Source organism: Coenobita brevimanus, chromosome 99 (genome assembly GCF_032717465.1).
Source record: "Coenobita brevimanus isolate Jiangsu-jjx chromosome 99, ASM3271746v2, whole genome shotgun sequence".
Taxonomy (NCBI): Eukaryota; Metazoa; Arthropoda; class Malacostraca; order Decapoda; family Coenobitidae; genus Coenobita; species Coenobita brevimanus.
The window spans coordinates 20,114,633-20,258,811 of NC_137052.1; the positions used below are offsets into that span (position 1 = coordinate 20,114,633).

Genomic DNA, 144,179 nt, shown 5'->3' on the forward strand with positions numbered 1-144,179 from the left:
TGATTTAGATTCAGTAGTGAACTAGGATGTGACATAAAGCACACACACACACACACACACACACACACACACACACACACACACACACACACACACACACACACACACACACACACACACCGGCCTACCTATCTACGTACCTACATATCTGCCTGCCTACCACCTACCATTCTACCCACCTGCCTACCTACCTACCTACCAACCTACCTTCCTACCTATCTACCCCCCTACCTGCCTCAAAATACAGCAATGTTCAGGTCTTATGTGGTATCCAGAGATGAAAGATGAAGGATGTCAGATAAGAAATTGCATTATCTATGTGACTGCATCGAAGCTTAGTGTGTTTCCTTTGGACGTGGCCTCAGTTCCATGTTTCATCTTAATCTTACCCCCACAGCACTGAAGTCATGCATAGGGATTGTGTGTGTGTGTGTGTGTGTGTGTGTGTGTGTGTGTCTGTGTCTGTGTCTGTGTGTGTGTGTGTGTGTGTGTTTGTGTGTCTGTGTCTGTGTGTGTGTGAGTGTGTGAGTGTGTGTGTGAGAGAGGGAGAGAAACGAAAATGACTAAGAAGAGAAAGGACAAGGAAGAGAGAAGAGGAGGACAGGAGAGGAGAGGAAAGGCTAAGAGAAGAAAAGACGAGAGAGAGAGAGAGAGAGAGAGAGAAAGTTGAAAAGTGTAACCCTAGTTGATGATCTCAGACTTTCTCGGACACGGGCGGACAAAAATGAAAATATGCAAATAAACTGGAAGCAGCGGAGTGCATGCAAATCCTGAGAAGCCTTTGAACTGGCACGTTAGGGAAGAACTGCAGGAAGTTAGAGGGAGGGGGGTGAAGAGGGAGGGAGGGAAGGAAGGTAGGATTGAAGACGGAGAGGAGGAGAGAAGGTAGGATTGATGACGGGGAGAGGGAGGGAAGGTAGGATTGAAGACGGTGGGGCGGAGAGACGGTAGGATTGACGACGAAGAGGGGGAGGGAAGGTTGGATTGAAATGGAGGGGGTAAATAAGTGGAGAATTGAAGGTGGAAGGGGCGAAGGGAGAGGAGGATTGAATACGGAATGAGGAAACGGAAAGGAGGATTGAAGATGGAAGGGGCGAAGGAGGAGGAGGATTGAGGACGGAAAGAGGGAAGGGTAATGAGATCAGAGGAAGGGGGACGCGTTCTGGTCGGTAAGGGAAATTCAGAGGACAGGCGGCCGCGTTCCCGTGACCCAGGAGACTCGTATGACTTTTTAAAATTTAATTCTTACCGGTACTGCCACCACACGATTGGACTTTTCTGAAAATAGTCCCTCGAATGAATGAGTTAAAATCATTATATAGTATTATTTTTGGCTGAATGACGCCCATTTTCTTTGTTTTTCTTTCCTTTTTGTTACTAGTCGATTTCAGTCGAATAGCACCTTTTTTACTTTTTTCTTTTTTATATTCAAAAGGACGACCTTTTTCATTCTTTGTCCTTTTTCCTTTTTATGCCACTCGAAAATGACGACTTTTTTCATTTTCTTTCATGTTTCTTTTCTGTTTTATACCACTCGAAAATGACGACCTTTTTCTTTCTTTCTCTTTTCTTTTTCTTTATGCCACACGAAAATGGCGTCCTTTTTCCAACGCCCCCCCTCTCTCTCTCTCTCTCTCTCTCTCTTTTAGTATTCAGTTTCAGTTGAATGGCACCCTTTTTCCTTTTTTTTTTTTTTTTTTATACCACTCGGATTCTTTCGTTTAGGAACGTCCTCCTCTGAACCATTTTTTTTTTTTTTCAGTATAAGGCTACAAATTAATGTCATAAGTTTCTACAGCAAAAAGAAAAAAAATGAACCCAAGGATGACAACCTACGGACTGTATCCCTTACAGAAAAGGTTGAACAAAACAAAACAAAAAAACAAAAACAAAATCAAGATCCGTTCAAGACACATGGACACACTGACTAAGAAAGTTTGAAGTCACAGTCATTGGGAAAGATACGTTGAAGGGAACAGTTCCAGAGTTGACCAGTCTTGGATTCGAAAGTTAAACAGAAGAGCGGTGAGTGTGTAGCCAGACGGGAGCTGCGTGCCTGCCGTAATGAGGGGAAATGCAAGCAGGCAGTTCAAAAGAGCAGTGATCGAGGTAGCAGCACTGGAAGAGAGAGAGAGAGAGAGAGAGAGAGAGAGAGAGAGAGAGAGAGAGAGAGAGAGAGGGAGGGAGGGAGAGAGAGTGATGGTGAAAGAAAAGGGGAGGGAAATTATAGAGGAAGGCAAATGAGGAGAGAGATAAACAGACTGAGGGAGAACTAGAGAGAGAGAGAGAGAGAGAGAGAGAGATTAGAGAGAGAAGTAGGAAGGCAAATGAGGAAAGAGATAAACAGACTGAGGGAGAACTAGAGAAAGAGAGAGAGAGATTAGAGAGAGAAGTAGATGTGTAGTTGCTCACGCTTCGCCGTCGTAGTAAGCACAACTTTGTAAATAACGAGCGGAAAGTTTGCGATAGGTGTTGGTGACTGTGGTGGTGGTGGTGGTGGTGGTGATTGTGGCTACTGAGACGATGGTGATTGCAAGACGAGGTAAATACAGATAAAGTCCTTTTGTCAGATTCTCTCTCTCTCTCTCTCTTTCTCTTTCTCTTTCTCTCTCTCTGGCTCCTGCAATGTACTCAGCTGAATAAAATCGTCTAGATTTTACTGCGATAAAATATAGAGTAGAATCAATCATCAAAGGACTAAACCCCCAACTGAATTAAATGGACTTGGCCTGATTTAAATGGACCTGACCTGAATTAAATGGACCTGACGTGATTTAAATGAACCTGTCGAGTTAAATGGACCTGACCTGAATTAAGTGGACCCAAATGGACCTATATGACGTGATCTGACCTAATTATACTGAAGTGGTCTGTATGGAGGCAAATTAACGTAAGTGGGTCAAGGAATGGAGGGGAAGGAAGGAGGAGGGGGGAGAAAGAGGGGGGAAAAGGGAGGGGGAAGGGAGGAGAGGAAGGGAGGGGAGAGGAAGAGAGTAAGGGGGATGAGCTGGGGAGAGCAAGAGGGTAGGAGTGAGAAGAGGAAGAGATAAGGGGAGGGGAAGAGGGAGAGGGGATGAGGGGAAGAGGGAGAGGGGATGAGGGGAAGAGGGAGAGGAGATGAGGGGAAGATGAGGCGGTGGTAGGGTAGTTAGCATTTGTGTGAGGCATCCGAAATGATCTGAGCCAGACAGAGAGACAGACAGACAGACAGACAGACAGAAACAGAGAGAAAAGTTCGGTTGCTTTACCCCAACAAATAAATAATAAATAAAATCTTCATTATTATATATTATACTGTATATTAAAAACAGATTTAAACTTTAAATTGAATTCCGTGTCTCTTCGCTGGTAACGTCTTTCCACTTGGATTCATTTCGATTTATTACGGGGCGGTGAACAGTGATGGATGAAAAATTGAAGTGTGGTGAGAGGAGTGGGATTAGTTTGAGAGAGAGAGAGAGAGAGAGAGAGAGAGAAATGTGAATCGGTGATATGGTGATATGAAAATAGATCAGAAATATATTGTGGTGAGAGGAGCCTGATTACTTAGGGAGAGAGAGAGAGAAGGGGGGAGGGGCTGCATGCCGGGGACTCAGCATAATAGACACCATTGTGACGCGGCCGCCCGAGGTGATTATCTTGAATTTGAGAGAGAGAGAGAGGGAGGGAGGTATCACACACACACACACACACACACACACACACACACACACACACACATACTATATTTTGCAGACACTTTCATTCTGTTTTCTAAGCATTTGATATTCACAAGACGGAAATGGTCACACGACAGATATAGTCATCATCATCATCATCATCATCATTACCTTCTTTGACCTATTTTCTCACCTATGAATGGGGTGAGGACAGATGTATGTAATGTTGTCTGTTTTATATCCCGCGACAAGGAGGGCAGGGGTTGCCAAAAAAAAAAAAAAAAAGAGAGAGAAACTAAAAGCAAACAGTGTGTTGAAGCCATGCCAACATTTTTGTCCACACCTCCGCTTTTGTATTTGGTAAAGGTTAAGCCTGTAGACAAAGAGGAGAGGGATTTTCAAAAATATAAATAAAGAAATCAATAAATAAGCACAAAACTGTGTACAGCTTTGGTGTCTAAATCCCCGGAATGGGTTTGGATGCTGAGTAAATCCTGATTCATGAATGGAGAGGCTTTCCTTGATTTAGGGACTACATGTAGCACCAGTCGAGCAGGGCGGTACTCCCAAGGTGGATGGAAAGCTGATGACAGGGAGAGCTTGAGCTCCCGTTTCATCAGCTTTTAACCATCCCCCTTTGCTGAACTTTTTCAGTGTTTCAGTAACACAGAGAGTAGGCTAGCAAGCCCTCCATTACGTTTCTCAAACTTTCAGCAGTGAACTACATGCACATTTCACACTACATTTCCTAAAAAAAAAAAATTAAAATGGCATCTCAATACGAGGACTCGGAGTCCCCGGGTTGGGGGGGGGAGGCATACAAGCCCCCACCAATACCATCCGTCCTTCTCCCAGTGACGACCAAGCGAGATGCCTGGAACCTCAGTCTGACTCACTTATCTTCATTTCTGCAACATCCGCCGCCTTTCCTCAGACTTTCTGTTGAATATCACCTCTCCTCCTCTTAGCCTCAACGCACCGGGACTCAACTGTCTGAGCCGACTGATAGCAAACCCTTCTCTGTATCCTTCTACTTGATACTCACTTCAAAGCCAAAGGTGGCTGTTGTGTGTGTACGCAGCAACATAATCTTGCTCTCGTGTTCCTGAACTTGAATCTTCTGAGCTGTCTACTCTCTGGCTTCGGCCATCCGGTATCCTGTCATTGTCAGACTTAATATATATGTGCTGTTTACTCATCCCCTAATTCTACAGACTATGAAATATGTATTTTTACCTTCATGAAAATGTAAAAAGGAGTTAAATAGTACTGTACACAATAAAAAGCTAGGACAGAGGTACAGTACCAGGAAGCCTCTAAGTTCACGAGGATACGGCCGTTACTATGACAACCTCGGTGCTGTTAATGAAAGCCATACGTTCCTTCCTAAGTCAGCGCGCATTACCACTACCAGCACAATGACAGCAGCACACCACAGCCGCACCATGAGTATGCAGAGTTAGTGACGCTTTATGCTAACATGGCCATCCCGCAACTACACACAGAGTTAGGTTAGCGACTCCAGCTGAAATGAGCACATGGAGAAGTGATAATGAGGTCTAGGGAGCGACCAGTCTCATCTCAACAGATTTTTGCCCCTTTTATTCGTGTTTATGTTTGTGGAAACGAACAGTAATTCCAGTGAGCGGTAAGTTGCATCTGAACAGTTTTGTCTCTTTTCTGTTCGAGTTTATGCTTATGAGTATGGAAGAAAAAGTGTTAGTTTCAAGTAGTGCTAAGTCTTATTTTTATCAGACTTGCCCTTTTTTGTTCATGTTTATTACTACGAAAGAAAGACAGTGGATTCCGGTGGGCAGTAAGTGTAATTTCTAACAGGTATTTCCCTTTTTTCTATGTTCATGGAAGAAATGTATTAGTTTCTGTGACCGATATGTTAATGTCCACCTGTTTTGTTCATGTTTATGATTTTGAAAGAAAATCAGTGAATTCCAGTGACCAATAAGTTTCATCTCTTAGCAGCAGTTTCGGTTTCGTAGAAAACTGCGTAGCACCTCTTCCATAGCGATTTGATTTGCATGTTAGGCTACACATTGATGTTTTGTTGTCTGGTATTTATATTTTATTTAATCTTGACACATTTTCCATTAATAACAAGATACTGTTGTGCAGTGTGCAAAATAAATCAATGAAAAAGTGAATGTTATGAAATCTAAGCCCAAAAGAACATGCCTCTTGCTTGTGTTTATGATTATGGAAGGGGAAAAACAGTGGTATCCAGCCAAGTGTAAGTCGCATGGTTATAAGGTTTTGGCCTCTTTAGGTTGTGCTTTACTGCCTCATTACGGCCACAGTCAGGGCAACACCACAACAGTGATCATGAAGGTAAATTTGTGAAGCAAGGCGATTACATAATCCAGCTCTAGTAGAGTCAAGGAATCAACATCACAGTTTGTCCTAAGATAAAACTAATGACTCATAAAAGTCTTAATTGAACTGGTAAGTGTCTCAGTGCGAATATTTCGCGATGAATTCACCGGACCTCTCATCAGGAGGGGATTACTTCTCCCCCCACCATCGAGGGGGAGGATTCCTCTTCACCCTACAGGAGGGGAGTATTTTTCTTGTCTACTCTAGAGGGAAAAAGAAGCATTTTCTTTCCCTCCCTTAGGAGGAGGATAAATCTCTCCCATCCCCCTAGAGGGGGCTGTCCACCCACGGAAGGGGGTTATTCTCCCCCTTCGTGTACGGGGCACCTCTCTGCTCCTCCCACGAGTGGAGGATAATTATCTTTTCTTCGGTAGGGGAATAATCTTTCTCCTTCAGTGGGGGAATATTTCTCTTCCATTCCTTAGGGAGAGGGATATTTCTGTCCCCCCCTTGGGACAGTTATTTCTCTCCCCTTCTTGAGAGGGGAATATTAATTTCTCCTCCCCTTTCCTCAGAAAAAGACAAAGTGTAGGTTACAATCCTTTAATCTACCTCAGGGATGTCCTTATATCCACAGGGAACGGGACGAAATGAAAGTGACACCCTGCACTTCATATTTGTTCTTACCCGATATCTACAAGCAGAAGGACGGTGTATGACAAAGTGTGCCTGCTATCTCGTCTTGTCCAGTAGTTACAGAAACATGAACAGAACAGAGGTGACAGACAGCATCTCCTGTCTGCTCTTGTCCGACATTCACAGGAAAGATGACACAGTGTAGGTGACAGGCTGTACCTGGTGTGAGTCCTTGCCTGACATCCGCAGGTGCTTTCATATTTGAAGCCGCGGTGGAGTCCACCTGGCACAGCCTAAAGTATTAACGCCCCTCAGTGCCATGGAGGCTGCTGGACAGGTCGCCTTCACGTGATGCCATGGTATAACCTGCCGGCTCCCAAGCCCGGTTATATATACGTCCCTCGGCTCCCTCGTTATCCCCTGAAAGAGTGGTGGTGGACTGCAGAAGGACAGCTTCAGCCTGCAGTCTACCGAGTTTACAGTCAGATGAATACGGGGCTGCAACAACAACTACATTATGGCATCTTAATTTTTTCTCTATTTTTTTCTTTCTTTTTCTTTTCTTATTCTTTTTCTTTCGCCTGTTTGCCGCTTCCAGACGATTATATTCAGCTTAGGGGTGACTTAGAACTACTGTCTATCAATCTATAGCCAAAGGCCTTAATTCAGGAAGAGGTGGCCACAAACGAATCACCTTCGTGTCACTCTGTCCCGCCACCAGGCTGCCCTCTCTCCAACACATACCTCCCTCACACATATAGCTCTCCACCCTATCCTTTCACCTCATCCTCGGTCTCCCTCTCCATCTCCCTCCTCTTTCGTAACGTGAATAAAGTCGTTCGTCGGTAAGAGGAATAAAATAGAAACAAAAAGCACTCAGACAATGCAGCATCCGCGTCCTATAGTTGGGCTAAGGGACCAGCCGTTGACATTGCCCTTTGATCTGCACCTTCGACCGATTGCTCTCAGATTCGGATTTACTTCATTTTTGTCTGACCCTGAACCCTGCCACCAAGTTTGGTCTAAGTCGAATCAGAACTGTTTGGGTTGACTTGCCCTGTTACCTTGACCTCAGACCCACTGTTCTTGAAATCGAATCTCTTCATTCTCGGCTGACTCTCAGTCCCTCCACCAAGCTTGGGTCAGATCAAGTAAAAACTGTTTGAGTTACAGGGTCGAACATTTGACCTTGCTCCATGACTTGCACTTCTGCCTGACTGTTCTCGAAATCGAGTTCTTTCAATTCTCGTCTTGTTCTGTTTCAGTTAACCATGCCATATGGCCCTGACACTCGACATTTTGTATAAAAAGAGGAGGGGGGGGGGAGGCAATCCCTTGGCTGACCCTCCACCCCTCCACCAAGTTTTCTTAAAATCAGATCAAACCTGTTTCAGGTACTTTGTTCAATAACAGACACACACGGGGCACACTGTGTCTTGCCTTGTGACGTTGAGCTTTGACTGACAGTTCTCAAAATCGACTCGCTTTGTTCCTAAGCATTACCTTCAACCCATCCACCAAGTCTGGGGTATAAACCGGATCAGAACTGCATAGGAAGACTTACGATGTGACATTCACCAGTGACCTATTATTTTAATGAACAAAGCGCTTTCCTCTTGCCGGACTCTTGACATTTCCATCAAGTTGGACTACTGTTGGATAAAAAAATGTATGAGTTATACTGTTTACACACAGACACACGTCGAACAAAACTCCCCGGTATCCAAACGTCTTCAGTCACCTCCATATCCCCCGAAAGGGGAATGGTGGACTATGTAAGAAGGGGAACTTAGCCCTACAGTCCACTGGGTTCATGCCTAGAGGAGCCTGAGGTTGCAGTTGCAACTACTATCCTCCTGTACGTTTCTGAGGCATATTATATAGGTAGTAGGAGTAGTTGCAGCCCCAGTCTCATTTAAATATGAACGCAGTGGACTGCAGGCTGAGTTTATCCTGCTGCAATCCACTGTCCTCCATTTTCGGGAAACTGGGAGGAAGTTGATGAACGTTTGCATAATAGGGCAGCAGAGACGCCTGGTGATATCAGTGCCACTGAGAGAAGGCGTCCCTCTCCAGCACAGAAGACGATTTTAATATTTATTGTAGCTGATAAATAACACAGAAGATATAATAAAGTTGCAATTGGAATAAAAATACAAGTCAACAAAAAAAATGTGTTACGATGCCATCCGTGTCACAGGCGTGTACTTCAGACGGCATTAGGCTTGGCAGCATCTCTTCTTCATTGTGTTATCTGGCTTACTGCGCCTTTACATTTTTTTGGGTGCTGTTTACGGGTATATGGTTTTAATACCGACATACTTTGCATCTGTAACATACAAGAGGGTACTGAGGTGTAATGGGTAAAATAAATCGCTTAGGATAAGGTGTTACGAAATTTCCAAAGCCACGTACAGTACAATGCGACCATCAGTGAGTGGTTTGGAGTGAGGGTTAAGCCGATAGATACGAGTACGCCGGCAGTCTGCAGGATACTTGAATCAACATGAAAGTTTCACATTATTATACCACGCTTATATCCTCTAGAGCTGATGATGTTTCCACACAGTATAACAATATATTATGCTCATGAATCCACACATATTCATGGTGGCAAAGCTTACAATTGTCAGCCAAAAAATTACATAGAACTTTTTAAAAATCCAAGCTCCATCAGTTAGTGTGAACGTCACCGTCGTTCGCTTCTGTTAGTTCTACTGGTATTGGGTACAGCACCCATACACTTCCCAAGAACGTCAGTGTCCTAACCATTCCGCCGTCGGAACCATCACCGTCCTTCCCCAGAGGCATTGCGGCACAGTCATGATGATCCACCGCTGCACCCCAGTCCTAGGTTCCTTCTCTAGTGGTCTAGCTCGTCAGGGGGTAGAATTTGATGCAGCCTTACAGAGCTGAGTGTACCCTGGTACTGGTGGTTCATCTGGGATAGCACCGAGGAACCTGTCAAAAGCAGCTTTGAAATTTTCAGCTGAAGTAAACTTCCTCAGCACCTTCTGCAGGCAGTCGAAGAGTCTTGCTCCATTTACACACAAGCTTTTGGCCAGAAGGGTCTTGATTCTAAATAGGGTCTGACCGGGTAGTGCTCTCCTTGCCCACAGTCGCACAGCACGGTCGTTGACGAACATGGGACACTCTTCCTACTGTCTCATATAGATTCAGCACCAGCCCCTCATGGATCTTCCATTCACAGATTACCATATATCTCCTTCGTTGTTGAGAATGCTTTCCCAGTGTTTTGAGCCACTTCCAGTAGTCAGCACCTTTCATCGCTCTTATCTGGCGCGCTAAGGAACGCTTCCAGGGCCTGGATGTCCACAGCTTTATGAGGTAACCAAAACTGCCGACTACAGTACTCGGTAGTCTATGATGGGTTGAACCAGGTGTCACGAATCAAATTCGCGACATTTCCCTTTTGTGAGAAGCCACGAACTATTAGTGGAAAACTCACTGTGTATCGCTCAGTTAACCGTTTCTCTCTCCACTTCGGTGGTATACCTTTCAAAACATTCGTCACTGTTTCAAAAGTGACCGATCTAATGCACGTCACTAAGTGCTCTACTGAGCGATACTATTGTTTCTTTATTGTTCGCCCCCGCTTGCCTCAACCGTTAGCCACGCCTTCTTCCGGTGGCCTATGCGTTCTCTACCACACGCATCATTTGAACTCAGTCAAGTGTTTGCTGTGACGGAGAGAGGACCTGTGCTGCAGTGTGAGAGGTCAGCTAGTACCCAAACTCCACTTACAGTTCTCCAAGCTCCCACCTTAGTTCTCTAGATTTGGGTGATACACCACATTCATCGACCAGTATTTCATTTTTGTATTTTCCTAGGTTTAAGAGTTTAGTTAAGTGAGCTGTTTCCTTACATGCTGGCCGGCTGCGCCGCATGTTGTGTTCTTTTCGAGGCATAAGAATTTAGCTCTTGTGTGAGTGAGTGAGTACGATCTATTTATTTGAATTCATTTTGAAATGTAGCGTTAAATTTATTTTTGTAATCAATAAATTTAACAGTTCTTTTTCTTGAGCTTAATGTAATGTAAACTCTTGTTTCATTTCTCCATAATTAAGCTTATTTCCCATATAGCTCCTAGCTTGCATAAACGTTTTGCCATTAATAACTGGTACTTAGGCCAGTCTTGTGTATTAAGTTTAAAATCCGTTGTGCCTCCTAGGAGTTAAGCATCAGCAAGAGCCTGATTTTATTATTATTATTAGTTATTTATTGTCAGGGGTGAAGTAACTTTCTCCAGAGGCTAACAGTACTAAGAAACAACAATTGAGTAATTAGTCTCTGCTGTGTACTGTTGAGGAAGTTTATAAATTCTCATTCTTAGAGAATCGTGCGAAGAAGTCAGTGTAAAGTAATCGTTGCTTGATTTAGTAAGACGATCATTGTCCCTGCTCTTCGGTATTATTGAATATTATTATCAATTAAATAATATTTAGCATTTATTTTAAAAACCCCGTGATATTTAAAAAAAAAACCGTGACAATTGGCGACCTTGCCAGGATATTAACTCCTAGCTCTAAAGCTATTCATGAGATAGTGCTCACTCGTTCATATTTAGGTATTTATCATTAAAGTTTATAGGCACAAGTTTACTGGTGTTTACCGTTAATTTAGCAAGTGAATTTTTGCTTTATTAATCCACAGAGTACTTAACACTATTTAGTACTTTATTCTTGATAACGCCAGATGATTTTATTCGCTTCTGGGAAGTCGCTGTACCCATTGTGTTAATTATTGAGTCTTCCCAGTTATTTGCATTTTTGCTCTATTCTTATCCAGTTAACTAGATAAGACTGGTCACCACTAGCTTGTGTCTGTACTCTTTACTTGTATTTATTAGCATTCGTTTGTGAAGCAGCAATCAGTACTGAGTCGCTAGTTATTTAGATTGAGTTAGCGACATGGCTACCACCATATTTTTACAGGAAGCCAAAGATATGGGTCTTACAGACCCAACTGAAATTAAAGAGTACATACTCTCACGGCATTATATGGACCAGCAGCGCGAGAATGATGCCCGTGAAGAGCGTAAGATTCAGTGCGAATACGAGCGAGAACAGCGCGAATACGAGCGAGAACAGCGCGAACACGAGCGAAAATAGCACGAACTCGACTTAGAACACGAGCGAGAACAGCGTGAGGAACGAGAGAGAGAACGAGAACACGAACGTGCCGAGCGAGAAGCACGCGAAAAACACGAATATGAAATGCTGAAGCTCAAGCGAGATTCCTTGGCTTCAGATACATCTGGTGCAGTTGGTCAAAGCTCCACGAGCGTTCTTCCTACTCATGTTATGGCGACCCCACACATCAAGCTTCCCCCATACAAAGATGGCGAGCGAATCGAGCCATACATAGCTCGATTTGAAGACATGGCTCAACTTTACCAGCTCGATGATGCAGCTAAGCGGCTTCAGTTTCTTAGCCTGTTTAAGGGCCCTGCCCTCGATATTCTCCACAGAATTCGTGGAGACAATCTCCCGTATGAAGTGATGAAAGCTGCACTCATTAAGGCGTATGGTCTCACAGTAGACGACGCCAAAGTTCAGTTCATGCGAGCTCGTCTCCAAGACAAGGAGACAGCTGTTCAGTTCCTCGACCATCTCACTGCTTACCTAGGTGAGTGGTTGGAGAAAGATGAAACTCCTTCCATGCGTGAGGGGATAATTGACCTTATGCTGCATACACAGCTAGAGAGGTCGTGGCCTGCTGAGCTCATAGCACAGCTTAAGATCTGCCAGGTGAAAGATGCCAGCCAAATGGTAGAAAAGGCTGACGCATTCTTTACTGCATACGGGTATCAAACTCGTAAGCAAAACACCTGGAACAGAAAAGATACTGCCAAGTCTGGGAAGCCGTCTCAGACTGAATCCCAGCAACAAGGCCATTCTCAGAATAATTGCCAAGGTCCAAAACCGCAGTGGAAGGATCAGGGGCAAAACACTCAGAAACCTGAGTGGAAGAAGTACAACAAGTACCCCAACCAGCAGCAGTATCAGCCACGCACCCGACCGTCGGGACAAACTTTTTCACCACCAGCTCAAAAGAGGCAGGAAGCGAATGCAGCCTTCATTCCTCAGCAGCAGCACGGTGGTCACGTCCCTACCAGTGTGGGTACTTCCCCACAGTTCACTAGTCCCCCAGTGACAGTGAACCCCCCTCCACAGATGGCCAATGTTCCATCTTCCCAAGTATATAATCCTCAAGGCACAATGTTTGCCGCATCAATTCAGCAGCCTCATGAGTGGCTAGCTGCTTCCTCCACAGGCCCTCCCACAGGTGACAGTACCTTCCTTGTTCAGCCAGGGTTTGTGGGAGACATTCCTGTGAAGGTCCTGAGAGACAATGGTTCCTCAGGTTGCTCTGTTAAGCAGAGTTTAGTTCGGCCTGAGCAGTACACAGGTCGACAGATCCATGCAAACCTTATTGATGGATCAGTGAGATTGTTCCCTGAGGCATGTATCCAGGTGGCATCTCCATTTTATACTGGTACGACACTTGCAGTTGTCATGCCAGAACCCTTATTTGACCTCATCGTAGGCATATTTATGGTGTCAAGGATAGTTGCACCGAACATGACGCTACTCAGACTTCGGCTGCTGCGGTAACACGAGCCATGACTGAGGCTCCAGACTGTCACCCCAGTGATCATTGAATCGCCGCAAGATCTGATGTGTAGTCAACTTGTTGTACAAGAACAACATTCTGACTCGACACTTGCTGCCGTGCGGAACAAACAAAAGGGTCGAGTGATTAAGTATTCACGGGGAAGTCGAGCCAAGTTCCTTCGCAAACAAGGACGGCTCTACCGTGAGTCACAAACACCCGAGGGTGAGGTTCAACTGCAGTTTGTCGTTCCCGCCAAGTACCACCTAGCAGTGTTACAATGGGGTCATTGTTCAGCCTCAGGAGGTCACATGGGCAAAAGGAAGACCCAGGGCCGTATCCAAGCTGACTTTTTCTGGCCAGGGATGGGACGAGACATAGATAGTTTTGTCCGTTCCTGCAGTGTGTGTCAAAGTAACACCACAAATCAGGGACATGTCCTTCCTGTGCCGTTCGTAACCACACCTGTAATTTCTGAGTCAGTTGAGAGACAGGGTAGTGGTGAAGTGGGTGCAGACCTGATGTCTCGCCCATTGGCCCCACAGGACACATCATGTCCAGGGCCTGTACATACATATTACGTACCGTAAGTTAAGGGGGAAGTTCGAGAGAGAACTCCGCAGAGGCGACTCGAGGCTATGGAAGACCCGAGTTTGCACAAGGATTCTCAGCTCCCCGATATTAATATAAGTACTGTAGGTTAAGGGGGAAGTGAGAACTCCTCAGAGGCGACTCGAGGCTATGGAAAACCCGAGTTTGCACAAGGATTCTCAGCTCCCCGATACTAATATAAGTACTGTAGGTTAAGGGGGAAGTTCGAGAGAGAACTCCGCAGAGGCGACTCGATGCTATGGAAGATCCGAGTTTGCACAAGGATTCTCAGCTCCCCGATATTAATATAAGTACTGTAGGTTAAGGGGGAAGTGAGAACTCCGCAGAGGCGACTCGAGGCTATGGAAGACCTGAGTTTGCACAAGGATTCTCAGCTCCCCGATATTAATATAAGTACTGTAGGTTAAGGGGGAGGCGACTCGAGGCTATGGAAGACCCAAGTGCTCTCTGATATTAATATAAGTACTGTAGGTTAAGGGGGAAGTGAGAACTCCGCAGGCGACTCGAGGCTATGGAAGACCCGAGTTTGCACAAGGATTCTCAGCTCCCCGATATTAATATAAGTACTGTAGGTTAAGGCACAGGTTGAGGACCCGTGTGCAGTTCGAGGCTATGGAAGACCCGAGTTTGCACAAGGATTCTCAACTTGCCGACACTAATCGTGTGCTATAATTAATGGCGACCTCGAATGTACGAAGCTTAGGCTGTCACTTGTATTTTTCAGCTAGAGCGTACTTTTCGTAGCATGTACTGATTGCTAGGCAGAGAGAGTAATTGTAATAAGAATTTTTGTCCCATTGACATTTTTGATGCTCCACCTCAATTGGTTTTGCAGGTACAACAATAGGTGTAGCAGTTTTGCTGTGCGGGCCAGCTGATCGTCTGCCGCACGCTGCCGCCTCTTCTCTTCTGCCTTCGTTGTCGCCATGTTGTTATTTACAATGTCATTTTACACGTAGGTATAGTTACACTACAACTGTCACACCTACACCGTGTATTACATACACCACGCTACACAACAATTAGTTGTCAGTGTAAATGTAGCGACTTTTCGCTCAGTTTGACCTGAGTACAGGATTTTCACCGTCGTCACGGAGTTTTTTCCCTCAAGCTTGCTTCTATTAACGTAAATACGAGGTTTTTTCGCTCACTGGCGACTGCGACTTTCTCCTGTAACAGGATAGCACACACACCACAGTGTGAATCTTGTGTGACTGAGTTAGGATGTGTACACATATATATATATATCCACAAATTTTTTCCCATAAGGAAAAAATTTAATTTTGTAGGGGCGTAATGTCACGAATCAAATTCGCGACATTTCCCTTTTGTGAGAAGCCACGAACTATTAGTGGAAAACTCACTGTGTATCGCTCAGTTAACCGTTTCTCTCTCCACTTCGGTGGTATACCTTTCAAAACATTCGTCATTGTTTCAAAAGTGACCGATCTAATGCACGTCACTAAGTGCTCTACTGAGCGATACTATTGTTTCTTTATTGTTCGCCCCCGCTTGCCTCAACCGTTAGCCACGCCTTCTCCCGGTGGCCTATGCGTTCTACCACACGCATCATTTGAACTCAGTCAAGTGTTTGCTGTGACGGAGAGAGGACCTGTGCTGCAGTGTGAGAGGTCAGCTAGTACCCAAACTCCACTTACAGTTCTCCAAGCTCCCACCTTAGTTCTCTAGATTTGGGTGATACACCGCATTCATCGACCAGTATTTCATTTTTGTATTTTCCTAGGTTTAAGAGTTTAGTTAAGTGAGCTGTTTCCTTACATGCTGGCCGGCTGCACCGCATGTTGTGTTCTTTTCTAGGCGTAAGAATTTAGCTCTTGTGTGAGTGAATGAGTACGATCTATTTATTTGAATTCATTTTGAAATGTAACGTTAAATTTATTTTTGTAATCAATAAATTTAACAGTTCTTTTTCTTGAGCTTAATGTAATGTAAACTCTTGTTTCATTTCTCCATAATTTAGCTTATTTCCCATATAGCTCCTAGCTTGCATAAACGTTTTGCCATTAATAACTGGTACTTAGGCCAGTCTTGTGTATTAAGCTTAAAGTCCGTTGTGCCTCCTAGGAGTTAAGCATCAGCAAGAGCCTGATATTATTATTATTATTGGTTATTTATTGTCAGGGGTGAAGTAACTTTCTCCAGAGGCTAACAGTACTAAGAAACAGCAATTGAGTAATTAGTCTCTGCTGTGTACTGTTGAGGAAGTTTATAAATTCTCATTCTTAGAGAATCGTGCGAAGAAGTCAGCGTAAAGTAATCGTTGCTTGATTTAGTAAGACGATCATTGTCCCTGCTCTTCAATATTATTGAATATTATTATCAATTAAATAATATTTAGCATTTATTTTAAAAACCCCGTGATATTTTAAAAAAAACCCCGTGACACTAGGGCTCTTCACTGGGTCAAAAAGCATCCCTCTTCCCTGGTGTAGAAGGTGCGAAATATCCAACCAGCTACTTTGTTTTCTTGTTGTCTCTTCCATATGGTGCTGAAAGTGTCCCTCCACACTCAAATAAATGTACATCTGTATTGTCTGCTACTGTGCCGAGATGTATTCATTCTTTTATGTGCCCCATTGGGCCACACCTGAGCAACTCGAACTTACCCTCACTAAAGGCCATACAGTTTTTTGCGCTCAGTTATACTCAGCATGTAAATCTTCTTGTAGTTTTTCAGCATCACCCAAGGAGCTGACATTTTTATAACTGTTTGCGTCCTTTGCAAATGACGAAAGGGCGGAGTACTTGACGCCCTTATCAATATCCGTCATTAGGACTAGGAAGAGGAGGGATCCCAAGAACGCTTCCTGTGGCACTCCACTTATTACTGGTCTCTCCTTGCATGATGCACCATTGGCTTCTACGGTTCGGCTTCTAAGTGTTATGAAGCTGTGGATCCATGTTCCTAGGCTGCCGGTGATTCCAGGGTTTCTCAGTTTGTGAATTAGTATTCCATGATCCACTTTATCAAAAGTCTTGGCAAAATCAAGGAATACTGTACTGTATATATGTTGTTACCAGCCACAAGTTGGTTCAAGAGGTTATCCTGATATTCAAGAAGTTGTGACATTTCATGGCCCTCCAAAAAGTTGGCAGTGTATTTGCAGGCCCGTAGCCAGGGGGGGTTGAGAGTCAGACCCCCCCCCACCCCACCTGCCTAAAAGGTTCACTTTCTCACGGTCTGTTTTTACTTAGCAAAAGGGGTCACTCTCCGTTGTTCAGAAGTGTAGTGCTGCTTCTCAACGTCGCTTATGCATACACCTAGACCCCCATAGCAAGCATGCAGTAGACCTTTGACTGGCCGGTTGCTATAAAAGTCCAGATTCAGCAGAAAACGACCCCCCTCCCCTTCGAAAAGTGTGATTGCTGGCCTGATTTGCGTATTATCTGTTTAAAAATCTATATTATTGTTGATGTCAGCGCCACTGGTGGGTAAATTTAAAACCCTGGCACACCCACAGTAGTAGTAGTTGTTGTTGTTCCCTAGGCAGTCTGGCCGAACAGCTCCAAGTCCCTTAGGAAGGCCATGGCCGAGACCGGGCTTTCCCACAGAGCTCTCAAAGAGTGTATGTTGTGTTGTTGGTGTTGGTGATTGCGTGCAGTGCAGTTTTCCATAATGTGCTTAATAGTATGGGGTGCCGTGTTGCATCCTGGACAGGCATCAGCGACGGAGTCATCCAGCCTCTTCTGGTAGCTTAAGACGGCTGGATGGTGCCGACGTCTCAGCCTGGCCAGGTGGATCCTGTCCTCGCGAGAGAGATAGGATTCAGAAGGATGGATGTCAGGAGGCTGTGTGTTGTCTTTATGTGACTGAATGGAGCGGCGAGTGATCTGAGCGTGGATATGTTTCTGGAAGCTGGTCTGAGGTGGGCGAGGGGGGAGAGATGACAGTATTTGTGTATGGTATCGTGTGTTAGGGGTTGTTTTGATGTTCCTTGGTATGGGTGGATGTGCTGCCATATAATATAGTGGATGTTGTGGGTTTGTGGAGGCTGCAGCAAGAAACTGGGTGCCTCTCATGTCTAGGTGATCCTTGACTTTGAGGACTTTGGTTTCTTGATGTAGGTGGTCTGTGGGTATAGTAGCTGTGCAGCCTGTGATTATTTTTAGGGCCTTGTTCTGTATGGTCTGAAGAGTGTTGTAGTGTGTTTTGGTGAGGTTAGAAGCCCAGGCAGGGCTTGCATAATTTATCACTTGAACGTATGTATTGTTTGTATACTGTGGTGGTGGTTTCTTTGTTGTGTCCGAATGTTGTATGGGCAAGTGACCTCAAAGCATTGAGTCTTGGTGTTATTTTATCTTTAATGTTTGTGATGTGTTGTTTAAATGACATTGATGTATTGTATGTTACACCAAGGATTGTGTGTGTGTGTGTGTGTGTGTGTGTGTGTGTGTGTGTGTTAGGGGAGTGTTGTTTATGGTGAGGTGTGGGATGTGACTGTGTTCTGCTGTCCAGTTTGTGAGAAGGGTCACTGTAGATTTGGCTGGGGCTATTTTGAGCCTGTTTGTGGTGAACCATTCGTGTAGTGTGTTGAGGTAAGGTTGAATGATGTGTGCAGCTGTGTTTGCGTTTTGGCGCGTATATGTAAGTGTTATATCATCTGCATAGGAAGCTATGTGTATCTCTGGTGTGTGGGGTGTGGGTATGTCGTGCATGTATAGGTTAAAGAGTGTAGGGGACCAAACAGATCCTTGGGGGTTGTGAAGTTTCTGATGTTAGAAGACTGACCGGCAAATGTTACGTGTGCATATCTGCCTGCTAAGTAGTTTACCAGCCATCTTTTTGTGTTATTGTGCATGTTTGTGTTGAGTATTTTGTTTGTGAGGTTGTGGCGGGGGATGGCATCAAAAGCTTTGCTAATGTCTAGCGTGATTAGGAGTGTTCTGTGTGGTGGCCTAGCTGAATTCATGCCATCGACAACTCTCTGCGTAAGGTCTGTAAGAAGGGTGTTTGTGGAGTGTAGTGGACTAAAGCCATGTTGTGACTGGGCTAGGGGAATGTGAGGTGTGATTAGTTGTAGTATCAGTCGTTCAGTGACTTTAGAGGGGGTGCAGAGGAGTGTGATGGAGCGGTGTGAGGAGGGTAACGTGGGGTCTTTGTTGGGTTTAGTGATAGTGATGATAATGCCATGCGTCCAGATGTTGGGTATTATGTTGTGTGAGTAGTTGTAGTTTGATATGTTGGTGAGTGCTTGTATGCCTTGTGGTCCAAGGTGTTTAAGGTGAATGTTGCTTATGTTGTCTGGTCCACAGGCAGATGAGTGCTTGAGGTTGTTAATGATGTGCTTCGTCTGGTTGTAAGTGAAAGGTGCGTAGTCTGGATGTGTGGGAAACTGTCTCTTACGTCGGATGATACGTCGGTCTTCGGGATGGGGGTTTAGATGGCTGACTTGTGAAAAGTGATTGATGAGAGTGTTTGCTTGTTGTTTGTTTGAGGATATGGTGTCTGTTGTTGTGATGGCAGCGTGTGATTGTGTGGTGTTGTTGTTGGAAAGTGTGATGCTATTTAGTGTTTTGTAGAGTTTGCTGATGTTTGTTTTGTGGTCAAGTGTTTGGAGGTAATTTTTCCAGTTTAGTGTTTGCTGTTCTGATATTTTATTGTTTATTTGAGTGTTGAGTTCTTGTATTTGTTGTATGGTGTCTTGTGTATGGGGTGTTGGGGAGTGTCCCAGTGTGTCCTGACCGTTATATCATATGCGTCTGCAGCTGTTTGTGTATGGGTACACACACACACACACACACACACACACACACACACACACACACACACACACAGCAGACTATGACTAATAATGACTTAAGTACACAAAACGGCAAACGGTAAGCTAAGGGGTCTAAAGAACATGGAAGTATCATACATTGCAGGGCTTGTCGGTGGCCGGCCGTCGAGTGACTTCCACGATGAGAGAGTGATACTCCATGCGAATGCAGGCGACAGCCACATCACAGTGGCAGGTAAGAGTAAGTTGCATGTCACAGGTGTGTCATCCCACGGTAGTTATAGTGCTGAATGGAGACGCTGGTGGTTGGTGAGTTGTACAGCATAGGTCCTCCGTGGCCCCATCTCGGAGGTTTTTCCGAGTCACCTTGGGCACATGGAGGCAGCACTGCACAAGTATCGTGAATTATAGGTGAAGACTAATGATTGGGTTCTTTCTATATATTTAAGAAAAAAAAGCGATAACAGCACGGCTTTTACTTCGGACGTTAACCTGCAAAATGTAAACGTATTCTTTATTCGAGTCCTGAAAAATCGGAACAGATGAGACAATAGGCGATGCAGTGAAATATTCATGATTATACACAAAATAATAAATACACCTGTACGTTAACATCGTTTTTTTTTTTTTATCATTTCCAACCTCTGCTATTGACAAAAGGCACAGTGGTGTATAAATAAGAGTAACTGGATTTATTTTGAGTGAAAGGAGAAGAATATTCTTTTTTAGGGATCCGAGTTAAATGCATTGTTTACTTGTTGAAGTAATTTGGAACCAACCCTTCAGTTAAGTAGATGGCGCTCCCGGCACAGTAGGTAAACAGAAGTAAGAGAATCTTATTTTTGCTAAAATTTTATGTTTTTACGAGTTTGTTGAAGTAAATTCATGTGCTCAGTTCACAGTGCAGTGGTGACTGAGATGCTCATCACGTATTGGTGTGTGTGCGAATAGTTTATCGCTTGAATTAAACGTTTCACTGTATGCTTCATGTTCTCATTGGTTTTCAGTAAGTACAGTATTTACTTGTTAGACACTGACTCCACTGGAGAAATTTAATAGTTCACATTCTTATGCTCAAGTAAGGCTGGGTAACAATGTCAGGTAGTGGAACAGTAATATTAGTACCATGTAACTGGTTCATTCGAGGTGTGAGGCGCCTTGCTTTCTTGCCTACCAATATACATCAAGATTGGTCAGCCTGTAGTTCCGTCAGTACGGTTGTTCCTTTTTGTACTGTTTTCTTGCAGTTTGTAGGTGTTTCTTAAGGTGAGGAAAGATTTAGAAATGGAGGGATTGTATACAAATAGCCATCATTAATTTCTTCACTACCTGGAGGGTTCATCTGTACATTAGACTATCTATCTATCTATCTATTGCCAGATGCCATGATCCCGTAAGGGGTCACCATCTAACAAAATTGGTTGAAGGGACAGTAGACTGATGGGACTTTTTGCTGTTTAGTTGAGTCCTTTTTTCATTGATGATCCTTGGTTTTTAATGTTTTTGATCAGTTTTAGGTAAGAATGCATTTTACTATAAGCAATAGACACCTTTCCTCCTCTGCCTGGAAGTACAGTTAACCATCACTCTGATCAGTGTGGAACGTGCAATATTGTAACTAGATAAGATGCTATAGGCTGTGATCGTTGTGAAACCTGGTTTCACCCCACATCTATGTGTCTGGGCCTCCCAGACCAGCTAGTGGAAAGTATTAGAGAGCACGATAGTCAGGGCATTGCCTTATTTGCACAGAGTGCCGTTCTGCTACTGGTAAGAGCGGCACCGTGTCTGACTCTGCATTTAGGCAATTGTTTCAGACGGTCAAAAAATTATGTGAGGCTGTCCAAACTCTCTCTACTAGGCCCGACCTGAGCAACATGGGCCAGGCAGGTCGGGCCAACCAACAGCCTGAGCCTGGGCCTGGCCCATCCATGACAGACAGGGATAGCCTGAGAACTCTTATCAGAGAGGAAGCTAAAGAAATGGAGGAGAGGAATAAAAGGAAGACATCAATAATAATTAGAGGCCTCGAGGTACAATCCTCTAACGCTGTAAATACTGCTTCTGATCCCATAACCAGACTCATTCTGGGATCCCAGGTGACTCTGTCAGACGTAACATGCATTAACAGGGACAAAAAGTTGTACCGTGCTAAGATACTGGATGACGACATGAGGAAAGACCTGCTAGATAATGCGAGGAAGCCACATAACACCCAGTTTAGCCACATCCATATCAATAGAGACCTGACATACAACCAAAGAATGGAACTGCGTGGCAGGCGTGCACAGCGTAGCACTGCCAGTGGAGGAGTGGCCAAGGGACCCACCGATACCGGCCCAGCTAGCCCCCATGCTGCTGGTGATGCCATGGTTATACCCAGGACTTCCCGAACCCAGCTCACCCCTTTGGACACTCAAGTTGCTGTAACCCACTCACAAGATAATACACCCACGAGAAATTTAAACCATTAACCTCGCAGTCCTCCCAGGCAACAGTGAGTTTTCACAATTTGAAATTCGGATTCTGCAATGTAAATTGTATAATTAATAAATTACATATCATCACTGATTTTCTATCAGACAATGGTATTTTTGGAGTTGCTGAAACCTGGCTGCCGCCTGAAATCCCCGATTCATTTGTTCAGATTAATAACTTTAACCTCTCACGTACCGACACCAAAGGCAATACCCGTAAGCACGGAGTATGTATATATATATGGAGTAGAACAAGTTATGTAGGTATCAACACCAACTGTGATAATGTCTGTGCCATCCATTTAATTACATTTAACCTGTACGTAATAGTAATATATCGCCCTCTTTCTAACAGTGATGCTGATAACCAAGCATTACTAAATTTCTTACTAGACTTCTGTCCATCCAAAGAGGTACCGGTACTAATTGTTGGGGACTTTAACTTACCCCTTATCAACTGGAAATCAAGCACAGCACTGGCTATGAAATATCCTCCCCTCCATCAGTCATTCCTGGACTGTTTTGCATGTCTGGGTCTGCACCAGTGGGTAACTATGCCCACATATTTAAGCTCGGGCACCACTCTGGATCTTGTCTTCACATCCGAGAATGATAGAGTAGGAGAAATTGAGGTAGCGAGTTCCCTGCCCAGCTGTGGACACTGCCCTGTGCTAATACAATATTATTTTCAGGCTGCTGTTGTGACAGATAGCTATTTGCACACCAAGCGCACCTGGCATAAAACCAAATACAACAAAATAAATAATCATCTGTGTGAAATAGACTGGCATTTTGAATTCCAAAGCCTGTCAATTGATGCCATGTATGACAGATTGCAGTCCATCCTTAGCCCACTAATTGACCAGTATGTGCCGAATATGCCTAGCACACCTTCCTCACCTCCCAGATCACCTCCCAAGGCCTTAAAAACCATCGCAGGAAAGCCTGGGAAACATACAAACACTCCAGGAATGTTTATGGAAGACTATCTCCTGAGGCTTCCTGAGCTCTATCACACTACGACTCTCTCAACGACAGCTTTCGTAACTACTTTACACACATGCAAATCAATCACGAAATGTCACTGATTAGAAAACTACAGGTCTTCTCAAAACCATTTCACCAGTACATCAGAAATAAGAAAGTTGGTGCACCCTCAGTAGGCCCCATAAGATTGGACAATGGTGTGTTAACATCAGACTGTACTCAGATGGCAGAAACTTTTGTTATACATTTTTGTACAGTTTACTCAACTCATGCTCCTTACGCTCCCTTCCCTCATCAAACTTTTGAGGGTATCCTCGACACAGTGACTATATCCTTGCAAGAAGTGAGAAATAGGCTCGCAGCACTGGACCCGAACACCAGTATGGGACCTGATAGCCTCCACCCCAGTCTTCTGAAATATTGCCTAGCCTTAGCCTTACCCTTGTTTTTGATATTTCAAAAGTCTGTCACCATTGGTAAATTGCCACATGATTGGAAAAAATCTATTATCATTCCTATATTCAAGAAAGGCTCTCGACACAAACCTCTTAACTATAGGCCTATTAGCCTAACCTCTGTCTGCTGCAAAACCCTGGAAAGATTTATTACAGAGGCATTATACAACTACCTTGACACTAATGGAGTGCTGTCAAATGAGCAGTATGGATTCAGACAGGGTAGAACTGTAGATGACCAACTGTTACTCGTGTATAATGATGTTACAGCGTGGGTGGATGCTGGGTATGTTGTGAATGTTGTTGTTTGACTTTAGCAAAGCCTTTGACATCGTCAACCATTCGATACTCACTGACAAGCTGAGGTTACTTGGGGTCAGTGGTTCCTTGCTAACTTGGATCTCTGACTTCCTGTCAGGCCGCACCATGCAAGTGTCTGTGTCTGGCTGCGCCGGTTCCTCAAGGAATGTTCTCAGTGGTGTTCCCCAGGGATCTGTTCTAGGCTCCTTGCTCTTTCTGGTATATATAAACTTTCTACCCTCGTACATATGCTCCAAATGTAAATTTTTTGCTGACGACATGAAGATTTACCTCAAGTTGCGCCAAAACACTTGTTCCACATTAGCTGCAGATATTAGTACATGCCAGAAGGACATTGATATGGTCTACAATGTCGCTGAGTCCTGGGGTGTACATTTCAGTCTTGACAAGTGTACTGTTCTGCGATGTCAGAGAGGCCCAGTAGACTGGAATTCTGTTGGCGCACTTCAGTACTATCACATGAACAACACCAGCCTCTCCATAGAAACTACACACAAAGACTTGGGTATCTTGGTTGACAGTTCACTGAAATTTCATTCGCACATAAGAAATACTGTAAAAAAGGCAGCAGGCCTGTCAAATAATTTATTAAAGTCCACCCTCTGTCGAGACCGAGATTTTATGTTGACTTTATTCAAATCCCACATCAGACCCATCATGGAGTTTGGCTCCACTGTATGGAACACAGGTTACCACGGAGATCAGAGGCTCCTGGAGTCTGTACAGCGCAGATGGACTAAGCAAATCAATGGCCTGTCCGAACTCGGTTATGCTGACCGTCTGAAAAACCTGGGCCTGTATTCTGTAAAAGGGAGACTGATCAGAGCTGACCTCATTAAATGCTGGAAAATCTTCCATCGCCAGTCCCCAATTGCACTGCCTGAGCTTTTTTCTCTTCCTTCATTAACTCACACCAGGGGCCATAGATTCAAGGTGGCCAAGCCCTGCACTTCAGCCGAGTGTAGACGCAGGTTTTTCAGCATCAGATGTATAGACCTCTGGAACTCTCTTTCAGATGATGCTGTTAGCTCTGACTCAGTTGCATCATTTAAAAAGTCCCTCCACTCACAACTAGGTCACATCCTGTTCGACTATATTGAATAACAACGATTCTTATTTCGAAGTCCTTCAAGTAGTGCAACTACCGTGCATATGGCACAAAACTCAGCCTCTAATCAATAGTCTATTATGATGATGATGTATATAGGAAACGGGGCTGGCGTGCCAGCAGGTATGGGCTGCCCTACTTCTTGAAAAGCAGATTCCTACCGAGCTATACTGTTAATTGTAATAGGGTAGCCAACCAGGTGAGTAGAAGCACCTTACCAAATTAGGGTAAATGTATGCTTTACTTTAAGTGAAGAAGGACCATACCAATTCACTTGCTGTTACTCCAGTTTGTTTTCTGCGTTTTTCCTAACAGTTTTCATGGTGATAAACAACTGCCTTCCATTAATTTTTTTCTCATTATGTTTTCAGGTACAGTACTTTAGTCCTCACCGATTTTTGTAATGGTGGAGTTGGTAAAACTTACTTGAATGTTGGTTAAATTAGGTTGAGTTAAATTGCTAGGTTAGGTTAGGTTAAATTGCAAGACTAGGTTAGGTTAAAGTGTAACATTAGGAAGAGGTACTAGAAGGGTAAAATTTTATAAGTGTATAATACATCCCTATTGTTGGGCAGCAGTTTTTTCTGATGTATTTTGATATGCTGTTAATGATTTTGACATTCATTTTTGCTGGAGGAAATGCTTTCTTGTGCCCAATTCCCCCCTCACCCCTCCATGAACCTAGCAAATCCAACAGAATTGAAGATGAAATCATCCAAAACACACCAGATAAAATTGTTGCCCAAGAAGCTTCACTAACGTAACCTGACATTACACTAACAAAACTGCACAAAGAAGAAGAAGCAACAGACCCATCCTCAGTGGTGGCTATTTTCAAACTGATTTTGAATCCTCTCGCATTAGCCTCCGTAGGAGTGCATTTTAATCTCAGTGGCCAATGTAATTAAGTCCCCTCTAATTGGCTGAAACCCAAAAAAGGTGAGAAGGAGTGCATGCCCAGAAAGTTGGGTGTAAACAGATATATGAACACTCACATATGATGCTTAGGTGAATGGAGGTAGGTTTTTGGGTATTAATATCTCGGTTATTATGCATTTGCGAATCGTATGGCATTTAAAGAAAAAGTTCTCTTTTTTGTTGGTCTTCCTGTCTGTGACCCTTATTTTACTGGCTTTCATATTGTGTCTTTGTAAAATAAAACCCTAAAAGGCAGCTGGGATGTACATTGGAAGTGTCCACCATTAGGCTTGAGAAACAGTTAATAGAGCAAAAGGAATGTGGCTAAAAACAGTTGGGAAATTTAATGTGAAATACAGTATTTGTTTACCATGCCAAAAATAACCGGGAAAATATAAAAGACTGTCGGGAAGAAAAAGAACTGATTGGGTAAGGTGCTTCTGCTGCTTAAAGTAAAACGTACGTTAACCCAACTCGGTTCTTCTTCCTGATACTTTTATATTTTTCTGGTTATTTGGGGGGTGCTAATTGAATGTTTCATGCTATATTTCTTTCCTTATTATCCTCAGCTGTGTTCCTTCCACTGAATGAGTTCCTGTTTGTTTTGTAAGTGCAATGGTGGAGACATAGTCCAACATACACAAATCTACCAAAATATATTGTAGTTGGCATCCTGGTTGCTTGTTAGTTTCTCTTCCCAGCCTTACCATACCTAACCAGACCTAACAACCAAGATTTGAGTAAGTCAGTCAACCATTATGTTGGTAATGGTGATAAAGCAGAATGGACATGAAAGCAAGATCAACAGAGAAGCAGTCAACAGTAAACATCATATACACCAATAAAATTAGTTAAAAAAAAAAAAAAAATGCAGCAGCAGATAATGCAAACAGTAAATGAATTTGGGAACTACCGAATGGATATAAAGTGCAGGGTATTATGTTGATCCTGTGAACATAATGCACAGTACATTTTAAAATCCATGTAGGCAGGATACCAAAGGAAGTTTGTGAAAATGAGATCAAGGGTAATGTTAGTAGAGGCAGCCCTTATGGAAGAAGAGAATATATTTGTATGCCAGTACTGGTTACAGAGAAGGAAGGAGTGTTTGAAAGAGTGAAAGAGAGGTATACAGTATGATTTTTTTTTTTTTTTTAGTAGAAAGAACGAACCAGTGGCCAGGAGCCCATAAATTGTTCCCACCAAGAAAAAACATCCCCTGTCCAGGATATCATAGGAGGGAACAAGATGTCAGTGTGGACTATTGTTGTGTTGACTGTGTACTGAAACTGAACATTATTTTCTATCCAAATGTAGCAGGAAATGGTGATTGCAGAGACATTGTATGATGTTAAATGTACGGTAGGATTGTTATTACATATATGCAGTACAGTACTGTACACTGTCTCCTTCACACAATACTTCCTGGAGTGTATCAAGGGGGATGCAGTATATTGACCTTTTGTATCGCAACTGGAGTACTGTACTGTACTTGACTGTATCCCCAAGCCATGTTTGTTGATGTATTCATCAACTGCAGTCCTTCATTTCATTTGAAGCTGTATGTTTATCCCTTCATTTTGTTAGGTTGCAATGGCTGTCATGTACTCAAGTAGAGGCAGACAGTGAGGTGGGGCATTATCAGGATGGGTCCTGGAGGGGTATCACTTGGGCAGCACGGCGGGCAGGATCCCGTTGCCCAGATGAACACCTTCCGGTCTTATGTGTCCATGCTGGCAGACCCTGGCTCCAAGGATGAAAACAAACTTAAGGCTGCACAAGCATTGAGTGAGGATCTTGAGGTAAGCTGCAAGGTATGTTAAACTGTTTAAACTTTTTTTTTTTTTCTTCTTTTTTTTTTCCCCCAAGGAAGAAGGAACCAAAGCCCAGAAGGATGTAAGACTGTTCACAATATGTTGTCATTCCTTCAGAGAAAGATGTACAGAATGCAGTAGCTACAGTATAATACTTAAGGCAGCCTGGCTCAGCACAGTTTGTATGTGTGTGTGTAGCCAGTGGGTGCTGGCCTGTCTTCCTTTGTTGAGTTTTGGCATTAAGTACTTGAGGAAATTTGTAGCTGTTGTTGGAGTGACTGTGTTTTTTATTAAATACACCTCATTGAAAGAACATCAACAGTGTGCAAATGTGCAGGAAGCATGATGGTTTTTTTTTTTTTTTTTTTTCATGGTTTAATTTTACAGGCCACCTTTAATATATATACAATTATATACCCTGATCAGCAGTCATAAATATTGACAGATGATCTTGTTCCCTGCAGGCAATTGTTGCATCACCTCAGTATCCAGCATTTCTAGAACATGCCATGAAGATATTCATAAAGATTCTGAGTGAAGGAGATCCTCTCTTCATATCAGAATACAACATCCAGGTATGCATGAAGAAGTTTTGGTTGTTTCATTATTTTCTGTTCATGTGTAGCTATGAGCTGTTCAGGAGTGGCTTGAGTTTGAATTGCTATCTTACTTCTGTGATATAGCATCCTGGCAGCACCTGTTAGCTACATGTGGACAAATGTACCTATCAGGTGGAGCCTGGATTTTGAGGGCTTGAACAGTGAACGATGGAGTGTGTTGTTCATTTTGGTGGACATGCTCTTGATCAGTTCTCCCACTATTGTATTCTTTCCTTTTCCTGGCTATCCATACTGTACCTCACCCCACCTGTAGCTGGGGAAGAGAGATGATGATGTGGAGGATATTTTATTTCCACACATACAGGTAATCTTATTTTTATGACAGTTAGTTTCATTTTTAAATTACAAGTAGTCTTATTTTTACATATGGATGTTAAATATGGGAACTTTACATTATCTTAAAAAAAAAAAAAAATATGAAAATAACTTTTTATATTTATCAAGACTTTTCCTTGTTTTGCTAGAATTTTATTTTATTTTAAATAAATGAGTTGTATTTTTAAACTGAGTATGCAAGGGTGGTGGGATGTTGTAATAGCTCAGGTGTGTGTTTGTCATTTTTCATGGTTTTTGCTCTGGTCCATCGAACATGAGAGAAAGAAATATTTTACACAGCATCTTGATGAATCCAATTCCTAAATAAAAATAAATCTACCAGTACATTGTAGTGTATATCTGCATCTGCTGTGTCTACTGAACTTGTGCATCTCAAGTATTCATTTATTAATATATTTTGTCAACAGCAACTACGCAAGCTGATCCTAGAGATAATTCACCGGCTGCCAAGCAATGAGCAGCTCAAGGTGTACTTACGCCCCATCCTCTCCCTCATGTTCCGTCTTCTGGAGAATGACAATGAGGACAATGTTATGGTCTGTCTCCGCATCATCATAGAGCTCCACAAAACCTTCAGACCACAGTTCAGCCCAGAGGTACTAACAGATATAATGAGTTTCTTAAGATGACAGAAGTTATGTACAGTACACTAAACTCTCAATTATCCAGCGTGATTCAGCCAAGCCCTATGCCGGATTTTGCAGAGTACCCCCCTATTGGCCGAATATTTGGTTCTGAGCTGGACATTGTGTTATTATCCATCTCAGCCCTCTGTCTTAAAAACTTTCCAATGAGTAAGGATGAAAATTAAACATAAAGTACAATAAAGTATTGATAAAATACAGTGCCAATTGGCTACTGTTTACAAGCCAGTTGATACACCTCGACGTCGGATGTTGCATAATATAACTGGATATTGCTTTAATTGAGCCAAGCCAGTAGTGCTGGATGTTGCAGTGATGGATAATTGAGAGTTTACTGTATCTTTACCTGGAGAAAGGAGAAAGAGAATAGGCTACTGCACAATACTACCCTATTAGGGTATGTTGTATTTATGCCACTCTTATACCATATGTTTGATGCATGTGATGGTTGTTCTCAAGTTTACCAATGTACCATAATTCTTATTAATGTCAAAACTTAATGTTTCCAGATTCAGCAGTTCCTCCAGTTTGTGAAGAGCATGTACCGAGACTTGCCCAACCACATGAGTAAGATTTTTGAGCCACGGTCACCAATAAGAGTGAATGAATTGTCAGAGGTGAATGTTGAGGCACTACTGCAAGAGACATTTAGCATCACACCCATTCATACTGAGAAGAAGTTACAGGATGGAACCTCAATCACGGTCAGTAACGTATGAATAAGTAAGTTTTGCCTTAGGAGTTTTGCTTGTGGAGGGCAATGGCAGTGTCAGCATATATACTGAATGTGCGTGCCAAGCATCCATGTAACTCCTACTTTTCATTGTTTTGTTTTGTTTCATTTATAAAGGTCCAATATGCTTGCATACGTCAGCCTTGGTCACCTAGTGGTGACTCTTCATGTTGCTTGATCTTTGGCAGCCTCCCTATTCAGTCCCTTATCTCAGAGGTCACACTCCTGAGAGAGTACTAACCCCTCCACAATCTATGAAATAACAGTGCAGCACTTACATAGCACTCTTCACGATTGCCGCTGTACATACCATTTATAAAACAATCTCTTCTAATTAGATTCATGTCCAGTGGCAGTTTTATAGTTTTTCTTTCACTTTCACCACATTCACTGTAAAATCACACCTTTAGGCAAGCTGCCTAATTTCCCTTTCATTTTTCATGGTGCTTGATGGAGTTTGTTTGACAGTACCACGCTTTTATGAGTTTTCCCGTAGGAACACCAGCTTCTAATTTATCCAGAATTTTCAAGATCAGCGTTACATAATGTTGTATGCTTCCTCGTAACACCTTTAGTTTTTCCAGAGACTCCATTTGCATTAAGAGCCATGGTAAGGAGAAGTAACTTTTGAAATACTGTACAGGAAAAAAAAAACAGTTGAACTAGTCGATGGTGCGAATGCTCGTGCGTGTTTAAACAAAGGGGACCTTGTTGCAACCTAGCGTGATCTCAGACCAAAGAGATGACAGTCGCTTTCTGCCCCGCTATTGAAAATGGTTTTCGAATTACTGGTAACTCGCACGGAACACGTGGGTTTCGTTCCTACCATGCCATGTTAGGTGCGAAATCGCGTATATTTAAACTACAGTATTCCCGCATATTTCGCGGTAGTTATGTTCTTGTAACCCCCGCGAAAAGTCAATTTCGCGAATACTCTGTTAACAATTGAATCTTACACTTGTGTCCACCATGCTGCCCATCACACAGTCCATGTCCATACTGATTGCGAGACAATTCGCCGTCAGACAATTCCCCGTCAAAACATGACGATTCCCCTTCAGAACAATTCGCACCCTGGACGATTCCCCGCCATTCTATAAATATACTAATCAATACTTTTATCAATATACTTATTATTAATTGATCAATACTTTAATAACTATATTGCAGGGGGATCCAGCAAAGTCTATGTTCAGTAGCGTAGGTTCTGGATATTATTTATTAGTTGCACCTTTAGTCAATAATTAACTTGTTTCTTCCTCGCTGTAGTCGCCTTTGAATTATATTCTAGCGTCATCCATAGCTATCTTCATTAATGAAGGCGAATTGTTTTGTGTTTGTTGTGACTGCGAATTGTCCCGAAACCTCCATACTCATCCCGAAATACCTTCTTACAAGATTGAAAGCACTTACTCCATTATGAAGGAAAAACGTAAACACCGTACTGTAATACACAATTATCTACACATTTATTCACAAAACAGTACAAAATAAAAAGATGCATTAACTGGTGATAGCAAACACTCGCACTGTCGTTTCTTAGCTTGTCCAGTAACACAATTTTCTCTGCTAAGGTCATAACTTTTCTTGATCATTTTGTCACTTTGGAGTTCCTACTAATTGTATTATTAGCCTTTGGTGAGGCTGGCTTACGTCCTGGGGCCATGTGGAAAGCAAGTGGGAGGCAAGAGGCTTATATCATAGTGCGGTTACAAGCACACCAGACATGTAAGGCAGTCAGGCGTGGACTGAGCAATGCGGGGTAGAGAGCAGTATTGCCATATCCAAACAACGAAATTATGCTAGGGCAATGAAAAAATTATGCTAGATTGAGCAAATTTGTTCCAAGTAAAAAATGAATTATGCTAACTTGAAGCTAATGATAAAATTCTATACATATTCGTGCAACATATTAATTATGTATTGTTTACTATGAAAATATTAAAATGAACCTACATACAGTAAGAGGATAAATATCGGTTTTCTGCCCATACTGCTTTTTCCCACGAAACTTACGTTTTTCTGATGGATTTTGATGTGATTCATTCGATTTTGAGCATCATTTCCGTCAGAAATAACCAGATTTTGAGATATGACCCCCCCCCATCCCCCTGCAATAATGGGGGATCTTTGGGGAATCGGGGGTTATAGGGAGGGGGGGAAACACAGAAAATGGTCATTTCCGACTGAAATGAAGCTGAAAATCGAATGATTCATACCAAAATCCATCGGAAAAACCTAGGTTTCATGGGTAAAGTACAAAGCTCAAACTTATCCTAACCTAGCCTAACCGAACCAAACCGAACCTAACCTAAAACCTAACCTAACCTAATCCAACCTAACCTAACCTAATCCAACCCAACCAAGCCCAAACTGAAAGTAACCAACTATTCAAACATCTTCTTACCTTATTCGTCTCTCTCTGATTTGTAGCTTTTATAAAATTATTCCAAAAATATTCCATTCCATTCTAAATTAAGCTAGAATGATTCTAAAACTTCTAATATGCTAAAAAATATTCCAGACTCGAAAATTTGATCAAAATTATGCTAAAAGAATAAAATTATGCTAGATATGGTAACACTGGCAGAGGGGCCGGGGGGGAAAGGGACAGGGTGGCGTGAGTTTACCGCGCTACAATTGGAAGCTGCGGGAATGTCAAATTTTTTGTTTTCTGTATATTCGAGGATATTTTAGTCGAACTTATTAATGCTATGAAAATCCGCGAGAGGGCAAAACCGTAGACAAAAAATCCGCAAACAATGCGGGATTACTGTACTCCGTATTTTGCTCCCTAGACCCCCCAAATGTGTTGTTTTGCTGTTATCTGTCACTGGTAATCACTAGAAAGCACTTTAAGTGGTTAGAAGGTTTATTTAATGTTATAACTCACAAATACAGTACTCCAGAGCAAAACTTCAACACAAATACTGTACGTAAACACAAGGAAACATTCCGACGCCGATCATAGGTAATCTTATAAATCAGGTTAACTGGTACCAGTGCTTTAACTTACAAGTACATACCAGAACAGTACATATTTAACTTAGAAGTGCAGTACTGTGATATCGAATGATTTCAGTACATAATCTGTTAGGAATGGCTGAAAAAAAAAAAAAAAATGTTATGAATACATTTTCACCTTTTTGATATATATTTATGGTAGTTTCAAGTTATTTTTTATGTTATCGTTGTGCCCATGCTTGGAAAAGGGAGCGAAAGAGTTGAATTTTCAGTCCTAAATGAGAAAACTGCACGTCCTCCAAGGCTAGACTCTGCCACGGGAGAATAAAGTGGAGGGTCAGTCCGATTAGCACTGAGGAAGTTGTGTCACAACTTCCAGCTCCCACACCACGAGAATGGCTAAAAATAGAATCGTAATGCAGTTTCAGAACTAACAATAAGTCTAATTATTACGAATACAGATACAAAGCAGAAATAAATACGTTTACAGACGGGGAAAACGTACTTCTTCCGTCATAACATGTTCATCTTTCTCTATCATTTTACTTTCATCTTTATCATTTTACCTTGTTATTTTCGCAATATATATTGCTGTCTCGTAAACAGGGTGGTTGTTTGTGTTTTGCAAGGGAGGAAAAAGATTGTATTTTCTGTCTGGGTCGAGATAATGGGTGTACCTATGTGTGGTTAGGCATGGCCACGAGCGAAAAAATCGTACATCCACTCATCACGATAGCAGGTGGAGAACTGACAGATGATACATGAGAGGGTGAAGTCAAGGTCAGTCTCATGTCCCAGATTTTCGTTCACTTCCCGAAAGTTTATTCACAGTTTTCTACAAGTTGCATTGCATCAAATGATCCAAACCATTACAGCAAACCTGAACAAATAGGTAAAGATACCAAGACAAAAATGTATTTTTCTTTTATTATAAGTCTTTAACGAACAAACAAAAAAGGCAATATTCCGACGCCGATCATGGGTAATCATATAAATCAGGTTAACTGGTTACAAGGCTTTATTTAATGCTTTAATTGCTTACAAGTACATACCAGAACAGTAAATATTTAACTTACAAATACAGTACTGTAGAAAAGCAGTACAGTAAGAGTTTAACGAACAAACAAAAAAGGCAATATTCCGACGCCGATCATGGGTAATCATATAATTCGGGTTAACTGGTTACAAGGCTTTATTTAATGATTTAACTTTATTTCAGTGCTTACAAGTACAGTACATACGAGAACAGTAAATATTTAACTTACAAATACTGTACAGTACTGTGGAAAAAACGAACAAATAAAAAAGGCAATATTCTGATGCCTGTCAGATAAACTGGTTATAAGACTTTATTTCTTGCTTTAACGTTATTTAATAGTACTTTAAGTTGCACATAAACTTACCAGGACAGTACAGTACTGTAAATATTTAACTTACAAATACTGTGCTACTGTACTCGGGAATGTCTCACTCACTGAATAATTTCCCGCCTAGATCGTCACGTAATCAAAACAAACCGCGCTCTGCGGTGACGTTCGAGGATTTGATCTTTCAAAGGCCTCTCCTGTGTTAATTTGTAGTTTTCATAATGGTTTTTTAATCTTACGTTGTCTTATATGTATCCCAGCCCTTACCGTGTATAATTGCGAGCGCGTTCCGTGAGATCGTGTTCCGTGCGAGTTACCTGTATTTTAAATGTATTTCTGGAATTTGTATTTTTAAAATTTTGTCCGAATTAGCCAAATCTGGACAAACAGAGTCCAGACCAAAGAGGTTCTACAATATTTTGATGCATATTTGTCCAACTGCATAAGTGGGATAAAACTTGGTAGAGCAACCCCTAGTGTCTTTGGGCACCTTGTAGATGTACTTGTAAGCCAGTTCTCAGTGCCAGACACCATTGTAGAGACACAAAGAAACATTGCTGTAAACCAACCCCAGTGGAACGGGATGTTCTTTCACATTTTATTCCATCCAACATGATTGGACAATGTGCTTCACAGTATGTCCAGTTGCCACCTCAGTTTAAACAGACCCTTAACCAGCAAACAACCAGGCATCTATGATTATGTACTGTTTGTTTCTTTGTAATATTGAAGATTACTGTACAGGTATTTCCTCTTCCACAGTACAACCTAATTCCACGTGCTGTGCTGTCACTGAAGGTGTTGACAGAGCTGCCCATCATTGTGGTGCTTATGTTCCAGCTGTATAAGCAACAGGTATATCAGGATGTGGGAGACTTCATCCCTCTAATCATGAACACCATTGTGCTCCAGCCTTACCCTCAGCACAGGTCAGGATCCATATCTCTTGATCTAATTCCATTTTATTCTTAGATAGTGGAAAGTAACTACTATTTAATTGGGCTGTTTTTAGTCTGTGCCACTACTGAAGATACATGATTTTTTAAAAAATTAATTGATTATTTTTTTTTTTTACCATCCACTCACTCTGCAGGAGTATTCCTAAAAAGTATGATATGTGGATGTAAGATAATTTGGAAACTGTTGCCTCTTCTGACCATTATGGGGCTATTCATGCCAGGGGTACTATTTATGAAATGTGTGGAGTGTTTTGTTGTATGACAGCGAAAATTCACCAGTAAGAGAAGAGGATAAAGGCAGACAAGAATGCATAAAAATATAAATACCAACATGGATGATGGTGATTGGTGAACTCTACTTCTATTGCAGGGATCATGAGTCTTTCAACAAGGAGGTATTTGTAGATCTGATTGCAGCCCAGATCAAGACTCTATCATTTCTGGCATACATTCTAAAGATTTACCAGGATGTGGTTGCCCAACACTCCTCCAAGCTGGTGTCTGGGATGCTCACACTCCTCACTCTCTGTCCCAATGAGGTGGCACATCTCCGGAAGGAATTGCTCATTGCCACCAAACACATCTTGGCATTGGAGCTGCGCAATAGTGAGTTTTTAATGGTTGATTATATATTTTTTAAAGATACAGTGTATGTAGGGCAACTACAGAGTCTGACTTTGAGCCACAAGAAGAAATGTTTTCCTTAATCTACAAACAGTGCATTTGATCAGTGATGTCATATGATTCCCTGGCATGTGGTCTCATCCTGTTGAGTACCCACTACAGTACCTTGCAGATTGTACAGAACAATGCCCTATGCATCATTGCTGGCTGCACCAAAACCACTCCCACTGCATATTTACACTCTGCAACTAAAGTCCTCTCTGTCAGAGACTACCGTATTATGAAGGGCACACAATTTTATGCAGCAGCCTGTGCCAGTACACAACACTCGTGTCATTACAGGATTGAGATACACAGCTCACCTAGGCACATTAAACAGTTCCCACACAAACAGTAGCAAACTGTCTACAACAATGTCCCACCTCCAGACATTCCAACACTAGCAGTAAAGAATCACCTACACAGCCTGCTCATTTCACATGCAGGACAATATAACACATTTATCAGAACACAATATTACAAGCTCCCCTCCTGACATCCACTCAATGAAGTCCTTAAATAGATATGATTGAGTTTAGCTAGCCTGGCTTAGAGCAGTATATCACACAGCCCTCCTCAACTGCCAACTTTTGATTTGGGTAGGGTGGAATCACAGATGACGCATGCCCAGCCCATAGGATAGACCCACACACCTTAACACACAAATGGAAATGGAGCATTGCACAGCACATGCCACACCAAGTCACAAACACAGCTTAGCATTGTAGGGAACTTATGGGACATCCCCATAGAAATGGTTCCACACCTGTGGTCAGTAGGTCTACTCGCTCAGACAGACCGGGGTTGAGCAACAAGAAGACAACAGTATTACTTGCAACATTAAAAATAGTCTCAAACACAGACAGTAGATGGCTATTACTGATAACCACCAACCCAATATGAGTGCAAACTTGCTAATTAGCCACACAAGCAGTCACCTTTAGACAAGGAACTTGTCCATAGATATACAGACACAAAGACTGGTCTAAGGTAATGCATCCATATTCATGAATGAATAAATCCCTTTATAATAATTTCAGCTGAGGAGAATAATAGTCCCATTCATATGAAGATAACACTTGCACTCTTGCAACATTAAGGCATTAATTGTATGCTGGCAGATGGAGTAAGCCCTGGAATTAAGCAACTGGAACAGCAGACATGAGATAACAGGAGTGCACCTTATGTTGAACTGCTTCACAAAGGTGGTTTTGTGAGACAAAGGAACAAGTGCCAGCCTTTCTGACACACAGAACAGGAAGTCATGTAGTCAGCTTGTGATAAGAAGGGAGGCAAATTTCCTTCTTTATTTGCTGCTGCTGCTGTTGTATTGTTCATTCCATTTTCCTATATTTTATTCCCATACAGCCTTCCAGTTCTGTACTGTTATCATTTGTGTAATGTATTCTTTTTGTTTTTGGCCTCCTGTGCTTTCACCCAGTCATGATATACTGCACAGTGTAGGAAGGTTTCAAGTTACACAGTACAGTACAGCTATGGTTTGGGTTTGAGTGTTTTAATGAGTGCTGGATGCTTCCATGGTCCAGAACTATATACCAGATATTTCTGGACAGTAATGCCCCCCAAAATGTTATTTCTTGAATGGCTTGCTCCAAATTAATCTAAAAGTTATGGGCTTCAGTAGTTTTTATAGGTTGCAACACTGGAAGATAGTCCAAAAAATTAAATTTATCTGTATTAGGGACCACCTTAAATGATGTGATATGAAAGAAAACATTATGAAATATCAGTATTGTAATGCTTTTCAAATTATCGTAGCTCTTTGTTATACCTCGGTATAGCTCTGCTGTGTAGTGAATGGAAAAAAAAAAAAAATCAGGATGTTATTCATTGCTGTTATGATAAGGGTTGCAGTTCTCCATTGTGTATTATTTGATGCAGGTTGCAGGTTAGGGGTTTAATGTACTGCATTGTCTCACAAGTAAAAGACAACACAACAGCTTTTTAAAAATGTACTGAAGCATAATGTCTTGATGGATTTGTTATATTTCTTGTAAGTGTATTTACTGTATTAGGAAATTGCAGAAGGCAAAAATTTACTTGTATGCCAGTCTTGCAACAGAAACTTATAAGTTCTTTTTTACTTTACAGGGTTTGTTCCTCACATTGACAAATTGTTTGATGAAAGTCTGTTGTTTGGACGAGGTTGGACGGCTCATGAAACGCTGCGTCCACTGGCATACTCAACGCTGGCTGACCTTGTGCATCATGTGCGACAACAGCTGGATATGGGAGCATTGACCCGTGCTGTACATCTGTTTTCAAAGAACATCCATGATGAAACTCTCCCGACAAGTATCCAGACTATGTCTTGCAAGCTGTTGTTGAACTTGGTTGATTGCATCCGTAGCCGCAGTGATGATAACCCCAGTGAGCCTGGTGCTGGGAGAGATCTCCTCATTCGCATGTTGCATGTCTTTGTCAACAAGTTCAAAACCATTGCACAGCTACAACTGCCATTTCTTAAAAACAAACAGCAACTGAATAGTCCAAATCATCCAACCTCCTCTCAAAGTAATAGTGGATCCAGCACTTCCTCCTCTACAGTGCAGGAGGACCGCAAGGAAGATGTGCGAATGAGCATCAGTGAGAGTGAGAATAAGGACAAAGAGAGTCAGAGGATCGGTTTCCCACCAAATGTCACGATTAACTACAGTGTGGGAGATTGTCGTGCATTGGTGAAGACTCTTGTGTGTGGTGTCAAAACAATTACCTGGGGATGTGCTTCATGTAAGTCTTCTGTGGACCCAGCACTCACTCACAATAAGTCATTCCATCCTAAGGAAACACTTGTGTTCATCAGACTGGTGAAATGGGCCATGCAAGCACTGGACATTTACACTCTAAATGCACCAGGCAACCAGCAGCCCACTGGTCAGAAAGGTCAAGTGCCACAGACAGTTCGTTCAAAGGAAGAGAAAGAAGTGTTAGAACATTTTGCTGGCGTGTTTATAATGATGAATCCTTCGACATTCAGAGAAATATTCTCCACAACCATAGACTATGTTGTAGAGCGTATATACCATAATACAGCTCTGCAGATTGTGGCAAATTCGTTCCTTGCTAATTCAACAACATCTCCGATATTTGCAACAATACTGGTGGAATATTTACTGGGACATATGGAGGAGATGGGGACATCAATGGATAGATCAAACCTTTACCTCAAACTCTTCAAGCTTGTGTTTGGCTCAGTTTCTTTATTTGCAGCAGAAAATGAACAAATGTTGAAGCCTCACCTGCACCAGATTGTGAACCGATCCATGGAACTAGCCATGAGTGCCAAAGATCCTTACAACTATTTTCTGCTGCTTCGGGCACTCTTTCGCTCCATCGGGGGCGGCAGCCATGACTTACTGTACCAGGAGTTTTTACCTTTGCTACCTACATTACTGCAGGGCCTTAACAGTCTACAAAGTGGCCTCCATAAACAACATATGAAAGACCTTTTTGTTGAGTTGTGTCTGACTGTACCAGTCAGGCTCTCCTCACTCTTACCCTACCTACCCATGCTGATGGATCCTCTGGTCTCTGCCCTTAATGGTTCGCATACTCTCATATCTCAAGGTCTGAGAACTTTAGAACTGTGTGTGGATAATCTACAACCAGACTTTTTGTATGAGCATATACAGCCAGTAAGGGCAGAACTGATGCAGGCTTTATGGAAAACACTCAGAAATCCAAATGATACAATTGCCCAAGTAGCATTTAGGGTTCTTGGTAAGTTTGGAGGTGGAAACAGAAAAATGATGATTGAACCTCAGAAATTAGAGTATAATGAGCAAGAAACTCCAAGTACTTGTGTAACCATTCAGTTTTCTGAACACAAAAACCCCATAACCTTACCAGTGGAAAAGATCATAGAGACTGCATTCACAGCCCTCAAGACTTCAAACACAGAGCCCTGGTATCGCCGACAGTGCTGGGAGGTGATCCGCTGCTTCCTTATTGGTTCTATGCAGTTTGATGAGGAGAAACAGATGGTTAACAAGCTGTTCACCCACCCCAGTTTCAGAGAGGGAGAAATCTCAACAGTGCACGGGCAGTACTACAAGTGTCCAGACGATCAGGCCCGACAGGTACACCAGATGGCAGTGACAGCAATGTTTGTAGCAGCTGCCATCAAGGACCTAAGGCAGAGTGTGTTGCCCACCATGGTGTCCTTGGTGAGGCACTACACAATGGTTGCCATTGCACAACAAGCCGGACCCTTCAACATGATGGGGCGGTGGAACAAAGTGCAGGGCATGGATCCCCTTGTATTGATAGATGCCTTGGCTGTCATTATGGGCCATGAGGAAAAAGAGTTGTGTAAGCCTGGTCATCTTGCACTTGTACTGATCATGGAGGCTGCCACCAATATCCTAGGTAGCAAGGAACGTGCATGCCAGTTGCCTCTCATGGAGTACCTGGTTGAAAAGATGTGTGGCCTCTGCTATGAACGAGCATGGTATGCAAAACTCGGAGGCTGTATTGCCATTAAGTTCTTGTTTGAAAGAATGGCACTGAAGTGGGTTCTGGAGCATCAGTTTCCATTTTTGAGAGCTCTCTTGTTTGTAATGATGGATCTGACTGGAGAAGTGTCCAGTGGTGCTGTAGACATGGCAAAAAACAACCTTGAGAGAATGTTGCGTGTATGTGGAACTCCACTTGAAGGGGAAAATAACACAGAGGAGATGAGACAAATTCAGAGCAAGTCTCTTCATGATGTGACTCATGAATTGGTTCGTCAGGTCACCTCGCCGAACACAACAGTCAGAGAACAAGCCATGCAGAGTCTTCATGTTTTAGCCAAACTGAGTGGAAAAGGTGTGACGGAAGTGATGCAGCCACATAAAGATGTATTGGCGGATATGATTCCTCCCAAGAAGCATCCACTGAGACAACAGCCAGCAAATGTCCAGATTGGCCTGATGGATGGCAACACTTTTTGCACCACCCTTGAACCTCGACTCTTTACACTAGACCTGAGTATGCCAGAGCACAAGTTCTTCTACAATGAACTGCTTATGTTAGTCGAGACAGAAGATTCTTTCTTGTCAAAACTGTCATGTTACAAAAATATTCCTAATTTAGATCCACTGAGGAAGTCTGCTTTAAAGGCTCTAGCTGCCTTGCATTATATTCCACAGATAAGAGAAAAGATATTCCCTACCTTGTACAAGGCTCTGAATAATTCATCTCACCCAGAACTGCAGGAAACAGCATTTGAGTGTCTAAAGAAGTTTCAGAGTGGTTGCCAAATTGATATGGAAGTGGTACACAACGCTATGAGGCCACTACTAGGGCAGCTATGTCATTACCGCAGTGTTACTCTCCCTGTCATCCACCATCTATCATACCTCACTCAGCTGTTTCCATACACATTCAATGAAAAGCTTTGTGATCAGCTTACACAGCATGTGAAGAACCACATAGAAATGGCCATTGTAACTCGAAAGCAGAATACATCAGTAAGTAAACAGGACAACAGTGATCTGAAACTTTGTGCTAACATCATTGGTATCTTCCATCAGATCCCAGCAGCTTCTTCCAGATTTGTTGAAGTACTATGCAAATTGGTGCTTCAGACTGAGCGAGCATTATTAATTGAAGCAGGCAGTCCATTTAGAGAACCATTGATGAAATTCCTGATGAGGTATCCAGCGGAGACTGCAGACCTCTTCCTTTCTGACCCCCATGCCCGAGACCAGCAATGGGCTCGCTACCTTGAATTTTTGGTGCGCCACAAAGACAATGCTGCATTCAGAAAGCACTTGCAGACCTGTGGAGATAAGCTACTAACTGTATTACTGGCTACTCCTACAACAGTGCAATCACAGCAACAGCAGCAGCAGCAACAGCAGGCTGCCATCACAGCAGCAGACAAGGCCCAGCTTCAGTATTTGGCAGTTCGCATTACTCTTCTGCTGTCAAGATATGATGACCAGTGGTTGGCATCACAGACAAAGTTGGTTACAGCAATTAGAAATATATGGATATCAGATGAATTCCAGGAGAGACACCACTCTGCTGAAAACACTGATTTTATGCATTGGAAAGAGCCTAGGATGGTTGTTTCAGTCTTGTTGACTTACTTCAAGCACCACACTGATGACATAAAATTGCTGTTTGAATTGTTGAGAGCATTCATTGGTCGCTTTATTCCAGACTTCCAGTTTTTGAGAGACTTCTTAGAACAGACAGTTGCACAGACATACTCAGTGGAATGGAAGAGATCAGCTTTCTTTCAGTTTGTTGAGGTGTTTGAGGATGTGAGTGCTCCACAAGAACTAAAGGCACGCATCTTACAGTACATTATCATTCCAAGTTTGAGTGTCAGTTTGGAGTGTGGTGATAAGGAGCGTCTCTTTGGTTACCCCCCAGCCCCAGATCAGGACCACCCGGACAATGTTGTCTCAGTCTTCATCAACCGAATAATCAACCCTGATGAGCCATTTGTGTACAGTGATGCTGTGAGGATCTTGCTTTTACAACTGTCTTGCCTTCTTGTGGAGCAGGCATGGTCCCATATCCATGACTCTGTCAACAAGAGACAAGGACAGAAGTTGCGCAGACTCATGACCTTTGCCTGGCCATGTCTTCTTTCCAAGAACTGTGTGGACCCAGCAACCAAGTACCATGGGCACCTACTCCTGTCTCACATCATTGCCAAGTTTGCCATACATAAACGTATTGTCCTGCAGGTATTTCACAGCCTCTTGAAGGCCCACGCCATGGAAGCACGATCTGTTGTTCGACAGGCCCTGGAAATCCTCACTCCTGCCATGCCAGTTCGCATGGAAGATGGTGAGTTTCATTCTGTTTTTCTGAAAATACGATTATAATTGTATTGTTCAGTTATGACTGCAGATTATCTATGTTGTATTTGGTAATGCACCAGCTACATGCATTTTAAAATTATAATTTATCATTCATAATATCAGATGGACTTAATAATCAGTAATGTAGCAGGAATCACTTTATGATAGTGTCCATCAGGTGGTGAGTATGTTGGTTCTTTCTTATTTAATTTGTTTGTTTTACAATAAGTGTGGGTATGGTTTGGGATATGTTTCAGGAAATACCATGCTAACCCACTGGACACGCAAGATCCTTGTTGAAGAGGGCCACTCAGTGGGTCAGCTGGTGCACATCTTGCAACTTGTGGTGCGTCATGCAGATGTTTACTACCCTGTGCGTCACCACCTGACTCACCACATCACCCAGGCCATGCATCGTCTAGGATTTACACCTACTGCAAACTTGGACCAAAGGCGGCTTGCTGTTGACCTGGCAGAGGTCAGTGTTTGTGTTTATTCTCGTAGACTACGGTGTAGCTTCACTATAATTCACCATTCGGTTTTTACATTCTTTTTTGTGAAAACATTGAGAAACATTGCAGAAAAGTTGCATATTAGAGTGCCATTGCTGCTTGTAAAGCTAATATGATGGTGTCATCCAATGTATGTTATGAATTGTATGGAAAAATTAGGATAATTTAGTACTCATCCGTGACTTTGTCCAAGGAGTGCCTGTATGTGATGATGGTACAGTAGTAAGTTACTGTGGTTCTTTTAGATATGAATGCAGTAAGGTATAGCAGTTCAAATATATCCACTGGGTGTTTGTATTTGTACCTAATAGGCGCTGAAATCATTTAAATTATCCGATGTTTTGAAGTGCAGAGTGGTCCGAGTGAATTTGTCATTGTTTATCTATCTATCTATTGCCAGATGCCTTAACTTCTTATACGGGGTGGCCACAAACAAATCGCCTCCACGTCACCCTATCCCCTGCCATTTCCCTGCCCTGCTCCCAATTCACACCTCTCTCTCTCATATACTCTCCACTCCATCCCTCCATCTCATCCTTGGCCTTCCCCTCCCTCTCTCCCCCTCCACCTCACTCTCACACACTCTCCTCGTCAGTCTCTCACTCTCCATCGTCTCCATGTGGCCAGACCTCCTCAGTGTGTTTTTCCTAATGCTTCCTATCACATCCACATCCACACCACAATGCTCCCTCACATCCTCATTTGTCAGTCTGTCCATGTGACTCCACAGGCTCCACTCAAATAACTCATTTTTACTGCTCTCACTCTTGACTTGTGTCCCTCCAACAATGTCCAAGCTTCACTTCCTCTATGTTAGTGTTGATATCACAATACTGTCATGTAATAACTTTTTCACTTCCATGCTCACTTCCGTTTCTTATCACTGACTTCAAGGAACTAGCAACCTTTCTTCCATGTGGTACCATTTCAAGCACATCCTCCTCCAAACCTCCATCCTTACTCATCACACTACCCAAGTACTTAAACATACTCACATTTTCCCTTTCCTCATCATCCAACCTCATTGTACATTCACTGACTTCACATCTCTCGAAGACTAACGTTACTCTTCCCTACATTCACTAGATTCCATTTCTTACACAGTCTTCCAAACTAATCCACCAAGCCTTGCAGCTCCCCTTCGTCTTCACTTAACAACACAGTATCATCTGCAAACTAGAGTACAGGAGCTTCCAGACACTGCCCTCTCTCATTAGGGCCACTCCAACATCCACTGCCCTACCTTGTATCTCTTGTTATAACCTCATCCATGTACAAATTGAACAACCATGGAGACCTGACACATCCCTGCTTCAACCCAACCTTTGTCATTGTGATGATAGTATATTCATTGGAGAAATTGGACTGATAAGAACCTTAACCAGTTTGAATAATGAAAAATTCTGACAAACAGAGAGTTCCAACAGACTTTACCCTAAGACAGAAATGGTTTGACCCTATTCCTGTGTACATAGACAAACCTAAACACATTCCATGTCTAAAAAAAAAAAAAAAATACTTGTACTCATGTAAGTTAAAACTGATAGGCAGTGGAACAAAATTGATTAAAATAATTCCAAATGTCTGAACATACATACAAGACAGTATATAATGTCCCTGTGATACAGGCCACTTTGCAGTACTTCAGGATGATTTCATCTGATTATTAAGTGGTCCAAGTCACTGATCAGAGTCCAGCTATGGGGAGTTGGACTATGACAAGCTTTTACCGTAAATGTAGATAACATTAATGTGAAGTTCATTGAAGAAGAAGGTAACTCTGTGTGGTGTGCTGGTGAATGGAGTGAGACTTGAATAGGTGAATGCATTTAAGTGCTTCGGTGCAGTAGTAGAAAAGAGAGGTACCAGCAATTGTACTAAGGAAGTGGAAAGTAGAGTGACACAGGGTAGGAGGGTGACTGGTACTATGAAGGCTTTTGTATGATACATAGGTCTGAGTCCAGACACTGGAAGAGGATTACATGGTGTGTTAATGCCCACATTAACATGCAGGTGTGATAATGATATGGCAGGATGATGAAGTATCATCTGTAAGAGCAGTGTAAATTGGATTTTAAAGGAATTTTTAAAGGTGAAAAGGTAAAGGTGGGAGCATATACCATGAGGCGCTTAGCTGCAGTGCTCATCTCTGTAGCATAGGCCTTTGAGCCTGTGGAGTGTTGTTCACCCAGTATCCTCGGATAAAACGCCACCACGTCATCAAGATTACCACAGTTATCTTCCTTAGGTGTTAACCTAGGTAATCATATTACCTACCAACACACAAAGGGTAGATGGACTCGTGAGTTGATTGATGCCATCTGCCCTCATCAGGATTCTAACCTTGACACTAACATGCCTGCAGCATCACAGTCAGCAATGCTAACCACTCAGCCACTGCTGTGTTTTGGAATACGTGAGGAGTGTTTAAACTCAGAAGGATAATAAGTAAGGCAATTTGTTAAAAATGTTTGTGTATAGGAATTAGTTGACAATAGGGTAAAAGAGAGAAGATGGATTGGTCTGTTTGAGAGAAGGGATGTAGATAAAGTGGTGAAAAGAGCATGTAAATTGAGTTTGAAGGTGGGAGAATGCATGGTAGGTCAAGAGAAGGTGGATGGATATGGCAAAAGTTTTTAAGACAGTGTTGGAAGCTGTTGATGCTAGGGAACTGATGAGATTGAATTGGTTAGATAAATTATGCAGAGGAGCACATGGTAGTGTCCCCCTCCCCCCCCTTAATACCGTAATTGACAGTGTCTCTGGCAAGGAATGTGAAGTGTATTTGTGGGGGAGAAAAAAAAATATTCGGCTTCTAAGGTAGAGTCTTGACTGCAGGGCAGGAGTGATAAGTAAATGAGTTTCTCACCAATTCTTTTCTTGCATTTTGGCCCCATCCCTACCTCACACCATCTGCAGGTGGGAGAAGGATGACAGGATGGTGGTGATGAAAAGTAAGAGCAAAGTGGTGGTAGTAAAATTATTTATTCTCAAAAATTGTCTTGTGAGAGACTGCACAGAAATCACAGACTTGGTGACTAATAATGGCTTGTATAGTGCACCTTCACACAGTGCGAGTTTTTGGGTGGCAGAAACCCTCGCATTCTACAATTTCACATTGTGTGAACCAAAGAACTTGTGGGAAAAATGGTATGGTGTGAACAGCTCACCCAGGGCTTGGTCTTCGGGTCCCCTTCCAGCCTACTTTACCCTTTAATACTTTGTCTAATAGTACTTCTAGTTGGACCAACAAATAGAACACCATGTACCTTTATTTAAGTGATTTCTGGTCTTGTTACTTCAACTCCAGTGTGATCCTCTTGCTCTTAGAATTCTTTGGTGGGGCCATGATGAACAGGTGGGTAGTGCTACGTTGCTAAAACGGACCACAGGATGCTAGGTACAACATGTGTTCTTGTGGCGATATAGAGGAGAAGTGTCTGTTTACCCAGGAAAGTCGGTAGATGGCATGCAGATAGATGGCCAGCCGCCCACCATTTTGAATCTGGCTCATTGCGAACCACATGGCCTTTTTGTGATTGACTTGCATTGTCCAGCCTGACATTCTTAGTAGTGGTGGGAAAGTCCATTTTTGGCTTGGAATACAGCTAATTTGCATGTTGGGAAGTTCAGTTCACAGATTTCACATTTGATGAAAATAAGCATTTTCTGGGTTGACCTCGCATTGTAGGTGACTCGCATTGTGTGAGTATGCATTGTGTGGGGGTGCACTGTGTTGACTTCTTGTCTGTTATGTCTGTACTGATATGTTTTTTGTTCATTATATAATTAATATACTGGGTAGCAGAAACTTTTGTGTTTGTTTGAAGATACTGGGGGCTTTGTCAGCATTTATGTGATATATTTGTTTTAAAACTGTGGTTATAATGGTACCAGTTATGCAGGTTTCTAATATGTAGTATTATGTGGCGGTGACCTATTATGTGTGGAAAGTGAGAGAACATTGTAGTTTAAATTATAGTTATGATTGTGATGATCTTGCCATAGGTAACGTGTAAAATATGTATAGTATAATCAGTTGGTGCACCACTGAACTGTTGAACCCCCCCAAACTGTTTCTGCAGCCTGTGTCTGTATTCGGACTCACTGAAATCAGAAAATTTTAAATATTTATGATGGTGATGATGATAGAAGGAATGTTCATTACCTTCTGGAAAATTTATAGATAGATGTAAAGGTAGTTTGTTTGTAGCCACCCCCTCTGGGATTAAGGCTTGTGGCCACAGATAGATAGGAGACGTGGCTCAGTCGGTAGAGAGGTGGCCTGCAGTACTACTGGAACCAGGTTCAAATCCCTGCCAGGCAGGGAACAGTTTAAGGATTTGAATTTCATCAAAGCAGACTTTACTTATCTACCAGAGGACCCGCTGACATGTCTGAAAAATACCCCTGCTAATACCAGTACGCCAGTCCTGTATGAGACAGCCCTAGCATGTATTCAATATGGACGGTGGGTGTTAGCACTGAAGTGGTGACATGTAGAGGTGTATGGTATGTAGGAGGACTACTGGTCCTTGGGAGCAAGCTGTGAAGCCTATGCTCAGAGTCAGGAACATTAAAAAAAAGAGAGAGAGAGAGAAATAGCTACTATTACGCAGTATATTGCAACTGGTGTGATAGAATAAAATGTAGCTAATGTAGTAAATCTTATTTGTTGCAGGTGTGCATCAAATGGGAAGAACAGAGAGTGAAGGAGGAGTGTGAAGGTGACAGCAGCAGTGACCCAACAGTGCCCCAACAACCAGGCGGAATAAAACGCTCGGCCTCTACTGATGGCCCGGAGGCTAAGCGAGCCAGGGTGTCTGTAGGTGGGAGCTCAAGAGGCAGTGTTGATGTGAACAAGCCAATGGAAAAAAGTCATACAGATGCTGTTGTATATTTCTTGTTGCGACTTGCCTGCCAGGTTAATGAGAGCACCACCACCCCTGGCACCCTGGCGCCTGGTGAGGCTTTGTCCCGCCGCTGTGTTGCGCTGCTCAAGAGGGCCCTTAAGCCAGACATGTGGCCCCATGCTGATCCAAAGCTAGCCTGGTTGGATAAGCTGTTCCTCAATTTAGAATCAGCTCAGCCGAACCTGGCAAATGTTTGTGTTGGATTGGAAGTGCTGACGTACCTGATAAGCACGCTCAGACGAGAGCAGATCTTGGCAGCCATGCGAGGGCTTACACGGGGTCTTGTTGCCTGCATGACATACAATAACTCACGTGTTGTGCGTCTGACTCATGCACTGCTGGCCAGACTTATGTCTTCATTCCCCACAGAACCCACAAGTGCCAATGTGGCATCGAGATTTGAAGAACTGGAGGATTTGTACTCAAGAATAGCAAAGATTATACTTGAAGGTCTTACATCATATGAAAAGAATCCAAATGCTTCCCCTACCTCATTATTTGGGACACTTATGATCCTAAAAGCTGCATGCCAGAATAACACATGCTACATTGACAGACTGATCATGCCCTTCATGAAAGTTCTTCAGCGGATGGCCCGAGATCATCTCAGTCACCCTGGTCCTGACAATACCACAGGTACAGTCCCTTTAGAAGTCATGCAGAAGTCTTGTTTTAATAAAACCTCAATACATTAGAGTTCATCATCGTCATCATCATCCAGACCTCCATTCCCACCCTAGGGCAGCATGAGGACGCTGAGAATATCTGGTTTTAATCAGGTGTATTCTGCAGTGTGAGTTAGAGGCTACGAAATAAATTACTGGCATGCGCCCATATGGTGCTGAACACAGTTGCCCATTGCATATGACACTGAACTGGTTATTCTTCTAGTTAAATATACTGTATACAAAGTATTATCAGTGATAAGAAGAAATCTTTTAAGGAGTGTATGACCAGGATTTGACAACCTGTTGTTAACTTTATAGTCATTGAATTGTCTGATAGCCAGTTATGAATTGCATAATTATGGGTGGAAAGGTGTGTTTGTGAGAGTAAGGATTCTTAGGACAAGAATAATGAGTGGATGTATGACCCATATCATTGGTCATGTTGTTAATTTGCCCTCCCACCATCATGTTTTGTTTGTTTTTCTCCTTTTCACTTCACCTGTGAGTGCAGAAAAAGAGATGGTGTCATGATTTTGATGATTAATTGATATAATGGAAGTGGCTGAGGTAATAGTATCTGGTATGAAAATAATGGAAAGGGGCAAGATGCAAGGCATTACATGGTTTAATAGTGATGAACAGTATGTGTAGTCTTGATGGAGAAGTAGCCGGATTTAAAAAGATGCTAAGATACAAAGGTAACAAATAACAAAACTCTTCCACACACTCAAGAGATTCACCAGCAAGTTCAATCCTTTCACACCTGACAATCTCCACATGCTCTCCCCGACATGCCATACACATAAAATCAGCATTATTTCACAGTCTACCTCTGATACCATGACATCTCTTGTGCACCCATTTATCACAAACACTGCACAAGATGGAATTACTTCCCACGCCCTTGTGGCAAACTGCACATGGCCACTCTCCCTTGTCTTTGACAGTACCGCCACCAACCCTGGATATCATCACTTTTGTTTTATCTGCATTTACCCTAAAGCCCTTGTGCCCCATACAATCTCTCCACTTCCTAAACCTTTCCTCCCCCTCCCTTTCATTCTCTGCAATCAACACCAAATCATCAACATTTAACATCTCCCACGGGAGTCCGTTTCTAGAGTCACGTGAGAGGGCTTCAGGTACGATGATAAACAACATGGGACTCAAAACTAACCCCTGATGCACACCAACATTCACGGAAAACTCATCACTCAAATCTCCATTCGCTCCTACCTGGGTGCGAGCACCCACATACATAGCCATAACCACCCTAACCAGCCACTCCTCCAAGCCAAGCTTTCTCATTGCCCACTTCACCACCTCTCTAGGGATTCTGTTAAAGGCCTTTTTTAAATCAACAAAAACAAAATACAGATCCTTTCTCTTACCAATATATTTTTCCTGAAGCTGTCGAACAATGAATATGGCATCAGTGGTCCCCCTACTTGACATAAACCCAAACTGCATCTCATCAGTATTCACTCTTTCTCTAATCATACCTTCTAAAACTCTCCATTACCTTCATTGTGATCTAAAAGCTAGGTTGGGACTGGAGGTTAGGTAATGTCTAAGTTTGGGCTGAAGGATTTCTGTTAGATCTGCAGTAGATAGTACTGAATACAGGATACATATAGTGCCCAGGTTAGATCTCATTTGGTTATGCCCAAGTTAGAATAAAAAGATTACCAGGTTAGGTACTGGTATAGATTAGGTCAGGTTGTTTGGTTAGGTGAGGTTGATTCATCTGATAAAATACAGAGATAGGATTTCAGTCATGGAACTGATTTAGATTTATCTGCAAGCATTATTACCTGGTGAGATAGTTGGAACCTAGACCCCACAAACTGTGATTGGTTGGATCTTAACCTGTGTTGAAATGTTAATATTCATTTGCTATGGAAATTTGCTGAAAAGTTTTAGAAAAGGGTGAGATATAAAGAGAAACCCCATTCTTTTAATGTGTACCATAAGTCCTGTGATATTTATCATGATATTTCTGTACAGTGGGGAGTGAGCTGCTGATTCTATCCCTGGACTTGGTGAAAAACCGTGTTGGTGTGATGGGAGTCGACATGAGAAAGGCTTTCATTGGGACGATTCTGGTTGGCCTGATTGAAAAGACAAATGATGTCAAAGTGATGAAGGCCATAACAAAGGTATGATATGTTAATTTTCTTACAGTTCTGGCATAAAGTATGATGTATATGATACTTGTATGTTTCAGTGCACTCTATAATATTGATGTTAGATTGATGGATGACAAGAAAATATTACTAATGCCTCTACAAAATTTTGCTGGCTTTGTTTTCATATGATTAACATTGAATTGAAAGTACTGTACAGTAGTTTTGACCTCGTAAACAGTTGAGTAAAAAACTTCAAACTTAAGTATCTACAGGGTGAACAGTATATATAACTGTTATATCTAAGGTAGTGGACTGCAGCTGAACATATAGGGTCCTTCTAAAGGTTTGATTTGATAAAATGTTACCAACCTTTCTGTGTGGATGTATGCCTGGGTAAATAAATATACTCATGCATTGTAAAGGATTAAATAAAGTAGTTTGTGTTGAGATGAGCTAGGGTCCACAATAGCACCATCGAGAGTGCCAGACTTCTATTATTAGTAATGGTAGTAGTACCAAGAGTTGATTACATAGCAATATACTGTTTACCTTATCATTGTCATTTATCACATATAACAGTATGCTGAAAGTTAGTGCCAGGTGGTTGTTTGACAATGCCTTATGCTAGATTGGTAATGTGCCATGCATCATGAATCATGCAAATGGAAAAAGTACCGTAGAAAGTTATTCAAGAATATGTGCAAATTCTAGTTTGTACACTTTGTTTCAATATCCAGTCTTCTTTGGGACTGGCTTGCCTAAATGTGGTGTTTGATTACCTTGTTACTTAATTGTTGATTCTGTTCATTGTAGCAGACTGTCAGTTGTTTTGTTTGGGAATTATATTAAACTAGTATTGCTTCACGTTTTAGTTAAGCAATTTTGAAACTTTTACTCTATTCTGACAAGTTTGTTAGGTTCAGATGATTGCAGCACTAGGTTAGAAACTTTTTGCTTAGTGCCTGGTTAATTTATGATTATTTATTTCTGCAACTGTATCAGCTAGAGATTTGTTATTTTTGCTGCAGATGGTAGAGGAGTGGGTGAAAAACAAGAGCCAGATTGCCATCAACCAGGGCCCCAGTCTGCGTGAGAAATCCATCCTTTTGGTGAAGTTAATGCAGTATGTTGAGAAGCGATTTTCTGATGATGCTGAGCTGATGGGACAGTTCCTAGAGCTGGTGAACCATGTGTACAGGGATGAGACCCTCAGGAACACAGAGCTGACTGCCAAGCTTGAACCAGCCTTTCTGGCAGGCCTCAGGTGCACCCAGCCTCCCATCAGAGCAAAGTTCTTCCAAGTGAGTAGGCTAAACTTGTTAATTCCTTCCATATATATTTTTCTTAAATAATAATAATAACAATAATAATAATAATAATAATATAAACAACCTCCTGTCAGAACTGAGTTTTCTGGGAGGGTAGATTTTTAATGGTGTTTTGTATCAACCAGTCTCCCATCAAAGTAAAGTTCTTCCAGATGAGTAAGCTTTTTAACCTTTTCATTGTGGTGATGCCATTTTAAAATGTTATCTTGGTACAATTTTCATATTTTATTCAGCTTAGGACAGACCTCAAGTAGGGATGGGTGTAATAGTGTATGTAACCTCTCTAGTTTGAAAATCCTTTCCTAAAAAAAAAAAAAAAATAAAAAAAAAAAAAAAAAAATGAAATTAGTTATGTCATTGGAGTGATGAGGTGGGATTAACCTTTTCAATACTGTACTTTACTGTCATATGTATAATATTTTCTGCAACTGCCAGATGCTTTCCTGAAATGTTGGAGAGACATTTTAAACTGGAGAGGTTAAATAAAGCACTCATTAATTCTTTCACATGGAGATCTTCCTAAATATAAGATGTATCTGTACTACATAATTATTCCCATTTTGTTTTTAATTTTGTGTGACTTAGGTGAACTAGTCTGACATGAAGCAGGACTGGGTGTTGGTTCACTTTGCTGGGGCCACTTTGTGTGTGTGTGTGTGTGTGTGTGTGTGTGTGTGTGTTTAGACAGGAAGGAAAGCCAGGATGATGGTCTTCGATGTTTGTGTACTGTATAGAACCTTTGTTCTAACTTGACAAAGTGCTGCACCTCCTTTTCAGCTTAGTTGATGGTGCAGTGTAGTCAAATAGGAGGGTAAATTTGTCAGATAACCCAAGAGACTCAATACTGGTAAGCACAGCACTGTATTTGAGTTGTGGGAGTGTCCCAGGTCAGTCAGATGAAAACACTGGCTTTAAGCATTTCCATTCATGCAGGTGTTCCATGAAAGCATGAGGGCACGCCTGCATGACCGTATCCTGTACATCATCTGCTCACAGAACTGGGATCACATGGGGCCGCATTACTGGATCAAGCAGTGTATCCAGCTCCTCCTAGTCACAGCTCAAACAGGTATATCTTTTATATTTATGTAGTTCTATTTACCTAGTTATTTTTAGTTACTTTTATCTGCTTAGTTTAACATAGGATTTCAGAAAGCCAGTGTTGCCCCATCTCCATATCTACTAGTACGGGTATCAAGTTACAGTATTTTTGAACATTTGAATTTTCTTTGCTCGTACAACAACCTCTTCAGAAGTGATAGGGGTATCTATATTTGTGTTTGGAAAACTAAGCTTTATTACATTGATTAGACTTTTACTCTACTTTTCCTCAGTTAATATTCATGTGTTCATGTCCATCCACCATCTTTCACAAAAAGTCAGTCTTCCATTTTTTTTCGTTTATTTTTAATCCTCTTGCATTATAATTCAGCCCCATATAATGCAGTCGATACCACAACACCCTCATACAACCTTCTCTTTACATCCATTCTAGGTGAACGACATCTAAACACTTTTTTCATTCCTCCCAGCACCTTTCTTGAAACATGGAATATGGGTGTAGCTGAGGAAAAGTTTGAATGTAATGGAGATGAGGTGTCTGAGGAGTATGTGTGGAGTGACGCGTATGGATCGAGTACGAAATGATGAAGTGCGAAGGAGAACTGGAGTTGTTCGGGAGATGGCTGGTAGAGTTGAGCAGAGGGTGTTGCGATGGTTTGGGTATATGGAGAGAATGGATAATGAGCAATTGGTGAAAAAGATACCTAGGTCTGATGTGAGAGGTGTAAGGCTGAGAGGAAGACCACGAATAGGATGGATGGACAGTGTGAAGAGGGCGCTGGATGCGAGAGGGATGTCTGTTGAGCAAGGAAGAGTGGCTGTGCGTGACAAATAAATGGAGAGAAATTGTGAATGAATAAGTGATGACGCAGCCCTGAGGGGATATTCTCCCGCATTTGATCTGATCAGCTAGTCAGGTCAGGTGTGGGTAAGGGGATGAGTCTGTTATTATGTGGCAGGGGTAAACCAGCTCTGCTGTCGGGCCCTGCTGCGGATGTCACTGATTGTATTGCGCAGTTGACCCTTGTGCGGTGTGGTGCGGTGAGGATCTGTCCATTCTCCCCTTTGGGGCTAAGATGCAAATGAATGTGTTTGAATGGATGAGTAAATGAGGAGTATGTCGTCCTGTCTCGGCTACCTCCCTTTCCTTGGGGGAAGCAGCCTAGGTATATAGATAGATAGATAGCATTATAATTTCTCTCTCTCTCTCTCTCTCTAAAGAACTGTAGAGAATTGTCTGGTGGTTTCTTATCTCATGAATACCCATGTCAATTTGGATAAAAACTTGCACATATATTTTGTGTGTGTGGGATGGAAGGAAGTGATTTGATTTTGGTGTAGAAAAATCAGTCATGGGTCGAGCTCCAAGTTCAAGGGTGACGTCTCTGTAATATTTTGAGCATTTTTTTATGTACTCGTCTATTTGTAACATTGCAGGTACTCAAATACAGAATAGCTCTCAGCAAATATTACTGCCTGGGGTGACTGCTGTAATAAACTGGGCAGAGGCAGCAGAAAGAGCCAACTTCTCAGTGTTTGCTAGCATCAAGGAGGAAGCCACCGACCTTGACACCGCTTTCGAATCAACAGTGGACAAGGAGGTAAAACCCCCACCTGCCAACTTACCTTTCGAGGTTTGTCTCTGCTTTGATCATTTTGGCCTGTGCCTGGAGTGACGTTTGGATTCTGCATCTGGTAACAGTAGTGTTTACGGTTTTTATATTTTTGTTCCAAACTGTGGGTACTAACCTGCTGTTACCTTCAGAACTTTTTCCCAAGCTTAACATGCCATACTCACTTCATAAGACAGTTTTCCCCCTTTTTGTTTTGTTTCATTTCATTTTAAAGACTCCAGCATGCTTTCATGTGTCGGCCTTGGCCACCTAATGGTGGCTGTCCATGTTGCCCGATCTCTGGCAGCTTCCCTGTTCAGTCCTTTATCCCGAGATACCATCATTTTTGTTTTATCTGCAATTACCCTCAAGCCCTTGTGCCCCATACCATCTCTCCACTTCCTAAATCTTTCTTTCAACTCCCTTTCCTTCTCTGCAATCAACATCAAATCATCGGCATACAGCATCTCCCACGGGAGTCCATTTCTGAAGTCACGTGAGAAGGCTTCAAGTACCATGATAAATGAGGGGCTCAAGACTGACCGCTGCTGCACACCAACATTCACAGAAAACTCATTTAATCTCCATTCATCCTTACCTGGGTGCGAGCACCCACATACATAGCCATAACCACCCTAACCAACCTCTCCTTGATCCCAAGCTCTCTCATTTCTCACTTACCACCTCCCTAGAGACTTTGTCAGAGACCAGGGAGTTGTCAAAGGCCATCTTGAGGGCAACAAAAACAAAGTACATATCCCTTTTCTATCCTACATTTTTTTCCTGAAGCCATCGAACACTGAATATGGCATCAGTGGTCCCTTTGCCTGGCATAAACCCAAACGTCATCCCATCAGTATTCACTGTTTAAATTTGTTTAATTTCCTTTATGAAGGCTCCAACATGCTTGCATGCATTGGTCTTGGTCACCTAATGGTGGCTTTCCACGCAGCTGAATCTCTGGCAGCCTCCCTGTTCAGTCCTGTATTCCTGAGGTCACACACTATGCCCTCGTCTGAGGTCTTTTTTGGTCTGCCTCACGACCCTGCCCCCGACGTTCACATTTCTCACCTTTTACTCCCCTTTATCCCAGTCCATCTCAGTCTACCCCTCCCCACCACAACACGAATACATTCCATTACCTAAATTATTTTTCCTTCGAAATTTGGAAGTACTAAGCATGGTGGTGTCTGAAGTAGGGTGAAGATTTTGTAGAGTAGAGAATAAGGGACAGCAGATTTGTGTACTTTAGAAAGTCATACCAAGACCTTCAGTAGTGTTGATGAGCTCCATACATCATAACTGAAATGCATGGATTTTTTATTTTTTGTATAAAATGACATAGATAAGAAATGAATGCAGTTAAGAGTATGAGGACAGAAAGGTGTTGGTGCATGTGGAAAATGAACTGAGTGAGTTATTTTATTTGGCTCCTGAACTGAACAGGGATGCATCTTGTGGCCATGGTTGTTCAGTATGTATATGAATTTTGGAATGTCTTTACTGGGAGAGGGTGGGGTTTGGAAATTGCCTGTATCATTTCTTTCTGATGGTGCTCTTCTTTTACGGGAAGGTGAATGGGAGTTGGAAGTCTTGGTGAATGAGTTTGATAGTGAATGTATAAGAAAGGAAATTTGAAAGTAAATGTAGTGCCTTTGTTACTATCTTTGAGAGAAATGAAGCCACAGTTTGCATAGTGAGGCTGAATGGTCAAGAATAGGTAAACAGATGCCTCCAAATGTCTAGATAGTGTGATGAACAAGGATTGAAGTTTTAGGGGATGAAGTTTGAGAGGAGTACGGAAGGACAGGAAGATTACTTGGACGCTGAGGGCTGGGGTAAGTAATAAGGAGGCGAGCATGAAAGTAAAGAAGTCATGACACGACAGTATAGTATTATGATGCCCATGCTTATATATACAGTAGAAGTGAAGCGTGGACTCTTTTGGATGAACACAAGTAAAGAAAGCTGGGAATGGAAATAAGTTGCTGGAGAGGAGAATGTGGAGTTAATGGAGGCAAACAGACATTGAGAAAGTTGATGAATATTGTGATGTTGTTTTTGATGTTGATGTGTTGGAAAGTGTTAGGAGAATTGCTCTGAGATGATTAGTCATGTGGAGAGTATAGAGATTGATAGATTAAACAGGAAAGTGTACATGAGTGAAGTGTAGGGGGAGAGGAAGAAACAAGGATGAGATGGGAGAATGTGGTAGAAAGGTGTATGAGTGAGGGTGGTGCGAGTTTAAGGGAGAGCAGCATGATGATGGAAGACAGGGCTACTTGAAGGTAGTTTATGTGGAACATTTTTATTTTTGCATTTTTAAAAATCTTAGTGAAGCATGTGTAGAAGTAGATGGATATCAGAATGAGTGTTTGAAAATCAGTGTTGGAATGAGACCAGAGTATATATGCCCCAGTCTTGGAGCAAATGTTAGTTGTAGCCAGTTCACCGGCAATGTACTCTATATATATCACTTAGAATGTTTCTTTCAGTCCTTTAGTATAACTGAGAAGAAAAGGCATCCTTTTATGTGATAATGTTCCAAGAAAAATTTCATTACTGGTGCTAATTATAATAGCTAGAATCAGTTGTTTCTAAATTGCATCTTTTATTTTAATGAATTACTTGCAGATCATCGTAGTACTGCTTGAAGATAACATTAATACATTTTTTTTATTTTTTTTTTACATGTTTTTGCTCATCAGTTTTATAGTATATAAGGAGCTTAGCAACTGCAGTTTTGTTTGTTTTAGAATCCCAGCACTTTAATTCTTGGAAATAGAATTGTACTTGTATACATCCATATTTTAAAGGTGTGGCCACACATGCTTGAAATGTGTGAGTGACAAGATTAAATGAGGCTCAAGGTTACTGATTCATAATTAACAGAGTCTAAGTCTTGATTAGACCTTTGTGCCATGGTGCTGGAGAGGGATGGAGTCACTGGCTTGTTATACACACATCTCTCAGGTCCCCCTTGATCCCCTGAAAGGATAGTGGACTGCAGAAGGTGCAAACTTCAGCCTGTAGTACACTAGAATCATGTTCTAATGAACTTGGGCCCACAGCAGCCTTGTGCTTTGATACCCCTTGTCAATTGCATGTTTTGGCCAAGTGTGACTACACCCTAGTATTTCTTTTGGTTTTGGACTTTTGCTTTGTAAGGTTTTTTATATGTGCACTGATTGTAGCTGTTGTACAGCTGTGTTATGATCATTGATTGTTGAAGCAGGATAATGTTACAGGAGGTTGAAGTCATGTTAGATTAATTCAGAATCAGACTAGTTGGAATGATAAATTTTCATGGGTTATATATTAAAGTAGTACAGTATTTGCTGTACTGATTAGTGTTGCCTTTGCAGGATGAGATTGATATAGAGCTGTCAGGAGTGCCAGCAGATGGATCACAGTCTATTGATGGAAGTGTCAAGCTCCAAGCCAACCCTAGAGCCAACCTGCACCAGCTTTTATCCAGACAGGTATGGTTTTCTCCTTTATATTGTTACATTACTACTTCCTGTCAGTACAGCCTCACATCTTGCTTCTTTCTCACTTCCTACCTCCAGTTGATCATACAGTATTAACAGTGCTGCACTATTTCTATATACTCTACTGTAATTTGTCCAGACCCATTTCACTGCACCTTCTTTACACTGACTTCATGTTTGTTCTTTTCCTCCATGGTGCACCATGTCAGGGAGAGAGAAACCTAGTAAGCCTCTCTCGGTTAAGGAATATAAGTGGAAAGTGAGATGCAAGAGGTGAAAAAATAATGCAAACCATTACCAAGTGTTTTTTTAAGTACAGTTGAGCACAACTTCCGCCATGCTTGATACAGAAAGGCCATTATGTTAGTGATGTATTCCAGAATATCACTTTTTCCATACAACTGGTAATATAAATTCAAGGAAACAGGCAAATGGGCTTCAATAATGGCACAAAGGCTATTTTTTTGTAAGTTACTGTGAACTTGTTAGCAAAAAAGTATATTAAAAAGGAAACGTATAATGAATATTACTTTGTGAATTAATTGCAGGGCAAATTCATGGAGGGAGTGAAGGAAGTTTGCACACCCCAGTTCCTTGCTGCAGTGTCTGAGTTGTGCCACATGGACACCAACCTGGCAGAGTGGGTGTGGCTGCAGCTCTTCCCCAGGATATGGAAAATTCTCACTGAGAAGCAACAACAGGTCGGTGATGAGGAGTGACTTAATGCATTGTAATACAGTCTTTCAGCTTAGTCCCCCCCTCTCCCTTTTCTTCTGTTTTTCTTACCTTCATGCTTTCCTCATCCTTCTGCCTCCGGGTGACTTTACACTTCCTCTTTTGTCTTTCTTTTTTCCTTTATTCTTTCCTCTTCCTTCTTCTTGTTGGTGACTCTACACTGAATGACAAGCCAAATGGTTTCCTATACACAACGAAACCATTCACTACACTGGGTGGTAACTGTATGACCAAATTTTGACGCCTGGTGGTTTAGTGAATAATTACGGCGCCTCAATCGAATTGAGCCGGTGAAGGTCCAAGACGTGGTTGGGGTTTATTGGTCACGTAATGCCACTCAGAGAGGAGTGAGGCTGGTCACTCTCATCTTAAGTGTCAAGACCAACTTGCCTAGCCCCGGTCTTCTATGCTCCTCATGGGGTAACATAGGATTGGATGATGGATGGATGGATATACAGTATGTATATACAGTATATAGATAGATAGATAATACAGATATATATATATATATATATATATATATTACTGACAGTTCCAGAATCAGAGAGTGTTCTGAGATGGTATGGTCATGACAATTCCAGAATCAGAGAGTGTTCTGAGATGGTATGGTCATGTAGAGAGAATGGATAACAACAGAGTGGTGAAAAAGGAATATCTGAGCGAATTTGAAGGAGGGAAGAGGCGAGGTAGGCCAAGGCGAAGGTGGAGTGATATGGTGGATGAGTGTGTAAGGAAGAGAGGTATGGAAGTCAGTGAGGCTAGGGGACTGACAGGATGAATGTTGTGAGAAGTGCATGATCAGGATTTGGCACCCCCTTTTAACATGACAGAGTCCGGATTGACTCAGTCAGATACGTTTGTGAAGCTACAGAATGTGGTGAATGTTTTTGGCGTATCAAGGAGAGACAGGATTCCAGGGGCTTGAATGATGATTGAATGGAAGCGTGGCCCACTGGACTGGGCAAACTTGGGCTGTCATGATGTTGCTACTCCTCACCCTGCCGTAGGGTGGGAAAGGAGGTCCGGATGATGATGATGATGATGACTGACAATTCTTACCCTTTGTTCTTACATTTGCACATGTACTTGTAGTGAAAGTGAAAAAGTTACTACATGACGGTATTGTGATACCAACTCTAACGTATGGAAGTGAAGCTTGGACGTTGTTGGAAGGACACAAGTCAAGAGTGAGAGCAGTGGAAATGAGTTATTTAAGAGGAGCCTGTGGAGTCACATGGAGAGACAGGCTGATGAATGAGAATATAAAGGAGCGTTGTGGTGTTGATGTGGATGTGATAGGAAGCATTATGAGGAACACACTGAGGTGGTTTGGCCATGTGGAGAGGATGGAGGGTGAAAGACTGACGAAGAGAGTGTATGTGAGTGAGGTGGAGGGGGGAAGAGGGAGGGGGAGGCCGAGGATGAGATGGAGGGATGGGGTGGAGAGGTATATGAGAGAGGGGGGTGTGAGTTGGGAGCAAGGCAGTGAAATGGCGGGGGACAGGGCGACTTGGAGGCGATTTGTTTGTGGCCACCCCAAACGGGATTGAGACGTCTGGCAATAGATAGATAGACTTGTAGCTACTTTGACTTGGCCTGCATGGATTCCCAATAACCTAGTTGGCTGGTTAACCCTTGGATTGCGCAATTACCCTTGTTTATCCCACCCCATGGTGTGCAAAAAACGAAGGGAAAATTTTTTTTTTTTTCTTAGTTTTTGTTTATTATAAACTTTAAGATAAACATCCAGGACATCATCTGGTGAAAAGAAAAAAAAAGATCTCTCTCTTTCTGTCATTGCATAAGGCCATGTGTAAGTTTATGTACGGGAGTAGTGAAAAAATGAATTTTCTTTGTTTGTTTGCTTTTTGTTTACTATAAACTTGAAGATGAACATCCAGGGCATCATCTGGTGAAAAGAAAAAAAATCTGTCTGTCTGTCTTTTTGTAGCGCCATGCATAAGTTTGGGTAGGGGTGGAGTAGTTAGCAGTGATGCACGGCCAGCTCTGCCTGAGCTGTGGCTCGCAGTGTGACGCTACCCAGCCTGAGCTGTGGCTCGCAGTGTGACGCTACCCAGCCTGAGCTGTGGCTCGCAGTGTGACGCTACCCAGCCTGAGCTGTGGCTCGCAGTGTGACGCTACCCAGCCTGAGCTGTGGCTCGCAGTGTGACGCTACCCAGCCTGAGCTGTGGCTCGCAGTGTGACGCTACCCAGCCTGAGCTGTGGCTCGCAATCCATGGGTTAAGGGATGATTATGAGTTCCATGAGGCCAGGAAAGATGAGTCAACAAAGAATATGATTACAGTATTGTTAAAGTACATCAGATTTCTCTGTTCCAGCTGCCAGATGTTCAGCAACTTCCATCTTGTTTCTGTACCTTTTTAACAGCTTGATGGACAGACTTGCATATGTGGTTTTAAAAAGTTTGGAAATAACTTGTAATTGATAGACACGGTGCTTATGTGCATTCTTGCAAAAGCTCCATCACTGTTGGGTCAGTCTGTTAAGAGTTCTTACTGTGCATTTGAGTCTCCCAACCCTACTTTGACCAACTCTACTCAGAGCAGCGAAAACAATCATTTATGACAGTTGGGAGCTTGTTAAGGCAGGTGTCCCTCAAGGTATTAAAGTACATTAACGGAATTCAGTCACTGCATTTTTTAAAAAAGCCAATACATACTAAAAAATATAAGGTGGCTGGCATTAGTCATCTTTGATCAAATCTTCACCAAAAGTAGTAGGCTTCTGCACATCAACATAGATTTGTTGAAAATTCGTCCACAACGTTTCAAGATATTTTGGCAACACACACACACACACACACACACATACAGAGGGAGAGAGAGAGAGAGAGAATTGCCTTGCCTTGCTAAAGCCAGGTGATAAAGATACTGATCCTTTCATTCAAATTTATGTGATTACAGTTGAGTAAATCCAAAAACAAGAAATTTAAGTTTCGGTATTGTTCTTCAGCCATTATGTATGGACATGAGCCCAGGGAACTGCAGAATCCAGCCCCTGTAGCTTAGTTCTCCCAGAAATCAAGATTAGAAGTTGGGTTATATTTCCTTTTAACATTTGTTTTGTTTTTTGTGGTGTTTCTGCTAATGAGGGGTATGGGTCCAATCTCGGAATGTTACATTGAACACATGTTTATCTGGGAAGGTGAGCTCATAAAGAAGATATTCTGTAGGATGGATCTAGTAGGACCGTGTTTGATTGAAGATTTAGATGGTTATCATGTGCTGGGGCTTCCTGTACCAGTATGTCTTATGAATTTTAAACAATGCTTACTGACCACAAGAGTTGAACACTACTGTTGTACTTAACTTCTACTTATATAGTAATGAAATAATATCATTTTTCAGGGCATTGCAAGTGAGATGATCCCATTCCTATGCTCAGGATCACATGTAATCCAGAAAGATTGCCACCCTTCAGCACTGCACACCTTTACTGAGGCATTAGCTCAGTGCAGACCCCCATTGACCATCAGGCCAGCCATCATGAAGTACCTGGGCAAGAGTCACAACCTGTGGCACAGAATGACCCTCACTCTTGAGTTAACTGCACTTGAACAAGGTGTCACAACAATTCCCAGACAACCTAAAAAAGAGTTGCATGATTCCTATGACACAGAACCAGTCACCAACCCACAACAGGTGAGTCTTTAACTGCACTTCTCAAAGGTAGTAGCTGCCAAAACCACCTGTAGAGTGAATCATTGCAATTCTATCTATCTATTTCTATAGCCCGACGCCCTAATCCCGCAAAGGGTGGCCGCAGACAAAACGCCTCCAAGTCACTCTGTCACCCACCATTTGACTCCCCTCCCCCCAACTCACCCCCCCTCCCTCATATACCTCTCAACTCCATCCCTCCACCTCATCCTCGGTCTACCCCTCCCTCTCCCTCCCTCCACCTCACCTACATACACCCTCTTAGTCAGTCTTTCATTCTCCATCCTCTCCACATGTCCAAACCACCTCAGTGTATTTCTCCTAATCTTTTCAACCACATCCACATCTACCCCACAACGTTCCTTCACTTCTTCATTCGTCAACCTGTCCCTCCATGTCACTCCACATGCTCCTCTCAAGTAACTCATTTCCACTGCTCTCACTCTTGACTTGTTCCCCTCTTGCAAGGTCCACGCCTCGCTTCCATACGTCAGGGTAGGGATCACAATACCATCATGCAGTGACTTCTTAACTTCCATACTCACCTCCCTATTTCTCATCACTGCTTTCAGTGTGCCAACAACCTTCCTTCCCTGCTGTACCCTTTCACGTACTTCATCCCCCAAAGTTCCATCCTTACTCATCACACTACCCAAGTACTTGAATGCACGCACATTCTCCATATCCTCACCATCCAACCTCACTGCACACTCTGTGACTTCATTCCTCTCAAACACTATAACTTTACTTTTGTTTACATTAACTTTCAGCTTCCTCCTCCTACACACTGTCCCAAATTCATTCACCAAACCTTGCAACTCCCATTCATCTTCACTCAACAATACTGTATCATCAGCAAACAGCAACACCGGAAGCTTCCAAATCTCACCCTCATTCATTAGGGCCACCTCCACATCCACTGCCCTACCTTGTACCTCCTTTACGACCCCATCCATATATATATTAAACAGCCATGGAGACATTACACACCCCTGTTTCAGTCCCACACTGAGATCAAAGAACTCACTCAGCTCGCCATCCACTCGCACCGTAGCCCTAGCTCCCTCGTACATACTCTTCACAGCACTCGACAATTTCCCCTCCATTCCATATATTCTTAATACCTTCCACATACCTTTCCTATCTATTCTGTCATAAGCTTTCTCCAAGTCCATGAAGGCAGCGTACACTTTCCTTCCCTTCTCTAGATACTTCTCCACTAAACATCTTAGAACAAATATCTGATCTACACACCCTTTTCCCTTCCTAAATCCCCCTTGTTCTTCTCCAACTAGCTCCTCTGTCATATGCCTAACCCTATCAATGAGTATTCTACCATATATTTTACCAGTCACACTAAGAAGGCAAATACTCCTATGGTTACCACATACTTCTCTCTCCCCTTTTCCTTTGTACAGAGGAACAATTATACCTGATTTCCAGTCCTCTGGAACCCTTCCCTCTTCCCAAGCCAATCTACACAACTTCCATATCCACTCCACAACAATCTCACCCCCATACCTAAGCATTTCACCACACACTCCATCAATTCCTGGGGCCTTTCCCAGCTTAATCTTCTTCATCGCTTCCACTACTTCCGACCTACTGACACAAGAAGGCAGTACAGTAAGGTAATTTAACTTTAAGTGAAAACTTTAAATATGGTGAAGTCTGTAGTGGTAGGTGGGGCACTCACCATCTACTCACTCGATGTGGTGCCGCTCTCAGGTTACTGCCCTCTCCACTCTTCCTTCCTCTTTATCTCCCTTTCTCTTCTGTCTTTCATTCCTTCATTCTTTCCACTTCCTTCTGTCTACGGGTGACTCTACACTGAGTGACAAGCTAAATGATTTCCTGTACACCAGGAAACCATTTACTACACTGGGTGGTAACCGTATAACCAAATTAGGGTACCTGGTGGTTTAGTGGGTAATTAAGGCACTCCAGTCTGGTTGATCCAGTGCAGGTTTATATCCAAGGAGTGGCTGGGGTTTATTGCTCACGTAATGCCACTCAGGGATGAGTGAGGCTGGTCACTCATCTTCAGTGTTAGGACCAACTTCCCTAGCCCTGAGCTTCTGCATTCCTCATGGGGCAACACAGGATTAGATGATGAATGAACGAAATTGCAGCACGTAAAATTGTATGTGAATATTGTACTACCGCACGTTGTGTAAGAACAGAACTTTGTTCTTGATAGGTTTCACCTAAATACAGTTTGTAAGACCTATGTTGCCTGCCTCACTTTGCACAACCTCTTAAATGTGCATGTCATTTGAGTTAAAAGTAGTTGTTGTTGAGTAACTGAGGTCCGTGTCTGAACAGACTGATGTTCCCTTGTGGTGGACAGTGCCTCACCACAGCGAGGGATGGGGACCATTAGGCTTGTCACTTGGTGTAGAGCCATCTGAAGTGGAGAGAAGCATAATAAAAAGTGATAGGAAGCATGGTGGAAACAAGAAGAGAGGATAGCAGATGCAGAAAAAGAATGATGCAGGTGAAAGAAGTAGTTGGCAGTACTACCTCTAGTGAGTGGATAATGGTTGCCACCATATACCAGTTGAGTCATAAGTATTGGTTGTTAAAGGAACAAACTGCTTTTACAATTAACACTGTCCATTTTAGATTCATTGAAGCTTGAGGTTCACTTGTAAACAGATTATTGTGTACTGCAAAGGAAATGCTGGGTGTCTCAACCAGCCACAGTAGCACACAAGCCTTCACATAGGACAGCCGTGCATACATAAGATACAGAGGGAGCAGATGGTTGGTGGTCCAGTGTTCTAATAATTTTGTTCCTTTGTTCCAGGAAATTCTGGACTCATTGTCCGAGATGTACTCCTTGTTGAAAGAAGAAGATTTATGGGCAGGCTTGTGGCAGACAATTGCCCATTATCCTGAAACTCGACTGGTAAGTGTGGCAGTTTTGTCATTATTTTTTTTTTTAATTGCATGGAGAATATGCCTAGATGGAATTGTTATACAGAGAAAATAGACATAAAAAAAGGTGGTGAAAAAGGTACATATTACAGAGTTAAAAGATGGAAATTATATGATATGCCAAGAAGTGATTAGGAATGGTATAGAAATGGTAAATAAGTTTGTGAGAAAGTGGGATAAGTAAGTTGAGGAAGTCAAGGAATTTGGATTGAATTGGTGAGAATTGTACAGAACAGCACAAAATGCTTTTGATTACCAATTTTTCATGTTGGTAGTTGATTGAATCATCATCCAACAGGTGCATCAGTCATCGACATTAAAAGGGGGGGGGGGGGATTCCAAACGGTTGAATAATGATATGTGAATGAGTGTAGTTCATTTCATTGTGACTCTTGTTTGATAGTTCTTCCACAGTTATACTATCTCTGTCCTTGTTTATGGATCCAGCCTCACCCTATCTGTATGTGGCAGTAAGAGATAAGATGATTATGATGATGACAAGGTAGTGGCAGTGTAAAAGTAGGTTTGGAATATCAGCAAACGGGGATTATTGATTAACTTCTACATACTGAAGGTGATTGAGAAAATCCGTAGAACTGGTATTGCTCTTTATGGATTAGTTTTATTGTTTTACATCAGAGTAACTTATGTCTTCACCCTGTGTCTTCTATGTCATGATATTTTATCATTGTTGTACATAAAGACTGTCTTGTATTAATCCATCCAGCAGCGGTAGCACCCTAATATTACCTTGGTTAATGTTTTATGGTTTTATTCAGTTCAAGGAAATGGTTGCTTCTCAAGGAGTTATAAGATTTTCTGTGTCTTCAGGCTGTGACATATGAGCAGCATGGGTATCTGGAGCAAGCTCAGGCTACTTATGAACTCTGCATGTCCAAGGCACGAGCAGACATTGCAGTCAGACCTGCACCAGGGAAACTTCAGTCGGAAATGAAACTGTGGGAGGAGAGATGGATCAGGTAAGATTTTTACGTGTATATTCTTTAGTATTTTTGTGTACACTCGATAGAAAAAGTATCGGTGCACATTTGGCCTGAAACAGTTTGACGCCACAGACGATACTCTAAAAATGTTTGAGTTTTTTCCCCCTCGTTGTTAAACATGCTTATATAAATATGTCATAGATAGGTTCCATGTGACAGTATGGTTGGGACTGTTACTGGATGCATGTTCAGATGATGATGATCATCATCATCCGGACATCCTTTCCCACCTTGGGGCAGAATGAGGATAATCAGTTAATTTTCCTTTCAGATTCCATCATACCCCTCTTGCTTGATACTTTTTTTTACCATGTGTACATAGGGAGCATATACAAACAAAAGTAGTTATATAGAAAGTATGTGGGACAACAGTATATTGAACCAACTAAAGGATGACAGTCCATAAACTTCATCTTATAAAAAAAAAAAAAAAAACTTTCAGGATGCTTTTCAGAAATGACGGAGTGGAGTCTTAGACATGGAGGGCAAAACAGACTGAGAAGACTTTCAGAGGTGACCAGTTGTGTAAATTAAAGGCTGAACACCAGTTGACTCTTGCCTAAGGGTGTGTGTGTGTGTAGGTAGGTTGGTGCAGCAGGTGTAAATGAACTGAACAGTATTGTTTTTGTGACAGATGTGCCAAGGAACTGAACCAGTGGGACCTGGTTCAGGAATATGGGAGTAGTGAGGCCTCGGGTAACCCACTGCTGGTGCTGGAGAGTGCTTGGCGTGTCCCTAGCTGGCCTCGTATGAAGGAAGCCTTGGCGCATGTGGAACAGTCTTATCCTAAGGAGTTAGCGTGGAAGGTAAGAATTGCCATGATATAACTATTGTATTAGGGGGAGACTGTACAGGTCATGAATAATTCAGCTTATATTTCATACAAGTATGACGTAATGAGACGGTTTAGATGTTAGTGCCTCCCAGTTAGCATGTAAAACTATAATGATTCTCTTACACTGATTTTACTAATGTGACGGTAAAAAGGAATGTAACCCTTGCATTGTAATGGACTTAACTGTCAGTAAATTTATTCTAACTTGCTAATACGAGTATATGACGAGTGTCCAGTGGGAAATTTACTGACCACGAAGTTGGAAGAATGTAACCCCAACATTGAAGATCATTAGTCTTTCCACTTTAGCCTGACATGAAATTTGCATCTTTCCATCTTGAATGCTGAGCTACAATAGATTATTTCAAGAACATAACGCTGGTCACAGAATAATGCTGTGGATGTATTGTCTTATTCTGCCATTGGTCTACCAGAAATTAGCTGCAAAAGTATGAAAATCTCCACCAGGGTTAGGTGAAGGAACCCTTGTTGTGATTTAACTTTGACTTACCCTGATATTACAGATCAACCTATACCGGGGCTATCTAGCCATATGTCACCCAGAAGAGGAACACCTTAAGCTAGTGGAGAAGCTGGTGGAGGCAGCAACAGTCTTCTGCATCCGGGAATGGAAGCGACTGCCCCACATTGTCTCGCATATCCATCTACCTTATCTTCAGGCAGCTCAGCAGGTCTGTCTATCTGTCTCTCTATTTGTCTCTCAATCTGTATGTCTGTCTCTATATTTCTCTTTATATCTATTTGTATGTGTTTATCTCTCTATCTGTAACATGTCTGTATTTATCCTGTCATTGCACACACTTCAGCATAGCTCATTTCCTTCATATTGCCGTCTGTGATAGAAGTCGTAGAACTTTTTTAACAGACCTCGTAAGTGTGTATTATAGTGGCCAGCTTGCACATACCGTACTTGCATTGGCCGACTGCTCATTGTACATTGACGAAATATTAGTAATGAGTGTGTTAATCTTTTACAGTATTTAATGCATGATATGGCCATTGTGAAATAGCAGCTATGCTATGTTTTGGGTTGCAAATATGTGTTCCTAGTTAGGTAGTTCCCATTTGCACTGATGCCGAGAAAGATGCCATCATATTGGGGCACCAGTAAAGTCAGACAGCTGAGATAGCATGTTATACCAATCCCAAACAGCACCCTTTCTATGACCCCAGAAGAGGATTACAGACTGCAGAAGGGTAGCTTCAACCCAGAACCATATGGTACATGAACCCGGGGCACAGCAGGGACAATAAGAACCATTTGTATTGAATTTTCAGGTTATGGAGTTACAAGAGGCTTGTCAGATTCACCAAGGTCTGGTTCATGGCCGCACCAACTCCCTGCATGACATGAAGGCCATCGTTAAAACCTGGCGCAACCGTCTGCCTGTCATTGCAGATGATCTCTCTCATTGGTCAGACATCTTTACCTGGCGGCAGCACCACTACCAGTTCATTGTCAGCCACTACACAGACTCGGGCGAGAATCAGGTGAGGCAAAGATTGAGAGAGAGTACTGCCATGCTAAAAGCACAGTAAGTCCTCATTGTAAGTCAGGGATGTGTTCATGAATATCACAACTATCCTGTACAACTGTAACACCAAGTACAGTATGGGGAGGTGTCAACACAACTGAGTACGTGGCAGTGGAAGTTTTAACCATTTTTCTGAGAACTTGCTAGCAAAAAACACTAAAGAAGGGTCCTGAAACATGAATTTACAATACTTTGTAGCCAACAGGAAGTGTAATGAGCAGGTGAAGGAAATACTGAATGATGCAGGAAATAGTTGTTGCTGCACCCAAGGAAAAAAGAGATTAAAATATCTTTGTTTTTGGCAGGGATTAAAGATTTTGGGAGGTGAAGAGGTTCTTCTTATTCAGTAAAAGAATGAGGATAATGCTCTTTGAAGCCATGATAGCAATAGCTTATATATTTTTAAAACTTGTATGCAGGATAGAGATATAATAAGATTGAATGCTGAAGAAATGGAATCTTGCAGGGGAGCAGGGAAAAGTGCAAGCTGTTTGGAGTTTACAGAGTTGTATAAGAGATCAGAGGGATCGGAGAAATATTGGTAGGGCATGATGTACATAAAGTGGACAGGGTTGGAGGTTGCATTGAGTTTTTAAGGGGACCAGATTGGAGAGAAAAGTGTATGGAGTTAAGTGGCAAAAAGAAATTGAAAGTAAAGCATGGTATAAAACACTTAAATGATATGCAGGGATAATCAGATCACATGGTTTTCCCACTTAATAGTTTCTCTGAATTGCCCATGTCATCATTAGGTTGGGGGGGGGGGGGAAGGCAGGATGATGAATGGTGAGTGAATAAATATATGGTCAATTGCCTTGGGTACTCTGTGGATGAGTCTTGTACTTTATGCTTTCTTTTTCATATTTGTGTATACCATCCAGCCATATACAGTACTGGGGGATATCTGATCAGGATATTTACTCCTCCAGTTAGATTTTGAATTGTCTTATTTTAATCTACCTCTCTGCAGAAAATTTTATTCAGTTTTGGAAAGATATTTAGTAATTAAAGTGATTGGTAAAGGCTACAGTTAACCTTTTCATTTTGAAAGGTCTCCCATAATCTGAATAAACTAATCTGGAAACAATAAGAAATGAATTACAGCACATTATTGGACTGAAGGTGTCAGTGGTGATGTTGAGGGTAATGTGTGAGACAGAGTACTCACATTACTGTTGTGTTGCAGAGCATGCTTGGCGTCCATGCTTCAGCTCAGGCCATAATACACTTTGGGAAGATTGCTCGCAAACACAACTTAAGCAATGTTTGTCTGGACTCTCTCTCTCGTATCCATACCATTCCCTCTGTGCCTGTGGTAGACTGCTTCCAGAAGATCCGTCAGCAAGTCAAGTGTTACCATCAGATGGCCATGTCAACAGGAATGGGAAAGAATGAACTTCAAGGGGTGAGTTTATTTATTTATTTATTTTGACTGAGCTAGACTTGACATTTCATTCACTTCAGCCGCACAGTCCTTGTGCATGTCACGCCTTCACTTGTCACCAGTTTGGATGCCCATACCCAGTGCCTGTATTAAATACATGCTAGGGCCCTCATTCATGACTGAGGTGATGGTACTAGTAGGATTGCTTTTATGACATGTTGATGGGTCTTGCAGAATATTAGCCATGTTTAGTGACACTGATATCAAACTGACTCCTTTTTCAGACTTCAGCCAACTTCTCTAACCAGTATATATTCCCATCTTCAAATCTTCATCCTGTCACCTCCCTTACCTTTCCTCATCATCCCATACTTTTCTTACCTTCCCAGTTTTTCTCATTTTGTGTTTACTTTAACCCATTTTGTTTTCCAATAGGTATACAATACTTCTATCTTTGTGCTGACTTCCCTTCCTGCATTCTATGTTACCTATTTTCTTTTTCTATTTCTGTTTCTGTATACTGTATTTACACCCTGTATACTGTATTTACACCCTGTTTTCTACTGGACACATCAATTATCTCTATCACCAGCATGTAATTTCTGTTAACATTTTTTCTTGTGTATGTACTTTGTTAGTCCACAATAGTGTAGTTCCAGTGATTATTGTTTATCTGGTTTTGCCTGAGTATAGTATAGGAACTGAATATGATGCACTTGGAAGTGAAGAAGGACATACACTGACATACCTTAAAGTACAGTTTCTTTGTTTAAATATAGTAAAAGAACCTCTGTGTCCCACTTTTATATATGGTTCTAGTACTGGAAAGGGATGACTTCATGAGGTGGCATCACTGTCACTAGGCAACACTGCTGCATGGTTATACAGGCTTACCTCATCTTCCTCCTTATCCCTCCAAAAGAGGATGGTGGACAGCTTCACTCGGTAAACCACCAGGTTCACATACAAATGAGCATGAAGCCACAGCAACAGCAACAGCAACAAGAACAACAACAACATCATTTATGGCATTTGTCAGCCCCCACTTCTTAGCACCTCTTATAGCCTGTTTTTGGAAAAACTAACCATAAAGTGAAGATTGGTAATTCTAAGCTTTGGGACAGAGGCTCCTGTGAGATTTTGCTGTAAATTACCATTTGATTATAAAATTACAAGAGCTTTTGAAACATTAATACTGTATTTCAGTTTCAGTCCTGTATCTCTCAGTACCCTATATTCATTTAGGTACTTTATTCAGGGTATTACTAGATGACTTTATTCAGCTGGGTGCAGTTTCATAAAGTCAGAGGGTTAAGAAACAGTCCTTTAAGATAGCTATAAATGATTGGAAGGTAAATGTATTAAATAAAAAAATCGGTCTAAAAACCATTTGAAATTCTGTGAAGTTTTGCAATTATGTAAACACTAACCGGTTCACAGGTCGATGTCTTGAACCATAAATATTCTGGACTACGGTAGCTTATGCTTGGATCTCATTGCCCCAAAGTGGGTAATATGATGTTGACTCTTACTCACTTTAAGGTAGTAGATGAGTTGCAACCATCAACCCATAGAGGTACTGCCATGAGAGTGAAGTATAATTACAAGCAGGTAACTAGCCACAACACTCATCACTCTCAGGCAGGAAACAGTCAGCCACAAAGACAAAATCTAAGCTGAGACTCTGACATTATGTACTAGTCTTATTACACATCTTGAGTTTCTTTTTCCCAACAGCTTCTAGCAACTGTTGGGACGAATTTTTGTGGTTCTGGCAGTTGGTTCAGCTTTCAGTCCATATAAAACAGCACCTGTACCATGGCCTGCCTCAGTATGGGGATTCTGTAGGAAGCAGCAGCATTGAATTATGTTTGTGTACTTTTTTTCCCCCCTATATCTGTCTATCTATCTATCTATCTATCTATCTGTCTATGTATGTATATCTATCTATTTATCTGTCTATGTATGTATATCTATCTATCTATCTATCTGTCTATCTATCTATAGCCGACATGCATAAAAAAGATGCCATGCTTCCTTTCATGAAATCCCCACATTAAGGGTGGCCGTGCCACATCTGATGTTTTCTAGGAACTGGAACCTAGATCAGGTGCCAGAATCTGCTAATTGCTTGCCAGCATTTGCTGAAAATTGCTGGGGAAAAGAAATCTGATATAAAAAATTTGTGACAGTGTGAGTCTTAGCTTTGACTTTGACCACTTGCTAGTGATTAAGCTTTATGTGACTGTGCCTTTTTGCCAAACTTGTAGCCACAATTCACTCATGTTAGTCTCAAAGTCAGTAGTAGCTGTCAGTCTGTTACCCCTTTTCATAATGATGAGTACAGGAAACATTGTAAATATAAGTTGTTGGATAGAGTTTTTTTTTTTTTTTTTTTTTTTTTTTTTTTTTTTTAAATACAATTCTTCTTTGCCTGTGATATTTTATAGACTTTAAAATCAGGGATAAGAGAACCCACACAACGGGAACTTTCTAACAAGCTTTGCACAGTTTGAGTAAAGCACCACACCAAGATGTAAGATTTGTGGCAGTAGTTTCAGTTAGCTAGTATTTGGATCTCCCACCAAGTCTGGTACATATTTTGTGTTCATTATCCAGTTATCCAGTTCTTTATTGCCCACCGGGAGCATAGGGGTGCAGGGCTAGGCTACTTAGTCCAGACATTACAAGATAATACTTTTAATGTTTGTCTCCATATGATTCATATTATTCAACATATATTGCTTTTGTCATACTACATCTTTTAATTCAGGATGAATACTTTCTCACATTACTTCAGGGATTAGAGGTGATTGAATCAACAAACTTGAAATTCTTCAACAAGGATATGACTGCAGAATTCTACGCCCTCAAGGGCATGTTTTTATCACAGCTAGGTATGTATTGCAATTGCTGAATCGTACAAAACCCTGTTATGTATCTATATTTTGTGTTATTAGTGTCATCCCATTCTAGTGATGTAACATATTAGAACCATTGTGTCAAATTTTTGTTGTTGAAGCTGTGTTTCAGTGTACTGTAATTGCAACTGCTGTGCCGTATGTTATGGACAGGACGGAGTGAAGAAGCCAACAAAGCTTTAAGTGCAGCAGTACAACTACATGACACACTGGTGAAGGCATGGGCATTGTGGGGAGACTACCTAGAGGCATTATTTACCAGGGATCCCAAGCAAACCAACCTAGGGGTGTTTGCTATCACCTGCTATCTACATGCCTCCCGTCATCAGAATGAATCCAAATCACGAAAGTACCTTGCTAAGGTCAGACCATGTTTCAGTAACTCAGGTGTACTGTATTCGATTTAAAATTGCTTCCCAAATGAATGTGATTATACACCTCTGGGGAAGTATGTTAGGTTAAGTAATATTTTTGAATAAGTGAGTTATCAGAAACTCACCTTTGCTATCAATCAGTGCCACTTTGTACGTGTACTTTATATATTTACTTGGTTATACAGTCACCTCTCACATAACGCGTGATCAGAGAGCGCGGAAACAGTCATAGCATCCCCCCCCCCCCTTTTTAGTCCAAGATGTGGTCAAAATGTGATTTTGACAAATATTACGTGGGTGGAAAAATTATCCATTTCTTAACTCTTAGACTTACCAGTGTCGTCATGCGTTTATCAACCTCTGACGTCAGTATGACGACTTTGCCCGTCATCAGATGTAATCTCTAAAGAAATATTTAGGGAGTTGTTATCTTTGTTGGATGATGGGCAAAAGTGGGTGGAGCTAAGCCTGCCACAGCTGGTGCATGCGTGCTCACTTGCTTTGCTTGGTTCAGTGTGGTGTGAGGTTCCTCACCGGTAGGATGTATTCCTCTTGACCTCCTGCCAAACACTTATGCTCCTTTATCTCACGTATATATGTGGCGTTATTATTTATGTAAATACAACAAATAATGCATTATTGGAAAGGAAATTCATTTGGTTACGTATTGAAGCAAAAAAAAAATTTATTTATTTATTTATTTTTTTATTTTTATTTTTTTTTTTTACAAATGTTTTTATAAAGGACAGTGTAAAACTTCAGCATGTCACCTGACTTCTACTCACTTTTTTTGCATTTTATTTTGTATGTATTGTCTTTGTGGACAATGTATGACAGAGCAAAACTCTTCATCTTCAAAATGAGACCAAAGTGGCCTTTCTGTGATGAATTGTAACTTTCCTACAAGCGTTAGAAGTAAAATATCTCTACAGTACGTGACTGTTCTGAAAGCTCTCGAGTAAGAGTTTCGTGCACACCGAGAATTTACTCTCCATCCTTCACGGGATAGGGTTAAAAAAACGTACGACGCTGCTACGATAGTGAAAATGGGCCCTGAGGCCAAAATTTATGGAATACTGTATTTAGTGATTACGTGAGACAGCTGGTCAAAACACTGTAAAAAAACAGACAAAACTCAGGCAGATTTAGTCATAGCGTGTGTTGTATCTGCACGTGACATATCCCCTGATCCTCTCTGCCTCTTGGCGGTTTGCCCAGACCAAGCCACAGGTTATGCTGATTTTGCTACATACAAAAATGCATTTATGAGATTTGGTACTTATGGTAGTGCTAAGTACATCTGGTACGACTTGGAAAAACAATGCCAACCAATTTTCTGTTAATGATCTGTGATGAACATGATAAAATAGAAATAAGCTGTTCAACTTTATTTACGAAGTGGCACCAGCGTCCATACAGGACATGTCTTTGTGAAACTTCAGTACATATTAGACCTACACTGCACACGACGCAGTCAGTCACGAGTCTACTATGAGCCCAGAAGAAAGTGCTTGGATTTTCTTAAAAATGGGCAAGCCACAATATTCGCAGAAATTTAGAAAGTCGTGGCTAAAAGACGAAAAAGTACAAAAACTGGCTTCTCAAGGTCCCTGGAGATAATAGAAATGGATCTTGTAAAATTTGCAAGTGTGCAACCTTGAGAAACACAGAAACACAAACAAATATAAGAAAGCTGCAGAGCCTTTTTAGTAATGACACACAGTTCTCCCATTTAAGAAACTTGAAGCAAAAAAAGTGGAGGGAACTCTGGCCATGTTTAACCTGTTGATTAATATTGACCTATTTCGTCAATATTGTGCAGAAAAAATTGCTATAACTTGATTACAAAAATGTGGAGGAGGGGGGAGTAATATTAGCGACTTTTGATAGAATGGTTAGCGACATTTTAGCGACTTTTAGGCATGAGCATGACATTTGAAAATGTGAGTTGGCAACCCTGATTCCTGTGCCACTCCAGTCAACCCTCTGCCTGCTCTCTGCCTCCACACGTGCTGTGTGTTAACTTTGCTCTTTTTTTTTTTTTGGCCACTTGACCCAGCCTAACCATGCCACGCTAAGTGACTCAGCAACACGGTAGAAGAGTTTGACCAAGGAGCAGAAGCTTGACGTGATCAAGCGGAAGGAGAGAGGAGAATGTAATTGTGCCATCGCCATAAAGTGCCAAGTCAATGAGTCAACTATTCGTCTGACGCAGCGCTTGTTATGATGGAAAGGTACCTGGTCATGTTCTGCAACTGACGGGAGAGGAAAGAAGTTCCAATTGACTCTGTAAACATACACAAACTCTTCAGTTCAGGTTGAGGAATCCTCCAGTGTTTGTGGGTACTGAAGTCATTTTTAGGTAGGTAATGTCCTGGGAAAAATCCTGGAAAATTGCCCCAAAAGGTGAGGTTGGGGCTGGCTTGGGTACTATGAAACCCTTTAACATGTAAACATATGGCTGTATAACGCGGAATTTTCATAAAGCGGGACTTGCCAGGAACAATATTCGCGCATTATGTGAGAGGTAACTATATATATATATATATATATATATATGTGTGTGTGTAATTTTTTCTCTCTCCTGAAGCACTCGTACCCTGTACTGTACTGTGTTTGTGGAGTTGATATATAATTTTTCAGGTGTTGTGGCTACTGAGTTACGATGATGAAAGTGGAAGTCTCAGTGAGGCTGTTGACCGCTATTGTGTCGGTGTACCTGCTATTCAGTGGCTTCCTTGGATACCACAACTTTTGACCTGCCTTGTTCGGCCAGAGGGCAAGGTCTGTAACTTAAGTCTAAACTGCATTCAGTTTTATGTAACCACCTCAATCTGTCATTAGATGGGAAAATACTTAGGCTGATAGTGATATCTTATGTAACCTGATTAACTCTGTGATGACTGTATTTGCCTTTGAGATGTCTGTAAAGAGATGCCTCGTGGATGTACCATCACTGGGTTGAAGCAAAGAAAGATTTTTTAAAGCTGTAATGGTGGAATAAGTAATATGCAGCCCACTCAGTCTTCAGAATAAGCTGTGAAAGTCCAGCAAATCATGAGGAAAGTTTTGGAAAGTCTCATTTTCTACCTTTGATCAATACAGAAATGCATAGAGATGCCTTGTAGCTACACATACTTCCTGTCTATGCCCATGTCAGCATAGGCAGGCACCTCCAGCTGTGTGAGATGAAAGAGACAGGAATAAAGAATGCTATAAAAACATGAATGTATTCAAAGACAGAAGGTTGGAACCTGTATAGGTTACCTTTTCCAAAGAAAGTTGAACATAAGATAACTAAAATCAACAGTTGTGTATTTTGAGATTTCTTGATACTTTGCATTTGAAGGCATGGAGTTCATTAGCATATGAGTGGTCACCCTTGCCTTAAATATTGGAAATTAATGTAGACCTGGACCCATCCACTCCTGAGAGGGCTAAAATGTACTAGGTGATATACACTTAGCATTATGTTCAATTCAGTGTTCATTATTATTATTATTGGACATGTAATGTCACTCAGGGATGAATGAGGATGGTCACTTTCATCTTAAATGTCAGAACCAACTTGCCTAGCCCCAGGTTCCTACACCTCGTGGGGCAACTTAGGATTGGATGTTTGATGGATGGATGGATTCCCCCCCCCCCTTTTTTTTTTACATATTCCATTACTGTTCTGTCTGTTTCAGGTGATTATTAATTTGCTGAACCAAGTAGGGCGGATGTTCCCTCAGGCTGTTTACTTCCCCATCCGAACATTGTATCTCACCCTGAAGATAGAGCAGCGGGGCAGGATCAAGAGTGGTAGGTCATGTTGAACCTTAAACTTTATCTGTTAATTTATTCCATATATTCTAGTGGTCAGTAGGGGTGTTCAGCAGCATACAGTTAACTCCTGCCAGGCTGATTCTTTGTAAGGCAGTTTACCTTCCATGTGTTATTGTTTTCAACCAGTGTAGCCCAACTTGCAGCTTGGCCTGTGCAGACCTTCATTGTGCCTCACGAGGCCTGCAGTTCGGCAAGGGTTACTGTAGCGCCACCTTCAGCTGCCACTGTATTGAGTGACAAGTTAGATGGTTTCTGTAACCAAGGAAACTATGTACTCTTTATTCAGTATTGTTTTAACCACATAACCAAGAAATAGATCCATTTGTTTAATCTGATGGAACTTCATCCAGATTTAGCCAATGGTTTAAATCCAGGGCATGGTTGGGGTTTATTGCTCACTTAATGCTGCTCCAGGAGTGAATGACTAGTCTTTTGCCCTAAATATTTGGACTGATAGCCAAGCCATGGGCCACCAATGCTACTGATGGACCAGTAAAGGATTGGATGTGTGAATTAATATAATTGGTAGGCTGGTAGAAGGAAATAACAGCTGAACTACTGGATGCAGTGATGTAGGACAGTAGCAGGCCAGAATTAAGATAATTGTGATTGGATGATGGATGGATTAACTATCCAGTGTTAGTCCTTTTTGTTTTGCACCTTAATTTTGTTATGATTGCTGTATAATTCCAGATTATCAGAAAAGAACTTTACCTTTACTTATACAAGTACAGTAATTCCCGTATTATCCGAATGCCCACTTTCCGGACACTCCACTTACTGGACATTGTAGGCCTGGACCTTTGGAACCTAAAAATGGCCAAAAAAAAAAAAAAAAAAAAAAAAAAAAAAATCCCCCCAAATCCCAATTTTTTCCCTCCCGTATTTTGAAATTGCCACGCGGCACTGAACAGCTGCTTACACCACGGCCCCTTCACCCTTTCCTTCCTCCCCCCTCCCCCCTCCCCTGTCAGGGTTGCCATTTGGTATTTTTCATTACCGAATGTGGGCCAATTTGGTAATGAAAAATTCGTTTGGTAATGAATCGGAGTAATGCATTACCAAACGGATTTTTCACATGTATGAGGATACACGGGATGGAGATGGTGGATTGTTTGCTCTTTCTTGTTAATCTGCTACCTACATAGCGTGAAAATAATCAACATGCTGTTAATTATAAGAAGAGTGATTACATGTATGTCCACTTGTATATATGATTAGTGAAGAATAAATGCTTGCTTTACGAATTTGGTAATGAAAATTGAGGAGATTGGTAATGTGGCCGTTGCGATCTGGCAACTAAGTTTCCCCGTCACCAACAATTACTGCCTAACTTCGATCTCACGTAGATGCCTATCGTTTTTTGTGAATAAACAGCGAATAAATTGCAATACCTTGCCACTAGACCACACGGGAAAATACAATGTTTTGCAGTGTCAAGATATTAGGATTTAGAATGCAAAGGATTAACTGTGGAGTGCAAATTGGCAGTTGAAACTGGCGTGGTGCAGTTAAGAACAATGTGCAGTGTTAAACAATTATAACTCCCAGTGCAAGGAGTTAAGTGCGGCACAACACTGGATTACTGTACGTGCTTCAAGAGCATTTTCACCACTGCCAAAGCCTTAGAGAAGGCGGCCACAGACGTGCTGTAAGTACCCTGGCTGAGGTACAGTCACTTCTAATTCCTCATTCTTAGGTTCATTTTCATTTATTTCATGCTTTATGTCCATTATTGGTGTGAAAAGGGTCTTAAATAGGTTTAAATAGGTGCTATGCATATCCAGTAGGGAGTTGTATAGGTGTTTTTCTGAGTCAGGCTAGGGTAGGGTCCATAAGTACAAGTCCAGGAGGCTGGGGCCCACTATCCGGACATGCCATTGGCTCTGTTACATCGGATAGTGGAGGGATTACTGAATTGCAGGAACTATGGGTCATTGATCTGAGTATGTAATACCAATACACGCACAGCTTTATCTGCTTCCATACCTTGCTGTCTTTTATATCCATTTATCTTCATCATCATCACCATCACCATCATCCAATCCTGTGTTGCCCCATAAGGTGCATAGGAGCCCGGGGCTAGGAAAGTTGGTCCTGACATTTAGGATGAGAGTGACCAGCCTCACTCATCCTTGAGTGGCATTGCTTGAGCAGTAAACCCCAACCTCCCTGTGGATAGAAACCTGCACTGGCACAATCCAATTAGGGTGCCTTAATTACCCACTAAATCACCAGGTGCCATAATTTGGTTATATGTTTACCACCCTGCGTAGTAAATGGTTTCTTGGTGTACAGGAAACCATTTCGGTTGTCACTCAGTGTAAAGTCACTCATAGGCAGAAGAGGAAGAATGAAGGAAAGAGATAGAAGAAGGAGTGTAGAGTAACCCATATGCAAAAGGAAGAGGAGAGAATGAAGTAAAGAAAGACAGAAGAGGAAGGAAGGAAGAGAGGAAAGGGCAGCTACCCAAGAGCAGCACTACATCCATTTATTGAGGGTTTTAAATCTCCAGTCTTCTGTGCCTTCTCACACTCATAAACTGTACCTCACCACCTTGTTCATAGCCTTATGGAAGGAAAGTGGCTGATGCCATAAAGACCATAGTACTAAAGAAGTCAAAGTGTAGAGGCTGCAAGAGGATTACAAGAAAGGTTGTTTGTGTCCACTATAGTTGAGACTTTGGTATGCTGTGAATATGAAAAGTCATCAGGAGGAAGAGCAGTAGACTTGGGACTGTTGAGGAATTTGTATGGAGTGCGTAGAATGGATGCGGATAGGATGGTTAAACAGTATATTGTATGTTAGTGAATTTGAAAGGGTTATGAGGTACGGTAGGCCAAGAAGAATGTGTTATTGGTGTCATGCAGATCCTGCATCAGTTGCATCCCAAAAAGCTCAGCAGCAGCAGCAGCAACAACAGCAGCAGCCAGCAGGTCAGCAGGCTCCTCAGCAACAGGGAGCATCAACAGGTACTGGACAGCAGCAGCAGCAGCCAGGTGGCACCGAGACAGCTGGATCCATCAAGGCCACAGAGCCGATGTGGCGGTGCTCGCGCATTATGCACATGCAGAAGGAACTGCACCCCACTGTTCTCGCCTCACTGGAAGGCATTGTTGATCAGGTACTACTTGATAGTTTGAAATGATCATTAGGTACCAGATATCCTGGTGAAGTCGATATAGGCTAGTCACCACATAGCACATGTTTCACCACTGTATTCTTGGCATTTTAAGAGCAGAATATTAATTTACAGTACTGGTACTCACTTTAACAAGTTTGTGGTACAGGTATAATGCTGAGGTAATCATATTGGTGCATATATTTTTTATTGTTGATTGAGTTTCATTGCACTTTGGGGAAAAACTGAAAGCATGGAATGTATAGGAAAATGTTTGTACTGTTTTGTATGAATGTGTGTATCTCCAGCCCATATCTTTTGCTCTTTTGTAACTGCTGTACAATGAGGAACCAGGTTATGTAATAAGTTCTGTGGTTCATTGAATCCTTTATTGTAGGTATGAGGAACGTTTAAGGTGTAGGCAGTACAGTAATAATTGTATTTGGTGCTAAGCATCATGAATCATCTCTTTTATGCATATTTGTTTTAAAAATATGGCATTTTTTATATATGTAAATATTTTTTTACATTCTTTACACTATAATTTAAGTGTTGTTGCCTAACCCTGGTCTGTCTGGCTGAGCAGACCCATCAACCACAGATAAGCATCTGTTTCTGTGGGGCCATCCTCCTGGATTGCATTGCGATTGTAGAGGAGAAAGTAGAAGTTAAACTGTTTAGTCAGAATGAAATATAGTTCATTAAAGAGGGTAGAAAAGTTATGTAAGTTTTCAGAGTACAGTTGAAGTACCTACATACACAGAAACACAAATGGTTTTGGCCATATACGGTACTGTACTAGTAACGAGATCGTGCAATCTGTAGTTATTGTGTGTGGTGCACCTTGTAGTGATGAGTACTGAGGCCATATGTACAGTGCTTTAAACATTTGCAATCACTGTATAATAGCTGGTTTTTATCATAGTTTGTAATTATGTTAAGCTGACTGAAACATAGATATATTTGCCTGTAAGAAATATTGGCACAGGTATAATGTATAATGTAGTGAAGGGTTGTTTTGTTTAATTTTTGTGTTTATAGTTGAGATGCTTTAATCAGTATATAATGAGAATAAAGTACATGGATTTTTTAATGATGAACATGGCTTTGTTTTAGATGGTGTGTTTCCGTGAGTACTGGGACGAGGTGGTTTTACGACAGCTGCGACAGGCGCTTGCTAAGTGCTATGCTGTGGCCTTTGAGAATTCAGGTGCTGTGTCTGAGGCCAACATCACACCACACACCCTCTCCTTTGTCAAGAAACTTGTATCCACATTTGGCATAGGAATTGGTAAGTGAGATGGCAGTACTGAGCAGTAAATCCTCTCTTAATTCAGAAAATCATAATGTATATTAATCATTCTAATTTTTATGTTGCAGAATGTAAGCAGCCCAGTGTTTGTTGTACAGGATGTTATTATCATAGAATATAGCATTATGCTGTATGAATTATCTGTACATAAAGTGGCACATCTCTTGGCAGAGAATATCAACAGTTCAGTAAGTGGTGGTGGACATTATGCCAGTGCTGCTTCAGAATCTCTAGCTCGGCGAGCCCAAGCCACTGTACAGGATCCAGTGTTCCACAAAATGAAGGGACAGTTCACCACGGACTTTGACTTCTCACAACTTGGTGCCATGAAGCTACACAACCTGATACACAAGCTCAAGAAATGGATTAAGATTCTTGAGGCTAGAGTCAAGCTCTTGCCCAAGTAGGTTATGTTTCATTGTTACCAGTGTTATCTGTGGGGATGAGAGTGAATTCATGTGTTCTCTGAGTTGACTTAGAGCAGATGCTCCCTCCCTGAGTATTAGCATAGAATTGTAGCAGTCCTTTTGCTAAGCCATTTTCCTATTATACGGGAGAGGGAAGGGTGAGGAGGGCAGTTGTGCCTGGAGTTATCTTTTTTACACCATGTCCACATGTAGACCATATGTAATACAGTTGTGTTCTGCACCTCCTTACCCCATGTGAACTTGGTGTTGATTTATAATGATAGGATAATGTGCTGTTCATGACAAATTGTTTTGATCATTGAATTCATTTTATTGATGAAATTAAGTCATATTACTTGGCAGTAGCAAAATTTATCTCATCCTCAACCTTTGCCCAGGTGGTTCCTGATAGAAGAGAAGTGCCGCTATCTCAGCAACTTCAGCCTCCAGACAGCAGAGGTTGAGCTTCCTGGGGAGTTCTTGCTTCCGAAGGTGGTAATCTGAACCCTGCATTCATTTTATAATGACGTGAAATGCTAGATTTTTGTGTAACTTTGCACCTGATCCAAGGATTTTTGGTCTTTCCCCTATATATGGTGTCTAATATTCTAAATGTATTAGTCCAAGACTTTTAAACAGAATAAATGGTAAATTTGTCTTTAATTTTAGGTGAAAGGAAGAGGGCATTAAACAGTATTTGGATGCTTTGTGGCTTCCCTTGCTTTAAAAATACAGGTACATAAAGGGTTTCGTTATTATTCACGTATGTCGTCAGAAGCAAATGATTACAACCTTTACATGCTAGGTGAGCTCCCTGTAAAGTATTTTTGAGAAGAGCCATACCTGGTTCTCCTTGGTCTCGGTAGAGCTCCCCATGTGTACAATGCTGATAAGACCTGATGCTTCTGATATTGTACATCGTTGGACAGGATCATCTTAGTTAACACATTGACCTTGGTGACATATTTTGATATTTTTGTCTTGCTGCCAGGAAATTTTATTTAGCTTAGGGAAGCAGCCTACAGTGAGGGGGTTTGTGAAGGCTGTATCTAACCCCTCTAACTCAGAAAATCTTTCCAAACCTAATGAAATTGCCGGGATTTAGAATGGATAGGGTAAAAAAAAAAAAAAAGTATGTAATTGATTGAAGGAGTTAAAAAAATGTTATTGCCTTTAGTGATTTAATCTCTTTAGTCAGAGGACAGCTGTTTTATTTTATTCTTGCCCCCTCCCAACAATTTTCTTGCCCTTTTAGGAGACATTCTGAACTGAAGGGATTAGTTGAAGCCTTCTTTTCACACATTCATCGCTGATGATCATTATGTAATTGAGTAATGACGAGTAAGCTATAAAGGATATGCTTTGGGTGAGGGGTTAACTCTAAAATCGTGTGGAGGCTGTATACATTCACCAGTACATGTAACTGAAGTGGTTGTCATATTAAGGAAGTCTAACTTCAAAGGTTGAGCAGACATGGATGCCTAAACTAAGATTAATCACTGTATATCTTTCTGTCCATCGCAGCACTCGCATTACTATATCCGTATAGCACGGTTCATGCCTCGTGTGGATATAGTTCAGAAGCATGGGACAGCAGCACGTCGCCTACATATCCGGGGTCACAATGGCCGGGTCTACCCGTACCTTGTCGTCAATGATTATTCTCTCAGCGATGCACGACGGGAGGAGCGGGTTTTGCAGCTGCTCAGAATGCTCAACCACTTCTTCGCTAAACAGAAGGTATGTGTTGTTGATTAAAAGCATGGAGATTGAAAAGTTACCACTGTATTAATTTTGCCTCCATCACCAAAGGGTGACTATATTATGTTTCACCCACGTTTGCCTGTCTGCCCATCTGTCAGTCAACCAGATGGTAGAAGACTTAAACACAGAATCCTGATAAAAGTCATGAGGATGTTACTCATGACCAAAGGATCCAAAAATAAAGTAATTGTTAGGTTTGTGGGGTGCAACTGGGATCCCGAGAACTTGATTGAATTATGAATGTGTGTACCTGTTTCAATGGACATGCTGTTGACAGTCCTCTCACTTTCATAGTTTATCTTTTCTTGTTTTCTGGATCCTACCTCATCCCATCCATAGGTAGGGAAAGGGTAGTGTAACGTTCCTTGTTTAATTAAAATCGGTTTTGGTGTAACATTGTAAAGGCATATTCCATATCCTGATGTAGGCATGGCATTATCAGGTTTAATCGTCATTCTGATTTTGGTGTAAAATATTCAGATTTAACACTTGTCCTGAGGTAGGTGTAGCATTTTATCTTGATGTGCTGTAAGTTAAATGTTATCAGTTTTAATCCTCATACTGATGTGGTTATAACTTTATCAAGTGTAATCATCAGCCTGATTTAGGGACAGCATTAAGTTTATGGCCTTTGATGTAACATTATCCATTATAATCATATCCTGATGGTGTAATTTTATCCTGTGTAATCCTTATGGTGATATTGGTGTATGGCTGTGCAGGAGACAAGCCGGCGCCTGGTGAACCTGAGTGTGAGTCGGGTGGTGGCAGTGTCCCCACAGATGAGGCTGGTGGAGGACAATGTTTCCTCCCTTTCCCTCCTTGACATCTACAAACTCAGGTGTGCTAAGAGACTCCTGGAGCCAGACACTCCCGTCACCAGATACTACGAGCGGCTTGCTACGGTTCAGGTACAGTTCATACAAATTCTGACTTATTCCATTGGTACTGATCTCTTACAGTGATCGAGTATTCATGGAAGTCCTTTTTAAACAAGTGGGTTGTAATGGTGGAAAATAAGTTATATATTTTGGAGATGTTCACTTAGTACACAGTGTAATACTGAGACTTGTCTCCAAAGCTGAAACAAATCTCTCTAGAAGAACCTAAATAAACAAAAAAAAGGTTGTAAAATGTATGAAGATGTGTACAGCATTTTAAGTTTTCTTTTGAGCAGCCAGAACATAAAAATGAATGAAAAACAGGAGATTTAATTTTCACAATCTTGGCTTCTTCCATCAAAAGATTCACCATATCAGAATGTTGGGAAAAATTTATTCAGTACATAGTAATATAGTAAAGTTTATAACTGTTGAACTGGGGCAGTTTTGAGTAGGCTTTGTATTTTTGAGGCGTCAAGAAAATTGAGATAATTCTGAAAGATGAATGAACAAGTAATCTGATTTGCAAAACATTCTTCATGTGGAAAAATATCGTTCTGTTGCAGTTGCCAGAAGTTGTTTTGCTAAATAAATGTTGTACCTGTATAGGATTACTCATTACTTGGTTATGTGTTTGCATGTCTCTTCACCTTATGTATTTCTGTATGCATATGTACCTACAGGCCAGAGGATCGCAGACATCTCATCAGGTGTTACGTGATATTGTAAAGGAAGTGCAGGGAGCCATGGTGCCTCGGACGATGCTGAGGGATTGGGCACTAACCACCTACCCCAACCCCACACACTACTGGACCTTCAGGAAGATCGTTAGTACTCATCCAATCTCATCTTTATACTGCCTAGATTTTCATCCTTTGGCAGCTTAAATCACCTTCTGTCTGTCTGTCTATTGCCAGACGCCATAATCCCGTACGGGGTGGCCATTTGACTCTGAGTTATTTGTTTTACAGGGAGGGGCACTAACCCTCCACCAACCCACTTGACACGTAGGAAGCACGTATGGTTTGGTTATATGGTTACCACCCAGCGTTGTAAATGGTTTCTTGGCTTACAGGAAACCATTTGGCTTGTCACTCAATGTAAAGCCACCTGTAACTGAAAGAAAAGCAATAAGTAGTGACAGGTAAAGATGGGAGAAATAGGAAGAGAGGAGGGCAGGCACAGAAAAAGAATGATAAAGGCTAAGGAAGAAGTAGGCAGCACTACATCAAGTGAGTGGTTGATGGTCGCCACCACCTAATCACCTTCTGGTTGCAGTAAAAAGCATTGTTATAGGTCTGCACCCTTTCCATAGTACTTCTTCCTAAGATCATATTGTAATTTTAATCTCAAGTTACAGGTTAGCCAACGGGTGGTTGGGATTTATTGCTCACGTAATGCCACTAAGGGATGAGTGAGCCTGGTCACTGTCATCTTAAGTGCCAGGACCAACTTGCCTAGTCCCGGGCAACTACGCTACTCATGGAGCAACACATGATTAGATGATGATGATGATGATGATGATGATATAGGTTAGCAGTTGTGTTAGAGATGGCAATTTTAGGCAAAATTAAATTAAGACACAGTCATGATGCAGTGACATGGAAAGTATGTAGAACCATAACATTGTCTTTCTCTGCCATTAAGCTACATGAAATAAAGTACATCATCATCCAGTCCTCCTTTCCCACCCTAGGGCAGGGTGAGGAGTAGCAATGTCCAGGTAGCCCAAATTTGCCCAATCTAATGGGCCACGCTTCCATTCACTCATCATTCAAGCCCCCGGAATCCTGGCTGAATTGGATACGCCAAAAACATTCACCACGTTCTGTAGCTTCACATAATCGTATCCGATAGAGTCAATTTAAAGTACAGATGGGCAATAATCTAGGCCAAGTTAAGGTTAAAAAATGATAATGGCCTTCTTTTAAATACACAGCTAACGGTGCAGCTGGCGCTGATCGGATTGATGGAATACCTGCTACACCTGACCAAACTGTACCCCGACATGATGTACATACACCAGGACTCCGGTCTCATCAATGTGGCATACTTCAAGTTCAATATTGATGATGCCAAGGGTAAGCTAACAATTACTGCAGTGTAAGTCCTTTTCATGAGCAGTGGATCTGTGTAGCTACAGCTGGAATATAATCTTTCTGTATTTATAAATGTATGTGCAGACACTTCTACATTGGGTGGGTAATCCCTGGAATAGGGGAGAAAGAATGTTGCTCCTGACATTCCTGGAAGCCTGATTGGTGTAAAGTGGAGAAGGTGGTTGTAACTAGGAATCCCCAACTGTATCTTTCTTACTCCTGGCAAGGAAAGCCATGAATGTGGGTCGTGTGCCTGCCCGTTTCATATGGCTTGTGGAGTGTAAGAGGTGTGAATGATAAATGTAAAGTATTGAAGGTATTGAATGTGTGTGTGTTCATTCCCTGAAAGAAAACCCAGTATCTTAGTGGTCAGAGATGTCTCTCCCAGATAGAATGGAATAGTCTGCTGATAGCCAGAACAAATTAAAAAGATGTCATAATATGAAGGCATTAAGAGAAGATAATATTGAAGTCATAATTTTAACCCACTTGTCAGATTATCTCATCATTTGCCCTCCTGTCTTGCAGGCGAATTAGATGGAAACCGACCTGTGCCATTCCGCCTCACCCCCAACCTGGCTGAACTTGTGACCAGCATTGGTGTATCTGGTCCCTTCACTGCCTCCATGGTGGCCACAGCACGTTGCCTGGCCACACCATCCTTCAAAGTCAATGCTCTCTTAAGAGCCATCATGAGAGATGAGGTCATCTCATGGCACAAGGTGAGTCCACACTTCTTGAAGTTTATATTTCTCAGACTCTCAGTTTCATGAAACTTCAGTCCAAATTGCACAGAGTTGTGTTTACCTAATATTGAATATGGTGTTTTAACTCAAATTTGAAGATATATGTGATTTCATGAGTATAAGACCATAGGTACATATATGATGCAACATTAAATCCTAGCAGTAATTTATGCTCACTGGTAAAATACATCTGACATAATAGAGCTTATTTTGATAAGTCAGGAAGTAGGAATAATGAATGAAGGGGTGTGGCCTATTTCATTAAGCATCCTGTTGATTAGTTCCCACTCTGTATCGTGTTTTTTCCATTCCTCGGTTTCTGGACTTTAATTCATCCCATCCATGGATGGGAAAAATTAGATCAGGCTGATGATGATGGTGGTATAATGTACAGTATTAATATTACTTAGTTGTTCGGAAATCAGTGAGGCTAGGACAAGAGATCGAGCTGGCTGGATGAATGTTGTGAGGAAAGGCACATGATCAGGGATTTGGCACCCCTATTTAACGAGACAGTGTCCGGATTGACTCTATAGGATATGTTTGTGTGAATTTACAGTACATGGCGAGTATTTTTGACGTATCAGATAGAGCCAGGATTCCGGGGGCTTGAATGGTGAACGAATGGAAGTGTGGCCTGTTGGACTGGGCAGATTTGGGCTGTCTGGACATTGCTACTCCTCACCCTGCCCTAGGGTGGGAAAGGAGGTCTGGATGATGATGATTATGATGATGATGTGAACTAACTCCACATTGAAGTAGTTCTCCTCCATCTTCCGGCAGCAACGGCAGGAAGGGGTAGGGGGGGAGGGTGCTGGGGGCTCAGGGCCACTGGAGGGCGAGGCACTCACCAGCCGTGTCAACAAGGCGGTCACAGCCATCACCACCCGTATCCAGGCATTGGCAGCCAGTGATGGGGCAGATAGCAAGGTAAGTACTGTACACACAGGCGCCCAAGTTTCTGATCACTCGCTGCTCCTGCCTTGGCAGGAGGGAAGTCGAAACCAGGACTCTACATTGAATATCTTGTGTAGTGTTCTTATGGGAATTTGAAACCTTACTAGATTGTACAAATATCACTGTCATCTTGTAGTCTAACAAAGTTTCAAACTGCCACCTGAGTAAAGACATGGATCCTCATTCAGAGTGAAGTCTGGTAATGATTTTCTTCCAGACAAGGATAGGAGTAGAGGGTGAACAGAAACTATGGCTCACATCTTTACAACAAAGCTTTTAAATTCAGGACATATCTAGGCCTGAAATTCCTTACCCAGAGGCCCAACAGTTATCCAGTTTATTAGTAGATGGTGCCACATGTCCTCAAACATCACTGTTTTAGCACCAATACTAAATTGTCTTCTTTGTGCTGAGCTTTGACTGTTTCATTTAAAAACTTTGTAATGGTATTAGTGGTGGTGGATGTGGGGATATTGGGTGCTTGTGGGCCGTGCTGAACAACAGGCAAAATTTTAAAAACTAAACAGTTGTAATTTTTTTCCCCTGCAGTGGCTAATATTGAACCAGGAACCATGTAATCCAACATTCATGCCATAACTCTTACATCTCAGGGATGTCTTTCCATACACCATCCAGTCCTATATTGCCTCTTCAGAAATGTAAGGAGCTGGGGATAGGCTATTGAGTCTGGGCTTACGCATGGTTATCATTCATTGTCGTTTTTTTAGTTACAATCCTGTAAACTTGATGTAAATGCTACTTCAAGTAAGTGGATGGTGGGTGCTCCCACTTAGCAAAATGTTGATACAGCAGCATCTGGTGTTCCCAGGCAGTCATCCAACCAGGTGCTAATCAGACCTAGCATTACTGAACTGTGATGATCAGATGACAAGTGATTAGCTTCTGGTGGATGCCTTTCTTAACTGATACTGCAGCATAAACCATAATATAAATGACATCTCTGGCTTTAAGTGATTGTTGGAGATTGTTCCTACTGTGCAGTCTGTGAGTGCTTTCATACACTGAATAACTTGTCATGTTGCGGGGGTGGAGTGTCTGGGGTGAGAGTTAAACCACTTGGCCACCACCTTTATTAGGATATATTTTGAAAAAATATTCCATGCAATGATGGGTGAGCTCTATTCATTTGATTGCTGTGCATCCCAAGTAATAGTCTCTTGCAACATTCCCATCGAGTGTAAGTGCTTCTCAGGACCTCATCCCTTTCCCATGATCTTGCAGGGGCTCTTCCTTCCACATTCAGGTCTGTGTAACGCTTCAACCAGTTACCCATTTTCTCCATGTATATTGAGACCAATAGTAGAGAAGGCATGTGAAAAGACTAAATGTATTTGTTTTGTCTGTGTATCTGGGGTAAGTGTATGTGAATGGGAAGGGATTGTGGAGGGTTTCACATGTACGATATGTGTGATGTGGATGGAGGACTGTTGGGCGCTGTTGGGTGTTAAAGAGCTGCATTATGAAAACTGAGAGCACGAAGATGTGGACAAACCCACAGTTTTTTATGATAACTAATGAACATAAGATGAGGAAGAGGACATCTGACCCTTTTGTAACGTTGATGACAACACTTAGTTATATGGGGTACAGGCTAATCATATCAAGTGGTTACACATGTTGCCTGAATGGCACAAAAAGTATGGTCTTGCTTACACTGCATTCAGGGTTTTAATAAGGTACCCACAAGGGTGGTGGTATGCAAATTGTGAAGTTTTTTGCATGTGGGGATGAGAGGTAGAAATTTGTTTATCTAGGTGTTAACTGTGTGCATATTACATAACATTATACTGTACTGTACACTTAAAATAAGCACCATAATTGGTCACTCCCCAGCAAACTAAGCGAGGGCCAGTGAACACCCCTTCACTCTGAGGTGACCCAAGTGCTAAAAGAGGGTGAGAGTGAGTTCATAGTGGGATGATCAGGATGACAATGGAGGGAAGTAGTACAAGTAGCAACCCCAGCCTCATCTGAACATGACCTGGTGCATTGCTGTTTGAAGTTGACCTATCTCTGCATTCCACCATCTGCCTTTTGAGGAACAGGGAGGGAATTAAGGGACACTTGTACAGTATAACGAGGCAACAGGGTAGCCTAACCTGTACATGCTAGAGGTTATCGAATGTCGCACACTCCTCCCTACAGGGTATATTGTGATTTTGGAAAAAATACCATTACTTCAAACCCTAATATCTGCTGAACTATACAGCTAGAGAAACAATTAAAAATACATAAGACACACCAACTCTTCCTCTTTTAAATTAGAGTATCCCCGTGTCTCCAGGTGGTCTCGTCAATGAGTAAGGATAAGTTAAAGTTCAAAGGGTGGCAGGAAGACGCTTGCAGCTATATGCATCAACCGGCGTTGCTCTGTGCCCAAAATCGTAACGGTTATACACATCAACTAACGCTTAGGACACACCACATTTTGGGGGCACGGTGGCTCAGTGGTAGAGTATCAAGCTCGTAATCAGGGGATTGCGAGTTCGAGCCTCGCCCAGGACTGCCGCGCCGGGAGTGGTAGCGTGCTCCTGTAACCTAGCAGGGCTATATGATCCAATACAGGGTCTAGCTTGGGAGAATGCCATTTCTCCCATTAGGACAGACCACTTACATCAAGAAACCAAAGTCCTCAAAGTCAAGGATCATCTGGACATGAGAGGCACCCAAATTCTCGCTGCAGCCTCCACAAACCCACAACATCCTTTACACTACATGGCAGCACATCCACACACACCATGGAATGTCAGAACAACACCCAGCACACAATATCATACACAGATACTGTCATCTCTCCCCCTTTGCCCGCCTCAGACCAGCTTCCAGAAGCATATCCATCAGTTGCCGCTCCATTCAGTCACTGAAAGACAGCACACAGCTGCATGCACGGCCTCCTGATATCCACCCGTCTGAATCCTATCTCCCTCCTGAGGACAGGGTCCACCTGGCCAGGCTGATATGTGGGCATCATCCAGCCCTCATAAGTTACCAGAAGAGGCTGGATGACTCCGTCACTGATGCCTGTCCAGGATGTAACACAGCACCCTACACTATTACGCACATTATGGAAGACTGCATTGCACACAATCACCTATGCCAACAACACGACACACTCCTTGAGAGCTCTGTGGGAAAGCCTGGTTTCGGTCGTGGCCTTCCTTAGGGACTTGGGGCCGTTCAGCCAGACTGCCTAGGGGTGCTTAGGGGTTAATTATGTCGGTGCTACCACTTGAAGGCATCCCTCCCTAGCACCACAGTGGAAGTTGATAAACACACTTGGCTCATGGCTTTCTCTTCTTATGGAGGATGTTGATTATTACTTTTGTCTTCACAGTATTTGCTTATTACAGGTGAGCCAGCTAGTACGGGCAGTAAACTGTGTAGACAACCTATGTCGCATGGACCCAGCCTGGCACCCATGGCTCTAACACTGGAGGAGCCACAGAGGACGAGAAGAAAAGAAGCAGACCAGAGGAGGTTAGGTAGGGAAGAGTTGGAGGATGGGCAAACAATCAGAACAAGAAAAATGGGTATGTCAGACACTTTGGCTACAGCTGACAGTAGGCACCCCAACATATGACTGACTGAGCTTCCACAGTTTGCCAAATTTAAGTTTTATTTCCACTGACTGTATGAGTGCCCCATGCAAGGTAAAAGTGAGAGGATCAGGAAGGAATGAGAAAAGTACTGAGGAGTGAAAGATTGAAAGGCAAAAAAACTGAGAAGCAAGTTAAATAAATGAGAAAAAAACACTGAATTAAATACTGAAAGGAGAAAAGCTGAAAATAAAGAAAATGTAGATGAATAAGAACCATTTACAGTCTCTAAACTGGATGAGTGACAAAAACACTAAGGTGTGTCTGCAAGAAACCCTCCCTTTTGAAGATGACTAGGGTAAAGCGTATAGCCCTGACAGGCTGGAAAAGTAACCTCTTCAGTTAGAGGACAGTTTTAAAGTTTATTCTTGCTGTCTCCAGCTAGCTTTGGAGAGGCTAGAGACAGCATTCATTTAACCCTGCAGTATATGAGGGCCTTCCATTGCAGTACTTAAAATTGCTTTAAGGTAACAAAACATGCCTTATTATAGTGAGGTGGTTAAATAGTTACCAAAATGATAGGAGAGAGAGAATATTGGGGAGGAAAATACTTCAGAATATGGCAAAAAGAGTAAATTCCATAATATAATTGGTGATATTTAGGGTGTCCACTGAGGAAGCTGTAGTAGCAAGATAGGGTATGCCCTTCAGTACTGTAATTTAGTCATATTAATTTTTCATAAAGAATATATTTCACTGATCATCATGGAAAAGAATTGTATATACTGTGTCATCTCATTTAGGTTAAAGAATGTACCACAAATACTAGGAAAATATGACTGGGGCAGGATAGTATACGGGAAGGAAGGCAGCCCTCATAATGTACATGAAGTTTGTCTGTTAAAAGACATTGTACCTGTAGTTCTGATTGTACAAGCTTATTAGGAACTTACGTTTTTAAGAGATCTGCCTGTGTTGAATAAAGTTTTAAAAATGTACAAAACATTTAGGTTTATGGCTGTAGAAAACATGGAAGCTATTTATTGTTAATCTTAATTTATAAAGATAGAATGATGAAAACAATGCAGAAATATTGAAAAATAGGTTTTACGATAAGCTTTGTACCTGCAGTTTTATAGTTTGTATATAAAATGTGTACAATATAATGGTTGCAATATTTATTACCCTTTTTGATAGCTGTGTACTTTCATGTGTATGTACAGTAGGTAATGAAATGGTGGTGGCAACCATCATCCACTCACAATGTAATGCTGCCTGCTTCTTTCTTCACCCTTACCATTGTTTTTCTGTGTCGGCTTTCCTCTCTTCCTGTTTCTCCCACCTTTCCTGTCCCTTTTTATTACTCTTCTTTCCTTCTCAGGTGGCTTTACTTGAAGTGACAAGCCTAATGGTCTTCTGAATGCCAGGAAACCATTTACAACACTGGGTGGTAACCACATAACCAACCTATACGTGTTCCCCACACATCAACAAGTGAGTTAGTGGAGGTTTAGTGCTCCTCCCCATAAAACAACTAACTCAAGGACAAACTGCCACCCTTTACAAGATTATGGCATCTGGCTATATAAAGAAATAGGCTTGCAGTAGGTGGGGACACTCTCCATCCACTCACTCAATAAAGTGCTGCTTTCGGGTATCTGCCCTTTCCTCTCCTCCTTCCTTCCTCTTGTCCTTCTTTCCTTTGTTCTTCTTCCTTCTGCCTATGGATGACTTTACACTCCCTCTACTTTTTTCCTTCATTCTTTCCTCTCCCTTTTGCTGGTGGGTGACTACACTGAATGACAAGCCAAATGGTTTCATGTACACCAGGAAACCATTAAAACTAAACCACGTGGTAACCATTTAACCAAATTATGGTGCCTGGTGGTTTAGTGGGTAATTATGGCGCTCCAGTCGGATTGAGACTGTGAAGGTTTATATCCATGGGCTGGTTTGGGTATATTGCTCACTTAATGCCACTCGGGGATGAGTAAGGCTGGTCACTCATCTTAAATGTCAGGACCAACTTGCCTAACCCCGGGCTCCTATGCTCCTCATGGGTCAACGTAGGATTGGATGATGGATGGAATGGTACTTGGATGTATGAGTGGTTCAGTATTAGTGTTAGGGTGAGACAAGTGCATGTGATGTCCCCATGGTTTGTTCAGGGTATTTGGATTGAATAGGGTAATGCAAGAGGCTGAAATAATGGAAATGCAGCACAGCTGTTGACAGATTAAATATCTCAGATCTGATGTATGCACTTGGTCCAGTGCTGGTTGCTAATAGTGAGAAAGATCATTAAATTGGTTTAGAGCTCTGTGGAGTCTGGGTGGAGAGGTTGTAGGCTGAATGTGACAAAAAGTGAAGTAAAAGGTGTTGAAAGAGGCAGTGATGCTGTCTGATGCGCTGGTGAGTGGAAAACCTAACTGGTGATAGATCTTGGGTATTGCACCTAAGTGCAGTTGTTTGTCCCTTAGCAATATTATTTAAGCAATAAACCCCAACCACCCTCTGGTATGAGATTTTTCTGTACGCAAGAAGTTGATTCAATTTTGCCGGGTCCCTGGTCATGTTGGAATTGCCGATAATGAACGTGTAGATTCACTGGCTCGTTCTGCTGGTCTGTCTCTCACGTCTTCTCATCAACCCATTCCTGCTCTTTATTGTCTTCCTATTCCTACTTGCCTCTTCCGTGACCTATGGCAAACTTCTGGGACTCCCAGGTCACCAATAAGCTTCACCTTGTTAAACCTTCTGTTCTTCCATGGTCTATTTCCACTCATCCCAATCATCGATGGGAGACTGTCCTTGCTCACCTTCGCTTGGGTCACACCTGCCTCACTCATGGTCACATATTGAGTGGGGACCCCATGCCACTTTGTTCACGTTGTAACTGTCCCTTAATTATCCAACACCTTTTTCTCCACTGCCCGTTCATATTTCATGTCTGTCACTCTGCTTTTCCCTTCCTCTCATTGTTACCTCACCCTTTGTTGCTACCTGATTTCCTTGGTGACAGCTATGTTTTCTAATAATATTGTTTTTCTTTCTGCTACATGTATTTTGCATCTGATTTAATTGTCCTTCCCTCTTTACCTTAGTGCCACAGAGTCTCTCTAGGCTTGGTACTAGCTCTTATAATTCATTCATTCATTCATTAGTATTAGACCTGTATGGGCCACATCTGGTTGGACACAACTCATCTGACCATCATTGGCATAAAAAAATTGTATGAGGGCAGCAAGGCTAATACACTTCATCAGTACACAGCATGATGACCCACCCTTGGTCTCCCTGTGTGCAACAGAAAATTGTCCCATGAAGAGGAAAATACTGAAGTGATGAAAATGGCAACTTATAACTAGAAGTACATCCTCCAAAAGCCAGTCAACCTCTGGAGAGGAACCTGGAGGGACAATCTTCAGAATAATTTCTCCATCCTTGTCTTGGAAGTCCCCAGTCTCACAGGATGAGGTATGTTTTATGACATTTTATTGGTTTTTCATTTCTGTACTGCTTTGTTATTTTGGTGTATTTCAATTCAAATAGATGCTAGGTTTATATTGAGGCATAATCTGATTCACTTCATCACTATTGCAGAAGTCTCCAGCCTCATATAAAATGCAAATGTTTCTGTCGCATTTTACTGTTTTTATGATTTGCTTACTGTACTGTATGCACTATATTTCATTTCACATACATTATGGTAATACTTCCACATGATTTATGATTTCTTATTTTGTGTACTGTGCTGTATGTATTTCAGTTCACACAGATTAAGTATTTATAGTTTATGGTTTGTTATTTTGCGTCTGGCTGTAGATGGATATACTTATTTCGGTTCACGTAGATTAATACTTTCTTTTGGTTTACGAAAATTAACATGGATACGGTGTACTGTATATGCTTCAAGTGAGGTTTATATAACTATTTATTTGAAGGCTTTGTTTATTTTTTGTGCAGCAGCTGGGAGGGTTTATGAGGTGGGAGGGCAGTAAACATCCTTTTATAAGAGGGGGATAATGCATGTGTGAAGGCGGGGAAGAAGCTTGGTAATCCTTCTAGTATTAAGTTATCTGTTTGCTGATGATGCAGTTTTGATGGAGGAAGTGAGAGTGACTTGCAAAGGATGATGAATGAAAGAGTTGGCAAGTTGGTACAAGAAAATGAAAATAGTAGTGAATGTAAACAAAACCAAAATAATGGAAATTGAAAAAAAAAAGAATGTGAATGAATTTTGACATGCAGCAGCAGAAACAATTGCCCAGTAATAATAATAATAATAATCTGGTCTTTTGTTTCTCAAAAGCACCAGTTCTTCCTTTGAGAATTCACTAGTACTTGACACACATATACATTATTTTTACAATTACAGGAGTTGTGACATCTTTCATATACTGTACAATATAAGCTACATCAGTGAAAAAATCTCTCTCTATAGCACAAATGGAAGGGGAGGTGCTTGAGAGGGTTATTAATTTTAAATACCTGAAACCAAGACTTGATAACATGGTCATTGGTCTCTAAATATAGATGAGCTCTATGTGGAAAATTGGAGTGTGTGTTGAGGAGATATCACTCTGAGGCAGAAGAGTTGTGAAGAATTAGGCACACTTTTTTACTCCAACATGGCCTAAAATTGCCATCTCTCAATCTTGGATGCTGAGTTGTAACAACAGATTAACATTAGGATATGATGCTAGTCACAAAGAAGTGCTATGGAAAGGATGTAGAGTCATACCTTAGCAACACTGTCTTTTTCTGCCACTGCCCCGTGTCTTTGGAAAACATATCGGTATGTACTGTATGTTTGGCCACATAAAAGTCTTGGTGGGGAAGTGGTCAGTTAGAATGTAAGGTATCTGGCATTTATCAGGAATGAGCATATAACAAGAAGAGGAATGGATTATGAAAGGAATATTTATAATTGTATATTTGGTGGTTGGTGGTAGCAACCATCATCCACTCACCTGATGTAGTTCTGCCTACTTCTTCCTTCACCTTTATCATTCTTTTTTCTGTCTGTCCTCCTCTCCTCGAATTTCTTCCATCTTTTCTGACACTTTTTACTGCTCTTCTTTCCACTTCAGGTGGCTTTACATTGAATGGCAAGCCTAATGGTTTCCTGTAAACCAGGAAACCATTTACAGTGCTGGGTGGCAACCACATTAACCAACTCATATATGTTCCCTACGTGTTAACAAGTGGGTTGGTGAAGGTTTCGTGCCTCTCCCCATAAAACAGCAAACTCAAAGACAAATGTCCACCCCTTAAGGGATTATGGCATCTGGCTATAGATATATATTTATAAAAAAACATATATTCAATTAACTACAGTATTCACTGTTCGGGAATCGTATACAAAAATATAGGTCTGCATATGAGGAACCATTACAATAAATTACAGCTCCTTTTAGCTCACATTTCAAGTTATCTTGTTTGAAACATAACAAAGTAAAAGGGAGGAAAAAAAAAAAAGACTTGTACACTGATAAATGAAAAAAGAAATCTAAAGATGCATAAGGAACTAAAAATTTCAATACACTACACCCATACATGCTTCCAGTTATCTAAAGCATCCACAAGAAACTTATAATAATACTGTGCTTGTTTACAAATGATACAATACGAATGAAGTGGATGTCACTACATTGTAATGAAATACCATTTCTGTTTTTGAGTACAGGTGTAACAGATTGAACAAAAAATATTCTTGACTCATGTAAACTCATGTTACCCATGTGATACAGACTTCTTCGAACACACAGCAAGCAGAACTAAAGACAAAATTGATACCTTCTACTCTTCCCATGTTATCCAAATTGACTTACAAGCACTGGCCAAATATAAGGCTACTAAAGTCAGCTGGAACTACCTGTACTTAGTGAAACATTCTTGCATAACACTACAACAGTTTCTGTAAAATAAGAGGCACAACAAGACATAATAAAATAACAGTTGTGTAAACAGTATTAGGCAGACAGGAAAGTCACTGAAACAAATTGCTTCATTGGTATAAACAAAATAATAATGCTTTTGGAACAGTGGTGTGTATGTCTGATGAGAAAATTACACTGTCAATGCACACTAAAAATATTTTTACTCCCTAAATTGCCTATCAACAGAAACCTCTACTGTTTCATAAAACAATGACTGAAGTACGGACCAGTGCTGAACACAACAGATAAAAGAAAATTATATGGAAATTCCTGCTACATAAATGACAACTGAAACTAGACATAATGCAATGAAAAACAGTCTTTGCTTATGTGTTCCAGAAACTGAAGCATGTATGTATGTATGTATACATGTATGTACAGTATATACTTGTATTACACTGCCAGCTTGTACATCTCTTGATGGACTTTCTAAAAACATCTAAGGTACTAACCTGCAACAATATTTATGTTCAATAGACAGCTAATGAAAAACTATGTTGCCACCTCATCTGGGATTCCAGAGAACTCTTCATACAGTCTAAGGCTGTCTGCAGTAACTGTGCGGGGGCTTGTCTTTAGTGCTGAGAGGAAGTCCTTAAGCTCCGTATCTCTGGCCATTACCTGTACAGGTGTGAAGTAATGGTACAGTAGACTGTTCAAAAATAAGTGCTGTGATGGACAATTACAGGGTTTAACTACTGCCACTCTTACTGATGAAGGTTGTAGCTACTGTATATGAGTAATACCACAATTCTCCTAAGAGATGTAAATGTGGGTTTGAATTCTGTAAAAGAAGAGGTAGTGCTTTTGAGAAACAAAAGACCAGATTATTTATTATTATTATTATTATTACTGAAAGTTAGGTGATTTGTTTGTGGCCACCTCTTAATGGGATTGAGGTGTCTGGCAATAGATAGATAGACAGATAAACATCAAGTTAGTTATAGAAGCCCAAATCTAATAACTGTCACCATCTAACTGTCTGGATAACTCAAGATTTCTTTCCTAGCATTATAATACCATATTTTATTCAGCCAAAAGTGGGTCACAGAAGCCTGTTACTATATTAGGGTACCTTGTCAGCTGGCAGCTTGCTGAGGGGGTACTGCATGGCCCCAAGAGTGTCACTGGAGCATGGAGTAATCTTATTATCTGTGTGGGAGATAGGATAAAAATAAGGCTTACTTGCAGCAACTAGGTTACCTGTTCATATCACCTGAAAAATTCTGTGGGTAGCTGGCTACCACTGACTGGCAGGCACTACTGTACTAGCATAAAAGTGAACTGTGGCTACAAGCTTGGTATCTCACCAAACAACAATCATTCTCAGTAGGATGACAGTTACAACTAAGGACAAAGTTCAGGTTAAAATTCTCATACAGGTCTTGTGACACATACATCTGAAGAACTCCCTGGAGAAACCAACACAAACAATATCCCAGTAAAAAATTTGGTAAAGTTGTGAAGATGACCTTCAAACTATTTATTTTTGTGGTTAAGGATGATTTACAGTACTTAAACTGCAAATTCTGTATGGTTAAAGTCTTGGAGGGAAAAAAAAAAAAAAAAAAAAAGTGTCAATTTAGACAATGTGGGATAATTAGTGAATGCCTCGTGCTCAACTGTTCCTCAGTGTCCAGCAAGTCTCAGAGAGGGAAGGATGTGTCATTCAAATGACTTTTATGAGTACAGTAACATTTTTACGAGTACTGTTGCTACTATTGTCTCTTTATTGACTGTTTTGCATTTCTTTTTTTCTTCTCGAGTCATGAATTACTTACACCTCTGTAACCATACGTTCAAAAAGTATGGAAATAATTGTACAGGGTACTAGTAAAATTATTTAATAACTATAATATCTTCACAGAAAGTTGTTTTTAACAATCTTGACACACTTAGCTTCATAGTTAAAACACAAACCCACATACTAGCTATGACAGTGTGTTATGATTATTCAAAAGATCCACTCACTCATTGTAGTGCTACTCTCGGATGACTGCCCTTTCCCTTCTTCCTTCCTTCCTCTTCTTTCTTTCCTTTATTCTTTCCTCTTCTTTCTGTTTATGGGTGACTCTGAACCAAATGACATGCCAAATGTTTTCCTGTACACCAGGAAACCATTTACTACGCTGGGTAGTAACCATATAACCTAATTATGGCGCCTGGTGGTTTAGGGGACAGTTAAGGTGCTCCAATCAGACTGAGCCAGTGCAGGTTTATATCCAAGGGGTGGTTGGGGTTTACTGCTCACGTAATGCCACTCTGGGATGAGTGAGGCTGGTTATTCTCATCTTAGATGTCAGGACAAACTTGCCTAGCCCCGGGCTCCTGTGCTCCTCCAGGGGCAACATAGGATTAGATGAGGAGGAGGAGGAGGATACAAAACTTTCAACATTTTCTGGAAAACTAGATCATTGTTGCTTGTCTTTGTGTAGGTTTCTTCATTGAGGTCCTGATTTCTTTTTCCCCAAGTTTCTAGCATGATTTGGAAGAAGTGTAATCAGCTGCTTGCCACTTGATTCTGCTTCTTGAACACAGTAAACCTCAGCTGTACCCTGGCTAACTCCACCATGAAGGCTCCTTAACCACATCACCCCAGTGCCATAATTTATATTTTATACCTTCAGAAGACTTCTTTCAGTTTCAGAGACTTTTTAAAGTACAGAGGCCAGATGTACCTTTTACTAATCCCTTTACTACAAAAGTTCTCTCCTAATATGAATGGTCTGGAGATAAACCAGTAAACCAACAGAATACAATATGGCACCAGATTCAAGAGGTGAAAAGGATGCTTGGTGTCATACCAATTTACTGGTATTTGATGTGGCTAACTTGGTAATAAGCTTAAATTATGTTAAGGTTAGTTTTGCATAAATGCAGCTGGGTTAGGTTTGGCTGGGAAGTTTGGTTTGGTTAGATTAGGTTAAGGTACAGTAGAAATGCAAAGGTTAATTTATGATGCTTCATCAAACTACTGAGAACTAATATTCAAATGACACTGCCTTATACGGAATCTAAAAATGGTAATATGCAAATCTTATTTTACCTCTTCAAGGTGTAGGGTCCTTACGCTAGGCTCCCATAGGCCAGTGCATTTGAGGGTAAATGACCAGCCTATTACTCATGGTGGCAAACCAGGACTGACAAATCCCATTACCTTTCAGATATCACACTTGTGGAAGACCATTACTCTGACTGAGGCATTCTCAGAACTAAAACACCAGGCACCCTGCTACTGAATTTATTGTACAGGGCAGCCACCACCCGCTTACTCATGTAATGCTATCTTCAGTTACGACTGAATGACAAGTCAAATGGTTTCCTGTATCCCAGAAACCGTTTACTACGTTGGATGGTAACCATATAACTGGCAAACAGAAGCCTGGTTGTTGAATGGGTTAAGGCGCTTCAGACAGATGTGGTCATTATGGGTCTAAGGCCTAGGGTTGGTCAGAATTAATTGCTCACATAATGCTACTTAGAGATGGGTGGCTGGTCACCCTTGCCTTAAATTTCTGGATTGAATAGCCTACCCTTGGGGTTCTACACTCTTGATGGGACAACAGACAGGATGGTAGGTAGACAGATGTATAATAATTACCATTAGTAAATCTCCAGAATCGAGCAGTCTGAAGCTCTCTGATTGGCTGGAAGGCTGCTGCAGTAGCCAGATGGGTCAGGTCTGCACCAGAGTGGCCATTTGTCACTCTTAGTAGTGTCCGCCAGTCATCCTCGGATAAAGAAAGAGGCGAAGGGCTGAAGTGTGCCAAGATGATTGCTTTCCGTGCCTCACTGAGATGTACGGAGAAAGAGTACTTAAGTGAATATGTTAGTTACAACAAAAGTTTGGTTATTAATTATGTATCAGTCTGGGACAGGAAGACATGAAGTACTTGAAGCTCATAGACTATAAAACAGGTTCACCTTTTAGTACAGGAGACCCTCACTACAGTGGACTAACTGGGGGGAAGCCAGGTCCATGAAAGCCAATAATCCAGTTTATCTAAGTCCCCCTCCTAAGGTGGAATTTTAAGTACATGTTTGAAAATAATGAGTACAATATCCTAGTACTAAATATGTAAACTATACCCATTTTACTCTTAATGACCCATAATTTTGCCCTTTTGCAGCTTATTTAACATCTGTGTCATAGCACTCCATAACTTGTACTGTACAATACAGCATTATTTATAGTCTGTTATTACTTGTACTGTACAATACAGCATTATTTATAGTCTGTTATTACATCTCAGCAGTCACAATGAGGCAGGGGCAATTTCAGGACAGGCTGGAGTAAAAAGGGGTAGGAAACATATGTACTGTGACTCACTGCACCCCATTTAATGGACACTGTTCACTGAGGCCAACGAAAGTTTGGTGGGTTTCGTGTGTCCGTTAAATCTGACAGCTGCTATGGCGGAGTTCATTATAGCGAGGATTTACTGTTCTGTATGAGGGTTTTTAGCACAATGATTTTATACAGGAAAGGTTCTATACACTAGATGGGCAATGCAAAACCAAAGAAACATAATTTATTTTGGCTTAGTTGAAGGCTGTGCATCGTAAGGGACCTAAGTTCACATAAACAATCTGTTTATCTTTCTATTGCCAAATGCCTTAACTCCATAAGGGGTGGCCACAAACAAATCACCTTCACATTGCCCTATTCTCTGCCATTTGGCTGCCCTCCCTTTGACTCATACACCCCCTCTCTCATACATATAATCACTCCAGCTCATCCTTGGTCTCCTCCTCCCCTTCCACATCACCTACATACATTCTCCTAGTCAGTCTGTCATTCTCCATCCTTTGCACAAGGCCAAACCATTTCAGAGTATTTCTCTTACTGCTTTCAGTCACATCCACATCAACAATGGTAGCCACCTCTGCACTCTGTCCCTCCACCATATCTTCAGTCTCCCTTTTCCACTCCCTCTCCCTCCATCTCAGTCCACATACTTTGTCTTACGCAATCTCTCATCCTCCATCTGCTCCACTTGGTCAACCCTTCTCAGGGTGGTGCTCCCACCACTTTCCACTACATCCACACAAACACTGCAGTACTTCCAAACTTCCTCATGTGTCTGTCTCTTTCTCAACATAACTCCAACTCTCTGATAACCCATTACACTCTTAATTTATGTCTCCTGCAAAGTCCAAGCTTCACTTCCATTATGTCAGTGTGGGAATCACAATACAGTACTGTACTATACTGTATTGCCATGCACCTTCTTTACCTTCATGTTCACCTAGCTGTTCTTTGTCACTGCTTTCAGTGTACCTACACTCCTTCCCTGCTATACCTTTACTTGCACTTCACCCTCTACACTCCTATTCTTGCTCATCATACTATCTGGATACTTGATGGTACTCACATTTTCTGCTTCCTGACCAATTATACTAACTATGCACTCTGACTTCATTCTTCTAAAAAAAACAACAACTAGGCTATGTTACATTTATTTTCAAATTTTGCATCTTACTCATGCCTCGGCTCACTCACCATGTACTGCAACTTTCCTTTTCTTCACTTAATGGAACAGTATCATTAACAAAGAACAGACTGTGCAATTTCCATACCTCTCCTCGCACTGGGGACCTCCAACATGCAACTGCCTTACCTTGTATTTCCTTTTATAACACCATCCATATATATTGTACCTGTATACTGCATAACCAGAGACATGACACATTCCTGTTTTAATCCATCATTCAGTTAAAAGAATTTACTTCCTCTTCCACATGCAATGCTGCCCTTAAAACCTCCTACAGATTCTTAGCTTTCAGCAATATACCACCTACTTTATTTATTCTCTGCGCTTTCTATGATCCCTATCTGTATACTCTGTCATATGCTGTCTCCAGATCCATGATGGCAGCATACAATTTCTTCCCATTCTGTAAATATGTCTCTATTATTATAACTACATGTCAAAGGAAAGACTGGGTCTACATACCCTCCCCTTTCTAAAACCCTTGCTTCTCTCATACCACTGCCTTTGTGCTTTGTTTCATTCTGTCAATAACTACCCTACAATATATCTGTCCCATTACACTAAGAAGACTATCATCCCTCTGAATGCCACAAAATCCTGTTTTTCCCGTGTACAGTATCAGGGAACAATTACACTTTATGTCCATACCTCCGGCACTACCCCCTTCTCTTAGGCCAATCTGCACATTTTCCTGACACACTCTATCACTATTTCTCCTGCATGCTTCAACATTTCACCATAAACTCCATCAGTGCCTGGTGTAGACATTTTATTACAGTAAATTCTCGGTAAGGTACATGTGGCCTTTACCGTATTTTTTTTTTTTTTAATGCTCTTTTTATTGTTAATTCTATAGTATTGAAAAAAAAAAAAAAAAAAAAAAAAAAAAAGCATATCAATGTTCCACTGCTGTCTATAAAAGACTTACCACCTTCCTTTGTAATATAAGGGAGTACCCACCATTTGCTCACTAGAAGTAATGCAACCTTCAGGTGGCCTAGTGACAGGCCAACTGGCATTGTGTACCCAAGGAAACCTATTTACCATGCTGGGTGGTAACCATATAATCAAACAGATGCCTGATGGTTTCATGGGTTAAGGTCCTCCAGCCAGATGTGGCCTATAATGATTTACATCCAAGGAATGGCTGGAGTTTACTGTTCACATAATGCCACTCAAGGATGAATGACTGCACAAGCCTTCAATGTCATGAGTAAGCAGCCTAGCCATTGATTTCTGCACTCCTGATGTGGTAATAAATGAGTGGATGATGGATGGATGGGCCGGCTTCCTCCAGTTTACAGTACTCTTTGTGTGGGGAAACCTGTGATATTTTAGACAACATACAGGTATCCCTGACTTAGTATAAGGACTGGTTCATTACATAACTATACCTGTGTGGTAGTGGGACATACAGTCGCCTCTGGAAGCGTCTGAGGAAAGCTGGGTCAAGATCCCAGGGGCAATTTGTGGCAGCAAGAACAAACACTCCGTCATCATCATCACCCCTCGCTCCCTCCAACTGACGCAGCAGCTCAGACTTCACTCTATACATTAGGTTATGAAGCTTTAGACAGACACATAGCAGACAGAAGATAGTATACTGTACAGTACATATAATGCTTCCCCAGGATGATATATCTTTCAGCACATGACTACTACATCAGAAGCAACATTATTTGGGAGGGGGGGGGGAGGAATATCCCAGAGAAAAAGCACAAGAAGATTACAACCATATGTTTCTCACTGCACTCATATCTGCCTATCTATTACCAGATGCCATAACCCCAGAGGGTGTAGCTAAGAACAAATTACCTCCATCAGGCTGACCTCCCTCCAATTCACACCACCCTCATTTATATCGCTCTCCTTGCTATCCTTGGTCTCCCTCTCCCCCTACCACCTCGTCATTATACTTTCTTTTAGTCCATCTCTCTTAATTCTCTCCACATGGTATTTCTTACAATGTCTAGTGTATCTACATCATCAGAATATTCCTCAGTTTCCTCATAAGTCTTTCTGTATATCTATCTATCTATCTATAGCCCGACGCCCTAATCCCGCAAAGGGTGGCCGCAGACAAAACGCCTCCAAGTCACTCTGTCACCCACCATTTGACTCCCCTCCCCCCAACTCACCCCCCCCTCCCTCATATACCTCTCAACTCCATCCCTCCACCTCATCCTCGGTCTACCCCTCCCTCTCCCTCCCTCCACCTCACCTACATACACCCTCTTAGTCAGTCTTTCATTCTCCATCCTCTCCACATGTCCAAACCACCTCAGTGTATTTCTCCTAATCTTTTCAACCACATCCACATCTACCCCACAACGTTCCTTCACTTCTTCATTCGTCAACCTGTCCCTCCATGTCCTCCACATGCTCCTCTCAAGTAACTCATTTCCACTGCTCTCACTCTTGACTTGTTCCCCTCTTGCAAGGTCCACGCCTCGCTTCCATACGTCAGGGTAGGGATCACAACACCATCATGCAGTGACTTCTTAACTTCCATACTCACCTCCCTATTTCTCATCACTGCTTTCAGTGTGCCAACAACCTTCCTTCCCTGCTGTACCCTTTCACGTACTTCATCCCCCAAAGTTCCATCCTTACTCATCACACTACCCAAGTACTTGAATGCACTCACATTCTCCATATCCTCACCATCCAACCTCACTGCACACTCTGTGACTTCATTCCTCTCAAACACCATAACTTTACTTTTGTTTACATTAACTTTCAGCTTCCTCCTCCTACACACTGTCCCAAATTCATTCACCAAACCTTGCAACTCCCATTCATCTTCACTCAACAATACTGTATCATCAGCAAATAGCAACACCGGAAGCTTCCAAAACTCACCCTCATTCATTAGGGCCACCCCCACATCCACTGCCCTACCTTGTACCTCCTTTACGACCCCATCCATATATATATTAAACAGCCATGGAGACATTCGCACCCCTGTTTCAGTCCCACATTGAGATCAAAGAACTCACTCAGCTCACCATCCACTCCACCGTAGCCCTAGCTCCCTCGTACATACTCTTCACAGCACTCAACAATTTCCCCTCCACTCCATATATTCTTAATACCTTCCACATACCTTTCCTATCTATTCTGTCATAAGCTTTCTCCAAGTCCATGAAGGCAGCGTACACTTTCCTTCCCTTCTCTAGATACTTCTCCACTAAACATCTTAGAACAAATATCTGATCTACACACCCTTTTCCCTTCCTAAATCCCCCTTGTTCTTCTCCAACTAGCTCCTCTGTCATATGCCTAACCCTATCAATGAGTATTCTACCATATATTTTACCAGTCACACTAAGAAAGGCAAATACCCCTATGGTTACCACATACTTCTCTCTCCCCTTTTCCTTTGTACAGAGGAACAATTATACCTGATTTCCAGTCCTCTGGAACCCTTCCCTCTTCCCAAGCCAATCTACACAACTTCCATATCCACTCCACAACAATCTCACCCCCATACCCTAAGCATTTCACCACACACTCCATCAATTCCTGGGGCCTTTCCCAGCTTAATCTTCTTCATCGCTTCCACTACTTCAAGACCTACTGATCTCTTCCTCCCTCCTCTCATCTCTTCTTCTCCCAGCCATTCCCCAACCACTTATACTCACACTGCTCTCACTCTCTACATTCAACAAATCCTCAAAGTGCTCCTTCCATCTCCTCAATTTCTCTCTTTTCTCCACCAACAATCTATTATTCCTATCTTTCACTCCCCTACTATTTCCCCTTTCACACTGCCTTACTTTCTTTACCTCCTTCCAAAACAATTTCTTACTCTCCCTCCATTTCACACTCAGATTCCTCCCAAACTCTTCATCCACTTTCTTCTTACTCTCCTTCACCAGTCTCTTAACCTCCCTTCTCCTGCTCACATATACCTCTCTCTTCTCTCTCTCATCTTCTCCCCTACCTCTACTCGCCAACCATTCACCATATGCCTTCTTCTTTTGTTCCACAGCTCGTTTCACCTCATCATTCCACCATGCTGTCCCTTGCACACCCTTGCATCTCCTCCTCACTCCACAAACTGCCTCACACGTTGCGCTTATCTCTTCCGTGAATATCTTACATACGTCTTCCACCCCTTCCATCTGCTCTAGCTCATACCTTCCCAATCTTTCTTCCACTATGCTCTTATACTCTGTCCTCTTCTCGCTATCTTGCAATTTCTCCACTCTTCTCACAGGAGCTGCTTCCTCCTGTCTTCCCCTTCGCCTCCTCAACCACTTTCTTTGCAGCTCTACCTTGGCCATCACTAAGTGATGGTCCAGAGACTCCATTCCCCCCACCCTCTCCACACTCTTGCATCCAACACTTGTCTTCTCATTCGCTCATCCACACACACGTAGTCTATCATTGCCTTTCGTTCAACAAGTTCACCATCCATCCTCCTCATTACTCTCCATGTATACCGGTGGATCATCTTATGTCGAAAGTAGGTGTTGGCTATTGCCAACCCCTTACCAGCACAGATGTCCACCAAAGCACTACCATTCCCATCTACTTCTACTGGCACACCCCACTGACCAACCACTCCATCCATTCGTACATTCCCGACTTTGCCATTCATGTCTCCAATCAACAGCACTCTCTCGCTCCTCTCAAACTTGTCCATACATGCTTCTACTCTCGCCCAAAACTCATCTTTCACTCTTGCCACTCGATCCTCAGTTGGAGCATACACACATACAATCGCCCATGCTTGTATACCTACTTTCATCCTCACCCATACAATCCTTGCACCCACTGTTCCATACTCTCTTATATTCTCCTTCCACTTCTTGCTTATCATCAGACATACTCCCTCTCTTGCCCTCTCATCCTCACTGACTCCCGCACATATACCTACACCGTATTCCCATTCTCTCATCCTTTCACCTTTCCATTTAGTTTCAGTCAATCCACATATATCCACTTTTGCATCCTCAAGCACCTGGACAATCTCTCTCTCTTTCACTTCATCATTCACTCCTCTCACATTCCACGTTCCTACTCTCAGAATGTCCTTTGTCCGTTCCTTAGTCGTCAACGTATGGTCCGTCCGGGTCCGAGGCGCTTTATTTGCTTTTTTAGTTAGTTCTTTTTACGGGGTGGGGCACTAACCCACCACCAACCCTTTTAGTCGCCTCGTACGACAAGCAGGGATACTGGGGGAGTATTCTTGAAACCCCCCTACCCCCAGGGTACTCATATAAAGCTGAAAAATACTGTACATAATGCAATTACTGCATGTATGTGTTTACTGTAGAGGACTCATAATCATATAACTAACTAATGATCAAGCACTTGTATCCAACTCACCTCCTGGAATGTTCATCTTCTCCCCCTGAGCGTTTCCGGCACAGGCAATCAATTTCATCAAAAAATATAAAAGTTTGAGTTGCTTGCTGACGTGCATGTTTGAACAATTCTCGGATCAGCCTGTGGACGAGATGTTATCATACAGACACTACTGGTATATAGTGCATTCAAGTCAAATAATGTACCATGGCATGTACCAATTAATCATTGAAAAGCATAAAACCTACTTTATCTTCCCTTGGATATATTTCCTCATAAATGAACCTTAACAAATATAGATTACATTTTTAAGCATAAATTACGGTAACTTCAGGTGTTCTACAACGGAAAACAGGTGGTACTGCTGTGCTTAAAAAAAGAAAGAAAGAAAAAAAAATACAATTCTTCATGACATTGACATCTATTAACACTATCAACCACAACCATCACTATCCTCATAACCACAATTACAATTACAACCTCAGCCAACACAACCATCATACTAACCACAATCACAAACATGTTTAGGCAGAATTTATCAGCAGCAACAGCACTGCCAAGAACTGAAACTGGAGGGGTCAGATATAGCCTTCATTAACCCTATCAATATGAGACATTATTTCATTCAGAAGCACCAAGAATATGCTAGGAAAGATGCCACTGAGTTGAAAAGGTTATCCATATCCAAATCATCTTGCTCTCTGAATCACAAATCAGCTCATCTCTCTGACTCGCAAATCAATTTACTTCAACTTTAAAATCAACTCGCCTCTTATATCACAAATCAACACACTCATCCCATTCATAAATCGTCTTGCTTCTCTGACGCACAAATCAACTCACTTCTCTGACTCTCCCACCCAGGATGATAGAAGGCTGGCAGAGGTGACACAGTAGAAGGGACACTGGAGCTCAGAGGACAAAGCCCGGGCTAGCTTGGTCTTGCCTGTCCCAGGTGGTCCATAAAGTAAAAGGCGTTTCCAGGGCTTGGCACCTCCTGGAGAAAGCATTTACATGCAGGCCCAGATTAAAGGTATGAGAACAACCATGTTGGAGTGTATCAAACATGCATAAATATGCTATCACATATAAGTGGTGTGCTGCAAGGCTTGCATTGGAGAGTTTATCGTTTTGATAGAAATATCTGAATGCCAGAAATTAGCTGGATAAATCCAGTAACTTTACAGGTCTCAAAAAGGGGAATTTTAACAACAATGAATTTATGATTTTACAATCCACATCTTGTATCACATCGATTACCCAACATGAACCAAAAGAAAAGATCACTGGAGTCAAAGGGGCTCAGGGCTGATCCCCAGCAGATGAAAAAAGTATGAGCTTGCTTGCACATCAGTTTTCTGGTTTTGAGGTACATTATTCTCCCTGTCAGTTAGAAGTGTTTAGTATGAACTCCCATGCATTAACAAGAATTTTTATTTATTAACAAGAATATCAGTAACCATACAGTGATGCTAATGCCATACAAAAATGATGTAAAAATGGTATATTACTAGCATTATTAAAGTGTAATATAGAAACACACACACACACACACACACACACACACAGTAATCAAGCATGCTTGCACTGCACCACCCTACACAATATTACATAACAACACAAAATACTGACCCTGAAAGAGTTGTGGGAACTTTCTGGGCATAATAACTGCTTCACTCAACACTTCCTTGACCTCTTCTAGCCCCACGACTTCTTCCAGTTGTCCAGTCTGGCCTGTGTATGGCACCAGCATTTCTTGGATTGGGTCCTCTCTGCTCATGGTCAATGGTTCTGGCTGGGTCATAGTCATGACACTACTACTGCTACTGTATTCCGGAACTGGAAATGTCAAAGAAGAAGCAGAAAGAAAATCATCATCCACATCACTGTCGTCGTCGTCAGTGAGCCAACACACTCACTTTTACATCAGTTAAGGTAAGCAGGGAAGTTTTCATGAAGGATCTCACCTCTTCAGTTACAGCATGCCATTTTTATTTTATTCTTTGTCTCCTGATGATTTTATGTACCAGAAGGAAATTTTTCAAACTACAGGTGTTCACATATCACTCACTACCTTCACTACTATAGTATGTAGGGGCTAATCAAATTTTCCTATAAACCATCTCCACACAGGAAGTAATTCTTATCAGGAAAAATTCTATTCTGTTGTATTTTGCACCTTAACCTTCACTCATATTTGGTTGTGAAGTATTTGGCAGCTGTAAGAGTGAAGATAATAAGTATTATCATGTGATCTAATACGTGACTTAGGGCAACGAATGTTATTAATACCCAAGAACAATATTCCATACAATGAAAATGTATACAATATATGGAAAAGATATGTTAATTTTTACACTCATACCAGACACAGGTCTCTCAACAGTGCAATAATTTCACAGGGTATAATGAAGTTAGAGTGTATCATGAGGAATGTGAAGATGTGTGATGCAATATGTTGCATGTATGAGGACTATTGGTCCTCAAGGACAGACAGTGTTAGGTAGACTATACTCAAAGATGGATTCATGAGAAAAATGCTCCTCTTCAGAACAGCATCTACACTGTATAATATAACTTTTTTCAAAAAAATTACTGGTATATGATAAACAGTATCTCACCTAGGGTGACAAAGCCTTTTCAAGGTACAACAAGATACTTGGTGGTGGTGGTGGTGGTGTAACCCCAGGCTCATATGGACATGAACCACAAAACCTTCAGGAAACCAGCAACTTTATCAGGTCATTCTCAGAGATTTTCTACTGAGGTTAAGTTTAAGGACTGTATGTACTGTATTGTGATAGTAATGGTATATGAGGTGAATAGGTATATTGCGATGTGCACTGCACTGCAGTGAGGGCAGTGTGGATTGTTTGCAAGTTGTTTTTATGCTGGTACTGTACTAAGGAAGGGTGATGGCTGCATCATAGTCCATCATGATGCACTTGTGTCTCTGGGGAGGGTACTTACTGAGTAGCGGATGTTCAGTGGTGGTTCATAAAGGATGCTACTTTGCTGAAGGCTTTAGATGGCTGTGGTGACCATAAGTTTCAAGTGTAGTTTTGTGTGGAGCAGATGTGTTACTGAGGCAATATGTGTTGTTTATGTTGTTCTTGTTCCTGGTTAACCTCTGCCTGTCTGAATTAATAGACCTGTTGACTGCAGGTAAGCGCCTGCCCCAGTGGAGCTGTATCACAAGTTCCTTAGACCACTGATGCTGTGTCTATGTCTCAATGTGCCATGTGTGGTGTAGCGCTCCATTTTTTTTTTTTTTTTTTTTTTTTTTTTTTTTTTTTTTTAAATGCAAGAAAGAAGGAACCAAAGTTGTTACATGAGCCTGTTCTAAAAGCAGGGTACATGTCATCTCAGATGCCATCCAACCTGAATATAAGCTGGTAACTGAGGAGGAATGAGTGATGTCCTGATGTAAGCCTAGCAAGGTGTAATCTGTCAGCACTGTTTTAGGATATCTCTGACGGGTGAATGTTGGAAGGAGGGCTTGTAATAGTGTTCTGATTGAGATGCTGTATTCCTCTGGGCGTAAAATGAGTATGTGGACATTTCTTCATTGTTGATGCTGGACTGTGTGGAGGTGGGATGTTGTTAAAGAGGGTCTGGTAATGATTGTGTGGTGGCTGTTTTATGTGCGCAGTTGTGGTGTAAGACTGTCATGTAATGGCAGGGGTGCTGTGTGTTGGCACAGGCTGCCACACTGAACTGTGCCTCTCATATTAAGACAGCATTCTCTAACAAGGAAGACTATTGTTTCAAAGTCCAGACGAACTGTGGGAGTGGTTTTGGTGCAGCCAGTGATTGTGTGCTGGGCACTGTTCTGTATGGTCTGCAAAGACTTGTGGCAAGAGTTTAGACAGGACGGGCTCATGCCAGGGAGGCACTAGGCAGTTTACCAGGTATTGTACAAATGACTGACAGAAAGAGAAAAGACAGCTACATACAGCCAAATGACTCACCAGAATACTGAAATGCTCCTTCACTTGCCACCCGCCGCCGATCCCACACGCTGTTCCTGTTACCATTCCGTCTTACATCCAGCACACTCTTTTGGAAACTCAGAGTCTCCAGCAGGTCTTCTAATGATGCCTGGAAATTGGAAGTTGAATTCTGACAATCTGAGTGATGCCTGGACTTGACATATGGCTATGAAGTCAAGTTTATATTCACATTATGTAAAATATCCCATGCCATTTCTATAGCTGACATGGGTCACAATTTATATAACAAAGCCAAATTTATATACAGTACTTCTGACCAGAATAATTTAGAGAACAATGGCAGCTTAAGGAGTGAAAACAGACTGAAAACATGTCTATCTATCTATCTATCTATCTATTGCCAGATGCTTCAGTCCCGTAAGGGGTGGCCACAAACAAATCGCCTCCATGTAAACATGTAAAAGGGATAAAACCTTATAAAGCTGGACTGATTCAGTGATTTACTGAGCTTTTATGTTCCCATGAGCATTTGTTATTACTCAAAAGTACGTACAGATAGGTGAGGATTGTGGTGCATAGAACGTAGATCTGTGATGGCTGAGGAGCACTGTTGGTAGAGCTGTGATACAAATGAGTAGTCTGTGTCAGCCTCCAGCTGGGATGCGATGAGTTCCATGCTGCACAGAGAGGATGAAGTCAAGCAAGAAACATTAACAGATTAAATGCGTCTGTGAGGAGAAGTGCATACAGTAGCAAGAGAAAGATGTCTGTGAGAGGGAGAGTACTGTATGTGAAAGGGTGTGTAAAGAGAAGGAAAAACATGTGAGAAGGTGTGTAAGAGGGAGGAGAAGTATGTGAGAGGGTGAGTAACAGGGAAGTATTAAGTGGCTGTATGTGAGGGAGGGGAAAATTATGAGTGGATGTGTGAGAGACAGGAGATGTAAGTGGGTATGTGAGAGGGAGGGAAAATATTTGAGTAGGTGTGTGAGTAGGAGGGTGTGTGTGAACGGCTGTGTGAGGGTGGGGGAGTAAATAGGAAAGATAAGAGAGGGACAGAGAGCGAGAGGCAGTAGTAGTAGTAGCTGTATACTAGTACAATACTACATTTATAACTACTAGGTATACAATTCATTTATAAAATGGTAACTATGTAGTTTTGTTATAAACACATTCACCTACTAAGCAAACACCTGCATGCTGACTAAAACTGTACATAGATGCCTAACCACAGTAAAGTTAGATATAGCCAAATATAAATCCTCCGTTATAGGTCAGGGATGTTTCATTATTTCACAACTTTTTCCATACTACCAGTATTTTGAACTGAGGGGATATATGACAATCAGCTTTATAAGAATGAACAGAACTTTAAATAAGCCTTTTTCACTTTATTGTGGACTTAACTACAAAAAAGTAAATAAAAAGGGCAACATATAACAAGGATTTATACCGTTGTTAACTTCCAATACACACTACTTATTAAATAGGCTGGCAACACAGTTCCATACTCAGCTCAGTCCTGGGTCACCTTCTTTGTATTTTTGCTCTATCATGATGATTTTAGTCAGCTTAGTATAGGCTTTTTGAACTGAAGGGGTTAGATACAACCTTAATAAAACCGTTTCCTTAGCTGAAAGAAATATGCTGATAGGTGCAATAATAAACCAAAAAGATTGTCACCTGGACACCAACCACATACCTGTCAGCATGTTTTTCTTTTCTTTTTTTTTTCTTTTTTTTTTTTCCTGGACAGAATTATAGGTGTCTTTGATGGTTGTCTGGCTATTATCTGTTCTTCATCACTTGTCAGGCACAGCTAAAATTTTCCCAGATGGCATTACTTATCATATGTTGCCAGGCCACAGCAGATCCTTATCTTATTTATCACATGCTGCCGGGCCAAAGCAGATCCTTATCCAATCATTACGTATTGATTGTGTTACTGTGAAAAAGTCTGGATGAGATTAACATAATACACTGGTTCATAATCTGCTGCAGCCAGGGTTTAACCATTTCCTAAATACATATCTTCCTAATAACTGGTGAAGAGGTCAGACACCATATTAAAGACAGTTTATGAGGAATTCATCCTTGTAAGTAGTCCAGTAGAGACTGAGAAAGAACAAACAATACATAAACAAAAAACATGCCGACACGCTGTGGCTAAAATGTTAACAGACACTGTGGTCATTCTGCAGGCTATAGTTCATTGCATGTTATTAACAGTACTGGACAAACCACTAATGCAAAAAAGTAAACAGAAATAACACAATACTGTAGTTTCATAAAATTAATATCAGGGAAAACATGCTGTATGATGTATTAAGATGTCTGGTTAAGTAGAGATAATGTCTGTGGAGGTAAAGTCCATATTAAATAGCTTACTGTCCAAAAGAATATATTATGTCCAAGAATCATAACCTATCCTGAATGATAACTTGTCAAAAAATGCCCAGATGTGTCACAGTGTATATAATAGGCCTGTGTGGTAGGAACTGCTGTACCATCAGAGGGGATCATCCAAAATTTGAGTTCAGAAGTATACTGTTGATTTGTACCATCCATAAGTGGTGCTAAAGGGTGGTGTGGTAATACTGTATATGAGGCACTATCTCTTATTATGTCCCACAGTATAATGGCAAACAGGCTTGTGTCAGGCAGGTAATTTCTAGGAGGTATGCCAGTAGTTGCAGTGTGGGGCAAAATTTTGCCTCATATTTTGCTGTACTTCACTTTTCACGTTATGGTATGTCCATCATTCTCCTCCCTGCAGCATCAATTACGAAAATCCTCTGTTTTAGGAGCAGAGAAACAAATCAATCTTCTCTCAGTGTAGGAGTAAAACGTAACAGGGGAATGTAAGAACACAGGAATATCTGGCAAAACTTTTGCCCCAAACTGCTGGCAACCAATGTTTTTTGACTGGTTACTGTAGTGAAAAGAGAAATATCAAACATAACTTTCGTCTCCAACTGTATCCATTGTGTTGTTCTTGAGTGGCTGCTGTAATGAGATGGAAATACTAGACAAACTTTTGTCCCCGACTATACCCGTGCCATCATTTGAGTGCTTATTATAGCCTACTGAACAGTCGGCCAGTAAGTATACTGTATAAGAGAGCTGCACCACTAGGATGAGTTTATATTCTAAGGGACAATGGCGAGTAATATTCGCCAGTAATATTAGGGACAAAACTAGGTGATCATATTATGGACCATACTCTCACTGGTTTAGGAGTTTCGAAGTACCTCATCCTCAGAGATTTACTGATATACCTAAAACACTTGCATTATGTTAATGATGCAAATAGTGTACATAATGTTAAAGTACACCCTCACTATACTGAAATAATTGGGGGCAAAGCCTGATTCGATAAGGCCAAAAGTTCGATACATCTGAGGGTCGCCCCTCAGGAGGGAATTGAAACACATGACTGAAAATAAATGACTACAATATCATATTCCAGTACTGTAAATGAAAACTATACCCATTTCACACTACCTTGGCCCATAATCTTGCCCTTTTGCAGTTTATTTCACATCCTCTTCTTATCACTTCTTCATGACTACTACAGTACAGTACAGTACTGTATTACTATAGGCTAATCTGTTGTTTTAACTCTGGAGTCATGATGGGAAGAGGCCAATTTTAGGTTGGGTTGGACTAGGAAATATGCATTGTACAATGTACCACCCCAACCCTACTTTGGTATATGCGACAAGAGTTCAGTGGAGTCAAAAGGTGTTTAATAAATCCGAAATCCATCATATCGAGGTTTGATACAGGGAGGGTGTACTTACTGACACAAAATATTCTGGTGTAAAATGTAAAATGATAGACCAGGTCATGTGTAAGAATTTGCCTCCTATACCAGTGAATGCATATTTAACCTTTCAGTCCAACTGCGTAATTTATATTTTATTCTTACTGCTACAAAATTATTCAGCTTCAGATATTTCCATCATCAACGTTCTCCCTACGTGTCAAGTGGGGTTGGTGGAGGATTAGTGCCCCTCCCTGTAAAACAATTAACTCTAAGCCCTTGGCCACCCCGTTTGGGATACATGGCGTCTAGCAATGAATGATGAATGAATGACTTTCTAACTTCGTATGTGATCTTTCATAACGAGCAACTGTCTACAGGTAGCAAGAATAAACCACTACATCATCACTGTCAAGCAGTTAAATGCAAGGGTCATATTTTGTCAGCTGAGGGGCACTTTTTCCTTACTGATTTATTTTCCATATTGCACCTTCATATTCTCATACTACAGGATATTTATATCTGTGGCATCAGCATGGCTCACATAAATAAAAGCAAATGAATATTAACAGGCCATATGCAGAAATAAACTTGTAAGGAAGATGTGCAAGAGTCCATGTGTCCAGTAGGAAATGTCAAAAATGTTACTGAGTTCTCAGTGTTACAGGTCTAAGTACAGTACCAGTACAATATGTTATAAATGTCCCATACACCACCTACCATGACAGGGCCTCTGCACGCCGACACCAAGGCATGAAAAATAGAAAAGAAAAGGAATCTGTGAGTTTGTCAAAGAATATGCAACAAAAAAATCGACCTTGAGAAACCTAGCTCATGTACAATTACTGGGAACAAAAGTTCACCTAATTTTTCACCACTTCTGTGTGCCACTTTAATTTCCTGGTGCAGTATTACTGGAGAGTTTTTGTATGTTTCTTTGTCCTAATGATTTAATTTGGTAGGATGCATCAGGAAGAAAGTACTGGACATACTGCAAGTAGTGAAACAGTATGTGAACTTTTTTCCTTGACATTATTGTACTCCTATCTTTCCACATTTATTATAGTAATAACAGCCTGACCCAGTAATAAAAACCATGGTAAATTATGATTTACCTAATGCAAATTTAACCGACAAAACTGAGTGGTCATATAATACACAACCCCATTCTTATGTGTTGGGGGGAGGCAGCTCTGTCTGCGTTACAAATGTCTAACATACTGTACATCAGTTTTACTTCCCATAACCTTTCTTATGCCTTATTAAGTCCTTTTTTTTTTTTTTTTAAGTCTACTAATTGCATTGTTGATTAGTAATGTCATGAAGCATTTTTTTTTTCTTTACAGAAGAGCATAATAAGTTTTCCCCTTAACACCTAAGACTGGACAGCAATATACACAGGCCATCCATTATTGCCAGTCTCCCTGGCTATTTTCCTTCATTTAACAATTAATATGTCAACCAATATCGACCCTGATGTATTCATGAAGCTCAGCTTATCTTAATTTGAGAGCTTCACTGTAGTCTAATGAGACCACAATGCTACAATTATTATGTAAAGACAAACCAAAATTTTATTAACCACATTTTGCCTCTAGGGCAACAGAGAGGAAACTTACAGGGTGTCATGTCTGGAAAGATAAGGATGGACATCAAATTGAGGATATGCTCTGATATGCCCTCCCCCTCCCCCCCAAACACACACACACTTTTCATTTTGTTTCCAGACCTTGCACTCACCCATTCGTTATTCCTGGTCATCCCGTCCTAGAACGGAGTGTTTGACTAAAGACAGACATGTTCGCTAATAATCCTTTACACTGGAGCATGTAGTTCAGTAAAAAGTATGCTAACCTACTAATCCATGAACTTCAGTATAAAAGATAGAACTAGTTGTTTGCAGATGATTCTGTATTGTTAAATGAAGATGAAGGGGAACTGCGAGGCTTGGAGAATGAGTTTGGGAGTGTGTGTAAGCAGTGGAATCTAAAGGTGAATGTAGGGGAGAGTAAAGTTGAGGTCTTTGAGAGAAATGAAGTTACTGAATGTACAGTGAGGATGATGAGGAAATGGAAAATGAGTTCATTTAAGTACCTAAGTAGTGTGATGAATAGAGATGGAAGTCTGGAGGATGAAGTTCTTGAAAGGGTACAACAGGGAAGAAAGGTTGCTGTTTCTTTGAAAGCAGTGATAGGAAATAGGGAGGTGAACATGAAAGTCGCTTCATGATAGTACTGTATAGTGATACTGACTGCAACGTATGGAAGCAACGCTTGGACCTTGTTGGAAGGACACAAGTCCAGAGTAAGACCAGTGGCAGTGGAGTTATTTGAGAGAAGCATGTGGAGTTACATGGAAGGACAGACTGACAAATGAGGAGGTGAAAGAGCATTATGGTGTGGATCTGGATGTGACAGAAAGCATCTGGAGAAATACATTCAGGTGGTTTGGCCATGTGGAGAGGATGGATATGGTGAGTAAGGGACTAATGAGGAGAGAGTGAGTAAGGTGGAGGGGGAGACTGAGGATGAGATGGAGGGATGGAGTGGAGAGGTATATGAGAGAGGAGGGGTGAGTTAGGGGGATGGCAGCGTAATGGCAGGGGACAGGACAACATGGAGGCGATTTGTTTGTGGCCACCCTTTATGGGCTTAAGACATCTGGCTATAGATATATAAACATAATAAGAATGTCCTATTTGACTATAATTGTCCTGGGTTATTCAAAATAATTTATTCCAATATCTGTGAGAAAGGGATGCCATCATGTGGTGGCATTGATATAACCGAGCTGTTCCATTGTCCGGTTGTATGGAAGTCCCTCGTCTCCCTATCCCACAATAGGAGAATGGTGGACTGTAGATGGAGGGCATCTTCAGTCAGCAGTCCACTGGGTTCAGGCTCAATTGAGCGTCATTGCAACTATGCTATTACCCATGTCTTATCAACAGTCAAAAACAACACAGACAAATTAATGATCGAGAGGTTGAGAAAGTAAGCTTTTATCGTAATCTTATAACTGAACACTAACCCCTAGAACGATGGGATCATGACTATGCTGGAGGGGCACTCAGTGGAACGCCTCTCTCCGACAAGGGCAACGTTATTTCCAAACCACTCCTCGTAATGGGTTTGGTTTTCTCATTAATTAGGGTTTCACAAAAAATGTTTTCCGGATCCAGAATCTGTCATACGATCTGGAAGGGTCCCAAAAGTTAATCGACTGTTCCCTGAGACATGGGCTATCTACCTAACAATTTGGTCAAAATCTCTCATTTAGTTTTTGAGTAATCCTGCTAACGGAAAAACAAACAGACAAGGTGAAAACATACTCTCCTTGTCGGAAAGAATAACGTTAATAAAATCATGTTAATCCCCGCTCACAACGACAGCGTAACTTTTAGCTTATTCTTGCCGTTTCCAAGCGATTTTACTCTGCTAGAGAGGAACTTTTCGAACCGGATTTTATATAGCCAGGTTATTAACTCCACAGCTGGAGGCTGTCCCCCCAAAATGTAGGGGTTAACAGTGTAACAACTTGTCCTTGTTATCTCGACCCATCCACGGAGATAACACGATAACCTCCGCCTGACCTCCGCTCGATCTGGTTATATCCTGAAATCTCCAGTCATGAATCGAGGGAACAAACATGCGAGGGTACGGTTATCTGACAACAACCCCACTCAAAGCAGGCGATAATTAACTCTAAGCACGAGGATAATACGTCTGAGTTTCCCATGGCGCACTGAGTTACATGGACAGAATATTCTCAACAACTCTTGTCTCTATGTTGGGGGGACCTAAGGGCGGATGTTAAAAAGCTGGGATCGTATTTGTAAAGAATCCTTACCAATTTACATGAAAAACAAGTCTCCTTAATAAGTTAATTATAATCAAAAATATTTTTTATGTTGTTTGGGCACTTCCCTATTCATTCTAATTTGAGTGTGATCTGTTTGGTAGCTGTCTGAATGAACACAAACGTATACACAATCTTGTACACAACTTTAAGCTCAGGAGAGTTCATAAATTCGTCACCTCGTGTACCCAGGAAACCATGCCTTACCTGCTGCGCAGTGTGATGACATAACAGATACGAGAGGGAACGAAGGAGGGAGAAACAGGGCGTGTGAACGAAACGTAAAGAACAACAGGTGCGAATGGAAAAAAAAAGAAAAACACGAGCGATAGTGCGACTGAGTGGGCGATACTTGAGGTATGGGCCTTGACCTGAGGAAGAGTGCGAACTGCGATTCAAAAATGTGACAGGAGCGGAATGGAAGATAAGTGAGGGTCAGAGGTGTGTAATGACTGACTGGGGACATTTGGAAAGATACATTGGACCGTATTCTAGGTAGAATAGATGGCTTCGTGGCACCTCCTCCTTAACGATTTACTTTACATATATGGGAACAGTCTCTTGTATGTAATTCACCAAGCATACTGTTTTATTAGTCAGTTTAGATCAGTTACAGACAAGACTTTAATGACGTGTAATGTGCGTAATAAACGGATGATGATGTGTCTGAAATGGTCCGAAGTGGCCGTCTTGCACATGCTATCATACTGTATGCAGTTAGGGTGCAATCAAGCATGACAGGGCCCATTCAGTACCCACAATACGACAAGAAACCGTAATTTTACGCCCAGGTCCCTATTAACAGTTCTAGATAACGATTTTTGGAATATGTGTGTGTGTAATTCACCGGGTCGGTCAGGATCACTTGATGGTCGTGATCGTCAGCTTTTACCCTCCCGGAAGGGAGCTGTGTGTGTGTGTGTGTTCTTACCTAATTGTATCTTTACAGGAATAAGTCAAGCTCGTATTGTCCCGTGTCTTAGACCATATTTGTCGTACATATCCTTAAATTTGTGAATTGTTTTGGCACACACTATTTCATTCGGTAGTGCATTCCATTGATCAATTGCTCTGTTTGGGAAACTGAATTTTCTTACGTCTTTATCACCTCTCTTCTTATGCAGTTTTTTGCAGTGTCCTCTTGCTGATGCTTCTCCATATGTTAAGTAATCATTTATGTCTATTTTCTCCTTTCCTGATATGCACTTATATAGCATTATCATGTCACCTCTTTTCCTTCTCTCCTGTAGTGTTGGTAGATTCAGTTTATTTAGTCTTTCTTCGTGGCTTAGGTCCCTTAAGCTTGGTATCCATCTTGTAGCGGCCCTTTGAACTTTTTCAATCTTGTCTATATGCTTTTTGAGATGAGGACTCCAGACTATTGATGCATATTCCAGGGTTGGTCTAATGAATGATGTTATTATCCTTCTTAGCATGTCTTCATTTATGTATGTGAATGCTATTCTCATATTTGCAAGCAGTGTATACATGTTCCGTACCTTCTCGCTGATGTGGTCAGCCGGAGATAGTCTGTTATTGATAATCAACACCTAGGTCTTTCTCTCTTTCTGATGTGTATAGGGTTTTATTTCCTAACTTATACTCCCAATCAGGTCTTTTTCCACTTTTACCAAACTTGATTGTGTGTGTGTGTGTGTGTGTGTGTGTGTGTGTGTGTGTGTGTGTTTAAAAATAGTATGACTGAACTGCAATGGACTAAGCTGGGAACAATAAAAGCGATATTGCTGACAGGGTGAGACGAAGTATAAGGATGCATAAATGAATAGGTAATGAAGAGAATTATTCAGGCATGATGCATGTTTAAACCACTTATAATAATAGATAAAAGGAAAGTCATTAATGGGCTGGGAAGAAGTGAATAAGAATGGATAAGAATCAGTGCAGTGAGTCTGAATCGGGGATGGAATGATGAGAATCTGCTGACAGAGGGAGTTTCGGGGAAAATACGGCATAACAGGGCAGTAAGGAAGTGGGAGTGAGTAATGGGAGTATGAATTCAAAGATGTGAATGTGAATAACGAGTAAGCAGTGAAAATGTGAATCAGGAAGTGATGTGTACAGTAAGAATCACTGTACTGAAAAACTACGAGGGAGCAAGTGGAAGTGATGACGAGAGGAAGGAGAACGAGCACTGGATTATAAGTGAATCAGCAATATAGCAGCGGGAACAAGTGGTAATCGGTTATGTGCTTGTAACAAAGCCCATTTGGCACTAAGGCAAAAAAAAAAAAAAAAAAAAATGTTAGAGGGAAGTGACAGTAGGCTATTGAAGGTGAACTAAACGAGAGATGAAGATGGGTGGGTATGAGTTATAATCTGTTAAGGACGTTAAGTGACTGAGAAAGGACATTATGACGAGTTAGGGAAGAGGTGGGAGATTCATGTGTAGACCGTCACTGATGCTACTAGGGGTCCTGCGACGTGGAGCCAGGTGTGGGAAGCTGTGTTTTACTGGTGTGTCATAGAGCAAGGGTACAAAATTGTGGAGCCAGTGAGACGTGACTGACACTTTGAACAAATAGGAGACTAACCGAACAAATAGGGGGGCTAATCGAATCAGTAAGGGTCTGATTGAACAAATAGGGGGCTGATCGTTGGCCTGCTTTTGTGCCCTGGAGAGGACCATGGAGAGAATTTTCACACACAGAGGAATCACAGAATAAAGTTTGTTGTGTGTGACTTGGGACCAAATGAATTATCAGTTATGTAACAGACTTTAAACACATGGAAAGGACCCCAGCATGGAACAGGGAAGGAGACAGAAGAGTGAAGGGACATGGCCAGCCGGGTAAGGTGGCGGATGTGAAAAACTCCAAGCTAGGTAATGGCCACGATAGATGGAAAGGGATAGGAGAGTGAGGAAGGAAGAGGCGACAGTAAAGTCTCTGTAGTATTAGCTGAGGCAGCGATTGGGACCCAAGGTGAGGGGAGAGAGGTAGAAAGGTTCCCCCCCCCCCCAACACACACACACGATGTTCCAGTTAGAGGGGAGAGAGGGGCAGAAAGAAGTTCCCCCTTCACACACACACACACACACACACACACACACACACACACACACACACACACACGAAGTTTCAGTTAGGGACAGAAAGATCCCCCCCCCCAAACACATGAAGTTCCAATTATTGTCTCCGAAGTTCCCCCTCCACCCACGGCCACAATGGACAAGGAAACAGGAGTAAGAATGGGCAATTTAGCAGTGGGAACAATAGGAGATGTAGTAGTGGAAATTAAGAATCGACACTACAGCTGTGAGAACGGGTGCGAATTGGCAGTGTGGTAATGGGAGGAAGTGAGAAGCGGAAATATAGTTATTAGCAATTACACGTAGCAGGAAGTGAGCAAGGAATATAGGAGCAAGAGAGCATGGAATATTGGAGCAAGTGAACAAGGAATATAGCAAGAAGAAAGCAAGGCATATAGTAGGAAGTGAGCAAGGCATATAGCAGGAAGTGAGCAAGAAATATATGAGCATGTGAGCAAGGACTATAGGAAGTGAGCAAGGAATACAGCAGGAAGTGAGCAAGAAACATAGCAAGAAGTGAGCAAGGAATATAGCAAGAAGTGAGCAAGGAATATAGCAGGAAGTGAGCAAGGAATATAGCAAGTAGTGAGCAAGGAATAACCCAGATTAACCCTTTCAGCCCACAGACCTCTCTCCTAACCTGAATAAAATCTTCTGGAGTCAGGTAGTCATCGGGCTGAAGGGGATAGGGGAGAAAATAATCAATGGGCGCATCTTGCCTGTCGAAAAAAAGGAGGGGGGGCAAAAGTTCGATTTTTACGTGGCGGCAATAATGATTTTCAAGTCTGCTGTAATCAGAGAGAGAGAGAGAGAGAGAGAGAGAGAGAGAGAGAGAGAGAGAGTTATTTTACAATAATCTACAAAGCTTTTATCAACAGGGTGAAATTCACACGATAAGTGGTTTCTAAACATTGTTTTGGATACTTATGGGGAAAAATGACAATTATTTTACAGGCACCTTTTTAGACCTTTTTTTTTTGTGTGGGGGGAAGGGGGCTGACTGGACGTTATAGGAAGTTTTTTTTTATTTTTTTTAAATAAATCTCACCTCTCCCTGCATAAGATATATTATGAAAAGGGATGAGGTGCGGTGGTTGGGGTTGCAGGCGCCACTGTTGTTAGGCATGGCAAAGGGGTGCCCTCGACGATAGCGTTATAATCCGTTTGGCTAGATTCTATGAAGTTAATTTATTGTCTATAAACACGTTTCTTATGTACGTATCAAAACCAATATTGAGATGAAAAAAAGATGGTCGAAAAGAGCTTGTAAAGTATGAAAAAAAAAAAAAAAAGTCGGTTCTCAGGACTCTCTTAGCAAGGCCGTGCAAAGAAATAGTTAAGAGCAGGTGTTCAAAGGAAAAATAAAAGGGGGTGGTGGGGGTGGGGGGAGGCGCCTAGTTACTGTTGAGATATAGCAAGTCAAAGGGAGCACTTAAAATACATGGACATAAGAGGCAGGAGCTCGGGCACTCGCAGCACCAGCCCCCTCTTGCACGTGTCTGTTCTCTGGATCCTTCACTGTGATAATCTTCACTGAATGATAACGGAGTGCTCCAAAAGAAAAAAAGAAAAAAAGAGAATCCTGAACGACGATTGTCTTTCACAACTAGATACATGATTACGCAAACTAATACCTGCAAGTTTTTGTCCATGATCAGCCACTTATTTCTCGAACCTTGTCTATATTATCACGGACAACGCTGCAACGCAAAAGCACAGTGTATGCTTTAATTTGAATATTACTTGATTACAATGTTTATTGTTGTAAAGGTATACATGGTTATAAACGTATGCGCTGTTAAAATTATTCAAACTGTGAGCAACAGCCATTGAACCAATTATTGAATTCAATTAACCTATCTTCTCACCTTGGTACAGTTGCATATCGCTGCGCCTGGCACCCATAGTAGAATCTACTGAATCTGGGCACTTCATTGTTGCCACAGAGATGCTAACTTTTCGGGGTAGCAACTACAAAAACTGTCTTTAACGCTAAACTTCCCGCAACTGTCCTGACCTTGTCGCGGCCACAGCTGATCTAAAGTGACGAGCGACGACTGGATGGGTTATCAACTTATCATGGGAAGCTTTTTGCATTCCTCTGATCCTCTCTGCCATATATTATGTGGTATGAATTGGAGTAAACGTGTGACTATGTTCAAACTATTGAGCGTAACTGTATTCAGAGTGAAGTAAACAATCTTATTAGAAATGAAAAATATCGGCTTTTTGCTACGTCATGAAAATTTTCTTGCGTAAGATACACTTCTTACCTTTTGTAAAGGTATGCATAAAAACTAATACCAATCCTGCTGCATCATAATAAACATTATAAAACTGTAACTTTCTCAACCATAAATATTGTCAAATCAAATCAACATTCACTTAAGAAAATAAATATTGACCCAGTACTCGCTCAGCAATCAGCTGATTTGCAGACGCTTTTCTGTTGACTCGAAGTAACAGTATTGTGTTGTTTTCTGTGTTGCACCAGTTATTTTCAAATCAAACCAGACAGTTATTCGATTATGAACATCATAACTAAGGCGAAAATGCAGTTTGAGGATATGAAACATACAGAACCTACAGGTTTTGTAAGATCTGATATAGCACAACTCGGCCCGTGTCATCCACCCAGTTCTTTCTCGAAGTGCTGTTATCGTTATTGAGGGATTTGCGTGGTAGCAGATTTGTGCTGCCGCACACCTGTTGTATTTCTGTCTGAATATGACGAAATTATGGGGTAACCGGCCAGGTGAGTATACCAGGAGATAGATGAACAGGGATCAGTGGCGGGTCCTGTACAATAGCTTATTGCAAAACAAACTTAAATCAGTGACTTAGTTACCTGCATGGATCACAAACCAGTTTGTTCTCACACGGTGCAAAAATGATTAGGACTGTGAAGAGCCCAGATGACGTAGCACTACAGAGGGATATGAATATACTGGAAGTGTGGAGCATCAAGTAGTGACTAACCTTCAGTAGCCTAGGCTGTATCAGAATGTAAAATCATGCACTTTGGGAGCAGAAATTCTAAGTCAGAGTATAACTTACCATTAAATGATATTATACTGGAAAAACCAGTGGTGGAGAAGGATCTCTGGGTGCTAGTGACAGAAGACCTCAAATACCTGTGTGTACACACCATGGTAGCAAGCAAGGCTAATAGAGGACCAAACTGATTATATGTTACCATGACAACCGCTGTGATGGTTCAACACAAACACCCAACAAGGGGCTTTTACGGTGTTGTCTCTTGTTTCGTCTACGAGAAAGGCAGTCAGTATTTAAGTGCAAAAACCACAATAAATACCGGGTATATTCATATATTGACTCTTTGGACATGTGGAGAGGATGGAGAATGAAAGACTGACTAAGAGGGTGTATGTAGGTGAGGTGGAGGGAGGGAGAGGGAGGGGTAGACCGAGGATGAGGTGGAGGGATGGAGTTGAGAGGTATATGAGGGAGGGGGGGGTGAGTTGGGGGGAGGGGAGTCAAATGGTGGGTGACAGAGTGACTTGGAGGCGTTTTGTCTGCGGCCACCCTTTGCGGGATTGGGGCGTCGGGCTATAGATAGATAGATAGACTCTTTCTTACTCTAGTGGCATAATGTTAGGTAAAGGTAAGGCTAGCATCACAGAAAGTCCATAAAACTACCATGTCTAGCATGTGTCAGGTTTGGCTGCAAACATTTTCTTAATATATACCTTTATTTTATGATAATACTTAATTTAATATTGCTGAAAAAAGATTCTTTATGCAGGAATTACATTTAAGCACATTTTTTTCTTAATTTGACATAGTACCAGAAAGGGTTTTTAAAATTGTGCTTCCATTCCACAGTAAAGAACAGTTTAGTGTCAGTGAAGTAAAAATGGCAAAAATGAATTCCATGGCTCAGAAACTTACAAGAAGGCCAAGTTTATGTTTGAATTAGTAAGATATATATTGAAATACCGGTACAGTACAATAAATACCAGAATGTTTCGGGTGTTATGCATAAATGTATGGAAGAGTTTTATACCGTGTATAATAAAATGCAGTACTAAATATAGCATTGACTAAAGCAGTCATTCTTCATACTACAGTCTACCACTTTACCTAACCTAGCTAAACTAACTCAGCCTAGGTGACTAATCAAGGCTACTGCTAGTACAAACCTAACCAGATCATATTTTGACCTGACTAACACAGACTGCCACATGACCCAACCAACACACACTGCCACTAGACCTAACTAACACAGACTGCCACTACACCTAACAAACACAGACTGCCACTAGACCTAACACAGACAGCCACTAGACCTAACACAGACTGCCACTAGACCTAACTAACACAGACTGCCACTAGACCTAACTAACACAGACTGCCACTAGACCTAACACAGACAGCCACTAGACCTAACTAACGCAGACTGCCACAAGGTCTAACTAAATCAAATTTTTACCTTATAAGCTTACTGTAGCATTACGTGCAAACAAAACCAAGGGGAACCTACAGAACCTGATGTAATAGTAAATGAACCTTAACTTGGCAAGGGCATACAGTGTTTATACAGCAGTGTGACCAATGAACAGTCTGTGCTGTGGCCAAAAATATAATGAGATTAAGCAGTTGGTTATTATTGGTATTGGCTACAGTATCTGCTAGATAGATAAACATTATTATTTAACTCAGTACTGTATTGATTTAGAATGCAGATAAATGTATTGGCAGACATATTTTAACCTATTTACTGATGTTTTTGGTAATTATCCGTACTTACAGTATTTTCCAATATAAAATTGTGATTATTTGTGGGGTATGTTTTGGGCTATATTTAGAGCAGTAGCTTGGCCACTGGACTTTCTTGGTGTATGGGATAAACTTTGTAATTTAAGTAGTTGATGTTCATTGTACTGTTTAGAGTATTTATGCTACTAAAACTATACTTAGAACAGATAATAAGAGTACACGTAGTGGTGATGGTGAATGCCACAAAGGGAACTAGGGCGTCCCATCGATGTATGAGTACGTCGCAACGTTTTGTCACAGCTAGACCCATCAGTGTAACAGTTCGTTGTGCAATTGCAAGGTTCATAATTTGCACAGTTTTCAATTTTCGTGCGTGATTTTTTGGTACTTATACACGGGACACCTTCCTCTACAAGATGCCAGGCAGGGACAATGCCTTACTCTGCATGACCTCCCCCCCCCCCCGTATGCCATTGTCTTGGCAATTTGCCTGTTACCAGTGACCTGGCCAATAAAGACATTCAGGGCCAGAGTGATTCCCCAGTTGATGACAATGTGTAGGACAAAGTTTATGTAGCATTAGAGGAAGCAACGGTCATTAATGATGATCAGGTAATGTCGCCAAAAAAGGTCAGGTATGTTGATGTGTTAGTGAGTGAAACAATGCTTATATTGCCTATAGTACTGTGTGAAAACTAATATACTCTCAAACTACATATAAATTCGTACCAAATAAGTAAATACCGTTTATGAGTGGTGTGGAATTGTTACCCTCCCATAGAACTCGTTTTCTTTGGAGCCAGTCTGATAGAATGAAAACCCAGTAAGATAAGGAGTACTGCTACCTATAATGAGTATTTTACACCTCAGGTGAGCGATTTCTCTATGAATTTTCGATGTTTCTCACCAAAAGCTGAGGTTTGAGCCAAAAAATTTTCTTTCCAGAATTGGTCGGGACTGGGGGGAGTCAGTGGTGGAAAATCGATCGGTACGGGGCGGGTTAAATGTATAGGACCACAGTAGTCTAGCCTAGCCTCAGGCTCCTACATCTTGTAAGGAGGGTAATCTATCTACTTGCTCACTGCATTCACTACTGACGTACCACATTGCCCACCCAGCTGCCTACCCACCTGCCTGTCAGCCTGCTTACCACAATGCTTACCTACGTACTCGCCAGTCTCCCGCAGTGCTTACCTACCTATCTGCGCACCCAAATACCTCCCTCCCTCCCTTCCTCCCACAGTCTCTACTACCCCACAGTGCCTGACCACCTATCTCCCACAATGCCTAGCTACGTACTACAGTGCTTGCCAACCTACGTACCTACCGCCATCTGTCTACCAATCTATTAGCCTCTCTATCTGTCTGTCTGTATCTACCTATCTATCAATCTCTATATCTATCTATCAGTCTTCCCATTGTGCATACCTGTCCACCTGTCACAGTGCCTACCCGTCTACCGTCCTCCTACAGTGTTATACCTACCCGTCTAGCTGCGACTGTGTCTGGTGGTAGTGGTAATTGTGGTAGTTGGTGATGGTACTAATGATAGGTGTTGGTGGTTATGGTGGTAATTGGTGTGGTGGTATTGGTGGCAGTTGTTATTGGTGTTGATGGTGGTAGTTGTTACTGGTGGTGGCCGTGGTAATGGTGGTGGTTGGTGGTGGTGACGGTAATGATGGTAGTTGGTGGTGATGATGGTGGTTGGTGGTGGTGATGGTAGTGGTTGTTGTTGTTGTTGCTGGTGGTGGTGGTGGTGGTAATCATGGCAGTTGGTGGTAGTGGTGGTGGTAATGGTGGTAGGTGTTGTTGTTGGTGGTGGTAATGGTGGTACTGTAATTGGTGGTGACGGCAATGGTGGTAGTTGTTGTTGGTGGTGGTAATGATGGTTGTTGGTGATGGTAATGGTGGTAGTTGTTGTTGGTGGTGGTAACGGTGTTAGTGATGGTAATGGTGGTAGTTGGTGGTGGTTATGGTAATGGTGGTAATTGGTCGTGGTGGTGATGGTAATGGTGGTAATTGGTCGTGGTGGTGATGGTAATGGTGGTAATTGGTTGTGGTGGTGATGGTAATGGTGGTAGCTGGTGATGGTGGTAATTGGTTGTGGTGGTGGTAATGGTGGTAGTTGATGTTAATTGGTTGTGGTGGTGGTGGTAGTTAGTGGTGGTGGTGGTATTGGTGGTAGTTGGTGGTAGTCGCGGTGATGGAGGTAGCTGGTGGTGGTGATGATGGTAGTTGTTGTGGTGATGATGGTAAATGTGGTGGTTAATAGTGGTATTGATGATGATTAGTGGTAATAATGGCTGTGGTGATAATCCTGTTTGAGATCATTCAACCATTAATATTGGTGTAATCATCATCATCCTATAGATAAGTGTGTGTGTGTGTGTGTGTGTGTGTGTTTCAAAAATATCACCAGAGAGACTGGACGAACGAGAGGGAGGGAGGAAGAGTGAGGGGGGTGGAGGGAAGGGGGGTTGAACGGAGAGAAGATGTAAGGGGGGAAGGAGGGAGGCGGGATGGAGGAAGCGTGTTTTTCAGGTAGGCGGAAGAAGTGAAGGGGAGAAGGATGACGAGAGGTGAAAACACAAGGATGAAAAAGGAAGGAAAGGGGAGGAGGAAAAGGAAAGGAAACAGAGAGGGGTGGAGAAAAGACGGAGTATGAAGGGAGGGAGAGGGGGAGGGAACGAGCGGAGGAAACAATTTGGGGGGAGGACGGGAGGTGGAATTTGCCGGCTTTTGGTCAGTATGCGGCAAGAACGGTAGATGGAGGGAGCGCTACACGTTTGGTAAGATCTTTTTCCTTTTGCCTCCCAGTAATTGCTTTTGAGGATGATGATGTTGATTTTAATTTGCATTTTAAACATCCTGAGTGCTTCTAAAGCGTATTCAGTAAGTTATAATCGTAATACAATAGGATAACAGCAGTTTGTGGAGTTTGGGTGTGGGGGTGTATGTGTGTGGAGTGAATTTGGGATGTAGGTGTATGGAGGTTGGGGATGTTGATGTGTGGAGGTTGGGGATGTAGGCGTGTGGAGTTTGGGGGTGTAGGTGTGTGGAGTTTGGGGATGTAGGCGTGTGGAGTTTGGGGATGTAGGCGTGTGGAGTTTGGGGGTGTAGGCGTGTGGAGTTTGGGGGTGTAGGCGTGTGGAGTTTGGGGGTGTAGGTGTGTGGAGTTTGGGGGTGTAGGTGTGTGGAGTTTGGGGATGTAGGTGTGTGGAGTTTGGGGGTGTAGGTGTGTGGAGTTTGGGGGTGTAGGTGTGTGGAGTTTGGGGATGTAGGTGTGTGGAGTTTGGGGATGTAGGCGTGTGGAGTTTGGGGGTGTAGGCGTGTGGAGTTTGGGGGTGTAGGCGTGTGGAGTTTGGGGGTGTAGGCGTGTGGAGTTTGGGGGTGTAGGTGTGTGGAGTTTGGCATGTGTGTATATGTGGAGTTTGGGGTGTGTGTGGGGGGTTGGGGTTTGTGTGAAACGTTGGTTTTCAGTATATGTTTATGGGTATTTTGAGGTTGATGTTTATGTAGTTTTTAATGTGATGGCTTTTAAAGAGTTTTGTTTTTCATGGGTGTGAATTGGGGCCAAGTATACTCAGATTCAGATGCTAATTTTGGCTAGTAACCAAAGAGACTTGGCTTAAATAAAAAATGGTTTCACAGTTTTTACTCTAACGTGGCCTAAAATAGCCCCCCATCTTTATTGCTGAGCCGTAACAAGAGATTATAGCAAGAATATGATGTTAGTCATTAAGTGCTATGGATTGGGTGTAGAAATATTGTTTTTGTCATTCAGTTATATGAAATAAGCTGCAAAAGGAGAAAAATTTTAGACCAGGTAAAAGTATGATGACGTCTTTTAAAAAATTTTTCCTTGAAAACAAGCATTCATATCCTTTTCTTGAACTTGGGTAAAAAAAAAAAATCTTTTTAAATGGAGTTGAAAGGGTAAATTAACACAAGAATGTAATGTTATAGCTACTGTATGCCTTATATTTTCATTTTGTTTAAAAGTGAGAGCCCTCCATCTTAAAATCTTAGTTGTAACAAAGGCTTATATAGTGATGCCAGGTTAATCACCAACTTGGTCTAAAAATTTCTCAGCATCGTGAATTGCGTTAAAAGATAAACACTAGAATAAGTTGCAAGTCATGAAGTGTGGAAAGGATAACTAGCCTTAGTATTATCTTGTTCTGCCACTACAGTATGTGAAGTGAACTGCATAAGGCAAAATCTAGGGCAAGTATAAGGTAGGTGTTATCAACTGTATAATTGTCTGTTCTGAATTTGAATAATTTGGACTGTATTTCTACAATCATTGCAGTGATGTTCCTGTGGTGGCCCGGGGTTCGTGTGGGCATGAATGAAGTGTGGTACCGTATCAAGGACCAGGTTCCAGAGAGAGGGCTGCCTGATTCTAGTTCGAGCAGTGGGAGAGTCCCTGGAGAACACAAGTAGAAGTCTTTACTTCTTGGAGGAGAGTGATAGAAGTTTGTTCAGATAAGTATGGTACTGTCTGTCCATCTGTTTCTTCCTGTCTCTCTGCCAAAGCATATTCAGGTAATTGTGGAAGGTTAAGTTGAATAGGGACATTCATTCCTATATTATAACAAGGGACGAGATGGTGGGATGAAGTAGAGACCCTCTAGGATGGAGTGGAGAGAGATGGGAGAGGGTGTGTGCAAGTTGGAGGGAGGGTAGCCAAATGGTAGAGGACTGGTAGTGTGGAGGTGGTTTGTGGCCACCCCCTTCAGGATTAAAGCATCTGGTAGTAGATGAATATAGCTAAATAACTGAATTTCAAGCAGTCTCACAGTATTGATGGAGTGTTAGTTCTGTCCTGTGAAAACACTAAAGTAGGGAGACATTCTTACCACTGTAATTGTGAACTTAATGAAATTTTGTGTAGTCACTTTAGTGTAAGTTGGGGGAGGGCATCAAAATGACAGGGGACAGGGCGATATGGAAGCGATTTGTGGCCACCCCTTTAAGGGATTAAGGTGTTAGGATATAGACAGACTAGAGTTGAGTGGGCCAGTTACTACAGGTGAATAAAACTACAGTATAGCTAAGCAATAAGAATTTTCTAGTGAGAGCAGTGTGAGTATAAGTGGTTGGGGAATGGCTGGGAGAAGAAGAGATGAGAGGAGGGAGGAAGAGATCAGTAGGTCGGAAGTAGTGGAAGCGATGAAGAAGATTAAGCTGGGAAAGGCCCCAGGAATTGATGGAGTGTGTGGTGAAATGCTTAGGTATGGGGGTGAGATTGTTGTGGAGTGGATATGGAAGTTGTGTAGATTGGCTTGGGAAGAGGGAAGGGTTCCAGAGGACTGGAAATCAGGTATAATTGTTCCTCTGTACAAAGGAAAAGGGGAGAGAGAAGTATGTGGTAACCATAGGGGTATTTGCCTTCTTAGTGTGACTGGTAAAATATATGGTAGAATACTCATTGATAGGGTTAGGCATATGACAGAGGAGCTAGTTGGAGAAGAACAAGGGGGATTTAGGAAGGGAAAAGGGTGTGTAGACCAGATATTTGTTCTAAGATGTTTAGTGGAGAAGTATCTAGAGAAGGGAAGGAAAGTGTATGCTGCCTTCATGGACTTGGAGAAAGCTTATGACAGAATAGATAGGCAAGGTATGTGGAAGGTATTAAGAATATATGGAGTGGAGGGGAAATTGTTGAGTGCTGTGAAGAGTATGTATGAGGGAGCTAGGGCTACGGTGCGAGTGGATGGTGAGCTGAGTGAGTTCTTTGATCTCAATGTGGGACTGAAACAGGGGTGTGTAATGTCTCCATGGTTGTTTAATATATATATGGATGGGGTTGTAAAGGAGGTTCAAGGTAGGGCAGTGGATGTGGGGGTGGCCCTAATGAATGAGGGTGAGATTTGGAAGCTTCCGGTGTTGCTGTTTGCTGATGATACAGTATTGTTGAGTGAAGATGAATGGGAGTTGCAAGGTTTGGTGAATGAATTTGGGACAGTGTGTAGGAGGAGGAAGCTGAAAGTTAATGTAAACAAAAGTAAAGTTATGGTGTTTGAGAGGAATGAAGTCACAGAGTGTGCAGTGAGGTTGGATGGTGAGGATATGGAGAATGTGAGTGCATTCAAGTACTTGGGTAGTGTGATGAGTAAGGGTGGAACTTTGGGGGATGAAGTAAATGAAAGGGTACAGCAGGGAAGGAAGGTTGTTGGTACACTGAAAGCAGTGATGAGAAATAGGGAGGTGAGTATGGAAGTTAAGAAGTCACTGCATGATGGTATTGTGATCCCTACCCTGACGTATGGAAGCGAGGCGTGGACCTTGCAAGAAGGGAACAAGTCAAGAGTGAGAGCAGTGGAAATGAGTTACTTGAGAGGAGCATGTGGAGTGACGTGGAGGGACAGGTTGACGAATGAAGAAGTGAAGGAACGTTGTGGGGTAGATGTGGATGTGGTTGAAAAGATTAGGAGAAATACACTGAGGTGGTTTGGACATGTGGAGAGGATGGAGAATGAAAGACTGACTAAGAGGGTGTATGTAGGTGAGGTGGAGGGAGGGAGAGGGAGGGGTAGACCGAGGATGAGGTGGAGGGATGGAGTTGAGAGGTATATGAGGGAGGGGGGGGTGAGTTGGGGGGAGGGGAGTCAAATGGTGGGTGACAGAGTGACCTGGAGGCGTTTTGTCTGCGGCCACCCTTTGCGGGATTAGGGCGTCGGGCTATAGATAGATAGATAGAAGATAATTTTTCTCTTGGTTAAGAAAATGCCAGTCCATTGAAAAAAAGTAGTCTCGATTATACGAAATTCATGGGACTTTCAGAACTTCAAATAGTAAATTTTTACATAAAAAAATAATATACAGTACTGTACATACCAGTACTTACCAAAATACACCCCCATCATCATAAGTTGTACTTGTCACATAACATACATATAATAAAATATATCATGTAATATACAAGAAAACAAAACTGTATTCGCCAGTCACACATTTTTGGTGTTCAGAGATTCCATGGTATAATCCAGTGACAACCCAATGACGTAATCCAGGCACTCAACCACCACCAGCCCACTAAATGCCACTAAACCTTCATAAAAAAACTTAATGCACAGCACTTTTTGTAACTAACATAAATTGTGAACTTGTCAAAGTCAGTACTGTATAACTCTTTTCTTTCTGTTTCCATGACTTTGGTTCATTTTAAGAGGAGTCATCATGATATTTATCATTGATAAATACACAAGACCGAACAGGGCCCATCCAAACAGTGTAATAAAGGCGAGCGTCCTGACACTTGCCCTTGTGGAGACATCGTAAACTATCATGGATGGTGTGAAAAGAGCCTGCCAAGATTGAAATTTGTTGGATCTCGGATTTCTTAGGTAAATTGAATTGAGAATTAGCAAAACCATTGGTTAATAACATTTTCCAGTTGAAAAATTGTCATATAATGGAGACTGTTGTAACCATAAATGGGTCCGGTGGAATGTACTATACATCAGCTTGTATAGTTTCGTATCATATTGTTAATAAAGGCTCCAATATGCTTGCATGCATTGGCCTTGGTCACCTAATGGCGGCTGTCCACGTTGCCCTATCTGTGGCAGCGTGCCTGTTCTGTCCCTTATCCCTGAGATCACACATTATAGTTTAAACTATGCCACGGTAATAGCTTCTGCAAGTTGCCAGTTGGTTGCAAAACTTGCTTCAATAGGTGTTGGAAAGTTTGAATGCACTAAATCCTATATTTAAATTGCTTAGGAAGTTTTAATTTGTACATGCTTCCCAAACCTACCTACATACCTTCGTATTTACTTGCCTACCAGTTTGTCTGCCTGGCCCTTTTTTTTTATGCAAGAAAGGAGGAACCAAAGAGAATTGCTGAAATTTAAACCGTTGCTGAATGGACACACGCAGTTGGTGTGTAGTAAAATGAGAAGGCTAGCAACCATCTCTGGAAATTTTCACCTCATTCACCCTGTTTCATTCTTAACTTTTCTACATTCGTGTAATAAGCTTTTGAAAGTTGAAACACGTGGGTAGATGTAGCCATTATTACCCTTCCCTGAAGAAATAACCCTTAAGCTGGATAAAATCATTGGGTGTTGGCAGGAGTGAATTAAAACAAGTGACAGGATAGAAAGCATTAGGAGAAATGCAGTGAGGTGGTTTGGCCATGTGGAGAGGATTGTCTAAATAGGAGTGTGTGTCTGAGTGAGGTGGAGGGAAGGGGAGACTGAAGACGAGATGGAGGGATGGAGTAGAGAGGTATATGTGTGATGGGGGTGACAGTTGGGGAGGACAGGAAAATGGAAGGGGACAGGGCAACATGGAGGCAATTTGTTTGTGACCATCCTTTACGGGATTGAGGTATCTGGCAATAGATAGATACAGAATTATTGGGACTGAAGCTGTCAGCTTGAGACCCCTGTATTTGAAAGGAAGCTCCCTAACACCTCTTCCTTAATGTTTTTTTCCAGGGACAGCAATGTTGTGATAGTAAAGCCTTATCTTTGATGTGATTTTGTGATTTTGCAAGTTGCTGTGATACCTTTAACTTCTTGACTCATAGGCTATTTAGATTTTATCAATGCTATTTTCAGACAATTCTTTCCCTGTAAAATGGAAGACATAGCTTTTATTAACTTCATCACAGCTGGGGGTCCTCCCTAAGATGTAAAATGCCTAGTGGCAGCAAGAATATATCACTAAGGAAGAGGTGTTAGGGGAGTTAAGGAATTAAAACCATACCTCAGTTTGATTTAATCCCAAGGCCCATTTGAAATTTGAACCAGGTGGATTACAAGCTTAAGTTGCACCTTGTATGCATTTGACCATCCACCTTTCAGGGGATAAGGGAGTAGTTAAGGAGTGCCTGTGACGGCTTCTCTGTCTGCCCGTGGCTTTTGATTTTACTAGTGACTGAGTAATTTTCCTTCGGCCAGTAACGGTCTTTTAAATGCAGTGTCCAGGCATCTTTGTGTGAATTGATCTCGACTTTGTTCACTTTGGAAAGAGTGTTTTCTCATGCAATCCAGACATTAAAATACTGTCTTTATGATTATTTTCAGTAGATATAGATAGCTAGATAGATTAAGCATACAAGGAGTATGGTGGATTATCTTTAGGTGTATTAGCAGTGCTTACAGGTTTTGCCTTCTTTGAAAATTCTGCCATCATAGTTGTTGTCGTCATTCAGTGGTTTAAGGTGCTCCCCTTGGCTGATGTTTGGAATTTGAGTGTGTTTGTTACTGTATTATTTACTGTAGATGCCTGGTAGTCAAGTGGGTTAAGGGGGTCCAGCTTGATGTGCTTTAGATTGTTAGGTTTCTTTCAGGTACAGAATTACAAACTTAGGTTTAGATGATAGAGTTGGCAGGTGTTTGAGTGTTGGTGTTAGTGTGTATTTAAATTAGGTTAGTGTTTAGATGCCTTGTGGTTTAGTAGGTTTGGTTGCTTGATGCCTCAGCAACCACAGCTTAGTACTTCAGTGTTGGGAGTGGTTCAGTTCCATCAGATGAAAACAGACAAGCTAATGTCTTTCTATATTTGCAGGAGTGGAGTTGGCTTCTATGAAAATGGTTGAAGATAACAAGACAGGAAGATCAACCCAGCTGTATGAAGTGAATCGCCATAATTTCCAAGAAGATTGGTAATGTGTTAAAACTACATCTTTCTTTTTGCTTTAACGTGGCCAAAAACTACTTTGCTAGTCATGAAGTGCTGTGATGAGGGTTTGACTTGGGCCTAAAATTACCAATATTGAATCATACAGGTAAGTGTTCAGCTGTAGTAGATTAAAATTAGTAATGGTAATCACAGTGATGAGGAAAGAATGCCTTTTTTTATATATATATACTGAGCTAAGTGAAATAAGTTGCTAAAGGATAAATCTTGGCCAAGTTAAAGTGAAAGAACTGTAGTTGTGTATACAGAAAGTCCTCGTTTGTGCCAATCACAAATGCCGTGGAAAGTTAATTACAGTTGAATGTACAATTTTTTTTTTTAAATAAATGCATGTAATTTAGTCAGTGTTGCCAGGCTTGTTTATATGCTAGTCATGAAGTGTTGAATTATTTTGTCGCTAGGTGTATGTGGGCATGAATATGGTGGCTTGCAGGCTGAATGTCCTTCACGTGTAGTCTGCCATTTGTCCTTTGGGAGGATAGGGAGGTATATGAGTGTTGTAGTTACCAAGGTGACTCATGAAGGCAACTCTCAACAGTGCCCGTAAACTGGGTTAATATAACTAGTAACAAAGGAGACTTGTGTAGTCCACTGTCCTTGTGGAGATTAGGATTTTTTTTTTCTATGGGATTGTGAATTGGGGGACTAATTGTTGATCAGCCTCATATCTGGCCAAGAGATGTAGTAGTATTAGAGGTAGACTGAAAAATGCTTAATGGCATGTGTAGTATGTGGGGGAGAGCATATGGAGATCCAGGTATGAAATGATTGATCTTGCTGGTGAGTCACTTGAGTGTGTGAAGAATTTTATAAAATTTTGGGGACGTGCTGGAGGTGGGGCAGGAGTTGGTATAGTCAGCCCCAAAAGTCGTGTCTTCATTACGAACCCCGTAAATATTCGAACAGATAAGTGGAAGCAGCAGGGATAGCTTCACAAGTCTGGTAACTGTATCAGACCAGACGGTGGTGGGGGTGAGTGGATTGGGGGTGGAGGTGGGGTAGTGGAGGGTGTGTGTGCTGTCATGTTTTATATACCATGCATTACTGTAGGCTGCAAGCTGTTAGGAATAACATACTGGGGAATAGGGTTATAGTCAATTTTTATCACTAATATGTCGCTAAATGTCTACATATGCATCATCATGAGTTTACATGTAATCAAAATATACTGCAGTTTCATAGACATGGGCTGTCATGTCTAATTGAGCTTTGATATTTTGAATACAGTTACTTCAGGACGGAGTGACTGGAATACGTTTCATAACGAGTGATTGGAATATAATGGAACGTCATGATTGTGATATAAAACTATATTATTAGTGACAACATTAATCTCCCCTCTAATTTTCCTGTCACCCAATATAGATAACTGAATGGCTGAAGTTATGACTATACATGCTGGTGGGTATATATGTGGGTGTCATAACCATGCGTAACACCTGTGGCCATGTTTCCCTTACCCCTTTAGCAAAACATTAACCACTTGTGGAAACAAATGCTTTTCTCGTTACTGTGAAGGCACCGCATGCCTCTGTGCCACACCACACATGGTAATGGTATGTAATATATCCTGTCATGTTCAGAAGGTAGACATACAGTAAAAACGCAGCTGTCTGTCCTTTATTCCCATGTGATGTGGCTAGCTGATGCCCGGCAGAGAGGGTGTGGCAGGAAGGTGGGGAAGGGGGGTAGCACCTCGTCATTTCTGCTAATGCTTGTTTGGCTACAGGTTATGGGCATTATTTCAGGTTAACTATACATTTCACTATTTACAGGTATTAAATCTGGTGTAATATCACATTTAGCGACTTTACTGTGCGGTGTATTGCTAGACTACACTGCCAACAATAATTACAGCACACACACACACCCCACTTCCCCACCTCCACCCCCAATCCACTCACCCAAATTCACTCACCCCCACCACTGTCTGGTCTGACACAGTTACTAGACTTGTGTAGCTATCCCTGCTGCTTCCACTTATCTGTTCGAATGTTTACGGGGTTCGAAACGAAGACACTACTTTTTTGGCTGACTATATAGTGGCTAGGGTAAGGAGTGGTTGGAAGAAGTGCAGGGAGCTGTTGCCTCTCCTGACATTGAGAGGGCATTCCCTCAGTGCTAAGTGTTAAGGGGTCTTTTTATATGTGGCATGTGTTGAGAGTGTAATGCTGTATGGTGGCGAAACGTGGGTAGTGAAGTAAGAGGATGCTGTTAGGCTCAGATGTACAGAAACGACAACGATTAGGTTTGTATGTAGTGCATCCTTGTATGACAGGCTTTGGGAGAGGTGTTAGGATTGCAATTGGAGTTGAGAAGAAGGACGGGACTTGAGTGTATTGTAATGATGAGGAGGTGTAGAGGAAGAGATGGTTTGGGCCTGTGGAGAGGATGGAGGGTGAGAGGTGTGATTGTTTAGGGTAGAGTTGTGAGGGGCAGACTAGAAAAAAGACCTGGGATGAAGTCATAGTAAGATCAGGGATAAGGGACAGAACAGGGAGATTGCAAGAGATCAAGTAGCATGAAGAGTTGCCCTGAGGTGACTAAGGCAGAAACATGCAGTCATGTTGGAGCCATTGAAAACTATATGAAACTATATAAAGTAGCCAGGGAGACTGATTCATACCTCATAACTAAGGATCATCAAATAGTGCAACCCCTCCCCCCTATTTTGGGGGGGGGGGGGCAGTTATGTCAGTTGACAAGTGTTCCTGTAACGCTTAGTCGGGATACAAAATTTTCATTACCAGTTGTATGGAGGGAATGCTGTTAATTTAGGGCATACCTGTGGTTAAACGAGGACATCTGTATATGCACTGTTTGTATTTGTGGATGTGGGAGCATTCCTTGGCCATTGTCAGTCAGAGCCTCTGATTTGCAGCAGTTCACTCGTGTAGATTTTAGTATATTGTGGCCTTCATGATCCCACATCCATTACTTACTGTATATATTTATGTGCTGAGCATAAAATATTTTCTTTATTCCAATAAATGATTGCTTTATATAAATGTTTTACTATTTTATGTAGTGGCGTACACTTTGTTGCCTTTAAGACTTATGCGATATGAAAATCAGCTTGATTTTGATATGGCAGTAGTAGAATTTCCGAAATTTTGGAGGTAGTATAATTAATCGTGCTTTATAAAATCTTACGTCAGTTATTTTGCCATTAAGTGAAGTAATTTGCAACTCTTTAATCAGAATAAAAAACACCTAACCCAAGAACTGCATCAAAATAAAAGATGTATGCTCCCATGCAGACAAAAAATTATTTGAAGCTTCACAACATTTTGCGTAGTGGCACATAGTGGGCAGTGTGCCAGTTTTTATTCCATCTGACTACAAGTGATGAATCTTTATCTCATGTCTGTTCCTGCGTCAGTGATCATTGCTACTCTGAACTGTCCATTTGCATCCCTCCAGCACTGTAGCAGGTGCGAAGCACCCGTCTAGCAGTAAATTCTCGTACTGTTTTTGTCCAATACTCTAATGCAAGAATTAAGTTACTCGCATTCCTCCATGTATGCGACGTGTCGGCTCTGGAACTGCCTGCCTCTTCATTTCGTGCTGCCTATGACCGTCCAGGCTTCTCAAAATCAGTGTATCTTTGAATTTGACTCTTGGAGGGAAAATTCTTTCAGACTTTGTATTATTTGGTTGCTTCTCCCTTGCTTTAAAAGAATATTTTGTTTAATTTATATCTTTCTGGGAGCAACATTGCCCCCCAAATTAGCTGCTATGGTTTTCATGTCAAGTTGGACTGAATCAATGACCAGTTGCATGGGTTTGAAATGGCTGGGTAGGGCAGGAACAGCATACTGCTTAAATATATATTAGTTGTTTATTTGCACCAGACCATGAGCGATAAAGTAAAACTTCAGCCTGTCTGGGTTAAGGTGTGTTTCGCCGTTTATTATACGATCAAGATATTAATAAGCGTAAACTGTGGGAGACTTCATAAGAGAAGCTGGGCATTTTTTATTTTCCATCCAAGGTTTTGTAAGGGAAGAAAGTCTTAAAGGCGAGAAATGTTACTTAACTTGTGGCCTTATTACTGGAGTGATTTTTTTTTATATATATAATCCGGTAATGTAAGATATATAAAACCGGCATTCCATATGAGGCAGGTCAAAAGTGATAGTTCATTCTGTTGCCGTGAGCTCTAAAAATAGAATTGGGAGACAGAGGATGTAATGGAGGGATGGAGAGTGAGAGAATTAACTAATTAACTGAGAGTGTAGTGTGTATGTGATTGAGGTGGAGGGGGAGACCAAGGATGAGATGGAGGGATGAAATAGGTATACAAGAGAGGATTGTGTAAATTGGGGGGGATAGTGAGGCCAACTAGGAATGTGAGTGAGGTGAAGAATGGGGGTTGAGGATGAGATAGAGAAGTACATGAGAGAAGAGGGGGAAGCAAGTTGGAGGAATGGAGGGTGTATGTGATGGAGGTAGAGGGGGGGAGTCTGAGGACGAGATGGAGGGTGAAGGGATGGAATAGAGAGGTCTGAGGGAGGGGGTGTAAGTTGTGGGGGATGGGGAGTGAGAGAGTGAATGAGAGATGGAGTAGAGGGGTACAAGAGAGGAAGGGTGTAAGCTAGGGGGAGGTCAGTGCAATGGCAGGGGACAGGGCAATATGGAGGTGGATTATGTGGCCACCCCTTACAGGATTAAGGCGTTTGGCTACAGAGCTACAGATAGCTTGTCCATACCTTTACATTGTTATAGTAATATGGCCATGAGTTATGTTTATATTTATATGTTTGCTGATATTATACTCTGAACTTTGACTTTGCCTCAAATTTTAACTTTTCCAGCCTGAATTACGAGTTGTAATAATGTTAATACATACTAGTCACATTGTGAAAAGGATTTTGAGCCATAGCATTGGCTTTTTATGCCTCAAGTTATGTGACATAGCTGGAAAAGAATTTAAAAATTGGGCCAAGTTACAGTGAAGAGTCTGTTCGGTTCAGTGCAATGTGATTTTGTTTAAGGGATATGACATGCATCACAACCAGTGCATGTTAGCATCTTTGAACCCCTTCAGTACCATGATGTCTTTTTGCAGTGTATTGTTGTTGCATCTCATGATTTTAAAGTTAATTCTTGCTGCTGCCACACTATTATATTGAGCTTACGAAGGATTTCTCGTACCATCCTGACCCTCCTCTCCTGGCTGTGGCCCACCCTGTATCCTTGCCATACCCAGCTGTGCCCTCCCGTATCTACAGTGCCCTGCCCAACCCCTCCAGTATGAAGTCCTGCAATTCTTGCTCTGCCCTATCCCCCCAGTATGTTAGCCCCTTAAGCTGAATAAATCGTGTGGTGTCAGCAGGAATAAAACATGCTTGTACTGAAGGGGTTAATTGGCCCTACTCATTCTTCATATATATATATATATGCCTTTTTCGTGAATATACTTTTTTGATCTTTAACATGCATCAATGCAGACACATAGTGCACAGTGTGTTTAGCAATTAATGCATGTTAATAAAGCCCTTTTCATCCTTTGTTGATTGCCATGTCTCTTTGTATAGCTCTGCTCGGCTTATAGCTGGGTAGAGCAATACGAGACATGGCACATACAAAGTGCTGAGCAGGGCATGCTCTTGGAAGCATCTGGGGGAAGGGCGCAGAACCTATCTCGATAAATGGGCCAAGAAAATACGGACTGGCAACCCTTACACCTTGGGTTACCAGTCCGTATTTGTCTGGCCCATTTATCGAGATAGGTTATTTTTCCACAGCCACCACTCTTGTGTACATCTACTGGAAATAAAACCA

The 144,179-nt window shown here is 41.7% G+C and overlaps 2 protein-coding genes across 2 annotated transcripts; one reads left to right on the plus strand and one right to left on the minus strand.

Annotated features, from left to right (window-relative positions):
- The first annotated feature begins 20,411 nt into the window (after window positions 1–20,411).
- On the plus strand, window positions 20,412–93,704 carry Nipped-A (Transcription-associated protein Nipped-A). The gene is made up of 38 exons (XM_080284018.1): window positions 20,412–20,437; window positions 27,466–27,680; window positions 28,157–28,267; window positions 29,056–29,244; window positions 29,802–29,996; window positions 35,119–35,285; window positions 35,686–35,921; window positions 38,091–42,788; window positions 43,060–43,280; window positions 47,996–48,863; window positions 50,903–51,054; window positions 52,053–52,325; window positions 53,286–53,421; window positions 54,852–55,048; window positions 58,393–58,509; window positions 59,067–59,219; window positions 62,622–62,915; window positions 65,743–65,844; window positions 66,705–66,853; window positions 67,512–67,683; window positions 68,237–68,404; window positions 69,012–69,224; window positions 70,455–70,673; window positions 73,453–73,549; window positions 73,727–73,935; window positions 76,591–76,731; window positions 77,637–77,755; window positions 80,623–80,899; window positions 82,013–82,187; window positions 82,380–82,611; window positions 83,014–83,107; window positions 84,140–84,355; window positions 85,102–85,290; window positions 85,944–86,087; window positions 87,200–87,341; window positions 87,888–88,081; window positions 88,868–89,035; window positions 92,434–93,704. The coding sequence occupies exons 2-38, from the start codon at window positions 27,525–27,527 to the stop codon at window positions 92,509–92,511; spliced, it is 11,661 nt and encodes a 3,886-aa protein (XP_080140144.1). The 5' UTR covers window positions 20,412–20,437; window positions 27,466–27,524; the 3' UTR covers window positions 92,512–93,704.
- Window positions 93,705–99,053: 5,349 nt separating this feature from the next.
- On the minus strand, window positions 99,054–114,001 carry LOC145414456 (uncharacterized). Its single transcript, XM_080284012.1, has 9 exons — window positions 113,879–114,001; window positions 113,344–113,473; window positions 111,005–111,211; window positions 110,216–110,369; window positions 109,394–109,513; window positions 105,451–105,603; window positions 102,163–102,353; window positions 99,637–99,713; window positions 99,054–99,182 (listed from the first exon to the last, which is right to left on the minus strand). Exons 1-9 carry the CDS (start codon window positions 113,999–114,001, stop codon window positions 99,054–99,056), a joined length of 1,284 nt encoding a protein of 427 aa, XP_080140138.1.
- Between the last annotated feature and the right edge of the window lie 30,178 nt (window positions 114,002–144,179).

Excerpts from the sequence above, each read along its gene's own strand:
- Nipped-A (XM_080284018.1), top strand. The coding sequence starts at position 27,525 with ATGGGTCCTGGAGGGGTATCACTTGGGCAGCACGGCGGGCAGGATCCC. Across the intron at positions 67,684-68,236 it reads CTAAGGAGTTAGCGTGGAAG|ATCAACCTATACCGGGGCTA; the intron begins GTAAGAATTGCC and ends CTGATATTACAG. Across the intron at positions 73,550-73,726 it reads CATGTTTTTATCACAGCTAG|GACGGAGTGAAGAAGCCAAC; the intron begins GTATGTATTGCA and ends TGTTATGGACAG.
- LOC145414456 (XM_080284012.1), bottom strand. The coding sequence starts at position 114,001 with ATGGAACTCATCGCATCCCAGCTGGAGGCTGACACAGACTACTCATTT. Across the intron at positions 110,370-111,004 it reads GTTCCCACAACTCTTTCAGG|GAGGTGCCAAGCCCTGGAAA; the intron begins GTCAGTATTTTG and ends TGCTTTCTCCAG. Across the intron at positions 102,354-105,450 it reads TATGTCCCACTACCACACAG|TGAGGCACGGAAAGCAATCA; the intron begins GTATAGTTATGT and ends CGTACATCTCAG.